The sequence below is a fragment of the Myxine glutinosa genome, chromosome 4 (genome assembly GCF_964187855.1).
Source record: "Myxine glutinosa chromosome 4, kmMyxGlut1.1, whole genome shotgun sequence".
Taxonomy (NCBI): domain Eukaryota; kingdom Metazoa; phylum Chordata; class Myxini; order Myxiniformes; family Myxinidae; genus Myxine; species Myxine glutinosa.
Window position 1 is genome coordinate 147,727,626 of NC_136264.1, and position 144,179 is coordinate 147,871,804.

At 46.5% G+C, this 144,179-nt stretch overlaps 2 protein-coding genes across 7 annotated transcripts in view; one reads left to right on the forward strand and one right to left on the reverse strand.

Annotated features, from left to right (window-relative positions):
• Positions 1 to 14,809: 14,809 nt before the first annotated feature.
• Positions 14,810 to 112,777, reverse strand: LOC137425352 (uncharacterized). 3 transcript variants are annotated; one of them, XM_068113689.2, is made up of 14 exons: positions 112,536 to 112,777; positions 111,349 to 111,492; positions 107,230 to 107,337; positions 98,430 to 98,624; positions 97,745 to 97,954; positions 96,509 to 96,739; positions 76,912 to 77,124; positions 70,877 to 70,983; positions 68,286 to 68,430; positions 67,396 to 68,195; positions 43,217 to 43,351; positions 42,259 to 42,355; positions 15,378 to 15,463; positions 14,810 to 15,221 (listed from the first exon to the last, which is right to left on the reverse strand). In XM_068113689.2, the coding sequence occupies exons 1-14, from the start codon at positions 112,597 to 112,599 to the stop codon at positions 15,078 to 15,080; spliced, it is 2,679 nt and encodes an 892-aa protein (XP_067969790.2). In that variant the 5' UTR covers positions 112,600 to 112,777; the 3' UTR covers positions 14,810 to 15,077. The 3 variants fall into 3 exon arrangements, with proteins under 3 accessions (XP_067969790.2, XP_067969791.2, XP_067969792.2); XM_068113690.2 differs by lacking the exon at positions 76,912 to 77,124 and having other exon boundaries at positions 112,536 to 112,758; XM_068113691.2 differs by lacking the exons at positions 111,349 to 111,492; positions 112,536 to 112,777 and adding an exon at positions 102,835 to 103,115 and having other exon boundaries at positions 107,230 to 107,343.
• Positions 112,778 to 141,302: 28,525 nt separating this feature from the next.
• LOC137425355 (cytoplasmic protein NCK2-like) overlaps positions 141,303 to 144,179 on the forward strand; it is a 9,611-nt gene continuing 6,734 nt past the window's right edge. The window contains exon 1 of one of the 4 annotated variants that reach the window (XM_068113701.2): positions 141,303 to 141,567. The gene's annotated coding sequence lies outside the window, so the exon portion shown is untranslated. The remainder of the gene's footprint in view (positions 141,568 to 144,179) is intronic. The other 3 variants (XM_078776589.1, XM_068113702.2, XM_068113703.2) reach the window with 3 other exon arrangements.

Consider the following 144,179-nt stretch of genomic DNA (forward strand, 5'->3'; position numbering starts at 1 on the left):
CATCATGTCCCTTTGTCCACAAATACCAATTCTCGACCTGCCTTATTGCTTCGGCACCATAACGGTCGTACATATGATGTGTACAAGTACCTTTTTGTGGAATCTCTGGTTGTCCTTGTGTATTCTTGCAGGCTCCATTTCCCATTCTGCCTTTTATCAAAGTAGCGTTGGATGTGTTGTAGTTTGTTCCTCTAAAGCTTCACTCGTACCTCCAGGAAGGATCTCTCCACCTGTTCAAACGGTGATTTCCAGAGAATCTCTCTCACCTGTGGCTTTTGCACAATCCAATCTCACAGATCAGTATTTGCAGATGAGCCAGAGGGTCAGTATGAAATGGGTGAATCCTCAGGTGTCCGCTCTGTTGAAGGGGAAATCACACAATGGTAACCACACATATATATCTATATATAAACTCACCACCTTGCTCAATTTTCCAAGGTTGTCTTCACATTGATAATATCTCACAAAGATATCAAAGCTTCTTTCTTGAGACCGCATTTTCATCAATCAAACAATCAATATATTCAATTCAATTTATTCAGTTCGATTTATTCAGTTAAATTTATTCAATTAAATTTATTCAGTTCAATTCAATTATTCAATTTCAATTAATTTATCAATATTCATCAATAAATCAAATTAATCATTTTGGATGACTCCTTGCATAAGCCCTTTCCCCAATGATGTCAGGACAGGTCCATCTATTGACTGAGATCGAAGCTCATCGGTCGTCACCTCTGGTTCATACCTCATGTCAATTGACGAATCACTGTTCTGTCCTAGGGTCATATCTGACCTATTTTTCCATTTTGCCTGGTCTTCACAAATTTTCTTTGCAACCACTAAAGGCAACTCATCCTTCATTCGTGAGACCGCCAAAATGGATGGCAGATATTAAAGTTCTTTGGGAAAAATATCTCATCATTTTTCTTTTAAAGTACCCAAATCTCTTGGCAATATAAATTTCGTAAAACTCCTGAAATAAGACTGTAAAATTCCTTCAATCATGCTAAATTTTGAAACTCCATCGCTTGTAACACCCAATTTATCCCATAGGGCTTGAAAGTTCTTTCCCAAGTTCATGCAATCATTCTGCATCTGAACCCTATGATATCATTCATAATAATCATCATGATTTTATAGTCATGGTCCTATCATAATCATCTATTTAAAACGAACATTTCCTTTATCACCACAGCTATGTGGTATAATCAACAATAGAATAAAACTGTACATAGCAACAGGCTACCTCATGGCCACTTAGTATACCTATTGACAATAAGTCATAACAATATCGAATAATCATTGAACAATTAAAAAATCGCTTCCACTGCTCCAGCCGCAGCATTCGTCATTTTGTCTGCTCATCCGCGTGACCAAAACGAAATAAAGGGAGCTCAACCATTACACAGCGCTTTTAATGGCACATGCCATAGGAACTCAACGCAATTTCGACTCGGCCAGAAAAACGAGCAAATTTTGCAGGATGTTAACTGGAATTAGCCGTGAAAATATATACAAAATACACAAAAATACACACCCACACAAATAAACAACATTTATTCCGTTCAACAGAACAAACATTTCCTATATCATGACATGCATGTCTTCAAAATTATATGACCAAGAGAAAAAGTAAAACTAATTAAAACTGCGGGCAGTGATGATCCGGGGACCATACCGCTCCATCCTGATTGGACGGGTGCATGCTAGAGTCGTTAACAACGACAGTCCAGATCCGATTGTTCAAAATTTCAACTCAATCGATCGAAAAATGAACGCAGGGATGCATTTTAAAGGTGCAGTGGCACTAACTGAGTTGCCACGAATATGGCCACGAAATTGCCAATATGGCCATCACAAAATATTTTCCTTAATCAATTGGCTCATAGCATAACCAATCTGCAAGTATTTCATCTGAAGATGTATCTCTGAGGAATTTTAATTAAATAAGTCATTTATAAATCAACGAGTTAATTTATTAAATGATTAATCAATAAATCAAAATTTTCCTTGACAGCCACATCACTTGGTCAGTGTCATGTCCAAATATCAGCTTCCTTACTCAAAAGGTGCCTGAGTTAATGTAATGTAATTACTGTAATAAGATTACTGCAATTACTGTAATGATTACTGTAATTACTGTAATTACCGGAACTGTAATTACTGTAATTACCTCAGGTAATTACTGTAATGTAATTACTGTAATGTAATAAGAAATGTAATTAATTAAATAAGTACTTCATTAATCGCTAATAATTAAATAACTCGTGAATTCTTATCCGATTTACTTAACATTTGAGTGTCCCCAAAACGTTGGAGCAAAACGTTGCAACAACGAAAGTGAAACGTTGTAGCGACGTTGTGGAAACGTCAGCAAAACCCAACATTTGAATGTTCCCAAAACGTTGGAGCAAAACGTTGCAACAACGAAAGTGAAACGTTGTGGCGACGTTGTGGAAACGTTAGCAAAAACCCAACATTTGAATGTTCCCAAAACGTTGGAGCAAAACGTTGCAACAACGAAAGTGAAACGTTGTAGCGACATTGTGGAAACGTTTTACAACAACATTATTTCAATGTTGCAGGAAAGTAATGTGAAAAACGTTGAAACAACGTTGTGGAAACGTCAGCAAAACCCAACATTTGAATGTTCCCAAAACGTTCCCGAAAATGTTCTCTCTCTGTCTGTCTCTCTCTCTCTGTCTCTCTCTCTGTCTATCTCTCTCTCTTTCTGTCTGTCTATCTCTCTCTCTGTCTGTCTATCTCTCTCTGTCTGTGGTTCTCTCTGTCTGTCTGTGGTTCTCTCTGTCTGTCTCTCTCTCTGTCTGTCTCTCTCTGTCTGTCTATCTCTCTGTCTGTCTATGTCTCTCTCTGTCTGTCTCTTTCTCACTTTCTGTCTCTCTCTGTCTCTCTCTATCTGTCTGAATATCATCTTTATCTCTGTCTGTCTCTATGTCTCTCTCTCTTTCTTTCTGTCTCTCTCTCTCTGTCTCTCTGTCTGTTTGTCTCTCTCTGTCTATCTCTCTCTGTCTGTCTCTCTCTCACTTTCTGTCTCTCTCTGTCTATCTCTCTCTGTCTGTCTCTCTCTCACTTTCTGTCTCTCTCTGTCTATCTCTCTCTGTCTGTCTGTCTGTCTCTCTCTATCTGTCTGAATATCATCTTTATCTCTGTCTGTCTCTATGTCTCTCTCTCTTTCTTTCTCTCTCTCTCTGTCTGTCTGTCTGTCTGTCTCTCTCTATCTGTCTGAATATCATCTTTATCTCTGTCTGTCTCTATGTCTCTCTCTCTTTCTTTCTGTCTCTCTCTCTGTCTCTCTGTCTGTTTGTCTCTCTCTGTCTATCTCTCTCTGTCTGTCTCTCTCTCACTTTCTGTCTCTCTCTGTCTATCTCTCTCTGTCTGTCTCTCTCTCACTTTCTGTCTCTCTCTGTCTATCTCTCTCTGTCTGTCTGTCTCTCACTTTCTGTCTCTCTCTGTCTATCTCTCTCTGTCTGTCTGTCTGTCTCTCTCTATCTGTCTGAATATCATCTTTATCTCTGTCTGTCTCTATGTCTCTCTCTCTTTCTTTCTGTCTCTCTCTCTCTGTCTATCTCTCTCTGTCTGTCTGTCTGTCTCTCTCTATCTGTCTGAATATCATCTTTATCTCTGTCTGTCTCCATGTCTCTCTCTCTTTCTTTCTGTCTCTCTCTGTCTGTCTCTATCTGTCTGAATATCATCTTTATCTCTGTCTGTCTCTATGTCTCTCTCTCTTTCTTTCTGTCTCTCTCTCTCTGTCTCTCTGTCTGTTTGTCTCTCTCTGTCTATCTCTCTCTGTCTGTCTCTCTCTCACTTTCTGTCTATCTCTCTCTGTCTGTCTGTCTCTCTCTATCTGTCTGAATATCATCTTTATCTCTGTCTGTCTCTATGTCTCTCTCTCTTTCTTTCTGTCTCTCTCTCTCTGTCTCTCTGTCTGTTTGTCTCTCTCTGTCTATCTCTCTCTGTCTGTCTCTCTCTCACTTTCTGTCTCTCTCTGTCTATCTCTCTCTGTCTGTCTGTCTCTCTCTATCTGTCTGAATATCATCTTTATCTCTGTCTGTCTCTATGTCTCTCTCTCTTTCTTTCTGTCTCTCTCTCTCTGTCTATCTCTCTCTGTCTGTCTGATTTGTTCAACACTGCAAGTTACATGCATTCTCAAATCCATGATCGTGCTGAAAATATCGTGTACGACATTGGGTGGTTTGCCATTGCCTTCCCCAAAGCGCTTAATTATTGTCTTTCATTTAACCGGCGGGACGCCATGGCGGGAAAACTGAAAAAAAATTATTTATTTATTAATTTAAAACGGGTGTACACGATTGTACACGTGTACGGACCTTACCGAACCGGCAAACAAATCACCTCATGGTGCACTTCATGAGCCGATTTGCCTGTAGACCAGAGTAAGGCTCTTAACACCCAGCGTATAACGTACGCATCCTCGCAAGCACACGAATAATAGAATCATTTAAAACGTTCCATCCGTGACTTTTACCTCGGACGGTCGTGACAAAAATACGTTTACACTCCTTGGATTATCGTTATATGTTACCTATATCGCGGCAAGCCCCACACACACATCCTCCACCATGTTCAGAATTAAACACAGGTTCGTATTTCGTAATGGACCATCCCCAAGACGCCATGCTTACCTTGGCGACGTCCACTCGAAATCCAGCGGTGCCTCCAGATTGTCGTGGAAGTGTAGTGAGACTCAAGACTCCAATGATGTCACAGGTTTACAAAAGATCACAACTTTATTAACTGGTTGTTCACTTCATTCCAATACCAAATAACTACCGTTTAACTCAATGGACCAGGTAACTCTATCCGCATAGTCCCTCTTTCGTGGCTGCAGCGCCGTACTCGTGGTACGCGTTCATTCCGTCGGGCAGGGCTTCTGAGGATGAGTGCTCCTTGACTCAAAGTCTCTTCTGTTTATATGGGCAAACTTCAGTTAATCCTCTGTGCGCTGAAATCGTAATCCCTTCTCCGCAGCAATGTTACTCAGTCATCCTGCTCGCCTTCCTGGCACCAACTCGCTCCTCCCTGCTGGGAATTTGCTTCATCCTCTTTGCATCCCGATGAAAGACAATAGTACGGGCTTGGGAATGTGTGTTAGCCCGGGGTCGTGCTAAAGCTACACAACAGGACTCCCAGCTTCGACAGGGCGAGATGCATTCCTGACATTCTTACGACCACCTGCTCGTACCTTGGTTCGTTACCAGTTCCAACCAATGAGTTACACTGAGTTACACTTCCACACTAGGCAACAACGCATCCAACGCTACTTTGATAAAAGGTGGAACAAACCCTAGTAGATTTTATTTACAGTACATATAGTACAGGTGTGTACAGGTGTATTCCAAAGCGCAGATCCTAGTAATTTACCTGGTACATTGAGTGAATACTGAGTGTTATTCACATACAGGCAGAATGGGGAATGGAGCCTGTAAGAATACACAAGGACAACCAGATATTCCACAAAAAGGTACTTGTGCATATTATATGTACGACCGTTATGGTGTAGAGGCTATTAGAGAGGTTGAGAATTGGTATTTGTGGACAAAGGGACATGCTAAGGAGTTTCCAAGAGATGGTACATTTGAGCGAAGTCGATTGGAGAGATTAGGACAAGAATTGAAAGCCAGGAAGCAACAGAATTTAACAGTAGACTGGCTTGCATTCCATTATTGGGATGTGGAATCCAGAAAATGGGAACAGCAAGAACGCATAACGGACCTAGAACTTAAAATAAAAAGAATACAGGATACATTGGAGGAGATAAATGCACAACTGCCCTCGAAAATAGGAATAAAAGTGACAGTTGTCCCATCTGATTCCCATTTGTCTCCCCAAAAAGAACAGTACAGATAATTTTTTCATGGTTCAGGAGATAACCAACGATCGCAGTGGCAGCCCAGGGATCCAGAGATGCAGCCCACCAATACAAGTGAGCAGGTGGGCAGATCAGGCAATGACAGAAACCGATGTTACAAGTGTGGAAATATGGGACACTGGAAACGATGGTGTCCATATTCAAATAGGAAGACTAGTTCATAGGACAAACCAAGATCAAGGGTACCAGTGTTTACCGGTACCTCAGATAACGATTAGGCCTTCATTGCTGTAGATCCCAAATGACGACTGGCCTCAACAGATTAAATCATTAGACCAACATAAATAACTGTTGATGCTTCTTGTGTCTGAAAAGTTTTCGGAGCAAGAATGATTTTTACTTTTTCCTTGTCAGCGAATTAATAATTAATTGATCAAATGCCCAAATTGGATATTTTTTTTGGAACATGAATTAAAAGATCCAGAATTAGAGTTCATTCTGGAAGCCTCATATTTGCCAATTATAAATGTGGTTTTAGGGAGCATTTTGGGCAAAACAATTTTTTTTTAAATTTACAAAAGTGTGGAACATTGCTTTGCAAATTTTTTGGAAACCAAGTGACAAGCATCACATGATCATCAGGTGGGAATTTTGGACTATTGTTTTGCATGATTGATAGGTCAGTGGTTGACTGACATGTAAATGGATGTATTGTCAAATTTGGATAAATTATTGTATGTGGGAACCGAAAGGGTAATTTCAATGTGACATTATAGGGGTTTTTCTAAGAATAAACTTTTTGTCTATTTGTGTATTAGCGTTTCTAAAATTAAAGGATAAATTTTACGAAATTGAAATAAAATTGACACCCATCTTGATCTGTTAATAATGGTTCCAACACAAACAAATATACATAATGCTTGGGTTTGTGTATGCTTGTGTGTCAATGTTTGTGTTTTTGTTTTTTTTGTGTGTCAATCTTACAAGATTGTTGAAACCGACAATGTGCTCATCTGGAAATAGATAGTTTCATGTGGATGGGATCGAATATCCAGAGAATTCATAAAATAAAATAGAAATATAATTTGATTATGAAAATTATCTCTTTTGTCAAGGGAGATGGAATATAAAGATTTGATGTGCTGGGTTATGAGCAGCCATTAATTAATAGTAAAATTGTGAGTCGTTTTGGGATTCCATTTTTGATAGAATTTATATGAGAATAAAAGCTATTCATGGATATGAGCTTCATAAAAAAATGAGGGAGTACAAAATTAGCCAAATTTGGAAGAGGTCTCACACTGACTTCCCAGAGTACTCTGCTCATGGATTTTTGACATATATAAACTTGACTTTTATCAGCATATAAATTGTGCTGTATGTATGGATGTGTCTTAGGCATAGATGATATGGGCATATAGTAAAGAAAATTTTGCTGAATTGAACTATTGTGAGTTTTAAAACGGAATGCAATGTGAATCTTAAAACCAAGGGGCAGACATGAACGCGCTGTTACGTTATTTAACCTCAGAACGCGATGTTACGTGTACCTGCAACATATTTGTTAATTTGGCACACCGATATTGGCATACTGGTGTCAGTAGTATTCACTAGTTGCATAGAAATGGATGAGCAACAGTTAAGGGGGTGGAAAACCACTTATTTGGATATTTTCTACAAAAGTAGGGGTTTCAATAAGTGGTAGCTGTACACATGGGATTCACCAAATGAAGTTATGGAGTTTAAACAAAGTTACTGGTAAACAGAAGGGGAATGGATAGTAAATAAATTCTTCGATGCTGGGTAAATTAAGTGAGATATTACAAAGACTTATAAGAGCTATTGTTCTTCCTTATAGTAGTGGAAAAATTAGATCCAACGTAATGAATCTATAAATGAATGTGATAGGGATAATATCCTCAATTTGTGTTAATTATTTGAATGTGGGTAAAGGAATTAATTTATCGTAGTGGATTGTTAACAGCAGCCTGAAATGTCCTGAGAGTGTGCATCCATGTAATCAGAAATCCCAGATTTGTTTTTAAAAAACAACATTTTGGTAGAGGTCTTATGTGGACGAGCACTTGCTTGGTAGATAAAAAGGTACTGCATGTTGGCAGTCACTTTTGCGGCCATTTAGGCCAAACAAATTGAGAGAAAATTGTAATTAAATACGTAATTTACAGATGGCTATTTGTAAAAGGGAATTTATTGAGATGGGAAACATTTTTCGAAGGTTTATTAAAGTGTTATAATATGACATTTGGCAAGGCAAACTATTGGATGGGGAAAAGTAGATCTGGTTATAGAATGAATTTGTGGACCCCTTGAAGTTAATTCTTTGAATCATTGTTTCACTAGCATTTTGAGTTCACATTGGAAATAGTTTGCTAGAGCTTTGGTTAAAACCTGATTGTGGTATTTTGGAACGAATTGATAAACCATGGGAGATTGATAAGAATAGAAACAAATATAGACCCAAAATAGAAAGATTTTATGATGATATGAATAATACCGAGATTAAATGATTGAATCAAGTAATGTTGCAAATGAGTACAGTAGAGTTAAGATGATGGCATCTATCTATAATTCCAGCAATCTCTGTGTGTCTGTGTGTCTGTGTGTCTGTGTGTCTGTGTGTCTGTGTGTCTGTGTGTTTGTCTGTGACCGCTGTTTCTCGACAACCACGGGTCCGATATACTTGAAACTTGCCAGGTATATTGCTGGGGACCCGAGGATGTGCCTTTTCAAGGTTTGTAATTAATCGGACAAGTACCTACCGAGCTATGTCCAAAAAACGCTTCAACCAATCAGAGAGCAGCGAGCTATCACGTGTGCCGAACCGTTAATGCAATGCAAGCGTTAATGCGTTAATGCAAGGCTTTTCTTTTTTTCCCTCTTCTCTTTCTACTTTTCCTTGCGATTAAATTGCAAACAGCCAAAATACGTTGGCGCTAATTGAATAATTGGCCATTAACACTAAAATAATCGTAACTGCGATATGCCAACTTCCGGACAGTGCAGCCTTCCATGTTGTTGTTGTTTGCAGCAGCTGTTTGCAGCAAGGCAAGGCTTTTCTTTTTTTCCCTCTTCTCTTTCTACTTTTCCTTGCGATTAAATTGCAAAAAGCCAAAATACGTTGGCGATAATTGAATAAATGGGCATTAATAGATAGATAGATAGATATGCGATATGCGAACTTCCGGACAGTGTGCGCGTTACGAGCTGACCGCCATTACGGTACGTAATTCGATTTCTTATGCGCATTATTTCTCCCAATTCAGTCAGAGCGAAGGGCGGAAGCGAAGAGCGTTGTTATTTTTTGTTTACGGGCGTACGGGCGGGGTAGAGCGTACGGGTAGCGTTTTTTTTTTTTTTGGGCAAGGAACGGGCACCCACGTACGGGCAATGCCCTAGTCTATCTATAATTCCAGTAATCTCTGTGTGTGTGTATGTGTGTATGTCTGTGTGTTTGTCTGTGACCGCTGTTTCTCGACAACCACGGGTCCGATATACTTGAAACTTGCCAGGTATATTGCTGGGGACCTGAGGATGTGCCTTTTCAAGGTTTCATATTAATCGGACAAGTAGTTACCGAGCTATGGCGATTTCTTTACCAAACTCAGCAAGCCGTTCGCTTTGGACCAAACCATTTCATGTAAATAGAGGGGGGGGATTGTCACCGTACTCGCAAGCCGTTCGCTTTGGACCAAACCATTTCATGTAAATAGAGGGGGGGGATTGTCACCGTACTCGCAAGCCGTTCGCTTTGGACCAAACCATTTCATGTAAATAGAGGGGGGGGATTGTCACCGTACTCGCAAGCCATTCGCTTTGGCTTTGCGAATGGACCAAACCATTTCATGTAAATAGAGGGGGGGGATATAATTTTAGATATATATATAGTACGGGCATGCCCTAGTAATGAAAATGTTATGAAATGCATCAGTTTTATCAGATCAGTGAACTCATATCACCATAAGTTACACTGTTAAAAAAAAGAAAAAGTTGGAGGACTATGATAACAAGTCAAGTGAATCCACTTGGATTCCGCCCAGGTTGGCACATGGAAATTATGATGTAGCATAATTATCATCTCGGGTCAAGATTTGAAATTATGCCATGGTTTTTGTAAAATTGCTACTAGTATTCACATTATGTACTTTCACCAAAACATACATCATCATAGAAACATACATAGAATTTGGGTCCTCTGGGTCATTTGGGTCCTCTGGGTCCTCTGGGTCATTTGGGTCCTCTGGGTCATTTGGGTCCTCTGGGTCATTTGGGTCCTCTGGGTCATTTGGGTCCTCTGGGTCATTTGGGTCCTCTGGGTCATTTGGGTCCTCTGGGTCATTTGGGTCCTCTGGGTCCTCTGGGTCATTTGGGTCCTCTGGGTCATTTGGGTCCTCTGGGTCATTTGGGTCCTCTGGGTCATTTGGGTCCTCTGGGTCATTTGGGTCCTCTGGGTCATTTTGGTCCTCTGGGTCATTTGGGTCCTCTGGGTCATTTGGGTCCTCTGGGTCATTTGGGTCCTCTGGGTCATTTGGGTCCTCTGGGTCATTTGGGTCCTCTGGGTCATTTGGGTCATTTGGGTCCTCTGGGTCATTTGGGTCCTCTGGGTCCTCTGGGTCCTCTGGGTCATTTGGGTCCTCTGGGTCATTTGGGTCCTCTGGGTCATTTGGGTCCTCTGGGTCATTTGGGTCATTTGGGTCCTCTGGGTCATTTGGGTCCTCTGGGTCATTTGGGTCCTCTGGGTCATTTGGGTCCTCTGGGTCATTTGGGTCCTCTGGGTCATTTGGGTCCTCTGGGTCATTTGGGTCCTCTGGGTCATTTGGGTCCTCTGGGTCATTTGGGTCCTCTGGGTCATTTGGGTCCTCTGGGTCATTTGGGTCATTTGGGTCCTCTGGGTCATTTGGGTCCTCTGGGTCATTTGGGTCCTCTGGGTCATTTGGGTCATTTGGGTCCTCTGGGTCATTTGGGTCCTCTGGGTCCTCTGGGTCATTTGGGTCCTCTGGGTCCTCTGGGTCATTTGGGTCATTTGGGTCCTCTGGGTCATTTGGGTCCTCTGGGTCATTTGGGTCCTCTGGGTCATTTGGGTCCTCTGGGTCATTTGGGTCCTCTGGGTCATTTGGGTCCTCTGGGTCATTTGGGTCCTCTGGGTCATTTGGGTCCTCTGGGTCATTTGGGTCCTCTGGGTCATTTGGGTCCTCTGGGTCATTTGGGTCATCTGGGTCATTTGGGTCCTCTGGGTCATTTGGGTCCTCTGGGTCATTTGGGTCATTTGGGTCCTCTGGGTCATTTGGGTCCTCTGGGTCATTTGGGTCCTCTGGGTCATTTGGGTCATTTGGGTCCTCTGGGTCATTTGGGTCCTCTGGGTCATTTGGGTCCTCTGGGTCATTTGGGTCCTCTGGGTCATTTGGGTCCTCTGGGTCATTTGGGTCCTCTGGGTCCTCTGGGTCATTTGGGTCCTCTGGGTCATTTGGGTCCTCTGGGTCATTTGGGTCCTCTGGGTCCTCTGGGTCCTCTGGGTCATTTGGGTCATTTGGGTCCTCTGGGTCATTTGGGTCCTCTGGGTCATTTGGGTCCTCTGGGTCATTTGGGTCCTCTGGGTCATTTGGGTCCTCTGGGTCATTTGGGTCCTCTGGGTCATTTGGGTCCTCTGGGTCATTTGGGTCATTTGGGTCCTCTGGGTCCTCTGGGTCATTTGGGTCCTCTGGGTCATTTGGGTCCTCTGGGTCATTTGGGTCCTCTGGGTCATTTGGGTCCTCTGGGTCATTTGGGTCCTCTGGGTCATTTGGGTCCTCTGGGTCATTTGGGTCCTCTGGGTCATTTGGGTCCTCTGGGTCATTTGGGTCCTCTGGGTCATTTGGGTCCTCTGGGTCATTTGGGTCCTCTGGGTCATTTGGGTCCTCTGGGTCATTTGGGTCCTCTGGGTCATTTGGGTCATTTGGGTCCTCTGGGTAATTTGGGTCCTCTGGGTCATTTGGGTCATTTGGGTCCTCTGGGTCATTTGGGTCCTCTGGGTCATTTGGGTCCTCTGGGTCATTTGGGTCCTCTGGGTCATTTGGGTCCTCTGGGTCCTCTGGGTCATTTGGGTCCTCTGGGTCATTTGGGTCATTTGGGTCCTCTGGGTCATTTGGGTCCTCTGGGTCATTTGGGTCCTCTGGGTCATTTGGGTCCTCTGGGTCATTTGGGTCCTATATTCCTATCCTATAACATATATATCTCCTATAACCTATCCTATAAATATAGATTTGATGACGTCATGTTTACACATCTGAGCGACAGAAATGAGCGACAGAAATGAGCGACAGAAATGGGTGACAGAAACTAGCTTCACTTTTGAGCGCCCGAAATTCCCAGGCAAACGCTATAACGCACCAGGTTTACAACCTGTGCGTTAATAATACATTATGCATAGTTTGCTTGTTTGCAAGATTTGTTGGGAATTAGATATTCCTGTTTGTGATTTTAATCATATACACTCATTATAAATGCATTTATTTCCTTGCAGTAGTGTTAAAATAACTGCATGAGTTTAATTTTCAAACGATATTGATTTGAAAGCGAATTTAAATGTTATTTTTAGTTTAGTAGTAAAATATATACCTGATTTGAATATTATTTGTGTGACGCATATAAATGAATATAACTTTTTGAATGTTTTAAGGAAAACAACAAATGGTTGAATGTGAAACTGTTATAAGAAATATATGATTAGTTAAAATATGGTGATTTTATGATAAGATGTACCCTATCTGATTCAGTGTGTGTGGAAAGCAGATTCAGATATGGCTGAGTAAAAGGATAAGATCAGATCACATCCCAAAAGGAGTGCTAACGGAATTGGGAAGAAGTTCGAGAAAGAACATTTGTGGCTAAAAATGAAGTTAATCTTGGCATACACCCTCCTTCTCAAAGAATGATGAAGACATACTCCTTTGTAAGATTGGAGATGGATGCTTACCTTCACCAAGGAAAATTTATGTGACCATTTGTCTGGATCACACTGCAACATATGGAAGAAAAGGCGATCACTTACTTTTGTTCGAATGCCTCGAACATTCATCACGTCAGCAATTGCAGGACGACGACATTTTACCTGCAACTTCTACGGGAGGCGGTGACGTGTGTCATTACTTCACCAACTTCCGGGGAGCCAGCATGGAGCTGCACGCGAACGGCTGTGCCTTTTCCTCCATAACAGCTTTGCACGATTCTGCTGGTTGCTCCTGGTATGGACCATGGACAACTTGAACGCCATCCCTGTTCCACATCTTGCTGGCCAATCAACATCACATCAACACTTGCTCCATACTCATGATGAGTGAGGAGGCAAGTCGACTATAAATGGATGAAGGAGTTGTTCAAATCTACTATGATTCACAGCAAGAGTGGCAAGGATGATACATGCAGAGCAGGGTCAGTTTATGACTCCGCCCAGCTATCACAACAGCGGAAAATCCTACGCGAAATAAGTGTAGGTGCTATGAAGACATCAGAAGAAAATGTTTCATATTTGAATTTCAAACACGAGTGATCAGCCTCTTCTCTTTTTCAAACAAAAAGTCAATATTTGTTTTGAAACAAAACGTATTGCCAAATGTTGCAGATGCTTTATTATTTTAAAATGGTGAATTGAAATCGTTGTGGTAAAGGTGAAGGGTTGTATGTTTTGTGCAATTGAATTGCATTATTAATATGGAAAGAGTCAATGAATAAAGAAAAGTTTTGTAATCAGATTCTTCCAGAATGACGGTGTATGCCTTAGGAAATTGGATTACCAAGTTTGTGGTTTGAATATTTAATAAGTTGATGTTTAGATTAATGGTTAATATAAACAAAAAGAAAAAATGAGGGATTGTGGAAGTACTGTATAGATAAATATATGTCATATTTGTTAGGGTGGTTGGATTGTACTGCAATGTAAAGGATCCTCAAGTCATGCAAGGAGGGGGTGCCAGGAGCTTGGAGCAAGCGGTCGGCCATCTGGGGAATAACCTTGTGACATTGGACAATGCAAGTGGAGGTAGAATGTTGACTTGGCTCAGAGTTAATTGTTCCAGATGTCCGAATGGCGCCGGGAAGGCTGGCGTTAAAGTGACCTTTGCATTCCACTGGAGCGAGATCAAAGGACAGGGTTCTATTTAACCAAGAACTGATCGAGAAACAAAAAAAACTGGACGGGGAATCCTCGGAGGAAGCAGGAACGAGAGAGAGCTGAACGTCGCGTCATGGTTGATTGTAATGTATAACTATATCTTCGTGAAACTGTTCGTTGCAAGAGATTAATAAATTTATATTTAACTTGAGTGAGTCTTATAGAGTTTTTGGCTGAGATGTGTCCAAGAGGTCACAACAAAGTTCTTTAACAGACCCCATAATCTAATCAATTAATATTTGCATCATTATACATAATTGTACCAAGTTTGACTTGGTTCCCTTCAGCCCTTCTTAAGTTATCTCGGTAATGAAAACCCATCACAGATGAACGGACGGACAAACAGCCGAAAAACATAATGCCTCTGGAGACTTCCCCTGCGGAGACATAAAATGGTACTTGGTGCTTCCTTGCTTGAGGCTCAGCATTTAAAAGGACTGAGCATGGACAAACAACCATATGTTGGCAACCATTGCACAGGCTTGATGGACCTAACAGCCTTCTCCTGCATCAAAGTTCCTCGTAATGTGCTACTAACAAGTTAAGTTGCTCGTCGTGCTGTCTGAGAGTAGTTGATCGCTATTGTTGACGCAAATATCTTAATACCCATCGTTAAATATGCTCATTCAAACCATGGTCTGAAAAATGTGTGAACATAGCAATAGAACAATGATTCATTCGTTAAACCCGTACAATTCTCCAATCAACAAATTAATTTATTAAAACCCTCCTAGGAAAGTTTAGCTTCTGAATTAATTAATTAATTAATTAAGGAACCAACTACTAACACCAAAAGTGCCAAAGGAATTTATTTCATTCCAAAATTGAGAGAGCAAGTCATATTGTTATATTGTTGGGGGTCATATGGGTTGGGGGTCATATGGGTTGGGGGTCATATTGTTGGGGGTTATATTGTTGGGGGTCATATTGTTGGGGTTGGGGGTCATATTGTTGGGGGTCATATTGTTGGGTGTTTGTGCCAACAGGACTCACAAACGTATCTGTTGGCAACACAAACTAACTGAACAGAAAGATAATAGTCTGACCAGTTGAGGATTCTTAAACGTGGCCAGTAAGTCTCTTAGCCTGTTCGTAACCACAAAACCTCCATTTCTTTTCCACCACCGCATCACCTGCCACCCACTCGTGGCTGAATAAGCACGGCAGAGAGCAGAGGAGGCTGTCCAACTCACCGGATGTGACCTTACAGGAAGCAAAAGAGATGAGGGCAGGGTGGACACAACGTTGTAAAGACCACACGATCAAGCGTTGAGAAAAGCAGAAGAGGAGGGCAAAGGTTGAGCAAATGGGAGGGTTTAAAGGGCACAGGTGGTGATGGTCGGTTGAGGGGAGGTTCACCTTTGCTTTCAGGTTGAGCAAATAAGCACGCAGACTCTCAGCACTTGCCCCGCTTGGGTGAATTTGCAGAAAGCCTACTGCGAGACCTGTTCCAAAAACATGTTTTTCAGGTGAAATGATGAGCAACGTAACCCGAAATCATTTACTTTCATCTTTTATCCATCAAAACAAAGACCAAAATCAAAGCTTCGTGGCTCATTACCTTTTCACATAAAACAAAAACATAAAACGTACTTACCTATCCATCTCCGCAGTCTTAGTCTAAATACACCTGTTGTGATTCTAATGAATTACACAAAAAACATTTTATTTTCATATCAAAAAAAAAAACTTTTTCCACTGCCGTCAGGTTTCAAGAGCTGCACAAATGAAGTAAATGTCAGAAAGTCTTTGTATTGGCAGAAATAACTTTCCTTCCCCTCTTATTCTTGCCAAATGGCTAATGGCTACTTTTATTTCCTCCTCAGGTGTATATTCTACAGGAAGTGTTAAAAGCAATGGTATCTTTCTACAAAGGGGATACAACTGCTTTTAATTGCTCTTGAAGTTTAGGTTCAATTACAACACTTCATCACGACGGTTCTTAGTAGTCCCCTACTGGTTTCAACGGACGGGACTAAAGGTCTGCTCTCCAACTGTCTGTCCGTCCATCCTACCTGTGGCATTCCAAACTATGTGATTAATATCACATCAGTGGGGGACATCTATATCCTCAAACACGTCCGTGAAGTTGGTTCATGCTCTGATCATTACATTTTGAACAAGAATGGCAGAACACACGAGACTGTAGACAACAAACACAGGGGCAATACCCCTGGTGCTCACCTGGTAGAATAAACAGTATACTGCGCTGACTAAAGGTATTTTCAACTAATTTCAATGGTTTATAGAAAATCATAAGACTTTAAACAAACAAACAAAATAATACCTATTTTGGGGGGCAATCCCCACCTCCCCCCTCCACCTCCAACCCCGTATACCTCCTCAGACCCCAATTTTACTAATGCCGTGAACAAACATTGATACATCGCAGGAGATGAAGGCTTTGGTGAAGTTTCATCGAAATTGTGTGTGTAGTTTCTGAGAAGAAAGCAAATACCTATTTTGGGGGTCAAACCTGGACCCACTTTGGCCACCCGTTGACCTCCTTAGACTTCGATTTTCTTAGTGCTGTAAACAAACTTCGGTACATCATGGGGGATGAAGGTTGTGGTCAAGTTTCATCGAAATAGTTTGTGTAGTTTCAGAGAAAAAAGCAAATTCCTATTTTGGGGGTCAAACCTGGATCCACTTTGACCTCCGGTAGACCCCCTTAGACCCACATTTTTTAATGCCGTGGACAAACTTTAGTCACAACACAACAAATATCATTTGGTCAGAATCCTTTCAGCTGTTTCGGAGAAAAAGTTGCAAGTGTTTACGGACGGACGGACGACGAGCCATCGCCTAAGCTCCCCGAACTTCGTTCCAGGTGAGCTAAAAAGCAAACGTGATTTTGGAAACTCATTCTCAGCTTTGTGCAGATGCAGTGCACTTACCTCAGACATCCAGTCTGGGTTGGTTTCCAGACCTGATGATAAACTGTCAAAATGGTGCTTCGCAGGTGGGGAGTTATGTTACAGACTGCAAGTCCCTCAGATGGATGTTAAGCTGGGTGTCCTGTCTGCTGGCATCAATTGGTGGACGTTAAACGTCCCAGGGTATTATTAAATTGTGATATGCGAAGAGGAGGTGAGCTATCTTCAGCACTCTGAACAAATTAGAAATTCCGCCCAAACTCTCTCGCCAACACACACTGTGTAAGTGTGCCAATACTCCTAATGTTACTCGAGAGAGTCCTTCCTTCATCCTGCCTGGATTAAAAATAGACTGATGTGAAGGTCAATTTAAAGGCTCCTTTAAAAAATCATGTTTATTATTTTATTTGTTTAACATTATCTTAGATTGCTAAAAGGATTACCAACAGTTTTGGGACCTCAACTGGAACTCAACAACCTCAACAACCGCAAATGCTTTTCCCTCCCCTCAACCGACCATCACCACCTGTGCCCTTTAAACCCTCCCATTTGCTCAACCTTTGCCCTCCTCTTCTGCTTTTCTCAACGCTTGATCAGGTGGTCTTTACAACGTTGTGTCCACCCTGGCTTCATCTCTTTTGCTTCCTGTAAGGTCACATCTGGTGAGTTGGACAGCCTCCTCTGGTCTCTGCCGTGCTTATTCAGCCACGAGTGGGTGGCAGGTGATGCGGTGGTGGAGAAGAAATTGAGGTTTTGTGGTTACGAACAGGCTAAGAGATTGTTCTTAGTCATGAGAGAGACCACAGGCCACGTTTAAGAATCCTCAACTGGTCAGACTATTATCTTTCTGTTCAGTTAGTTTGTGTTGCCAACAGATACGTTTGTGAGTCCTGTTGGCACAAACACCCAACAATATGACCCCCAACCCATATGACCCCCAACAATATAACAAAATGACTTGCTCTCTCAATTTTGGAATGAAATAAATTCCTTTGGCACTTTTGGTGTTAGTAGTTGGTTCCTTAATCAATTAATTTATTTATTCAGAAGCTAAACTTTCCTAGGAGGGTTTTAATAAATTAATTTGTTGATTCGAGAATTGTACGGGTTTAACTGCGGTCTGCTCTCGGGCTGAACGTGCTGGGGCGGCCTGGCCTGAACAAGTTGGCAGTTGTTTGGAATCTTCTCCACTTGCAGATGATCTTCCGGACAGTCGAATGATTGATTTCAAATTGTTTGGAGATCTTTTTTTAAATCCTTCCCAGACTCGTAGGCATCTATAACCTTCTTTCTAAAGGCATCAGAGAGCTCTTTTGATCTGGGCATGGTGACGCCGCACACTTCAACAACAAAGAGCAAACCAAACTAAATGTCTGAGGTTTAAATAAGACAGGTTCCTCCAAGATCCTCTCTGACGATGTTCTAATCATTTGCACCTGAGCTGGTGCACCTGATTCTAATTTTAGGTATTTGAAGTAGTGATAATTGTAGGGGTGTACTTACTTTTTCCACATGCGAAATTTGCATTTATGTTTATTTAAATTATACAATTGACTACAAAATGTAAATGTTTCATGATATTTGTTATATTATATCACCTTTATCTATCAATATTGTTGAAATGAAGATCAAATAGCTATATGTTGAAATATGTTGAAAAAGTCAAAACTTTACATGGGGTGTACTTACTTTTTCACGTGACTGTATATATTGTTGTGGATTTGAGAATTGTGTTTTTTTGTGTGTAAATATCATCCTCCGTGTTGTGTGTAAAGGTCAAAGGTCGTCCCTTAGTTAGTCTATATACAATCACATAGCAAATCATAGATTTCCCTTTTCAGTAGTTATCTCCTTATTATGTGTATTAGTTTAAGGCTCTGTCTTCCATTAATTGACACTGCATTACACCGAAGTGAAATAAGGTAGAATCCCCTGAAATATCCCCATGGCCTCCGAAAACCTGCCAGCAAGGCGGCGTTCGCCGCTGCTGCTTTGGGGTTGTGTTCTTCGCCGCAAGACTCCATTAGCCACGAGGTAATCTCGGAGAAGAAAGGCGTGTCTCCACCTCGTCATAGAGGGGAGGAGTGAGCCAGCCCCGAACAACCAACCAAGTACAAGGGGTTTGGCTTGAGAGGGCGGGGAGAGAACGCTCGAGGAGGTTCACGAAGGTTCGGAGGTGTGGTCAATATAACCCGCGGCGGGACGCCCCCACCTCAGATGGGATGGGAAGAGATGAGATGAGCTTTGAGTCCACCACGCAGCTTTGACTCCACCACGCAGCTTTGACTCCACCATGCAGCTTCGACCCGCTGCTAAGCGGGAACCAGATATCGGTGGCATCGGTGGCCGTCGAAGTCCAGCCCGACGTCCCGTGCGGGATTAAGCACCGGCCAGCGTCCAGCTGAACCTTCCTCTCCCTCCAGCCATCCACCTCCTGCCATTCCTGTCATCATCCCCCGTGTAAGTGTGCTTGTAGTCTGTCTTTTGTCTTGTCCCTGGGTTTAAGTAAGACTGCCATAGGTAAGCTAGTAGGCACTAGGCACTGTGTCCTACTGTGTGTAGGTAGGTAGGCACTGTGTCCTTCTGGTCCGTCCCTCTTTCTGTCATTATTTTCTTATCTTTCCATTCTCCTTGGTTTCTTTTTGACTTGTAAATGACTGTATATATTGGTACCAACCTCCTGACCCCCTCCATCCGGACCAAATTCAGATCCTGGGGGGACAGGGCCTTCTCCATCGCTGCTCCCACCCTCTGGAACTCACTACCTCACACCATCAGAGACTCCTCCTCACTCACCACATTCAAAACATCACTAAAGACCCACCTGTTCAACACTGCATTCAACATTCAACCCACAGCATTTAACCCCTGACTATCTCTTCTCCTTCTCCCTCCTTTTGCTTTAAATATTTCCCTATTGATTGTTGTCTTTTTGCAATTGTTGTTTTCATGTATTGTTATGCATTATGTTTGCCACTCTGTCAAAGCGCCTTTGGGCTTCTGGAAAAGCGCTATACAAAATAAATGAATTATTATTATTATTATTATAAATAGTTAGTAATAAATTATATTTGTTCTTCCTACCTTGCCTTTCTTTCCTTTACATCCGTTTCGTCTTTGTGATTTCCCAATTGAATACCTGTGGCACGATTTGGCCAACGTTAAGGATCGGGTCAGTCCTTGTTAATAGTTCGTGCCGCGGTTGCTAAACCGCTCGGCAATTAACATCTGTCCGCGGACGCGAACAGGGTTGCGCACCTGCCTTTCCGGAGGTAGCTGTGCAGCGTCAGGAGCGGAGACGGCCAGTGAAAATAGAAGGGGGATTACCCCCCCCTAAGGGGAGTGCCATACTCCGTCTCCATAACATTTGGTGCCAGGAGCGAGATTCGGACCTGAAGCGCTTAGCGCGCTCAAATTACGAGTGGCCCAAAATTTTATTTTATAACATCCTAAATTTTAAATCGTGCCATGGATGGTCAAGGCAATCGGGTGCCGGTGGGAGAGATAGAGGGGTTAGAATCAACCCAGGACCCCAGGGAAATGTATATGGGGGAGAGGGAGGAGGAGAGAAATGAGGATGTGGTTGTGGGGGTATCAGGTGCGCAAGATGGCGCCCTCGCGCACGAGGTTTCAGGCGCACAAAATGGCACCTCGCACGAGCGCGCGGTAGCCGCGCCCGCTGCGCCAATGGGGGTGGTCCAAATGCAGGCCCTCATGGAGCAATTTATGGCACAAATGCAGGCGTCCCTCAACCCGCAGGGGGACAAATCAAGGGCGGAAATCAGAGACGGGTTAAGCAATATGGGAAATCAAATCAGGAGGCTAGGAAGCAAAATGGAGCGAATCGGCAAAATTGGGGATAGAATGAGTGACTGCATGCAAAAATGTGGGGAGACCATGGATCGCATGGTGGGCGAGGGGGTTCCAAGGGTGCACGACGAGGTAAAGCGGGTCGAGGAGCACTGGTTGGGCGAAGTGGAGAAAAGCACAGGTAACTGGACCGGGGTAGAAATCGCGACCCGGGGTATGGGGCAGCCGGCGACCGCTGAGGTAGAAGAGGGAATTTTAATAAAGCCAGCGGTCGTCGTGGTGAATAAAGAAAAAGCAGTAGTGGGTATAATTGAAATTGAAAAGACGACGGAGGTAGCCCAGCAGTTGGAGGAAGGAATGGAAACTGTACAAAGTCCGTGCTCACATCACGATGCTGTGCTTAATAATCCTTTCAAGATTTGCAGGTGTAGGTGCAGGGAGGAGGAAGAACCCCGAAGGTGAGATGGGCTGTATGTTGTGCCGGGAGATTTTGTAAGAGGATGTTTGGCGTGAAGAGAATTGTCGCGCGATTGGGGTCAATATGGCACCCGGGCGTTGGTGAAGGGTCCCCTGTGAGTGGAAATGATGCGCTTGTGAAAAAAAAAGTGTGCGTCGGCGAGTGGGTGTGTTATAAAGTGTGGGAGTGAAACCGAGTGCGAGCGGGAATGCACGACAGAGTGTACGTGGGAGGGTGAGAGTGACTCGGGCAGTGAGTTGGTGGTGGAGCGGGTGCGAGAATGCACGTATGGGCTGAACGGCAAGAGTGTGCGAGAATGCACACCTGGAATGGTCGAACGTGTGCGAGGGAGCACACCTGAGTTGGTTGTGGCGCGTGTGCGGGAGGGCACATCGGAGCGCGTTAGTGGGTGGATGCAAGAGTGCACACCCATGGTGAGTGTTACGGAGGACGTCACGGAGGAGAGGTGTGGAACGAAGTGTGCGAACAACGAGTGTGCGCGGGAGATGTGGTGTGTAACAGGGAGTGCGGTGGTGGAATGGACGGAGTGTGTGGAATGTACGGGCGGCGTTGGAACGCCGGGCTTTGCGAGTGTGAAAAGGGTCGCGTATGCGTGTGAGCATGCGAGTAAGGCATCGACGTTGACCGGGGCAGCGTTTAGGGCAACGGATAGCCGATGCGAGCACTCGGGGCGCGGTGCGTTTTGTTTGCAGCGAGGACCGGCCGGGACCGTAAGCGCGTCGCTCTGCGGAGCGTCGCGCACGAATCGGGCCGGGTCCCGCACTGAATGGTCGGTGCCGCGTCAGAGCGACGATCGGCGCAATTCCGGGGGAGGGGGGCCAGGTCGAAGGGACCGGAACGGTGCCCCCTGGCGGGGGCGGGGTTCCGACCGGGCGAGGTTGAGCCATCGAGCCGGCGACCGCAAGGTGCCGCGCCGAGATGGTGCGTGGAATCTCGGCCCAACGAAGCCTCCTCCCCAGAATTGTGAATGCCGGACGGATTCAACCTACAGGCGACCAAACCACCCGCATTCATTGCTCGGCTGTGCAGAGCCGAGCTGTGTAATAATGTAACGACGCACCGAGGCTCAAGTTAAAGGACATTTGGTAGGGATAGGGATCTGTGATTGGAAAATTTTTGATTGGTTGAAATTTGATGAGCAAAATTTATAGGGGAAGATGCCCGATGTGGTGGGATGGCAATTCTGCCATCCCTCACATGCGGGGGCAAAGGAGCAATAGTTTTATGGGGTTTGGCAGTGAAAACTAGCCCGGGAGGGTTAGGATAAAATGGTAGGGATCTAGAGAAAGGACCACAGGTAACGGTAAGGTAAGTAGCAACATTGGACAGGTAGTGGGGACATAGAGAGGGTAGTTGGATTATAATGACGAGGGAGCGCAATAATATAAGGGGCGACGGGGAAGCGCGAGTTTTAGCAGGAAACCAGGTAGGTCAGATGATGCCGTGTGTGTGTGCAAAAGTGTACTCAGAAGTGTATTGTGAAAAGGTGATTGTGAGTTGTATTGAGCGTGGAAGTGTATGAAGCAGCGTATGAGGAATAATTGATTGTGCATTGTATTGAGTGATTGAGGAAGCCTGGGAGGAAGGAGGGTGCAGGAAGCACCAGCTGTGATGGCACGGGTGTGCAAATACAGGTGTATGGAGAATGGTTGTACGGAATAAATAGTGTGGAATATATGGAGTATGGAATGGATGGTAGGGAGTGAGTATGGTGGAAACTGTGGGGTGGAGTGCATGGTGCGAAGGTGTGTGTGGGGAGGATGGACCCCATCACGAGTACCCGGGAGGGTAGTTTAAGAGTTAGGTAGAGGGAGTAGGTAAATTGTGGTTGGATATTGGCATCTGTGGTGCGTGTGGAAGAATGGTGTTTGGATGGGTGCATTAGTGACGTGGAAATGGCTGGGCGTGTGGCCTGTTAGTATGTGTAGTTGAATGGGCACTCCACCACTGTGAGGATGTCGGCCAGGTGAGGCCGCAGGTGGGCTCTGGGAGCCGGTAGAGTTGTTGTGGATGGGGCCCGAGGATCCGGAGGACGGACCCGGGTAGTCCAGTGCCAGAGAGGGCACCGAGTGGGGTAAGCGGAAAGGAGGGCCTTCCCCAGTTAGATAGGTTAGGTTAAGGAGCAGGTAAGCTCGGAGGCAACTACAGTGGTGGAGGTGTGCAGGTGGGTAGATCTGCTGGGAGAGCCACACGACCCAGTCCTGAAATTGTGCAAAGGCACAGGGAGTTGAATCGGGGGAGTGAGACCCCAAATTGATGAAGCACCACAGTTTGGTCAATGGGATTTGGTTCTTAAAACCGCATAGAGTAAGTTGGCCAATGGTTTGGCAGGGAAAGACCCCGGGTAGTGTAAAGTGTATTAAAGTCATTTAGAGGATAGTTAGGATTGAAGTCTCCTCGCACCATCTGCATCCACTCACCTGAGGTGACAAAGCTCCACACCATGCCATGGTTGTTTTTGTTATTTTTCTGTGCAAATGTTTGGATTGTGAGACGCGTCATGACGTGGGTGTGACATTGTGTTGTGTTCCATCTCTCCTTCCTTATGAGGATTGATGATGAATTGGTGATGGCAAATTTTGGTTAGAGGGATTGTGGTGACGAATTTGGTATTAGGGGAAATGTGGGGAAGACGTGACGGTAGCGACGAATTTGTAAATGTGTAAATCGTTGTAAATATGGGGTAAGGGCAAGGGTAGAGTAGGTAACAGGGGGGGTGACGTACGGTAGGAACGAGCTTTTTTCCGCTCAGTCTCCAGACGCACCTCGCCTTGCATTGCCTTTATTGATGTGTACCCTTGTGACCTTACCCCTCGCTCACCTGTCCTTTCTGTCTTCCTTCCCCGACCCATGGATCGTGCTCTCTGGGCACCGAGGGGAGCGTGCGGGAATCCGCCATTGTGTGCCAGAACCCCCGCAACCAGCTGCTTGCATCGATGTACCACTAATGGACCACATGTCTGTGGCTGAGCACCACTCATGGACCCCACGGGTTGGGGCATGGCCCCTCTGCTGGAACCGGCCATGATGGCCCGAGATCTTGCTGGCGGACCTTGGTAACATGGCACCTATGCCATACAGGTGAACCACTCCTAGTCGGCCCTGTGGGCCATAAATAAAAACAATGGACAAGTTCTGTGCTTGTTTTATGATTGCAAATAGGCCGCCAGCAAAGAAGAAAGACAACATCTGGAAGAACGACAATAGCCAGCAGAGGGAGCCGAAGAGCAAGACACCAACAGGGGTTTGGTTATTTTTTTATTATGAACTGTGGTGACTGTGCACTGATTGGTGCTTTATGGTGTTTTGGTGCGTTTTTGGTGCTTTATGGTGGGTCGATGCAGGGCAGGCTGTCTCCCCCCCAAAATAACAATCACAGGTCCTGGGTTAGTTTTGTAAATACAATTAGCGTCAATTGTAAATAATGCTCCCCACCGTAAATGTGTAGTTTGAAGACAATTCCGCAATTCGGTTAGCTGTGGGCGTAAATCTGTTAGATAGGGTGCAATGCAGCAGAGGGACATACTTATTTGTGTTTTAAAACTGTCACACTCAGGGTCAGGTTAAATGTAGAGGGAACTACACCTACGTGTCACACTAAGTAAAAGTTTAATAGGCCCGGGACGTGCCTAAGAGGATGAGGGTGCAGTGTTGTGGATTTGAGAATTGTGTTTTTTTGTGTGTAAATATCACCCTCCGTGTTGTGTGTAAAGGTCATAGGTCGTCCCTTAGTTAGTCCATATACAATCACGTAGCAAATCATAGATTTCCCTTTTCAGTAGTTATCTCCTTATTATGTGTATTAGTTTAAGGCTCTGTCTTCCATTAATTGACACTGCATTACACCGAAGTGAAATAAGGTAGAATCCCCTGAAATATCCCCATGGCCTCCGAAAACCTGCCAGCAAGGCGGCGTTCGCCGCTGCTGCTTTGGGGTTGTGTTCTTCGCCGCAAGACTCCATTAGCCACGAGGTAATCTCGGAGAAGAAAGGCGTGTCTCCACCTCGTCATAGAGGGGAGGAGTGAGCCAGCCCCGAACAACCAACCAAGTACAAGGGGTTTGGCTTGTGAGGGCGGGGAGAGAACGCTCGAGGAGGTTCGCGAAGGTTCGGGGGTGTGGTCAATATAACCCGCGGCGGGACGCCCCCACCTCAGATGGGATGGGAAGAGATGAGATGAGCTTTGAGTCCACCACGCAGCTTTGACTCCACCACGCAGCTTCGACCCGCTGCTAAGCGGGAACCAGATATCGGTGGCATCGGTGGCATCGGTGGTCGTCGAGGTCCAGCCCGACGTCCCGTGCGGGATTAAGCTCCGGCCAGCGTCCAGCTGAACCTTCCTCTCCCTCCAGCCATCCACCTCCTGCCATTCCTATCATCATCCCCCGTGTAAGTGTGCTTGTAGTCTGTCTTTTGTCTTGTCCCTGGGTTTAAGTAAGACTGCCATAGGTAAGCTAGTGTTGCAGTGTCCTTCTGGTCCGTCCCTCTTTCTGTCGTTATTTTCTTATTTTTCCATTCTCCTTGGTTTCTTTTTGACTTGTAAAGAGTTAGTAATAAATTATATTTGTTCTTCCTACCTTGCCTTTCTTTCCTTTACATCCGTTTCGTCTTTGTGATTTCCCAATTGAATACCTGTGGCACGATTTGGCCAACGTTAAGGATCGGGTCAGTCCTTGTTAATAGTTCGTGCCGCGGTTGCTAAACCGCTCGGCAATTAACATCTGTCCGCGGACGCGAACGGGGTTGCGCACCTGCCTTTCCGGAGGTAGCTGTGCAGCGTCAGGAGCGGAGACGGCCAGTGAAAATAGAAGGGGGATTAACCCCCCACTAAGGGGAGTGCCGTACTCCGTTTCCGTAACAATATTTATATATTTATTATTATTATTATTTATTTATTTATTTATTAAGGTGCACAAAAACAGTTTACAAATGGCACCTGAGATGTATAAATGGGGGGGACAATCAATTGTTAGTTATTATTTAATTAATATTCAGATTCAGAATCTGATTAATATTCAGAATAATTTCTCCATCATCAATATGTGACGTCATTGACAGCAAACAGAGAAGTCAGCTGCCACGAGTGTGACTAAGGTGTGTGTAGGAAAACAGGGTGTGTAGGAAAATGGTATTTTCTGCACTAGCAGACTCCGGGAGGGGCAGGAAGGGTCATTCCTCTTTGGGTTATATAGATTACAGTCGATCAATGGGCTGGTCTCAAGAACATTGGGTGTGTGTTCATTTACCAAGTATCTTGTGAAGAGATCGCCAAGTGGTTTAAGAATTTGAGCAAGCACTCCATTAATAACCGTTAAGGAACAGCTGGCTTGGCAAGCGCCAGCTAGCTGCTTGGTAAATGAGCATAACCAAAGCTTCTCCCTTTCAGTTTCATATGAAACAGCAGGAGCGAGTTTCAAAAGTTTGCTATGAAAAATGTCACGGTAGCGGCAGAAAGGGCCATGTTATTAACCCAACATATGTGGGTTATATAGAGTACAGTAGATCTTCACTCAGTTCTGTAAGTAAACTTTACTTCACAGATGTCGGGATTCCTCCAAATTTCTTCATTTAGTATTATAGAGCATTAGCGACTGTTTAAAAAGCTAATCATACGTGTTTGTGGTTTATAATATTTTTACTTCCTGTAGAAGCTGCTGCTCACACGGAAACGCCATTTTAACTATAAGCTATTTATACACATTATCACAGCAGGAAAAACGCCTTGCGGAAGTGGGACATTATTAGTATTTATATTATTTTGTCATAACATTAATAATATGGGATTATCATTAATTTTGTTATTCAAAGCATCTTTGGAAAAACGCCAAAAACAATAAATCTTCTATTTGGAAAAATGCCATGATAAAGCTAATTTAACATAGATATACACCTCAACACACAACCCATTGACGGAAATGGTGGGGAAACCCGCTCGGGGGAGAAAACCCCCTTGGGGAGGGGGGAAAATGAATGTGCTACAACTTTCATTATGTGACCCTTGGTCACCCTGTCAAAGTTTGGTTGAGATGGGATAAGTAAGGACGGAATGTATTGGCATCAAAAATTCATCAGACAGACGGGCAGACACAAATGGCATATTTTAGTATGATTATGGGTGAACCAACAGTGAGGAAAAAGGGTTCCTTCAAGTATTTTGTCTGGTTTACAAGGCATTAACCCGGCGACTTTCACTGCAAATGTTGAAGATCTGGTAAAAATTGCCCAACACATGCAGAGGAAGAAACTGGATGAAACCAAATGTCATCCGAATAATAATTCAAGTTGATAAATACACCCCAAACAACATTCATACAATTATCAGAAGTGTAGACAATTGTAAATATATGTGATGTACCAAATCAATTGTACCATACAGTACATGCTGCGACGTAGAGTATACAAGTAAACCAGGTAGTGTGGCTTCAGTTTCATTTGCGTGTAAAACATCAGCGTGTAAAACCGTGTACATTTACTGATCATCGCTGCAAGAGTCTAACTGCTCGGTCGCTCTTACGAGAGGATTGTAGCGAGATGGCAAATAAAACCACAGAGGTCGTAGCACACACGTACGTGGCTTGTGACACTGTAGCGGTTGCCGCTGAACATACACAATCGCCTTACACCTGCCGAGGACGCAACCACGGAGCGATCGCTGTGCCGGGCTCGCCCAGACCACCCGGAGACGCTCAGTCTCGCCTTTCCCGGGCATGCCCGGACTCGCCTTTCCCGGGCTCGCCCGGCCCGTCCGGCGACACCCAGCCTCGCCGTTCCCGGGCATGTCCAGGCACGCCCGGCCCATCCGGTGACACCCAGTCTCGCCGTTCCCGGGCATGTCCAGACTCGCCCAGGTCTCCCGGACACGCCCAGTCGCGCCTTTTAAGGGCAAACGACGGCCTTTTAAGGGCATGAGATATTCGAGTGCTTGTATATAATGCTGCCCGATAAATGGGCTTTTCAGAGTACCCGAGTTGATTTCATCCAATAAAGAAACTCGGACGAATTCCAGCTTTTTGTCGCGTCCATTCTTTCGATTCGGGTTGGAGCACAGCTCCTTCATTGGTGACCTACCGACATGGACAGTGGACACGGCAGTTGCCCTCAAACTGCCTACCTTCTGGGAGGCTCACGCGGCGGTTTGGTTCGCCCAGGCGGACTCCCAGTTCGCCCTGCGAGGCATCACCGACGACAACACCCGCTTCCATCATGTGGTAGCAGCACTCGGCTCAGCCACCGCGGCCCGCGCCCTCAGCCTCCTCCAGCACCCGCCAGCCGCTGACAAGTATGGCGCGATCAAGAAGCTCCTCCTCGACGGTTTCGCCCTCTCATCGGCGGAACGCGCACGGCGCCTGCTCGACCTGCCCGAGCTCGGCGACACGCGCCCGTCCGAGCGAATGGATTACATGCTCTCGTTGCTCGGGGAGCACGCCCCGGATTTTCTTCTTCAAGAGCTGTTCCTCCGTCAGCTGCCTAGCCAGGTACGCCTCGCCCTGGCAAGCACGCAGATCACGGATCCCTGCGCCCTCGCCAGGGAAGCCGACAAGATCTCCTCGGCAGGCCAACGCATCGGGGCAGCGACCTGGAGCCCGCCGCCGTCCGAAGCAACACCCATGGCGCCCGAGCACCCGGCACGGGCGGCGGCCGAACTGCCGGCGCAATTGGCGGCCGCTACGCCGCGCCGACCGCCTCCAACACGACGACCGGGGCCTACACCTGACCAGGCGTGGTGTTACTACCATGCCAGGTTCGGACAAAAGGCCCGGACATGCCGACCCCCGTGCACTTTCGGCAAGTCGGGAAACGGCCGGGCCGGCATTCGTTACCAGCCATGAGCGCCGGCCACACGGGCAACTTACTTTTTATCAGGGACAAAGCGTCCGGACGGCGCTTCCTGTGTGACACCGGCGCCCAACTGAGCGTCATACCCGCCTCCGATCAGGACAGGCAGTCCGCGGTTTGCGGCCCCTCCTTGGTGGCGGCCAAAGGATCGGCCATCCGCACCTTCGGCCCGCGCAACGTCACCCTCTGCTTCGGCAGCCAGCGCTTTCATTGGACTTTTGTGACCGCAAGCGTGCCCATGGTTCTGCTGGGCGCCGACTTCCTCTGCGCACACGGGTTGCTGGTTGACGTCAAACGGCGTCGCCTCGTCAACGCCGAGACCTTGAGCTCCCTGGCATGCACGTTGAGCAGCTCCACGCCGACCGAGCTAGCATGCGCCCTCCCGGCGGCGAACGAGTTTGCTCGCCTGCTCGCGGAGTTCCCGGCCCTCACGCGGCCGACGTTTTCGGCCGTCGCGGTACGACATGGTATCGAGCACCACATAGCAACTACGGGCCCGCCGGTCTACGCCAGAGCCCGCCGCCTCGACCCAGCCAAGCTCGCCGTGGCCAAAGCCGAGTTCGACGCTTTGGAACACCTCGGCATCGTGCGGCGCTCCGATACCGCATGGGCTTCGCCACTACACATCGTACCGAAGCCGGGGGGCGGCTGGCGCCCATGTGGCGACTACCACCGCCTTAACGATTATACCACCCCCGACAGGTATCCGATCCCGCACATTGAAGACTTCTCCGCCCGTTTGGCAGGACGGGTCATTTTTTCGAAGATCGATTTGATACGGGGATACCACCAGGTACCTGTCAGGCCGGCCGACGTCCCAAAAACGGCCGTCATCATGCCGTTCGGCTTATTCGAATTCCTTCGATGCCATTTGGCCTCAAGAACGCGGCTCAGGCGTTCCAGCGCTTGATGGACGGCGTGCTGCGCGACCTGCCGTTCCTCTTCGTCTACCTGGACGACATCCTCGTCGCCAGCGCGTCCCGGGCCGAGCACCTCCTCCACCTCCGAACACTGTTCGGGCGCCTCAGCGAGCACGGCCTAATCGTCAACCCGGCCAAATGCCACTTCGGCATGACGGCCGTTTATTTTTTGGGCCACCACATCACCAAGAACGGGGCCGTGCCGCTGCCTACCAAGGTCAAGGCCATCACCGCGTTTCCGCGTCCCCGCTCCATCAAGGCCCTGCAGGAGTTCCTCGGAATGGTGAATTTCTATCACCGCTTCGTGCCCTGCGCTGCTCAGCTCATGCGGCCCCTCTACGAAGCCCTCCGGGGCAAGCCGGCCAAACACGACGTCGTCTGGTCCACAGCCATGGACGCGGCATTTACAAGCTCAAAGCGGGCCCTCGCCGACGCAACACTGCTCGCTCACCCGGTGCTCAACGCTCCCATCGCCCTCACCACGGATGCCTCCGACTACGCGGTGGGCGCCGTACATGAGCAATGGGTGAACGGGGTTTGGCAGCCACTCGCTTTTTCAGCCGGCAACTCCGGCCGAACGAGCTCAAATATAGCACGTTTGACCGCGAGCTCCTCGGTCTACACCTGGCCGTTTGCCATTTCCGCCACCTCGTGGAGGGCCGACCCTTCACAGCTTTCGTCGACCACAAGCCGTTGGTTTACGCAATGGCCAAAGTCACGGAGCCGTGGTCGGCCCGCCAGCAGCGCCACCTCTCCGCTGTGTCGGAGTTTACCACGGACATCCGGCACGTCGCCGGCAAAGACAACGCCGTGGCCGACTGTCTCTCTCGGGCCAGCGCGAATGCGGTCCACCTCGGCGTGGACTTCGCGCTTATGGCGGCTGACCAGACCACCGACACCACGGTGCAAGCCCTCCGGGCAGCGGACACGGGCCTCCGCCTGGCCGACGTCCCCTTCGCGGACACTGTCCTGCTCTGCGACGTCTCCCAAGGCCAGCCTCGCCCCACCGTGCCCGTTACCTGGCAACGCCGCATCTTCGCCTCCCTCCACGGCCTTTCCCACCCGGGCCGGAAAGCTTCCCAGAAGCTGGTGTCGGCGCGATTCGTCTGGCACGGCCTTCGACGGGATGTCCGCGATTGGACCAGCACCTGCACGGCCTGCCAACAGGCCAAGGTCCACCGACACACCCAGGCCCCTCTGGCACCTTTCACCGTGCCCGAAGGGCGTTTCGACCACGTCAACGTGGACCTGGTGGGCCCCCTCCCCCCATCACGGGGTTTCACACACCTGCTCACCATGGTGGACAGGACCACCAGGTGGCCGGAGGCCGTTCCCCTCATCTCCACCACCACCGCCGACGTGGCGCAGGCTTTCATCGCCACCTGGGTCGCCCGTTTCGGTGCACCGGTGGACATCTCTTCGGACCGCGGGCCGCAGTTCACCTCCGAGCTGTGGGGCGCGGTCGCCCGCAACCTGGGGGTCAGGCTCCACCGTACCACGGCCTACCACCCCCAAGCCAATGGGTTGTGCGAGCGGTTCCACCGTTCCATGAAGGCCGCGCTCATGGCCGGCCTTCAGGACGGCGGCTGGACCGACCGGCTACCGTGGGTCATTTTGGGCCTCCGCACGGCCCCCAAGGAGGACCTCCGGGCGTCCACCGCCGAGCTGGTCTACGGAGACGCTACGCGTCCCGGGCGAATTCGTGCCCGACGCCACCAGTCCCTGGTCCGCAGCTCGCCAGCGCTCGGACCTCCAGGAGACTGCCCGACGGTTTGTCCCCGTGCCAACGTCCCACCACGGTGACCGCCAGGCCTACGTCCCCCCAGCACTTCGCACAGCGGAGTACGTTTTTGTGCGTCATGACGCACACCGGGCGCCACTCAGGCCACCGTACGACGGACCCTTCCGGGTCCTGCGACGGGACGACAAGTCCTTCGTCATCGACGTCGGCGGCAGGTCGGACCGGATTTCGGTGGACCGCCTCAAGCCGGCGCACGTGGACATCGACCAACCACCTCGGTTGGCCCTTCCTCCGCGGCGAGGCCACCCCCCGTCCACGGTGCCTCCCGCTCGACCACCCACCCCCACACCGGACCCCCCCCCCACGACCCTCCAAGGGTCGCTTCGGCCGGGTCATCAGGACCCCCCTTAAATTGACCCTGCCGGTGCAAGTCGATTCTGGGGGGGCGTGTGTAGTGGTTGCCGCTGAACATACACAATCGCCTTACACCTGCCGAGGAGCAACCACGGAGCGATCGCTGTGCCGGGCTCGCCCAGACCGCCCGGAGACGCTCAGTCTCGCCTTTCCCGGACTCGCCTTTCCCGGGCTCGCCCGGCCCGTCCGGCGACACCTAGTCTCGCCGTTCCCGGGCATGCCCAGGCACGCCCGGCCCGTCCGGCGACACCCAGTCGCGCCGTTCCCGGGCATGTCCAGACTCGCCCAGGTCTCCCGGACACGCCCAGTCGCGCCTTTTAAGGGCAAATGCTCCGGCATGAGATATTCGAGTGCTTGTTTATAATGCTGCCCGATAAACGGGCTTTTCAGAGTACCCGAGTTGATTTGATCCAATAAAGAAACGCGGACGAATTCCAGCTTTTTGTCACGTCCATTCTTTCGATTCGAGTTGGAGCACAGCTCCTTCAACACTTTACTATTACCTCGACTGAATTTTCATGTTCTGAAGAATTGTCATGTGGTGCTTCTTCACGAGAAACTCCTTCCAGGGATGCAAGTTGAGATAGTTGCATGTCAAATCCACAATTCTCTGGATTTTTGAAGCCTATGTGAGTCACTTTTGTGACCACATGAATCCCAAAATGGTTGAAGTCCTTCCAGAATTGTGTTTACAAGCGTGGCTCGGCATGCTCCGCGCCTCATCACACGTCGTTTCATTCTCAGGGAGTGAGGGATGGCGGAAATGGTGGGCGGGGGTTAGTCGTGATGACAGTGTATTGGTGGTCGTGGGGGGCGGGGGATGGGGTGCATGGTGGTGGGGTGGATGGGGAATGGGGGGGATGGTGGGGGAGGGCGGCCAAATATATTGTGTATAAATAAAAAGGAACTGAACACAAATTTATATTTATTTTAAATTATCAGTTAGAGCTGGAAGAGAAGGTCAATACAAATTTGTCAAAAACAAATGGGGAAGTCGAACTTGCAACCTCACAGAGCAGATGTGCCCCCAATACACCACCTCCCTTAGACTTCCGGCCGAGTTTTTACGACGCATATTTTCTTTTGCCCATATCACGATCTCGATCTCAATTAATCAAGTCAAAGTAACCAAAAAAAAGTAGCGCTGATGAATACAGGTAAGTCATGAATGTGTTTCTTAGGTTAGCTTTAAATATACGGGGTCCGTCAGGGAGGTGTGACGATTTTCAGAAAACTCGTACACAGTTATTTTTAGTCGCATTTCAATTTTTATTTTTTTTGAAGACTACATATATAATGCCATTTAATACACTGTAACAAAGACATTTTAAAAATGTAATTCATGTTTGAATTGGGTGTAACAATGCAAGTGGGGGGTCTAGCGCATGCGTGATGGCTGTTGGTTACTCGTTGTTAGGCGCCATTTCAGTAGCCATGGAGCTGTGGACGATTGAACATCGCGTCTTTGTTGTTGAGACGTTTATTCAAACGGGTAGTTCGGTGGTGCTTACACAGCGCAGATTTCGTACTCACTTCAATGTTGGTCGACGTGGCACCGTTCCGTCTCGAAACACAATATTGAAGTGGGTAAAAAACTTCAGGACAACTGGATCTGTGAGGCCGGGAGCAGCTAGGGGAGGTGATCGAACCGTTAGGACCCCGGAAAACATCGAAAGGGTTCGACAAGCTGTGGAGGCCAGCCCTCCTCGGTCAGCGGTACGGCACGCTCGCGCTCTACGGATGTCAGACAGATCAGTTCGTCGAATTTTGCACTTGGACCTTCATTATCACGCGTACAAAATCATGGTGGTTCAAAAACTGCAGCAGAATGATTTCGTACGGCGGTTTACGTTCGCAGAAAGAATGCTGGAACTGCTGAGGGATGCTGCTGTGCTGAGAAATGCTGGAACTTTTCCGTGCGTCTGCAAGAATGCTTGGACAAGAACGGCCGCCATTTGGATGATGTCATTTTTCAAACATGAATTACATTTTTAAAATGTCTTTGTTACAGTGTATTAGATGGCATTATATATGTAGTCTTTTAAAAAAAAAAAAATTGAAATTCGACTAAAAATAACTGTGTACGAGTTTTCTGAAAATCGTCACACCTCCCTGACGGACCCTGTATAACTAACACATAGAATTGCTAAAGAAAATTTGAAGAAGAAGAAGACATTTTGGTCACAAATATGCATACATAACATACGTTTGCTCCATTACAATAAAAAAAAAGATATCATTGAAATTTGAATACGTCTATTAATTACATACTATTGAAACCAGACTACGTTGATTAATTACCTCCAATTAAAACCAGAGTACGTCTATTAATTACATGCTATTGAAACAGGAGTACCGGTACATCTATTATTATTAATTATATACTGAAGTGCGCCATTGAAACCTGACAAGTACGTTGATTAATTCCGTCCAATTAAAACTAGAGCACGTCTATTAATTACAAGCTATTGAAACAGGAGTACCGGTACATCTATTAATTATATACCATTGAAACCTGACTAAGTACGTTGATTAATTACGTCCAATTAAAACTAGAGTACATCTATTAATTACATGCTATTGAAACACGAGTACCGGTACATCTATTAATTATATACCATTGAAACCTGACTAAGTACCTTGATTAATTACGTCCAATTAAAACTAGAGTACATCTATTAATTACATGCTATTGAAACACGAGTACATCTATTAATTACATACCATTGAACCCTGACTGAGTATGTCTATTAAATACATACTATTGGAATATGAGTACAGTATATCCATTAATTACATGCTATGGAAACCTGAGTACCTACATCTATTAATTACACCGAGTAAGTCTATTAATTACATGCTATTGAAACATGATTACATGGGTCTTCTGCGTCTTTTCGGTCTTCGTGGTATTTTGGGATCTTCTTGGTCTTTGGGGTCTTTTTGGTATTTGTGGTATTTTGGGTCTTCGGGGTCTTTAAGAGTCTCCAGGGTCTTTTGGGTCTTTGGGGCCATTTTGGGTCTTTTGGATTCTCTGAGTCTTTAAGGGTATTTTGGGTCTTTGGGTTTTTTGGATATTTGGGGTTTTTTGGTTCCTCTGGGTCTTTAAGGGTCTTTATGGTATTTTGGTTTTTCAGAGTCTTTAAGGGTCTTTTGGGTCTTTGGGGTGTTTTGGGGCTTCAGGGTCTTCAGTGTCTTTAAGGGTCTTTGGGGCCATTTGGGTCTTTTGGATCCTCTGGTGCCTTAAGGGTATTTTGGGTATTCGGGGTCCTTAAGAGTCTTCGGGGTATTTGCAGTCTTTGCAGTCTTTAAGGGTATTTTGGGTATTTAGGGGTATTGGTGGTCTTAAGGGTCTTGGGGGGGGAGGGAACTCAAAGGGTCGTCAAAGTTCTGAGGGGTCTTAGCATTCTAAGGGGTCAAAAGGTATATTCCAACTGCATGTAATTAAGTGTTCATGGACTGTGTTTTTTGGTGTTATTTTTTTTTGAAGAAGAAGAAAAAGACGTTTAGGTCACAACTATACAAACATACAAACAAACAAACAAAACAAACATAACTATATACGTTTGCTCTACAATAATAAGATATTTAATAGGTTGCTAATCAGACTAAAATACGCAATTTGGTGTCTGTCTATCTGGCCGTGATACATTCAGTTGTTACTTATCCAATGTCAACCAAACTTGACAGGAAGACCAAGGGTCACATGATAGAGGTTATAGCGACTTCATTTCCCCTCTCCCCAAGGGGGTTTTCTGCCTTGGGCAAAATTCACGTTAAAGTGTATATATATGTGTTAAGGTAGCTTATCATGGCGTTTTTCCAAGGCCGCTTCTAATAAGAAAAGTAATAACAACATTTATAATAACTGTACAAGATTAATGTTATTACAAGACAATATTAATACTAACAATATTCCCCCCCCCCCCCCCTCCCTCAAAGGGTTTTCCCTCCTTGGACAAATTCAGTGTTAACATTTATAAATAGCTTATCGTGGGGAACCCGAACAATAATATAAACCACAAACACACAGGATTACCTTTTCTACCAGTTACTACTGCTGTTTAACACTAAACTGAAAGGGAGGAAACTCAGGGTATGTTTAGTCACCAAGCAGCTAGCTAGCGCTTGCCAAGCCAGCTGTTCCTTATCAACGGTTTTGAATGGAGTGCTTTCTTGAATGCTTCAGCCATTTGCCGAGCACTCCACAAGGAACTTGGTAACTGAACACACCCCGATGTTCTTGAGGCCCGAGCCTAGATCTACTGTAATCTATAAACCACAGAGAATAATAACATGACCGTTCCTGCCGCTCTCATACAGAGTGGGAGGAGTAGTGTTTTAAAAGTGGCTTCATCAATGTTCTGCTCTTCATCAGATCATGTCTTTCATCTATCTATAATGCCAGTAATCTCTGTGTGTCTGTCTGTGACCGCTGTTTCTCGACAACCACGGGTCCGATATACTTGAAACTTGCCAGGTATATTGCTGGGGACCCGAGGATGTGCCTTTTCAAGGTTTCATATTAATCGGACAAGTAGTTACCGAGCTATGTCCAAAAAACGATTCAACCAATCAGAGAGCAGCGAGTTATCACGTGTGCCGAACGTGGCGAACAGACTCTGCCTCGGACGGCACATTTGAGAGCGTATTCATTTATTTCACGTTGGCAAACTATGTTGCCGCTATGTTGGCGTTAAACTATGTTTTAAAACTAATTAAAACTAATTTGCGATTCTTTCGCTTTCCTGCGCGTTTGTGCACGCTATGGCGATTTCTTTACCAAACTCCGCAAGCCGTTCGCTTTGGACCAAACCATTTCATGTAAATAGAGGGGGGGGATTGTCACCGTACTCGCAAGCCGTTCGCTTTGGACCAAACCATTTCATGTAAATAGAGGGGGGGGGGGGGGGGGGATTGTCACCGTACTCGCAAGCCGTTCGCTTTGGACCAAACCATTTCATGTAAATAGAGGGGGGGGATTGTCACCGTACTCGCAAGCCGTTCGCTTTGGCTTTGCGAATGGACCAAACCATTTCATGTAAATAGAGGGGGGGGATATAATTTTAGATATATATATAGTACGGTCACGCGGGCCGCACCAAGGAACGGGCACCCACGTACGGGCACGTCCTAGTCTATCTATAATGCCAGTAATCTCTGTGTGTCTGTCTGTGACCGCTGTTTCTCGACAACCACGGGTCCGATATACTTGAAACTTGCCAGGTATATTGCTGGGGACCCGAGGATGTGCCTTTTCAAGGTTTCATATTAATCGGACAAGTAGTTAGCGAGCTATGTCCAAAAAACGATTCAACCAATCAGAGAGCAGCGAGCTATCACGTGTGCCGAACGTGGCGAACAGACTCTGCCTCGGACGGCACATTTGAGAGCGTATTCATTTATTTCACGTTGGCAAACTATGTTGGCGTTAAACTATGTTTTAAAACTAATTAAAACTAATTTGCGATTCTTTCGCTTTCCTGCGCGTTTGTGCACGCTATGGCGATTTCTTTACCAAACTCCGCAAGCCGTTCGCTTTGGACCAAACCATTTCATGTAAATAGAGGGGGGGGGGGGATTGTCACCGTACTCGCAAGCCGTTCGCTTTGGACCAAACCATTTCATGTAAATAGAGGGGGGGGATTGTCACCGTACTCGCAAGCCGTTCGCTTTGGACCAAACCATTTCATGTAAATAGAGGGGGGGGATTGTCACCATACTCGCAAGCCGTTCGCTTTGGCTTTGCGAATGGACCAAACCATTTCATGTAAATAGAGGGGGGGGATATAATTTTAGATATATATATAGTACGGGCATGCCCTAGTTGATAATAATCAGCTTATGACCAGCTTTAGATATAAACAGCACAAGGTCAGAAGATTGAGCTGTAAGGAAATCAATTAAGCTCTGGATAGAAGGAAGAAAGTTGAGAGAACATCATAAAAAGACATGAATTGAAAATGCCAAGAAAGATATGGAATGTTTGGATTTACAGGAAACTGACAAGATGGATAAGATCTATATGGAGGAATGCAATCATTCCATCAACCCCATGATAAAATGAGGGAATGGGTGTAAAACGTTTGTTGTTACCCTCGCCAGAGGAGATGGTATTGCATTTGAGTCTGTCTGTTTGTTTGTTTGTCCGCACAGAATAAATATGATTTTCTCTGAAACCATTGGTCCGATTGACAGGAAATTTCCACCATCCTGGTTATATATATATATATTTATGATAATTATGACGTCATGTCACGTGGTAAGGGCGCCATCTTGGAAAAACTGAAAAACTTTGCACCTCTATATCTCCGAAAGCACTGCATAGAAAAAATGGAGACGTGGCTCATTGTAAAGAGCTCATTGTAAAGAAAAGGAATAACATATGTTAAAGATGATGTCATGGGTGCCTCCATTATGATGTCATGATTTGACAAGTACAAAACTTCATCTGATCAAGATGAAATTTATTGAGCGTCATCTAGGAATAAATTGGTGGAGAAAAAAAAATTTGATGACATCATCAGTCACGTGGTTCGGCCGCCATATTTGTTTGAACACAAAAGCCTTAAAACCCACTAAAACACCTCCTGGCGAGGGTCTGCAATCGCTGATTGCTCTTTCTTGTTGTTATTGTATATACATTGTGAAAGAGGAAATTTCTCATCTCCGCCTAACAACAGTTGAAGACCTCAAAACAGCTGTCCGGGGCTGCTTTTATGACCTCCAACCCTCAACATGGAAGATGTAGAGAAGAACATGGAGAAAAATTCAAATTTGTGCGGAGAATGGACGTGAGCATACAGATAAATTCTAACTAAATTATAACTGCGTGCATAGGGACTTTGTGGCCACTCTGTACAGCGACGATGACGACCAGGTGCTGTTCAGGCATTTATACATATTCAAATGGAAAATACTTCTCCTGTTTGTGCTGGAACTTGTGCCATCTATATCATTCCTGCAGTGAGTCTAGTAGGTAGGAATGGTTTATGCTGAACCTGAGGAGGAAGTACCTAAACATCTCCTTTTGTCCTTTGGTAGAATTATTGCAGGTTAGTTTCATAATCTTTATCATGCTCCACAATATCACCAGCTTACTCCCTCCACATCCCACCCCTTTTCCAAATGTATCCACCGTACACTAACTGGTGTCCCACTGACTATGACGTCCACTCCACTCCCACCCCTTGTTTGTGTTGTCCGACCCCTCAACACATGTTGCCATACACTCAGGGAGGGCGGGGTGCGAGGTGGGCGGTGGGAGCTAGAGTAAGAGAGAGAGAGAGAGGATGGCGAGCGAGGAAGGGAGAGCAAGAAAGGTGGAGGAGCAAGGAAAGGGGAGGAGTGAGGGAGAGCAGGGGAGAGGGAGGAAGGGAAGGAAGGGAAGACCAATAAAGGGGGGAGCAAAGGGGAGGAAGGAGAGTGAGGAAGGTGGAGAGAGAAGGGGTGGGGGGAATAGCAAAGGGGGAAACGTGAAGGGGGAGAGCGATGCCTCACCACATGGCACTATACACTCTGGGAGGGAGTGGGTGCGAGGAGGAGGGGTGGGAGCGAGAAAAAAGAGAGAGAAGAGGGGGTGAATAAGGAGGGGAGGGGAGTGAGTAAGGGAAGGGGAGGGAGAATGACACCTAAACAATTGAGTGGAAATTATCCAAAGAGTAAATTAATTAAAGTATTGCTCTGATATTTTTTTCAATTCTCTCCCGAACTCATATTTCACTTGTCCCGTTGCTTTACTCATACTAATCCTCCCGTTATGTTAATCGGTCTTTTAATTACCTCCGCCACCAAAGGTGGATGGAGGTTATGTTTTCACCCCTGTCTGTTTGTTTGTTTGTTTGTTTGTGAACAAGATATCTCAAAAAGTTGTGGACGGATTCGGACGAAATTTGGCAGAGAGTAATTGACAGCATATTTGATAAAGATCAAATTATTAGATTTTGGTGAAGATCCGGATTCGGATCCGGCTACTAGAATTTTTGAAGTGATTCTTCACCATTGAGTGATTGGGCTAAAACCAACATATAGCAGGATATCTCAAAAAGTTATGGATGGATTTGGACGAAACTTGGTGGAGAGGTTGTGTGTGTGACAAGGAAGAATCGGTTCAATTTTGGTGAAGATCCGGATCCAGTTAGTATAATTTTTAAAGTGATTCTTCACCATGGTGAGATAGGCCAAAAAACGATACATATCTCAAAAAGTTGTGGACGGATGATTTTGATTAAATGTGATTCTGTATTGTGATTTTCTGGTTCAATCTTTAATTACCTCTGCCATCTGAGATAGGTGCAGGTTATGTTTTCAGCCCTGTCGGTTTGTTTGTCTATAATAATAATAATAATAATAATAATAATAATAATAAAGGAGTCTTATATAGCCCCATCAAGCAGAGTAAACGACCCTCATGGCGCTTTACATTATCATGTGAACGCACACACACCGCACACACATACACAAACATACACACACACACACAGACACACCTTCACTCTTGCCCTATTCCTCTCCCTCCCCATTCAAAACCCACAGATGTGTACTCCACCTCCTCTTCCCCTCCCTCCCCCGCACATGTACACAGACATACTCTCGATCTCCGTCCCACCTCAAACCAAAGGGAAAACAGGACTTAGACTTTGAAAGACTTGTGAAACAGGTAGGTTTTGAGGGAGGTTTTAAAGGCAGGAAGAGAGTCAACATGTCGAACAGAGGAAGGCAAGTCATTCCAGACAGGATATCTCATTATCTCATCTATGTGCTATGATATCTATGTATCTATGTGATATGATATCTATGTGCAGGATATCTCAAAAGTTGTAGATGGATTCAAATTAAATTTGGTGGGCAGGTTGGGTGTGTGACAAGGACGAATCGATTTGATTTTGGTGAAGATGCGAATCCGGATCCAGATACGAGAATATTTTAATTTTAAACGTGATTCACCATTGAGGGATGGGGCCAAAATCGATGCATAGCACAATATTTCAAAACGTTGTGGAAGGATTATGAGAAAACGTTGTGGATGAGTTGGTTACGTGAAAAGAACAAGCAGATTAGATTTTGTTTCAGGTCCGAATCCAGATCCGGCCTATTAGTGGGATACAAAACGTAAACTGTTCAGCCTGGTGGAGGTTTGCGCGCTACCGAGTGCCGATCTAGTTATAACAGCAATTTTACAGAGAAGTGTTACATGAAATACCACTAAACTCCACATTTACCACTTACCAGTTGTTATTGATGAGTCTTTCTTCAACGTCGACCCGATTATTGTGAATGCCAGGTTAGCTCTGATATTTCATGCATGATGTAATCCCCAACTTCCACCTCGGGTTCATACATGTACGGTCTGACAGCACCTCCTACATCATGATTTGAGTATCGTTGTAATCTGAGGATTCTTATTCAGAAAAAATATTCATCAAATTCACTTTATGATGAGTGTGAAGCGAGTTTTGTGGCCATCGTACTTGTGATGACGTCACACAGATGACGCAACAACCATGGAGGTTTCCTGGAATTTTTAGGGGCGGTACCAGCCAGGTAGGTTTTTTTTTTAACCTTGACATCTCAAAAAATTATTCGAATTAAAAAGCATGTTCAGTTCTTTGTTTGTTCCTTCCAAATCAACATCGTTGACATCAAAAAAATTTTTTTAAATCTCTGATTCTGTGGACCTCAAATCAACCTAAGTATCCCAATTTAATCTTCATGTGAGGGAGTTAACCAACATACTAAAAAAATAACATAATGTTCCAATATATTTTCAACAGATATTAGCAGGGTCATGACATCTGCAACCTAAACTTAGATGGAAGAGGTGGCTTTATATCTCCACCTTAAAAGTGGGAGAATAATGTATATAATATATAGTATTCAATCACATTGTTTGTTACAATATTCATTATTCAATGGATGGTTCTCCTTAAAAGTGATACTACAAAGCAGCTCAATATCAGCATAACCAGTAAATAGAAAAGCAAACAAAATTAGTTTGAGGGAAAAGGTTTTAGTGACAATGTCAACGAGAAAACACATGTCAAAAATTGCACTTATAGGTATAAAGGTGCGGGTGCAGGGGGTTATAAAGGTAAAGGGTGGGAGGTTGGGGGAAGAGAAAGGGATGGAGGTGGAAGAAATGCAGGGATCCAAAAGAGGAAGCTTACCAATGAGCAAAGCTTGTTTATCCGAGCAGAAGCCTTGAGAACCAGTATGCACCGATGCTTCTCTGTTTGAGTTGAACGTGGTTGTTGAGCCATCCGCCTGCCAAAGTTAGTTTCATAAAGAGGTGTCAGAAGCCAAGAGGACACATTATTTGTACACCAGGGATACGATACTCAATAAATATAATAAAGCAAGAATCTTGCAATTTAAGTCTCAAACTGATGTTTTCCATCTTGAGACAACGGAATCAAACTTTCAGTGTAATTGGCATCCCACGACAATAGGCTGAGATTCAAGGTATGCATCCTCAGGGTATGCAGCTTCAAGGAGCTTCTTGCTCAGCACAGGCAGGTTGATAGATGTGACGGTATCGCATCACGACGTCACTACATCGGTGGTCATATTTATTGCCTGGCTTGGGTCACCCACTGCACAGACGAGCTACGCAGCTGCTTCTTGATAAAACTATTTAGGAGTCTTGCTCTCCTGCGGTCACCTCTGCCTAACTGCCACTCCAGGTCATACATGTTCACCAAGAAACCCTTTCCTCGAATCCTACCGAAGTATAAGCTTAACAGTGTCCCCCATCCCCCCCCCCCCCCCCCTCCACCCTCCTTTCTCGAATGCGGAACTGTCTTCCTGGGTCTGTTTTATAGAGTTCTTTCCTCCAGGCTTCCAAACTGACTACCCACCACCACCCCAGGGTCTCGCCCATTTCTATTTCTGAATCATAATACACCTGTTGAGATCCTGTTCTCTCTTCGCCTTATATCCCCCCACCGCTTGTGTTGGAGATTTTATTCATACACCCCTTTTCTACTTACCTCCTACCCACATTGTGTGTCTGTTGACTGTTTCCACCTATCCTGTTCTTTCATGAATCTCGCCAACTCTATTCTTAAAAGACAACACACAACAATATACTTGCATGTTGTGCTTGTGATTTTTCTATTTACCCACCTGTACATCAGAGTTAGTTTGTGGTGCAGCCAACTGTATGACCCTGAGAGCTGCTTGTGCCTGTCTACGTTCCGCACACATATGTGCCAGCTCAGCTTCACGCTCACACAGCTCTTCCTTCACTCGGCACAATTGCTGAAGAATGAAAATGAAAGTCAATCTGACACCCACAATGCTACGGATGTTAAAAATCTGTATAAATCACATCTCCACATCGATTTTTAATACGAGGACAGACCTTACAAGACACAACACATCAAATTAACTTGAAAAAAACCCGCAAATTAGTGATTTAACAAAAACAAAAATACTTTATGTTATAACTCTAAGGTCGAAGTGATTCATTCAAAACAAACATTGTTTTAAGTGATAATAATGGCATCTACACGTTAAAAAATGATAGCACAACAAAACGGAATGAACTGAATTTTAAAAAGAATGCGGGACAGAACAAACTAGAAACTGTTATGTGATGTCGAGAAAATCCATTTGCCGGGAAGTCGAGGACAGCATTGCAATAAATATTACTTGCATAAAGTTGATACTTGTTATATACACTACTATTGGAAAACATGCTGTATACTTATCAAGAGTGTAATTCTGGTTTTAAAAGATTGTTTTTAGAAAGAATGAAACAAAATGAGGCATTCCTTTTGGGTTAACTGAAGCATTGATCATTTTTACCTGAGAATCGAACTAGCCCCAACAAGGCAGGTACCTCGTGAGGCTTGCCGATTCCGATGACCCAGAAACCACAGGTTATAATCACATATCCTAAACCAATTTATTTTTAGCACTCATTTATTTGTTCAAATGTTTGTTCTTGATCATATCTTAGCAGTGGTCTCATAAAGCTAAACAATTTTGGTGGGAGTTGCTTTTTAGTCGTATCCACAAATCTCCATGTAAATTTCCCATTTCATTCCTTTTGTTCCAAATAAAAGCCATCTCAGCTCCCAAAAACTTGAGAAACAGTCTTGCAGCACTCAAGAAAATACACTTAATTTACATTGATCCTATAATATATAGCAATGCTTTTTATTTTTTTGTGTGCAGAATCGAGGCTCGTGTAAGAGCTAACACAATGAACATGAAAACATGCACAGACATAAAACATGCAATGAAGGGAGCGGGAGACAAGAGGGGGAGGGCGGGAAGCACACAAGCACAACAACAAAAGAGAACAGGGACGTCAGTAGATCTGTGGAAGGGGGAGGGCTGGGGAGGGAGGGAGGGGTACAAATGCAAAACAGATAAAGCAAATGAACACTTCAAGGCATTTCAGGAAAGGAATTGAAAGAGGCGGATTTGGGGTGTTTTAACGGGGTTAGAAAATATCAAGGTTTTGCATAGGGAAAGAAAGATGGTGGTGAACAGCTGTTTTAAAGACCTGGAGGGAGGAGTGGGATTGAAGAGAGTGTGCAAGTTTGTTCCAGAGGCAGGAGAAAAGAGGAATGAAGGAGTGAAGGTGAGCAGAGAGTCTTGATTTTGGCAGTTTCACCAGAAGGGGGTTGCTGGCAGATCTTGTGGGACCTGTAGGAATATTTGGGGGACAGAGCACAGACAGGGCAGGGGGAGCAAGGCCGGAGAGGAGTCGGTAGAAGACAGAAAGACCACCTACCTGCCTGTGTTGAGAAAGAGAAAGGCCCTCAGAATCAGCTTCATCGCGGGAGATTCCAATGATACTGAATGCTTTGGTTTCAACCGCGTGAAGCCGAGCTAGGTGTGAGGCAGGAGCACCAGTCCAGAGGGGAGAGCAATATTCCATTGAGCTGCGGATGAAAGCCTTGTATGTGGTGAGGAGCTCAGAAGTGCCCAGAAAGGACTTCACACGACGGAGGATGCCCAGGCGGTGACTATCTTTTGAGGCCAGCTTGGAAATGTGGTTTTCCCAGGAAAGATCATGGCAGATAGTGAGACCCAAAAGCTTGAGTGACAGAACTTCTTCAAGAGGATTGTTCAGAAAGTAGATGGGAGGGTTGTCCAGACGGTCTTTTTGGAAAGACAAAGTGAGAGTGTGAGATTTGTCAGGATTGAAAGACATGTTCCACTTGTTTGACCAGTTTGTGACATTGTCCAGGTCTGCAGAGAGTGAAGAGGCTGCTGCCTGTCGATCTGAGGGTTGAGATATGGAGCGGCAGAGAGTGGAGTCATCACCAAAGAGATAGAGAGGATTTTCCAGAGAGTCAGAGAGATAATGAATGAATGAATGAATGAATGAATGATCGTTTTAAGGCCATGTTTCCCCGCTAGAGCAGGGGTTAGCCTTGCGGGGCCCATGACCTCATGGTTCCCTTTTTGAGGCAATGTTTTTATGGCCGGATGCCCTTCCTGATGCCAACCTTTCGTCGCCTCTTACGATGCGCAGGGATATGGTGTACCTATTCGAAATCGGGGTACACACCGGGATCATTCATCCCAGCAAGCTGGTACTCAATTTGCTGACCTCGGAAGGATGACAGGCAGAGTCAACCCCCCCCTGGCATTAATTCAGCGATCGACCGAGATTCAAACTCAGGATCCGAGGATCCCAGGGCAGCACCCTAACCGCAAAGCCAACTCCAGGCTTGGAGAGATAATTAAGGAAGACCAGAAAGAAAGAAAAACTCACATGAAAGCCCACTTGGAGTTTGCAAAAAAGCACCGAAAAGACTCTCAGACAGTGAGAAACAAGATTATGTGGGCTTGCATGTGTCTTTCACTGAAGAGAGGCTTCCGTCTGGCCACTCTGCCATAAAACCCAGATCGGTGGAGTGTTGCAGCGATGGTTATCCTTCTGGAAGGTTCTCCCATCTCCACACAGGATCTCTGGAGCTCAGCCAGAGTGACCTTTGGGTTGTTGGTCACCTCTTACCAAGAACCTTCTCCCCCGATTGCTCAGTTTGGCCGGGCGGCCAGCTCTAGGAAGAGTCCTGGTTGTTCCAAACTTCTTCCATTTAAGAATTATGGAGGCCACTGTGCTCTTGGGAACCTTCAGTGCAGCAGAATTTTTTTTGTAGGCTTCCCCAGATCTGTGCCTCGACACAATCCTGTCTCTGAGCTCTGCAGGCAGTTCCTTCGACCTCATGGCTTGGTTTTTGCTCTGATATGCATTGTCAGCTGCGACACCTTATATAGACAGGTGTGTGCCTGTCCAAATCACGTCCAATCAATTGAATTTACCACCGGTGGACTCCAATCAAGGTGTAGAAACATCTCAAAGATGATCAAGAGAAATGGGAGGCACCTGAGCTAAATTTCAAGTATCATAGCAAAGGGTCTGAATACTTGTGTAAATGTGATATGTCAGTTTTTTCTTTTTAATAAATTTGCAAAACTTTCTAAAATCCTGTTTTTTCTTTGTCATTATGGGGTAGTGAGTGTAGATTGATGAGGGGAAAAATGAATGTAAACGATTTCAGCATAAGGCTGCAACATAACAAAATGTGAAAAAAGTGAAGGGGTCTGAATACTTTCTGAATTCACTGTATATACATGTATATATTGTTGAGGTTTTGAGAATTGTACATGTAACATCATGAAAGGTTAAAGGTTTGCCCCCCATAGTTAGTCCAAAAGCAACACGTAGGCCCATTAGAATTAGTTATGTCATAGTATGTGTAAGAGTAGGCCATTTAACTAGTAACATCTGCGTTGTGTAAAGAAATAATAAGCTTAGGTCCTTTCATTTTGCGGCCACCCTCCAATTTCTATCTTTGGGCGAACTCGATCCCGCGCTCCATTTGGCATCCCTCAAGTTTGTTACGCTTTGGGCTACCTGCAGCAGTTTGTTACGCTTTGGCTGCCAGCAGCATTAGCTGCCTTTTGCTCGCTCAAACTAGTCGGGTAACCATGAGGTAGGCCTGAAAAGGGGGAGGAGCGCGAGGGTCAAGGTGTGGCCGCATCAAGCAGCACGTCAGAAGGCGATGATGCTAAGGGCAACAGCCAACCAGAGCTCGGTGGGCATGGCTTGATAGGGCGTGGCAAGAAACGTCTGGTGAGTTCCAGAGGGTTCCAAGGGCGTGGTAATAAAACCCTTCGAGCGAGGCCCCCACCTCAGTTATGAGAAGGGAGAGGCGCTCATGAGTTCGCAGAGGAGATGAGATGAGAAAGGGATGCGCGGTGTTGAAGGACTTGATGAGGACGGGAGCCAAGCGCTGGTATCAAGAGGACTGGCTGGAAAAGGACACGGAGTTGAGAAGGGAGAAGCGCATTGCTCGCGTTTATTGAACCAGTACGAACTATTCGCTTATTACGTACGTGGCTGAGCCGCGAGTGTAACCGCCAAAGCCAGCCTACCGTCTGCCCTATAATTACCCCCTACGCGCCAAACGACATGCGGAGGGCTCCTGGCCGCTGCCGTCTGTTTCATCTGCTTCGCGGTGCGAGTTGGGGACCGGAGAACGAGCTGCCTGGACGCCATCCCTGGACCATCGACCTGTTCGTCTGCAACCCCGTGTGAGTGTGTCTGAGAGTGAACGGGCCCATTTGTCTTGGGATAAGTTGAGACTGCTTAAGGACTGCACTGTGTATTCTTCTTCTTTTATTGTACAAAGTGTAAATAAATTCTTATTCCTTTCTTCCCTCTCCCTTCGACCGTTTCCGTGATTTCTCCATTGGGTAAGCGTGGCACGATTAAGAACCGCGCGGATCGGGATCTAGTCCTTGATAACGGCTCAGGTCACGGGTCGCTACCGCTCGGCGTTTCCACTAACACCCGTGATTCGGGCGGGGCTTATTTCCTCGTTTCCGGTCAGCGTTAGTACTTAGGTAATAGCGAATTCATAGTCCTAAAACCCGATTTAACGCTGCGCGGGAAGGACGTCATAGGTCCCGGGTCCCGTCGGCTAGTAAAAGACAAGGGGACTAACCCCCCCCCTTGGTAAGGGGAAAGGCCGGCGCTGAGATCCGCAACAATATATACAGTCATGTGAAAAGGTAAGTACACCCCATGTAAAGTTTTGACTTTTTCAACATATTTCAACATACAGCTATTTGATCTTCATTTCAACAATATTGATAGATAAAGGTGATACAATATAACAAAATATCATGAAACATTTACATTTTGTAGTCCATTGTATAATTAAAATAAACATAAATGCAAATTTCGCATGTGGAAAAAGTAAGTACACCCCTATATTTATCACTACTTCAAATACCGAAAATTAGAATCAGGTGCACCAGCTCAGGAGCAAATGATTAGAACATCGTTAGAGAGGATCTTGGAGGAACCTGTCTTATTTAAACCTGACATTTAGTTTGGTTTGCTCTTTGTTGTTGAAGTGTGCGGCGTCACCATGCCAAGATCAAAAAGCTCTCTGAGGCCTTCAGAAAGACGGTTATAGATGCCTACGAGTCTGGGAAGGGATTTAAAAAGATCTCCAAACAATTTGAAATCAATCATTCGACTGTCCGGAAGATCATCTACAAGTGGAGAAGATTCCAAACAACTGCCAACTTGTTCAGGCCAGGCCGCCCCAGCAAGTTCAGCCCGAGAGCAGACCGCAAGATGCTGAAAGAAATCTCTAAGAACCCCAGAATGTCATCACGGGACCTACAGGTAGCTCTTGCCACTGTTGATGTCAAAGTGCACGAGTCTACCATTAGAAAGAGGCTGCACAAATTTGATCTACATGGGAGATGTGCCAGGAGGAAACCTTTGCTGTCCAGAAAGAACATCAGGGCAAGACTAAAGTTTGCCAATGAACACCTAGGCAAAGACCAGCACTTCTGGAACAATGTGCTCTGGACAAATGAGTCAAAGGTAGAGTTATTTCACCACAGTACCAGAAGACATGTTTGGCTAAAACCAAAGACAGCATTTGACCACAAGAACCTGATACCAACTGTAAAGCATGGTGGTGGAAATATTATGGTTTGGGGCAGCTATGCTGCATCAGGGCCTGGGCAGCTCACCATCATATAATCCACTATGAATTCTTCATTGTACCAGAGGGTGCTTGAGGATAATGTGAAGCCATCTGTCGGTAAGTTGAAGCTCAACTGAAGGTGGACCTTGCAACATGACAATGACCCTAAACATACCAGTAAATCCACCAAGGAATGGCTGAAAAGAACGAAATGGAGGGTTCTGGAATGGCCAAGTCAAAGCCCGGATCTAAATCCCATCGAGATGTTGTGGGGGGATTTGAAACGAGCTGTGCATGCAAGAAACCCCTCAAACATCGCACAGCTGAAAGAATTCTGCATGGAGGAGTGGGCAAAAATTTCTCCCAGTCGATGTCAGAGACTGGTAGACAGTCATAAGAAATGCCTACTTGAGATTGTTTCTGCCAAAGGGGGCAATACCACCTATCAGAGCCAAGGGTGTACTTACTTTTTCCACATGCGAAATTTGTATTTATGTTTATTTAAATTATACAATGGACTACAAAATGTAAATGTTTCATGATATTTGTTATATTATATCACCTTTATCTGTCAATATTGTTGAAATGAAGATCAAATAGCTGTATGTTGAAATATGTTGAAAAAGTCAAAACTTTACATGGGTTGTACTTACTTTTTCACGTGACTGTATCTACACATCTGGGCAGTGTCTGTGTTGTCACTTAACGACTCCCTCAAACTTTTGTTTCCGTGGTTGTGAAGTGTTTTTAATAACGTTGTGGTGGTTTTCAATCACGTGGTGGTGAGGTATTTTGAATTATGTGGTGGTGAGGTGTTTTTAAATGACGTGGTGGTGAGGTGTTTTTAAATGAAGTGGTGGTGAGGTGTTTTTAAATCACATGGTGGTGGGGTGTTTTGAATTACGTGGTGGTGAGGTGTTTTGAATTATGTGGTGGTGAGGTATTTATAATTACGTGGTGGTGAGGTGTTTTTAATTATGTGGTGGTGAGGTGTTTTTAATTAAGTGGTGGTGAGGTGTTTTGAATTAGTTGGTGAAGAGGTGTTTTGAATTACGTGGTGGTGAGGTGTTTTGAATTACTTGGTGGTGAGGTGTTTTAAATGACGTGGTGGTGAGGTGTTTTTAATTTAGTGGCTGTGAGGTGTTTTTATTACATGTTTTATTGCTGTGAGGTGTTTTTAATTTGATGGTGGCGAGGTGTTTTTATTACGTGTTTTATGGCTGTGAGGTGCTTTCAATTTCGTGGTGGTAAGGTGTTTTTAATTTCGTGGTGGTGAGGTGTTTTTATAACGTGTTTTATGGCTGTAAGATGTTTTAAATTACTTGGTGGTGAGGTGTTTTGAATTACGTGGTGGTGAGGTGTAATCGTCCCAAACTTCCAGTCTGCACCTACCCCTTCCCTAGGTATGTGCTGAGGGGTTCTTTCTTGAAAAAAATAACATTCAACTTAAATTGGCTATCAAAATGTAATATCACAAACACAACAAATACATTTGTGCAAAATAATTGTTTGTATTATGATTGCTGTAAATCATGACAACACAGCAACTCAGGCACAGTCATTATCCTCAGCTAAAATAAGCCCGTTCCTCAGTGTGCTCGCCTCACCAAGCTCGTATATATTTATACATATTGGCACCCTTACACTTTTTTCAAATAACCCACAATTTCGTCTAAAAATAAGTTGAAATTGACAAAAGTATTTGGTCTCCACAATTCTTTATTTCACTGTTAATATTACAGAACCTTTGTTTTTGATTCAGAACTTAATATATCCTTTTAAATCAGAAAATAAAAAGAAATGGCATTGACAAAATTATTGACACACATGACTTAATATTTGGTAGCACAGCCTTTGGAAAAAATAACTGCAGTCAAGGGCTTCCTATAGCCATAAATGAGCTTACTACACCTCTCTCAACTGGCAGTTTGGCCCACTCTTCTTGTGCAAAATGCTCCAGTTCTCCCAGATTTGAAGGGTGCCTTCTGCCAACTGCTGTTTTCAGATCTCCCCACAGGTGTTCAATGGGATTTAGATCTGGACTCATTGCTGGCCACTTCAGAACAGTCCAGCGTTTTGTCTCGAACCAATCCTGGGTGCTTTTTGAAGTGTGGTTGGGGTCATTGTCCTGCTGCAAGACCCATGACCTTTGACGAAGACCCAGCATTCTGACACTGGGTTGAACATTGCGCTCCAAAATGCCTTGGTAATCTCCTGATTTCATGATGGCATGTACACATTTAAGGCACGCAGTGCCAGAGGCAGCATAGCAACCCCAAAACATCACTGAACCTCCTTCATGTTTGACTGTAGGGAAGGTGTTCTTTTCTTGAAAGGCTTCATTTTGTTTTCTGTAAACATAGAGATGATGTGCTTTTAGAAAAAGCTCTAATTTGGTCTCATCTGTCCACAGTTCATTCACCCAGAAGGTTTGGGCTTGTTTTGGTGTGTTTTGGAAAACACCAGTCGGGCTTTCTTAGCAGTGGGGTCCTCCTGGGTCTCCTACCATATAACCCCCTTTCATCAAGTTGGCGACGGATGGTGTGAGTTGAAACTGTTGAGCCTTGTGTCTGAATGTCAGCTTGAATCTGTTTGGCAGTTGATTGACGTGCTTTCTCCACCATTCAAACAATCCTTCGCTGCAATCCCACGCTGCCTCCCACGTCCAGGGAGGTTGGCTGCAGTGCCATGGACCTTAAACTTCCTGATAACATTGTGTACGGTGGACACAGGAACATCAAGGTCTCTGGAGATGGACTTGTCGCCTTGACATTGTCCATGCTTGGCTACAATCTTGTGTCTGACCTCCTCAGACAATTCTCCGATTTTCTTTCTTTTCTCCATGCTCATTGCGGTACACACAGTGACACAAAACAGCAGAATCACTCCTTTTCTCGATTCAAACTGGTTGAATGAATGATTTCTACATTGCAGGCACCTGCAACTCACCACAGGTGAGTTCAATTCCAAAGTAAAGGAGACTCGCCTGCTTGAAATATAATTATTTTTTAACAACTTCTAAAAGATGCCAATAATATTGTCCGGGCCATTTTAGGATTTCTGCGTGGAATAAGCTCATATTTAGTAATTTTTCAGCTTTTTTTGTTTTGTTCCACTGCAAACCAAAGCAATACATATACAGTCACGTGAAAAAGTAAGTACACCCCATGTAAAGTTTTGACTTTTTCAACATATTTCAACATACAGCTATTTGATCTTCATTTCAACAATATTGATAGATAAAGGTGATATAATATAACATATACCATGAAACATTTACATTTTGTAGTCCATTGTATAACGTAAATAAACATAAATGCAAATTTCGCATGTGGAAAAAGTAAGTACACCCCTACATTTATCACTACTTCAAATACCTAAAATTAGAATCAGGTGCACCAGCTCAGGTGCAAATGATTAGAACATTGTTAGAGAGGATCTTGGAGGAACCTGTCTTATTTAAACCTCAGACATTTAGTTTGGTTTGCTCTTTGTTGTTGAAGTGTGCGGCATCACCATGCCTAGATCAAAAGAGCTCTCTGAGGCCTTCAGAAAGAAGGTTATAGATGCCTACGAGTCTGGGAAGGGATTTAAAAAGATCTCCAAACAATTTGAAATCAATCATTCGACTGTCCGGAAGATCATCTACAAGTGGAGAGGATTCCAAACAACTGCCAACTTGTTCAGGCCAGGCCGCCTCAGCAAATTCAGCCCAAGAGCAGACCGTAAGATGCTGAAATAAGTCTCTAAGAACCCCAGAATGTCATCACAGGACCTACAGGTAGCTCTTGCCACTGTTGATATCAAAGTGCACGAGTCTACCATTAGAAAGAGGCTGCACAAATTTGATCTACATGGGAGGTGTGCCAGGAGGAAACCTTTTCTGTCCAGAAAGAACATTAGGGCAAGAATAAAGTTTGCCAATGAACACCAAGGCAAAGAGCAGCACTTCTGGAACAATGTGCTCTGGACAGATGAGTCAAAGGTGGAGCTATTTGGCCACAGTACCAGAAGACATGTTTGGCGAAAACCAAAGACAGCATTTGACATTTGAGGATAATGTGAGGCCATCTGTCGGAGAAGTTGAAGCTCAACCGAAGGTGGACCTTGTAACATGACAATGACCCTAAACATACCATGAAATCCACCAAGGAATGGCTGAAAAGAAAGAAATGGAGGGTTCTGGAATGGCCAAGTTAAAGCCCGGATCTAAATCCCATCGAGATGTTGTGGGGGGATTTGAAACCAGCTGTGCATGCAAGAAAACCCTCAAACATCGCACAGCTGAAATAATTCTGCATGGAGGAGTGGGCAAAAATTTCTCCCAGTCGATGTCAGAGACTGGTAGACAGTTATAAGAAACGCCTACTTGAGGTTGTTTCTGCCAAAGGGGGCAATACCACCTATTAGAGCCAAGGGTGTGTTGTGAAAATCAAGATTCAACAGCAACCCCAAAGTAGGTTTAATCGTAATTCGTTCTCAACATCATCTAGAGAGAAACCAATAAACATGGTATTAATAATACATACAGGTGAATACAGGTGCGGACAGGCTGTATGACTATAAAAGCTGTGATACATATTGCAGACACGTTACCTTTCTAAGGGAAGCCCAGAGAGCTCTAGAGGTACATCGCTAGGGTTACATCGTGGTGACGGATCTACATCGCCTGTCCGCGCTGATATATATATAGGAACCGAGAAAGGGTCGCGTAGCGGCCATGAGGCGAATAACATCAGTGTCGTAATTTGGATGACGATTTCATTACATTCTCCCCGCGCTTAGATCCAAACTCGGCGGTGAAGAACAGCAGACACATACAGAGGAATACATAGGAATGCAATGAACGAAATACATTGGAAAGATGTCACTGCCGGTCGAACGTCCAAGGGGCCATCAATCCCGATGGCAGGGTTACTGCATTTCAGCCAGTTAGCCCGGTTAGCAATCAATCTCCAGCTATGGTACTTTATGGTACTTTGTATGGTACTTTAATGTTAATGGCGTAGCCCATTGGGCAATGCCGTCAAGAACAGTGCTGGTCCATCTGTATGTATGTATGTATGTAAGTATGTCCCCTCAAACGTATACCAATCAGAACTGAGGATCTGGTCACATGACATGGCGACGTGTTACATCTGGAGGAAGTCCCAGTCAAGAAGATATCGGACCGAGCAAGCAGTGGTCATCCCAGGGAGAAGACGTTGAGCCCGTGGGTAGTAGTAGTCTTCCTGTGGGGTAGTCTGAGTAGATAAGTGTACCTCGTTGAACAGTGAGAAACGGCTCAGTAGCTAGATGGAGAAGGTGTACCTTTGAGATTCGCAACTCATTACATAAGGTGTGCCATGACGAAGAGCGACTGGCCATACGACGCAAAGCAACGCATTACAGGCAGATGTCGGTGTGGCAGATGTGTAAGTCAGTAAACCATAACAGTAAGTAAGAAGACCATTACAGTAGGTCTGCACCCGCCCTGGCTCCCAAGGGTACATACGCAGTACAAGCGCATGTAGCGGCACGCGAATCTTCCGTTGGCAGCGATCGCACGAGTCACGAGCGGCCTCTGAAGGCTGCCTGGACGACCGGCATGGCCGGTTACGACGACGCACAAACGGTCGAAACGCGCCTCTCCAGCGAAGCGCGCATGACCGCCGGGATGCATATGGCAAGCTTGTCCATCTGCACCGCGCGCGGAGGATCGGAGAAGATCGGCAGACCGAGAGAGTCCCGGCTGGACAAACCATGTTGTCCCAGCGTCGTCCCGGATCCATCCAGTTGACGCCATCGTTGCATGGCACGGATCCAGCCGGACCGCGGATGGATCGACCATCCACGGACGCAATGGCACAGAGAAGGCCCGGATGGATTGGCCATCCCGGATGTCCGACCGATCCATCCAGGTAACGCCAACGTGGCATGGCACGGATCCAGCCGGACCGCGGTTGGATCGTCCATCCACGGACGCAATACCGCAGTGCAGCTCATTGAGGCTGCATGGGGAGGGAGAGGTGTACTCTATTTGATTGATTAATTGTATATTTAAGATCAATAAAGATTATCACAAAATACTTTCATAATCAATTGGCGCATCGCATAACTAACCCACAAGGGGCGAGGAGGGAGTCGGGCGAGCAACAAGAACCTCCCGGGTCCCCACAAGAGTCGAGGTGGCCCGATCACAGGGATGGGCCATGTCGAGAAAACAAAAGGTCGCAGGGGCCATGGGTCACGGTGTACCCAGTGAGACCAGCGCGACCTCACGGAAGCGCGGCAGATTAGCAACATGGTCATATCCCTGGGACATACTATCCAAACCGCAAGAATAACGAGGTAGACAAAACAGCTGTTAAAGAGGTGGCTGCAGTGCGCTGCATACCGAAGACAGACGACCTTCACAGTCTGGGTCAGGCTGAGTCACAATCAGACTGGGCCATAGGGAAACGGAATCAGACGAGGCGTCTCGCAGTCTCGAACTGTACGAGGCAAGAGCTCTGTCCGATAACAACGAGCCCAGAGTCAAGGACGAGCACGCAGTACGGTGTCCTCGTTACATGCGCAGGCGACGAGGGAGTCGGGCGCGACGCTCAATGTCACGAGGTCACCGTGTACTCCCACCGCGGTGACCCTGAGGGAGCGCCGCGGTACGTTGTACACGTCGTTACGTAAAGGACAGTTAGTACATAGAAAGGTAACGAATCCCCGATGAGACCGCGGGAAGCACGCCATTACGCAAATGACGCCGCGAAGCTAACGCGTCTAAGATGCTGTAAAGCGTACGCGTGATACAGTCGATGACGTCATCAAGTAGGTCGGGCGTCATGACGAAATGCGGGCGAAATGACGCCGCGAAGCGAACGCGTCTAAGATGCTGTAAAGCGTACGCGTGATACAGTCGATGACGTCATCAAGTAGGTCGGGCGGGTTTGACGGCGAGCTCCAGCCGAACGGCATCCCCAGACGGAGCAAAGCAGCACACCGAAATCCAACGTCTCGCGCGCAGCAGCACCCGAGCGAGCCCGAGATCGGCACACAGCACACGAACCCGGCCGACGGCGAAAGCATCATCTAGGGCGCACCGCGTACGAGGGAAACCGAAAGCCGCGTCTCGGCCCGGTGATCCAGAGCGGGCGAGCCCGCCGAGCCGAGGGGCGAGCACGCCGAGTCGAGATGGCGAGCACGCCCGGCAGCGACAGACCGCACGACCCGAAGCAGCGCCCCGCCTGCCTGGCTGTCGGGTCTAAGGAGCGATCACATACGACGCCCTGAAGTAGCATCGCATATGAGGTGCATCGAGCATGAAGGATGAAGAGGAGGCCTTTCAGTCCGTCAAGCCTGCTCTACACCAACACTACATAAACGCAATATAACGCAATCCAACAGCTTATCGAAGTAAATAATTGGGTGAAACGCGGGGTGTATATAAAAAAAAAAGAATGAAAGCATTCGGTCCACATACATTCCATGCACAGCATTTTTACAATGGTCGCAGGTGGTTAACGCATACGCCGTTTGATCAAGTAAAACAAAGGACGAAGAAGAACGATCACTTATAGAATACACATGGTAGTCAGGTATACGATCAACCATTAGAAGCATATGCCCGTGTGTCGTGAAAGGCTATGAAGGTCCCGCTCGACGTCCATAGAAACTCGTCCGTGCTGCGACGAGTCCTCGCCAGGGCCCAAGCGAGCCTCCATTGAGGCGATCCCCTACTCAGTGGGGCCGGCGAGAGGAATCCAGCGAAGATGCGGCGCGCGCAACGGGCGCGTCGTGCATAGTAGGGATTCCATCCAGCGACGGTGCGGCGCGTGATGCGTGTGTAAGAGGGGATCCGACGAGCAGCGAGGAATCGCCGGCAACGCAGAGAGGGCCGCGATCAGAATCGCCGGCCTCACAGAGTGCCCGCGAGAGGAACCGCATGCAAAGGGGTCCATCCAGTGAAGAGGCGGCGCGCGCAACTGGCGCGTCGTGCATTTGTAGTGATTCCTTCCAGCGACGGTGCGGTGCCACGCGAAGGGTGCCACGTGTAGGAGGTGATCGGAATCAGGATGGGATCGCGGGCCTCCCAGAATAGTAGCACGCGATGGGAGCAGTGCACGTCGATTCGCGTGGAGGAGGTGGTTCCACCGAGTATCGAGTGGTCGGGGTGAGCCGGTCGTGAGAGGCACGGCGTGCTTCCGACGAGCAGCGCGCGTTCGCGCGGAGGAGATGGGCCACAGAGTAGCGAGTGGTCGGAGTGGAGCCGGTCGTGAGAGGCACGGCGTGATTCCGACGAGCAGCGCGCGTTCGCGCGGAGGAGATGGGCCACAGAGTAGCGAGTGGTCGGAGTGGAGCCGGTCGTGAGAGGCACGGCGTGATTCCGACGAGCAGCGCGCGTTCGCGCGGAGGAGATGGGCCACAGAGTAGCGAGTGGTCGGAGTGGAGCCGGTCGTGAGAGAGAGATGTGACTCGGAGTAGATGGGCCACTGAGTAGCGAGTGGTCGGAGTGTGCCGTCCGTGTGGAGGCATAGCCGACATGGGAGACGTCATCACTCGCGTAGGAATCTCAACTCGGGCCGAGGCACGCATATCTAGGATGAATCCCTCGGACGGAGCCGTTAGTGCTTCCGAGCTGCGATCGGACGGGTAGGCCGGCGGCTCCAAGCGGGTCCGTCGTTCCGACGGGGTTTCAACCGCAGGACGTTGCCCAGTAGCATCGTGCTCCAGGCATCGAGCCGGAGTCCGTCACGCCTGCTCTGGCGTTCGGGTCTCATGAGAGCAGGTCGCTTTTTGTCGACGCGGTCCCGCGAAAAGGCTTGCGACGTCCCGTCTTTCGAGGCAGGCCGGCAGCGAGAGTAGTCGGAGCTCCGTTGCTGGAGCTAGCTCGACGGGTCCTCCGCTGGGCATTCTTCTCCGAGGCGAGCAGTGCAGGAGCGATGCGATGTCAGGAGAAGAATTACGATTAAGTGTTGTGAAAATCAAGATTCAACAGCAACCCCAAAGTAGGTTTAATCGTAATTCGTTCTCAACATCATCTAGAGAGAAACCAATAAACATGGTATTAATAATACATACAGGTGAATACAGGTGCGGACAGGCTGTATGACTATAAAAGCTGTGATACATATTGCAGACACGTTACCTTTCTAAGGGAAGCCCAGAGAGCTCTAGAGGTACATCGCTAGGGTTACATCGTGGTGACGGATCTACATCGCCTGTCCGCGCTGATATATATATAGGAACCGAGAAAGGGTCGCGTAGCGGCCATGAGGCGAATAACATCAGTGTCGTAATTTGGATGACGATTTCATTACAGGGTGTACTTACTTTTTCCACATGTGAAATTTGCATTTATGTTTATTTAAATTATACAATGGACTACAAAATGTAGATGTTTCATGATATTTGTTATATTATATCACCTTTATCTATCAATATTGTTGAAATGAAGATCAAATAGCTGTATGTTGAAATATGTTGAAAAAGTCAAAACTTTACATGGGGTGTACTTACTTTTTCACGTGACTGTCTGTATATGTGGATACCAAAATATTTTTTAATTTCAACAATTTTCTGGAATAAATGGTGCATTATTTGAAAAAAGTTCAAGGGTGCCAATATTTTTGGCCACGACTGTATAATCGAGGGATTAGTATATACAGTGCCTATAGAAAATCTACACCCCCCTTTCAAAATTTTCACCTTTTGTTGCCTTATAGCCTGGAATTAAAATGCATTAAATCAGACTTTTCCCACCTTTATTTACACATTGTAACTGTTACATATTTATGTGAATGTATGTGAAGTACCATTCAGGTCTTTGCTTATCCATGTGTAATAGAGTAAGGGTTGTTGTGGTTGGAGGGTCAGGAGCCCTTCTGAAAAAGTGTCCGGAAACGGAAGTGACCGGAAACGGAAGAGAAAAAGACACGAGGAAGAAAAAGCGACGATTATTCTTCTTCCTCGCCCCGCTCCGACGAAAGGTGGGATCGACCTTGCGCTGCGTGGAAAAGCGGCGTTCCGAAGCCCGTCTGGCGAGAGGAATTACCGGGACGTGTACCTGCCCGGTGGAGACGTCAAGTTGACGTGGGGCCGTGCATCGACCCCGCGTCTGGCACCGTTCGCGGCACCGTCTAAACAGACGCGTGCGGGTCGCACCTTGGGGCCTAACGCGCCTTGCAAGCGGCGTGGGGCTTTTGGCTTGCTCTACCATACCCGCTTCGCGTGGCCACGAGGGGCTGCAGCCACGGTGCCTGGTACGATACCTGCCCGGTGGAAAAACGTCCACCCGGGGTTCGTTCAACCGCCCGAGTGCGGCGACGCCGACCAGTATCTTGGTCAGGAGGGGCCCAGAGACATTGTGAGGAGCAGAGACCAAAAGGGGGTCGTGAGTACCGAAGTGAACACACATATATAAGATGGCCATCTTAATCATATAGGGGATTGATTGTGGATTGGGAATTGTTGATGGTGGTTTGCTATTGATTGCTCGGGGAAAATCTCCGTGGTTGTATCATTGAAATTGTATGGTGTCATTACCAGTGAAATATATCCTTGAACATCAGTTTTCTCTTGGGTGGAATTCATATGGATTGCGTGGCGAAAGCGCATATATAATACAACTTTCTGGCGAAGTTCCTCTCACGGTCCGGGGGTCACCGAGACCAGGTATTCACCGAGGGGACCACGTAACAGAATTGGGGGCTCGTCCGGGATCTAAAAGTGTATTTGTATAAAATAATAAAATAATATTTTTATTAATTAAAATTTATTAATTAAGTATTAATTGGAAAATTTTTGGGGAAATTGGGGTAAAGTCTTGGGTGAAGGTTAACAGGTGTTAACGATAGTCACCATGGCGTTTGTGGCACAGAACTTTGCGGTAACACCGAGTGCGGCACAGTTCCGAGCGTTACTAAAGTCGGACCTCTTGAAATTGGCCAAACATTTTAACTTGGAGGTCCGAACTAATTTGAGGAAGGCAGAGTTGCAGGCCACGGTGATACAATCTATGGTGGGATTAGGAACATGGGACGAGTTAGCCTGGGAGTGGCTACCCGAAGAACCAGAAGACGTTGAGCTCCGGAAACTGGAGTTGCAATTACGGAGCCAGGAACGGATTAAAGAAGAAGAAAGGAAAGCAGAAAAGGAAAGAGCAGAAGAAGAAAGGAAAGCAGAAGAGAGGAGAGAAGAGAAACAAGCAGAGGAAAGGAGAGTGGAACGAGAACTCCAGGAAAGGTTAGCAGAAGAAGAAAGGAAAGCAGAAAAGGAAAGAGCAGAAGAAGAAAGGAAAGCAGAAAAGGAAAGAGCAGAAGAAGAAAGGAAAGCAGAAAAGGAAAGAGCAGAAGAAGAAAGGAAAGCAGAAGAGAGGAGAGAAGAGAAACAAGCAGAGGAAAGCAGAGTGGAAAGAGAACTCCAGGAAAGGTTAGAAGGGAGAAAAGCAGAGGAGAGGAGAGCTGCAAGGGACCTCGAAGCAGAGGAGAGAAAAGCGGAAAGGGAATTAAAGGAACGTGACATGGAGCTTCAGCAAGAAATCAAATTCAAGGAGCTGGAGTTAATGAGAGAACGGGGAGAGGCACCACCCTTGCTGACGGGGTCGACACCTAACCAGAAAACCTGGGATGTGGGCAGACATGTGAGGCTGGTTCCACCGTTCAGTGAAAAGGAAGTCGCGAAATTTTTTCCACACTTTGAGAAAGTGGCTCGACAATTAAACTGGCCGGAGGAGGCCTGGACCATACTAGTGCAAAGTGTGCTGGTGGGGAAAGCTCAAGAGATTTATTCGGCGCTACCAATGGACCAATGTGCAGATTATGAGGTACTGAAGAAGCACATCCTCAAGGCCTATGAGTTGGTTCCGGAAGCTTACAGGCAAAAATTCAGGAATGCCAGGAAGAGGGAGAGTGAGACCCATGTGGAGTTTGCCAGAGTGAAAGAAAACATGTTTGATCGGTGGTGTGTCAAAAGGAGTCGGGAAAGACTTCGAAACATTGCGTGACTTGATCCTGGTGGAGGAATTTCAGCAGTGTGTCCACGAGGACATCAAAGTGTACCTGCAGGAAAAGAAAGTACCAAAGTTGTGGGACGCAGCCACCATGGCAGATGATTATGCTTTAACCCACCGAATAGGGGTCCACGAACCTAACTCCTCGCCTAGATCTCCGCAGGGGAGGTGGGGAACAGCAGGTGCGGAGAACGACAATACCTGGCGGCGGCCTCGAGAGGAGTATGGGGACAACGCAGATACCCCACCTGTTCGAAATCAGAGGGATGCGGGTCCAAGACAAACTTATATTTCGGGGGGCCCGAGGCAGACCACGAGTTTTTCCTCCGGGCCTACTTGCGCTTTTTGCAAAAAACCTGGACACTTGATGTCCAGTTGTTACCGCATGAAAAGGGAAGACCCAGAGCGGAGTCCGACTATTACGACTCCAAATGCAATGGCCATTGTGAGAAATCGCCATCAAAAGGGTTACCAACCATTTATTTCAGAGGGGTTTGTGTCACTGGATGGAGCCTCGACTAACCGGAGACCGGTTAGGATATTGAGGGACACAGGAGCACATCAATCTTTAATGCTTGAAGGCATTTTGCCATGGTCCGAGGAGACGGCAACGGGGGATAGTGTTCGTTTACAGGGGATCGGGGGCGGTGTTAGTGCTCCACTTCATGTCATCCATCTGGAGTCCGATTTGGTGTCAGGACCGGTCACCGTCGGTTTACAAGCCACGCTTCCTGTAGAGGGTGTATCTGTGGTTATCGGGAATGATTTGGCCGGGGGTCAAGTTTATGGTAACCTGAGGGTTGGTAAAGAGCCCAGCAGGGAAAATAACACCACACCAGCTCGGGAGGGCGACAAAAGTACCAAGTTATTTGTAGGGGGACTGAACTTCAAAACAGAGGAAGAAGTTCTGACCTCTGTCTTCAACAGATATGGGCCGCTGGTGGAAGTGCGGTTGGTAAGAGACAGGGAAACGCAACAGTCAAGAGGGTTCGGCTTTGTCACGTTTGCAAGCACAAAAGACGCCAGAGAGGCAGAGAAGAATTGGAATGGCAAGGATTTGGAGGGTCGGACCATAACAGTAGGGAAGGCATTTCATAGGCGTCGAGAGGTCTACAGGAGAGGACAACTGGGCGGTAGTGTTGGTGGTGGCCGCAATCAATATTATTATGGAGGCTCCCTGAGTTACGGCAGCTCCCGAAGGAAGGATTGTCAAAGTAGTGGCCGAGAAGGAGACCGCTATTCAGAGGACTACAGGGACAAGCGGTCCCACCATAATTATTAGGGAAGTTCTGAGAAGTTGAAGCACTGAAGGCGGCGGAGCCGCCGAGCCAAGATTCCTACACGGATTAACCGTGAACGCCGTTCCTAAAGGCGTCCAGGTAGTGAACTTTCATGCACGGACTAACCGTGAACTCCACGTTCCTCAAGGCGCCCATGTAGAGAACTTTCCTGCACGGACTAACCGTGAACTCCACGTTCCTAAAGGCATCCATGTAGTGAATACTCGGCTTGGCCTCCCGGAAAAAGTGCTATCGAGTTGCTTAACTTTGGATCTTTGATCAACCCCTTAACCTTCATTCACAAGAAACTGACAGTCAAAGTCAGAGGGTCATGAGATGGAGTTTGGCTTGGCAGGAGTCCAAGGGGACATTGAACATGTAAAGGGCAGGGACAATGTCGTGGCTGGTGCTTTGTCCAGAAGGAATTACCTTTGAAAATCTCTGGGGGTTGTGTGAAATTTTGTTGCTTTATTGTTAAGTGATAACTGTGCCCGGGGGGAACTGATAAGGTGGGGGGGGTTGAGTTATCTGGTTTGTTTATCCAAATTGGCCGGCAAAGAAAGTTTTCGCTGGGTTCAAACTTTCTTTCTTGAAGGGGGGGAGTGTTACATATTTATGTGAATGTATGTGAAGTACCATTCAGGTCTTTGCTTATCCATGTGTAATAGAGTAAGGGTTGTTGTGGTTGGAGGGTCAGGAGCCCTTCTGAAAAAGTGTCCGGAAACGGAAGTGACCGGAAACGGAAGAGAAAAAGACACGAGGAAGAAAAAGCGACGATTCTTCTTCTTCCTCGCCCCGCTCCGACGAAAGGTGGGATCGACCTTGCGCTGCGTGGAAAAGCGGCGTTCCGAAGCCCGTCTGGCGAGAGGAATTACCGGGACGTGTACCTGCCCGGTGGAGACGTCAAGTTGACGTGGGGCCGTGCATCGACCCCGCGTCTGGCACCGTTCGCGGCACCGTCTAAACAGACGCGTGCGGGTCGCACCTTGGGGCCTAACGCGCCTTGCAAGCGGCGTGGGGCTTTTGGCTTGCTCTACCGTACCCGCTTCGCGTGGCCACGAGGGGCTGCAGCCACGGTGCCTGGTACGATACCTGCCCGGTGGAAAAACGTCCACCCGGGGTTCGTTCAACCGCCCGAGTGCGGCGACGCCGACCAGTATCTTGGTCAGGAGGGGCCCAGAGACATTGTGAGGAGCAGAGACCAAAAGGGGGTCGTGAGTACCGAAGTGAACACACATATATAAGATGGCCATCTTAATCATATAGGGGATTGATTGTGGATTGGGAATTGTTGATGGTGGTTTGCTATTGATTGCTCGGGGAAAATCTCCGTGGTTGTATCATTGAAATTGTATGGTGTCATTACCAGTGAAATATATCCTTGAACATCAGTTTTCTCTTGGGTGGAATTCATATGGATTGCGTGGCGAAAGCGCATATATAATACAACTTTCTGGCGAAGTTCCTCTCACGGTCCGGGGGTCACCGAGACCAGGTATTCACCGAGGGGACCACGTAACAGTAACCCACAACCACCAAGTGAAAAACAAATTCTACAAATTTCAGAAAATTAATTATAAACTAGAACGACACTCTTTGACGTCACAACGTCGACCGATATGTCGCCACCCACATTATTACATCATTATAATACATGTACCAAGTTTGATTTAAATCCATTCAGCTGTTCTCAACTTATCACATTTTTCCTGGCATGACCTTTGACCTCTTGACCCCATAAATTTAATCAGTTCATGTTTACATCATTATACATACCTGTATCAAGTTTTAATCTAAATCCCTTCAGCTGTTTCAAATTTATCACATTTTTACCTGTCATGACCTCTGACCTTTGGCATTTGAGCTCGTGACCCCAAAATCGAATCAGTTCATCTTTACCTCATTATACATGTACCTGCACAAAGTTTGACTAAGATCCCTTCAGTTGTTCTCAAGTTATTGTAGTAACGAAAATCTATCACAGAAAGACGGACGGAGAGCAGGACAAACAACCTGAAAATATAATGCCTCCGGGGACTTCGTCAACGGAGGCATAAAAAAAACTAGAATATCTTGGTTGGATAAGTGTAAGATAAATGTTCAGAGTGCCTGAGATTCTTAGCAAAGCACACTGTGGGATCTTCTACATCTACACTCTTCTCTCGAACTTTGTGAGTGAGAGGGGAAATAACTAATATAGTCACAACGATAGAAATGCGACTGTGTCACCAATATACCTCCACATAGTCCCACAACGGGTAGATGCCCTCGTTCACTGTCCTAAAAATAAACAAGTTTGATTGAAATTCCTTCAGCTGTTTCAAGCATCACATTTTAACCAGCCATGACAGGTTTCACATCGATTGGTGAGGTGGTTTCAGAGAAAGGATTTTTTTTAATTATCGGCTTTCAAGCTAATATGGCTGCCACACCACATGACATATGACCTTTAAAAATGTACACTATGCGTATGTATGGGTAGGGGATCATGTTTGTGAAATTTCGTGTTGATCGGATAAGGTTCATCTTTCTATCCAAGATGGCTGCCAAACCACATGACCGAGGACATCATCATTTTCAAACTATAGGCAACAGTGGTGTTCAATGATATTTGTTATATTTCGCATCAATAGGGTAAGCCGTTTCAGAGATATAGTTATTTCATATTTTCCTTCAATCCAATATGGCTGCCACACCATGTGACAAATGATGCTTTCGTGATCATCTTTTAATCACCATGCCTAGTCAATGACACACAAAGTTTCAAGTCAATTGATTTGGTGGTTTGGGAGAAGATGTTTTTTTAAAGGTTTTAGGTTAAATTCAATATGGCTGCCAAACCATGTGACCTATGTCATAAATTTAATATTTCAATACAAATGGGTCATAGATCATGTGCATGCAATTTCAGATTTTTAGGATAAGAAATTCGGTTGAAATATTTTTGGCTGATATACCACTTCGCCAATGATGTCATCAGTATGCTTTTGCTCCCTATTGGGAGTATTTGACAATGTGCCAAGTTTCAAATTTTTCCATTCAGCAGTTTCCGAGAAATAATTTTTTATTTATTTGCGTTTAATCCAATATGGCTGCCATACCACGTGACCTATCCCGTCACAATGATCATAAAAACATTCTGAATGGGTGTCTCTCCTACACTGAAAGTTTACGTGACCTAGGACATCATCATTTTCAAACTATAGGCAACAGTGGTGTTCAATGATATTTGTTATATTTCGCATCAATAGGGTAAGCCGTTTCAGAGATATAATTATTTAATATTTTCCTTCAATCCAATATGGCTGCCACACCATATGACAAATGATGCTTTCGTGATCATCTTTTAATCGCCATGCCTAGTCAATGACACACAAAGTTTCAAGTCAATTGATTTGGTGGTTTGGGAGAAAATGTTTTTTTTAAAGGTTTTAGGTTAAATTCAATATGGCTGCCAAACCATGTGACCTATGTCATAAATTTAATATTTCAATACAAATGGGTCATAGATCATGTGCATGCAATTTCAGATTTTTAGGATAAGAAATTCGGTTGAAATATTTTTGGCTGATATACCACTTCGCCAATGATGTCATCAGTATGCTTTTGCTCCCTATTGGGAGTATTTGACAATGTGCCAAGTTTCAAATTTTTCCATTCAGCAGTTTCCGAGAAATAATTTTTTATTTATTTGCGTTTAATCCAATATGGCTGCCATACCACGTGACCTATCCCGTCACAATGATCATAAAAACATTCTGAATGGGTGTCTCTCCTACACTGAAAGTTTACGTGACCTAGGACATCATCATTTTCAAACTATAGGCAACAGTGGTGTTCAATGATATTTGTTATATTTCGCATCAATAGGGTAAGCCGTTTCAGAGATATAATTATTTAATATTTTCCTTCAATCCAATATGGCTGCCACACCATATGACAAATGATGCTTTCGTGATCATCTTTTAATCGCCATGCCTAGTCAATGACACACAAGTTTCGAGTCAATTGATTTGGTGGTTTGGGAGAAGATGTTTTTTTAAGGTTTTAGGTTAAATTCAATATGGCTGCCAAACCATGTGACCTATGTCATAAATTTAATTTTCAATACAAATGGGTCATAGATCATGTGCATGCAATTTCAGATTTTTAGGATAAGGAATTCGGTTAAAACATTTTTGGCTGGTATACCACTTCACCAATGATGTCATCAATATGCTTTTGCTCCCTATTGGGAGTATTTGACAATGTGCCAAGTTTCAAATTTTTCCATTCAGCAGTTTCCGAGAAATAATATATATATATTTTTTGCGTTTAAACCAATATGGCTGCCATACCACATGACCAATGCCGTCACAATTATCATAAAAACATTCTGAATGGGTGTCACTCCTACGCTGAAAGTTTTGTCTCAATTGGACATGTGGTTGCTGAGAAAAACGAGGTTTAGCCCGTATGGACGGACGGATGGACAACCCAAAAACATAATGCTGCTGGCCATCTTCGGGGGTGGAGGCATAAAAAGGAAGGGCTGTTACCCCACAAGCCCCAATGATGGACCCATACTGGTGAGGAACGTCACTAAATCTGAAAAACTTATTGGTGAAAATCTTTTCACAAAGAACAAATTTTCACAAAGAACGAATTTTCACAAAGAACCAATTTCTTCGTTCTTTGTGAAAATCTTTGCGATTTTATCTTTTGAGCGGTTTCCCAAGACATTTTAATGCATATTATTTGACCTTTGAGAGTGGATTAGTAAGTCTGTGGCAGACAATAAAAGATGAATGACTGACGCTAATGAAACGACATCATCCATTAAATTTTAACCATCATATTTATTTAATTTTTATACTTCTATGTTATGTTAGGGACCTATCGATAAATCCTTATTATAGATTAATCTTAACAATCATTAACATGTACAACTATTACATGCAACGTCAAGAAAGCAGAAATCCACTTGTTCTTGTCCTTTGTGAAAATATTTGCAATTTCCCCTTTTGAATGGTTTCCCAAGACACTGGTATAAAAATAATTAATAAACTGGGATAAAAGTCAAACCTGTTTCATCCACTGAAGAGCTTGTTGCAACAATTGTTGTTGCTGTTGGTCTTGCTGCTGTTTGTGGTGCTCAGGCTGAATATTTTTGAATGAATTTTTAGTTGTAGTTGTGGTTCCACTGCCCACCTCGTCATCTTTTATTGCAACTTCCATGGTACCTCCAGTATCTACCTCCTCACCCTCACCCTCACCGGCCATGATCACAGAGCCACGTGCAGGGTCAACACTTGTTATCGACATTGTAGTCACTGCAGAGACTTCAATGTCGTTGGTAACAGTAGCCTCGGTAGCAGCAGCATTTATTGTAGTGCATTCTGTTTCTCCAGCAACAGCATTGGTTGCTACACTGTCCACATCGTTTGATAGTTCTTTACTGGTTGCCATGGTCGTAATGTCAGCAGCAGTTGCTGCTGTTCTGCCATTGCTGGATGGAGATGCTGCCATAGTTGTTATGACATCTGCAGTTGGTATTTTGTCTGTAGAAGATGCCATGGTCACCATATTGGCTGTGGTTGCTGTTGGCACATCAGTTAATGGCATGTTCGTTGCTTCTATGGTCGTCAGGTTAGTAGTTTCAGTGTTGACTACATTTGATCCTTGGGTGGCCAAGTTGGCTGTAGCTGACATCGCATCAGCCAGACGTTGTGTGGGTGTCTCATTGTCTGTGGAGATCGCTACAGTCATTGCATTCGCTGCATTTGCCATGGCAAGTTCCTGCCTCAGCAGTTCCAGTTCATTCCGAGAGACTTCTAATTGTCCACGTAGGCTGCGATTCTGCTCTTGTAGAAACAGCGTTACATCTGCCAAGTAGTAGCTTGGGTAAGATCAACAAACATTTCCTCAAGAAAAAACAAAATCTAACACACATCATGCTCCCCAAGCCTTCGTACCAAACTCAGCCATCACTGGGAATGAACGTTTCATTCTCTTGGGGGATGATGGAGGCGATGCCAGTCCTTGCTCTTCGTCTGACATATCCATTTCCTCTTCTTCACGAGTTCCCATCAGCTCCTCACTGTGTGCATTTCTCAGCTTCTGCATGGTGAAGCAAAAACATGTCAACAGAAAGAAAGAAGAAAATTTTTGAGATCAAGGTTGACTTGAATGATTGGAAAGTCAAAGTATGATCAGTTGAGCTCTAGGAACATCGTTTTCATGAGAAATCAAGGTCAAATATAAACACAGTATCACTTAATTAAAAATAAAGCAAAACGACTGAAAAAAAAACGATCAGAGAAACTATAACAACATTAATTGTACCACATTTGGTTCAAGGGCAGGGGATTCACCGTTGTTCTCGAGGATGACATTCAGCAAAGAGAATGATACCATAATGTTTCACCAACAACTTTGTTTTTAAAATCTTAAAGATGAATGGGCCTTTGAACCCAAACAAACCCGACCACAAGAAGTGTTCAAAGCCGAAAAGGTCACAAGGAGCATAATAAATAGACTGCTTTCACAAGGTAACTGAAGCTTATTTCATAAAGAAAAACCTTTATGTTATAAAAAAATGTTTAAAATGAGATGGATGGCACTAGCAAAAAATCACTTCCGCTTCACTGCGAAGCGCAGCGTTGGTTGCTTTGCTTTGAATATTTGCTTAAAATGAGTGAAAACAACATCTGTCCAACCTCAAGATTGAACTTACAAACATGTTTCCTTCCTCAAAAACCTGGTGATGCCTTGTTAAGTCTGTCTCTGGAGTTTATGCTCCCCATCCATCACTAGTTATGGCATCCAAAGCCACCTCCACACATGACTTGCTGACTTCCTCCACTCTCGTAGCAAATACGTGGCTCTCAATGGGACCTTCTTTCCCATCTCCTTTCCCTGTCAAGGCTGAAGTGCCCAAAGGTAGTGTTGTTGGACCCAGTCCTAATCATAATCTTTAACGATCTCTCTCAAACTCTGGAAAATCCTCTATCTCTTTACTGATGATTCCACTCTGTGTGGTAACATCCTAAATCCTCCAGATAGACAGGCAGCAGCTTCTTCCTTCTCTGCAAACCTTGATAGAAACACTTGGAAATGTCTTTCAATCCTGACAAATCTCACACTGTCATTCTGCATCACCAAAAAGACCTTCTGGTGAGGTCCATCTACTTCCCTAATAATCCTCTTGAAGAATTTGTCACTCAAACCTTTGGGCCTCACTGTCAGCTATGCTCTTTCTTGGACAAACCACATATCTAAGTTGGCTTCCAAAGCCAGTCGCCAACTAGGTGGGTATCACCGTCATGCAAAGTCTTTCCTTGACACACCTCAACGTTTATCCACCAACAAGGTCTTTATCCACAGCCTTATGGAATACTGTTCTCTCCTTTGGCCTGCCTCAACCTCTGCCCTTCATTGTACCATCTGCCCTTTGTGCTTAGCATTCTCCCCCAGGTTTCTGCAGGGCACATGTTGTCTCTGCCAGTAATCCCCTTATGGTGAAACTCTCAAAATCCAGACTCACTGCACACCTCTACTCATTCATTCCTCTTTTTTCACCCCACCTGTGCAACCTACTTCCTCAATCTCTTCAATCTCATTCTTCCCTCCAGGGCTTCACCACATCTCAGGTCATCTCCCATCCATAACCACAATATTATTTGTATCCCCATTAATCCTTGTCTAGCCCACCTCTCTCCAGATTCAGTTTTTCTTTCCACTTCTATCATTGAAAGTTTGTGGCTGTATCCATCTTCATCATCCCATGTCCTCCCCTTGCTCTCCTTCTTCCACACGTCCCTTATTTTTCTATGTCTCCCTCTATTTTGTCCCTCAACCCTGCTGTCGGTGTGTTTCCCTGAACCCACCCTCTTTCTACTGTTCTTTTCATTCCGTTACATCTTTATCTGTTCTTGTTCTTTTTCTTTCAGAAGCCTCAACATTGTTGAGGTGAAAATAAATCGAACAAGGGCCTGTGAAAAAATATATGTTGTTGCCATTTTGATTGCTGTCTTTTTTTCTTATCCATAAAAGTCATCAATGAAAATAGCAACAATATATATTTTGTAATCACTGCAATTATACTTATGTAATCTCAAAAACAAAGATACTTCTTTTGGACCTCCGACATCCAAATATGATGGGGGCTTCGTAAAGAAATGAAAAGATGCATCATTGGGTCCAACTCATTGTGAGATCAATCATTTTTTTCTGAAGCGGGAGTTTTCTAGCACCACTATAGGTGGCAAAAGCAAAAGTATCAATAAAAAAGGTTTCACAGTTAACAATTAATGAGACATACCTGTGTTTTTCCTGTCACCTGGGATTCCTTGCCAAATCCTTACCTCCAGAAAACTAGATGATGCTCAAAGATGTGGATTATGCATTTCCCCAACCATAGAACCCTCAGCCCCCCACTGCATTCATTCCCATGAAAAAGCAGTCCGTGCACCATACAGAGCCTGGTGTGGATGAAGGAGAAGAAGCAGGCAATGGCTTCTTGGTAAAGCAGATGAGTGTGCTGGGCAAAGGGCTTCACACTCACCTCAGCATTCTTGTACCACGTGTCGATGTTTCGTCGCTGAGGCTTGGTAAAATGGTCCCAGGTTCGCTGTTTCTTGGCTGTCCTGAACATCGCCATGATCTGCTCAACTAAACATCCCAAGAGGGTGAAGGTGGTGTTGGGGAGCAAATAAGAAGAGTGAAAGAGGAAAACAGGGGAGACCGAGGAAAAGGCCAGGAGTGGTAGTTGTAGATGAAGATTAAGGATAGGGAGTGATGACGTATTAGGATGGAAAGAAAAAGAGGAATAAAGGCAGCAAAGAAAGAAGAGGAAAAAAAGTTGAAAAGTTGGAGCAAGGAGGAAGGGGGTGTTGAGAAGAGAGGAGGGAGGGAGCATTGTGTTCACCATCAAACGTATAAAGGAGAAGCTGACAAACTTGAGTGCTGGCTGCCGTAGAGCTGGAGATTGAAGCCTAGTGTTGGTCTATCTGGTTCCACAGCATCAGGCTACTTACGGTAAGATGCATAGGGCCTGTAAAGAAGGCTCAAAGGAATACAGTTCACTGGGGATCGAGGGAACATGGGCTTACTGCTTCTTACATACCTTAGCTGAAACTTTCAGGCCTTGTTTATACCTACTACAACCTCCTCAACATTGCAACGTGCATTGAGAAAAGGGTGAGGTGGGGAGGGGGAGTGTGAAGAGAATCCCCGGTCATACAAACATGTAAAAGGAAAGTGGATATTTTGAATTTGTCCCTCAGATTTTCCAGCAGGAAAACCTTGTATAGATACACTACATAGCCAAAAGTATGTGGACACCCGAACAGCACACCCGTGCTCATGTGCGATGTGCTCATCGAACATCTCATTCCAAAATCATGGGCATTAATATGGAGTTGGTCCCCCCTTTGCTGCTATAACAGCCTCCACTCTTCTAGGAAGGCTTTCCACTAGATGTTGGAACATTGCTGCGGGGATTTGCTTCCATTCCGCCACAAGAGCATTAGTGAGGCCGGGCACTGATTTTGGGTGATTAGGCCTGGCTCGCCGTCATCATTCCAATTCATCCCAAAGGTATTCGATGGGGTTGAGGTCAGGGCTCTGTGCAGGCCAGTCAAGTTCTTCCACACCGATCTCGATAAACCATTTCTGTATGGACTTCGCTTTGTGTACGGGGGCATTGTCATGCTGAAATAGGAAAGGGCCTTCCCCAAACTGTTGCCACAAAGTTGGAAGCACACAATCGTCTAGAATGTCATTGTATGCTGTAACGTTAAGATTTCCCTTCACTGGAACTAAGGGGCCTAGCCCGAACCATGAAAAACAGCCACAGACCATTATTCCTCCTCTACCAAACTTTACAGTTGGCACTATGCATTCGGGCAGGTAGCGTTCTCCTGGCAACCGCCAAACCCAGATTCGTCCATCGGACTGCCAGATGGTGAAGCACAATTCATCACTCCAGAGAACGCGTTTCCACTGCTCCAGAGTCCAATGGCGGCGAGCTATACACCGCTCCAGCCGACGCTTGGCATCGCGTATGGTGATCTTAGGCTTCTGTGCGGCTGCTCGGCCATGGAAACCCATTTCATGAAGCTCCCGGCGAACAGTTGTTGTGCTGACGTTGATTCCAGAGGAAGTTTGGAACTCGGTAGTGAGTGTTGCAACCGAGGACAGACGATTTTTACGTGCTACGCACTTCAGCACTCGGCGGTCCCGTTCTGTGAGCTTGTGTGGCCTACCACTTTGCGGGTGAGCTGTTGTTGCTCCGAGACGTTTCCACTTCACAATAACAGCACTTACAGTTGACCAAGGCAGCTCCAGCAGGGCAGACATTTGACGAACTGACTTGTTGGAAAGGTGGCATCCGATGACGGTGCCACATTGAAAGTCACTCTGAGTTCTTCAGTATGGCCCATTCTACTGCCAATGTTTGTCCAAGGAGATTGCAGGGCTGTGTGCTTGATTATATATACCTGTCAGCAATGGGTGTGGGATGGGAGCCTGGTGTTGGCTTAGCGGTTAGGGTGCCGGCTTGGCATCCTAGAATCCTTGGTTCGAATCCCGGTCGATCGCTGAATTAACACCAGGGGGGTTGACTCAGCCTGTCATCCTTCCAAGGTCGGCAAATTGAGTACCAGCTTGTTGGGATGAATGATCCCGGTGTGTACCCCGGTTTAGAATAGGTACACCGTATCCCTGCGCATCGTAAGAGGCGACTAAGGGTTGGCGTCAGGAAGGGCATCCGGCCATAAAAACATTGCCTCAAACAGGGAACCATGATTGTCATGGGGCCCGCAAGGCTAACCCCTGCTCTGGCGGGGAATATGGCCTTAAAACGATCATTCATATTCATTCAATGGGTGTGGCTGAAACAGCCGAATCCACTAATTAGAAGGGGTGTTCGCATACTTTTGGCTATGTAGTGTATGTGGTGGGTTGATTGTAAGTTAGTTTGTATGCTTCAGGTTTGTCCCTCAAGCCCATGTTTTCCCGTTTTTTTCCTCCCTTCTTTTTAGGATAAACCCCATTGTATTCACCCCCCTCCGGTCTTTCCATAGGCACCGTGCTACACGAGCTTGTCCCACCCCAGCCCCTTATCTGGGGTACCAGGTTTTCAACATGGACAATCACACTGCAATGAAGGGTTTTGGACTTCCTGACCCTATGTGCAGTATAAAAGGGATTGCAAGCACTCATATAGTTGAGAGTCAGAAGAATTAACGAGATAGCAGGCAGCACACACATGCCCAAAACGGTCATGGCAAGAGAGTCAGCCTTGGAGTGAGTTGCAAGAGAGAGACAGAGATAATATGCCGGTCATACCTTCATGCTCGACAGGGCTGGTGGGAGAGCTGCATGCACCATGTGACCTGCTTCATAATCATGCTAGACCTTGCTATGTCATTATCCCCAAACCTCGTCTCCCTAGTTACTTATTGACCCTTCACTTATAGTCGTTTCATTTTACTCCCATCTTCCCTCCCTCACCCTCGATATGTAAATAAGGTAAATGGGTTAAGGTTTTAAATTTATTGTGGAGCTCATTCATATTGGGAAATGTATCCTCAGGAATGAAGGAGGGTGGAGGGTGAGGGATATAAACTGTTGTATTTATTTATTTATTATTTGTGCTTATATAAATAAAATAACCACCTTTGGAGGCCATTTTTCCCCGCAAAGCGGGGGTTGGCCTTTTTCGGGAACCGTGGTTGTTGTTGTTTTTTGGTCCCCTTTTTGAAGCAATGTTTTACGGCCGGATGCCCTTCCTGACGCCAACCCTTTTTGCCGCCTTTAACGACAAACAGGGAATTACCAGTGAACTGGTACTCAATTTGCCGACCTCGGAAGGATGACAGGCTGAGTCAACCCCCCTGGCGTTAATTCAGCGATCGACTGGGATTCGAACCCAGGATCCTAGGACCCTAAGCCGGCACCCTAGCCGCTAGCCCAACACCAGGGTGTGCTTGATTTATTATTATTATTCAACATTCATCATTGTATTCATCAGGCTAACCCCCGCTCTAGCGGGGAAAAATGGCCTTAAAACGATCATTCTTCTTCTTCTTCTTCTTCATTCATTCATCATTGTATCCATTGGTAAAAGTTGCTACATAAATATTATTTTATGAAAGTAAATGTGTATAAATTAGCATTTGGAGATGCTCCCCACCCCTCCCTCCCGCTATTGGGAGAGTGATAATAAAGGAACCAAAAACACAGGAAAATTAATGTAGTAATAAAACACAGGAAAAACCCTGCACCGTAATAGTCCTCAACCAACTGTTCAGGCATTCAGGGTGTGGCCCCATGTGGTCAGGTGTAAGAACACCACACATGCGATAGCAACGAAGCCGTCAAGTCGAAAATAGCACTGTCCATAATTAATATTTACGAAAACTTTTGTAAATGCATGCCACTGTTACACAGTGCATCTTTTAGATGGTGGGCTTTCATGTACATCTCTCATTTTCCTTTTACACTGTGCATCCTGTTCAACTTTCACGAAAGGTTTCAATAAGTGAACCTTGCCATCGTACGCCGACCTAAGTGCCACCTGATTTATCATACAGTTGCTTTCCATAGGGTTTGGTAAAGCTTTCATCAGATAATTGGGACACAAAACAATAAAAGTAAAAATCCATCGAATGAGACTGAGATCCTCATCCATTGGGGGTAAGTGTTCAAGCTCGCATCCTAAAGCTTTAGTCGTGGACTCGCATCCTAAAGCTTTAGTCGTGGACTCGCATCCTAAAGCTTTAGTCGTGGACTCGCATCCTAAAGCTTTAGTCGTGGACTCGCATCCTAAAGCTTTAGTCGTGGACTCGCATCCTAAAGCTTTAGTCGTGGACTCGCATCCTAAAGCTTTAGTCGTGGACTCGCATCCTAAAGCTTTAGTCGTGGACTCGCATCCTAAAGCTTTAGTCGTGGACTCGCATCCTAAAGCTTTAGTCGTGGACTCGCATCCTAAAGCTTTAGTCGTGGACTCGCATCCTAAAGCTTTAGTCGTGGACTCGCATCCTAAAGCTTTAGTCGTGGACTCGCATCCTAAAGCTTTAGTCGTGGACTCGCATCCTAAAGCTTTAGTCGTGGACTCGCATCCTAAAGCTTTAGTCGTGGACTCGCATCCTAAAGCTTTAGTCGTGGACTCGCATCCTAAAGCTTTAGTCGTGGACTCGCATCCGAAAGCTTTAGTCGTGGACTCGCATCCGAAAGCTTTAGACGTGGACTCGCATCCTAAAGCTTTAGTCGTGGACTCGCATCCTAAAGCTTTAGTCGTGGACTCGCATCCTAAAGCTTTAGTCGTGGACTCGCATCCTAAAGCTTTAGTCGTGGACTCGCATCCTAAAGCTTTAGTCGTGGACTCGCATCCTAAAGCTTTAGTCGTGGACTCGCATCCTAAAGCTTTAGTCGTGGACTCGCATCCTAAAGCTTTAGTCGTGGACTCGCATCCTAAGGCTTTCGTCGTGGACTCGCATCCTAAGGCTTTAGTCGTGGACTCGCATCCTAAAGCTTTAGTCGTGGACTCGCATCCTAAAGCTTTAGTCGTGGACTCGCATCCTAAAGCTTTAGTCGTGGACTTGCATCCTAAAGCTTTAGTCGTGGACTCGCATCCTAAAGCTTTAGTCGTGGACTCGCATCCTAAAGCTTTAGTCGTGGACTCGCATCCTAAAGCTTTCGTCGTGGACTCGCATCCTAAAGCTTTAGTTGTGGACTCGCATCGTCGTGGATTTGCGCACCAATTGTGCACAATCTTTTTTTCATATGCAGCACAAGGCTGCGAGTAGTATCATTGGCTGGGGACACGGCTGTGCTTCTGATGCCCCCTGTAGGTTAGGGCAGGAATTTTGGCGGTGCCAGCAATAGTTCGCCTACTCTTCGCGAAAGACACCTTGGGATCTTTAATGTCCCCCAAAGAATGCTGCCATATGGGACTCCCATTTAACGTCCACCAGAGGGATTGCACACACATTGATGAATCACACTGCTTGCGAGATACCAGGATGGAAGTTTGTAGCTGGGCTGAGATCTTAACCCAGGCTAGACGGCTCAGAGGAGAGTGTGTACCTCTCGAGTCTAGACCATCCTGCCAGCCCCCATACCCGATAAAACCACCAAAGCCTAAATGCTGTCAATAAAAAAGATTAATGAATGGAAATGGAGCTTAAAATGTGTTAAATATCATCTTTTCACAAGTGGACAGCATATTTGTCAAATATATAGGACTGTATACCAGTCAATCATTCAATTGTGATGCTAACCAACCAACTAACCAGCCGTAGTACTACCATATCCTGGTGTTGGCTTAGCGGTTAGGACGCAGGTTTGTGTTTTGATGATACTGTAATGTCACATCTCGTGTTTTGATGCTATTGTAAAAATGGCTTGAAAAACCTTTCACGTTTTTGTGCTGAACATTGGCAGATATTTTCATTGGGAATGCATACCCATAAAAGATGAGATTGGCACATGCAAGTGCAATACAAACTCCACAAACATCACAAGTTAGAGGAAATGAGGATGGTTTCACCAGTCATATTAAACTACATTCATGGGTTCCACATCATCACTCACACTGAAATAGGATGTCACTCAATGAATTTTTGAGCCGTTCCCTTGCTAGTTCCATCTCTCGCTCCTGTGTAGCCTTCTCAGCAAGCAGGCGCCGGACGTGGCTATTTGTCGATTGTATCATTGAATAGAAGGCTGTGGATGTCTTGCGTGTGACCTCTCCACGCTCCATCCATGCCAGCAAGACACCGATAGCCAGAGGAAATTTGCCATCATCTGGAAAACGAGCGCTCAATTATTATCGAAAGAACCAAGGGTTTGGAATTTGGGGTACTCAGAAAAAACAGAATTGAGAGAGTGGAGTGAAGTTCACATAAAGAATTATGCGACGCAGATCGAACAAACTTAAATTCGAAACAGATATTCCATCACTGTTACTAAACTAGAACGGCGCTCGGTAGAGCGCATACCTCCGCCAGGCTGAACAGTCTGGGTTTTGTATCCCACTGATAGGCCGGATCTGGTTTCGGACCTGAACCAAAATCGAATCGGCTTGTTCTTATCACCTAACCAACTCATCCACCTAGTTTAGTCATAACTCGTCCATAACTTTTTAAAACATGTTATTTATCACTTTTCATACCGGTGTGTACCCCGGTTTAGAATAGGTACACCGTATCCCTGCGTGTCGTAAGAGGCGACTAAAAGGGTTGGCGTCAGGAACGGCATCCGGCCATAAAAAAAACATTGCCTGAAAAAGAGAACCATGACAATTACAACGACATATGGGCAGGGTACAGCCGGAAGTACCCCGTGGAGGACACCACTCCCACTCGTCAAAAATCAAGGTGGGGAACCCGATCGAAGCAAGGGTGGATATCACTCCATTTATGATGACGAAACGTCTGATGCCCGAAGTGGAGATTGGTTTCTGAGGTTTGGGACATGGAATGTAGGGACAATGACAGGGAGATCAGAAGTGGTGGAAGTATTGGTCAGAAGAAGAGTGGACATATGTTGTGTGCAGGAGACGAGATGGAAGGGAAGTGGTGTGAGAATGGTGAAGGGTAGGCAGGGACAAAAATACAAGTTTGTGTGGCAAGGGTGCCCGGAAGGCGTGAATGGTGTTGGTGTCCTGTTTTCTGAGGAGTTTGTAGACAGTGTGGTGAGTGTGACGAGAGTGAGTGAAAGGTTGATGATGGTGAAAATGATGATTGGAAAGCTCTTGGTGAACTTCATCTCGGGATATGCTCCGCAGGTTGGTCGGAGCGATGAAGAGAAGGACAAGTTCTGGTGTGGAATAGAGAAGCTGATGGAAAACGTGAAAGATGAGGAAGTTGTTGTGGTAGGAGGAGATCTAAATGGACATGTGGGAAGGAGTATGGACGGTTTTGAGGGAGTTCATGGGGGTTACGGATATGGTGTGAGAAATGGAGAAGGTGAAAGGATTTTGGAGTTTACTGATGGAGCTGATTTGTTGATTTGTAATACTCAGTTCCAGAAAGAGGATAATAAGCTTGTTACATACACGTCAGGTGGGTCGACGACAACCATTGACTACCTGCTGGTGCGTAGGCGAGATAGGGGGCACCTCCGGGACACAAATGTAATCCCAGGGGAAGAGGCTGTTTCACAGCACCACTTGGTTGTCTGCGACATAAGGGTGAAAGGTGCAAGGAGAGCTCGGCGGGTGAAGTACCAACCGAGAATGAAGGTGTGGAGGTTGAAAGAGGTGACATTGAGGGAGGCATTAAAAGAGAGGCTGAGTATGGTAGAGGATGATGTGGTTGAGCTTGAAAGTGGTTGGATGTCAATGAAAGATAATCTGTTGGGAGCCGGTTGTGAGGTACAGTGCATTCAGAAAGTATTCAGACCCCTTCACTTTTTTCACATTTTGTTATGTTGCAGCCTCATTCTGAAATCGTTTAAATTCATTTTTTCCCTCAACAATCTACACTCAATACCCATAATGACAAAGAAAAAACAGGATTTCAGAAAGTTTTGCAAATTTATTAAAAAGAAAAAAACTGAAATATCACATTGACATAAGTATTCATACCCTTTGCTATGACACTTGAAATTTAGCTCAGGTGCCTCCTATTTCTCTTGATCATCTTTAAGATGTTTCTACACCTTGACTGGAGTCCACCTGTGGTAAATTCAATTGATTGGACATGATTTGGAAAGGCACACACCTGTCTACATAAGGTCTCACAGCTGACAATGCAAATCAGAGCAAAAACCAAGCCATGAGGTCGAAGGAACTGCCTGCAGAGCTCAGAGACAGGATTGTGTCGAGGCACAGATCTGGGGAAGCCTACAAAAAAATTTCTGCTGCATTGAAGGTTCCCAAGAGCACAGTGGCCTCCATAATTCTTAAATGGAAGAAGTTTGGAACAACCAGGACTCTTCCTAGAGCTGGCCGCCCGGCCAAACTGAGCAATCGGGGGAGAAGGGCCTTGGTAAGAGAGGTGACCAAGAACCCGATGGTCACTCTGGCTGAGCTCCAGATATCCTGTGTGGAGATGGGAGAAACTTCCAGAAGTACAACCATCACTGCAACACTCCACCGATCTGGGCTTTATGGCAGAGTGGCCAGACAGAAGCCTCTCCTCAGAGAAAGACACATGAAAGCCCGCTTGGAGTTTGCAAAAAAAGCAGCTAAAGGACTCTCAGTCTGTGAGAGACAAGATTCTGTGGTCTGATGAAACCAAGATTGAACTGTTTGGCTTCCGTCTGGCCACTCTGCCATAAAGCCCAGATCAGTGGAGTGTTGCAGTGATGGTTGTCCTTCTGGAAGTTTCTCCCATCTCCACACAGGATCTCTGGAGCTCAGCCAGAGTGACCATCGGGTTCTTGGTCACCTCTCTTACCAAGGCCCTTCTCCCCCGATTGCTCAGTTTGGCCGGGCGGCCAGCTCTCGGAAGAGTCCTGGTTGTTCCAAACTTCTTCCATTTAAAAATTATGGAGGCCACTGTGCTCTTGGGAACCTTCAATGCAGCAGAATTTTTTTTGTAGGCTTCCCCAGATCTGTGCCTCGACACAATCCTGTCTCTGAGCTCTGCAGGCAGTTCCTTCGACCTCATGGCTTCGTTTTTGCTCTGATATGCATTGTCAGCTGTGAGACCTTATATAGACAGGTGTGTGCCTTTCCAAATCATGTCCAATCAATTGAATTTACCACAGGTGGACTCCAATCAAGGTGTGGAAACATCTCAAAGATGATCAAGAGAAATGGGAGGCACCTGAGCTAAATTTCAAGTGTCATAGCAAAGGGTCTGAATACTTATGTCAATGTGATACTTCAGTTTTTTCTTTTTAATAAATTTGCAAACCTTTCTAAAATCATGTTCTCTCTTTGATATTTTGGGGTATTGAGTGTAGATTGATGAGGGAAAAAATGAATTTAAACGATTTCAGCATAAGGCTGCAACATAACAAAATGTGAAAAAAGTGAAGGGGTCTGAATACTTTCTGAATGCACTGTATGTGGATGGACAAAAGGACCACCGAGGCACTCGGAAACATGGTGGTGGGATGATGAAGTTGGAAAGAGGATTGACGAGAAGAGGAAGAAGTTCAAGGAGTGGCAGAAGGCGAAGGGTACGGGAGCAGAAACAGCAGAGCAAGAAAGTTATAAGGCAGCCAGGAAGGCTGCAAAGAAAGAGGTAGCAAAGGCGCAGGTGGCATGTAGGAAAATGTTCGGAGAACGCTTGGATTCGGAAGAGGGTCAGAAAGCAGTATTCAGGATTGCAAAGCAGATAGCGAAAGAGAGGTGTGATGTGATGGGGGTGAGTTGCTTGAAGGATGAAGTGGGACAAATCGTTGTCGACCCAGATGGAATTAAAGGAAGATGGAAAAGATATATGGAAATGCTGTTGAATACAGAGAATGAATGGGATGGCAACATAGAGAGTAACCCAGTTTTAGGACCGGCAGAGAAGATAACTGAGAAGGAAGTTGAGGAAGTGATAAAAGCAATGAAGGGTAGAAAAGCGGGAGGGCCGACGGGAGTTGTGGGAGATATGTTGAAGGCAGCAGGAAGTTGGGGTGTGAAGAAAATGATAGAGATCTGTAATCTGGTGGTGAAAGAAGGCCGCATTCCAGTGGATTGGGAACGGAGTACCCTCGTCCCTCTATACAAGGGGAAAGGTGACCCTCTGGAGTGTGGCTCGTACCGAGCGATAAAGTTATTGGAGCATGGAATGAAGGTATTGGAAAGGGTGTTGGAGAGGAGGATAAGGAAGAAAGTGAAGATCGACGAAATGCAGTTTGGATTCATGCCAGGAAGAGGAACGACAGACGCGCTTTTCATTGTGAGGCAGTTGCAGGAGAAGTACATGGAGAAGAGGAAGAAGTTGTTTCTTGGGTTTGTTGATCTGGAGAAAGCATTCGATAGGGTACCACGCAAAGTATCGACATGGGCATTGAGGAAGTTAGGAGTGGAGGAATGGTTGATCAGAGTAGTGATGGCAATGTACAAAAGAGCGCGCACAGCTGTAAGGACGAAGGACGGGAACAGTGGTGAGTTTGAGGTGAAGGTGGGAGTGCATCAGGGGTTGGTACTAAGTCCACTACTATTTGTAGCTGTGATGGAGGTGCTGGCTCAGAACGTAAAGGAGGGTTTACCGTGGGAGTTGTTGTATGCAGATGATCTGGTGTTGATTGCGGAAAGTATGGATGGACTGAAGGAAAAGATGAACACGTGGAAGGAATGTATGGAGACAAAAGGTCTGAAGGTGAATATCGGAAAGACGAAGGTGATGGCAAGTGGTAAAGCATGTGGTGAGGTGGAAAGAACTGGGAAGTGGCCCTGTGCTGTGTGTAGGAAGGGTGTCGGAGTGAACTCCATTCAATGTACACAATGTGCGCTGAGTGGGTTCATCAAAAATGTAGTTGTCTGAGGGTCATTAACCAGTGTGGCAGCTACATTCAAATGTAAGGTGTGCACAGAGGGAACTGCAGATGGAAGAAATGTTGAGTTGGATCTTGGAGACGGTGTGAAGCTGGAAGGTGTGAAAACATTTTGCTACCTCGGAGACATGCTGAATGGAGAAGGTGGATCAGACTCGGCAACGGTTGCTCGAGTGAGATGTGCATGGAAGAAGTTTCGGGAACTGAGTGGCGTGCTGATGATGAGGGGAGTGTCGTTGAAGCTGAAGGGAAAGGTGTATGCTGCATGTGTGAGAAGTGTTATGATTTATGGGAGCGAGACATGGGTAATGAACGTAGAGCAGCAACGAAGGTTGGAAAGGGTGGAAATGCGAATGGTTCAACGGATGTGCAGAGTATCGTTGAGAGAGAGGAAGACAAATGATGAATTGCGAAAGATGATGGGAATAGAGCCTGTGATTGATGCTGAGAAGAGGAACAGGTTGAGATGGTTTGGTCATGTGTTGAGGAAGGATGAAAGTGACTGGTTGAGAAGAGTGATGGAAATGAATGTAGAAGGAAGCAGAGGACGGGGAAGACCGAGAAAGACTTGGCTAAAGATGGTGGAAGAAGAAATGCGGGCAAGGGGGTTAACAAGGAGAGATGCAGAAAATATGGCAAAATGGAGAAGATTGTCATGGGGACCGCAAGGCTAACCCCCGCTCTAGCAGGGAAAATGGCCTTTTAAAATGCATGTTGTTGTACAGCGAAAGAGAGGTGTGATGTGATGGGGGTGAGTTGCTTGAAGTGGGACAAATCGTTGTGGACCCAGATGGAATAAAAGGAAGATGGAAGAGATATATGGAAATACTGTTGAACAAACCCTCTCCTTCGACAAATACACTAAACAGATCACAAAGACAGCCTTCTTTCACCTGAAAGACATCGCCCGTCTCCGTCCAACCCTCTCCTCCACGGCTGCAGAAACCCTCATCCACGCCTTCATCACCTCCCGTCTGGACACCTGCAACAGCCTCCTCTATGGTTCACCCTCAATAATCACCAATAAACTCCAATACATTCAGAACTCCGCTGCCCGTCTACTCACCCATTCCCGGACCCGTGACCACATCACCCCCGTCCTTTATAAGCTTCACTGGCTCCCTATCCCCCAGAGAATCCAGTACAAAATCCTCCTCTTGACCTACAGATGTGAAATATCCGCTTCCGGTCCGGTCTGGAGAGGACGCTGGCGTTACTTGTTTGCCGCTTCTCCGACTGGGCCATTGTACATAGTTTGCTTTTCTGGTGGTCGTGGCGGATTTTTGACCGTTGGGTCCGCCCTCTGCTCGGTCCCGGCTCTGCTCCTGGCTTCGCCTGCCCGGCTCCTCCACTGTTTCCTCAGGCCAGCTCCCGTTGTTTGCGGCGGTGGCTGTTTGCCGCTGTGGTCTTGATTAGCGGCTGCGGTCGTTTGCCGCTGCGTTTGCCGCTTTGCCTCCTCGACCTTGGCCTCGTACTCGTCCCTTCGCTCCTGCCTGGCATGGCTCTGAGGTACTCCGCCGCAAGGCTTCTTCTGCTCAATACTCACTCCACCCCATCATGCATCTCTGCAATCAAATACCACGGCATCCTGCGACGACCAGATACATTCATAGAGGCTCCGGTCGTAAGTTTGTTTACTTACAAACAGGTCACTCCATTCCCGTACTCTGGTCGGCTCAGCGCACTCCCACTCATCGTCCCAGCGCACCTGGTCACAGCAATGCACACGATCGCACCTCCTGTCTGCAAACCCTGGCTAAATCACCTGAGTTCATCCCCACCGTACAAAACAACATCAAGCTCACCCTGTTCAATACCCGGTCCCTCAACAACAAAAGCCTCATCCTGAACGACTACATTCTGGATAATAAACTGGACTTTCTCTGTCTCACTGAAACCTGGTAACAACCTCTGGACTACTTCTCACTCAACCTCACTACACCCAATGGATATTCTTCCATCAATAAACCACGCTCGGAGGGCTGAGGTGGTGGAATTGCCATAATTCACCGACAAGACATCAAGACCAGCCTCATCTCCATATAATCTGCTCCATCATTTGAACACCTGGCTTTTAAACTATCTGGTCACACACAGTCAGTCATGGCTGTCGTCTACCGCCCTCCCAAACCACACCCATCATTCCTGTCTGACTTCTCCTACTTTCTGACCAGCTCTGTTCCCTCTCCCCCTCAATCCTCCTCCTTGGTGATTTCAATATCCACATGGACTCCACTGACTCCACAATAACCACTGACCTCACTGATTTACTCACCTGCTTTAACCTCACTCAACATGTCAACTTTCCTACCCATAACCGTGGTCACATTCTGGACCATGTCTGCTCTACTGGATTAATTTTGCACCATCTCTCTGGCTCCGACCTCACCCTCTCTGATCACCTAGCCATCACTATGACCATCAACATCCCCACCCCAGCACCAAGGCATTATCGCACTATCAACTTCCATAAGCTAAACGCTCTTTCACCTACCTCATTCTCATCCACCCTCTCTGGAAAAATGTCCACTTCTCCCTTCGTTGACCTCCACACCCCTTCTGACCTCACTGACTACTACAACCACACTCTCTCCTCCTGCCTTGACCAGCTTGCGCCTATAAAAACCAAAACAGCTTCTTTCACCCATTCTGCTCCCTGGTTTGCCCCTGAACTCCGCCCGATGAAAACTCGTGCTCGCCAACTTGAAAGACTCCGCAATAAAACAGGTCTCACAATTCACTCCCAAGCCTACAAGGACCACCTACAACACTACAAAGATGCCCTCTCCCACGCCCGCTCAGCCTACTACTCTCAAATTATCCACTCTGGCTCCGGAAACCCAAAAGCACTCTTCTCTACAATAAACAAACTCCTCAGCCCCCTGACCACCACCACCCAGTCATTCACAGCAGACAACTGCATCTCCTTCCTTTCATTCTTCCAATGCAAAATTGACAACATCTACAACAGCTTAACCACCACCGCACCCGCTCCCCATCAAACCACCTGCCCCCCCTTATCCTGCCAACCCATGTCTCAATTCTCCCCAGTCTCCCCTACTGACCTCTCTGAACTCCTCATAGGAATGAAAACTGCCACCTGCACTCTTGACCCCATCCCCTCCAGCTTTGTCAAGGCCTCCCTTCCTGCTCTCTCTCCACTTATCACTGCAACAATAAACTCCTCCCTGTCTCCAGGAATCGTCCCACCATCCCTCAAAATTGCTGCTGTTACCCCCATTCTGAAAAAACCTGGACTCAACCCTGACACCCTAAATAACTTCAGACCCATCTCCAACCTACCCTTTCTGTCAAAAGTTTTGGAACGCGCTGTAGCCACTCAACTCAAACATCACCTCTCTGCCAATAACCTGTATGAAACATTCCAATCCGGATTCCGCTCCAACCACAGTACTGAAACTGCTCTCCTCAAAATCACCAACGACCTTCTCCTCTCCTCTGACACTGGCAACCTCAACATTCTCATCCTCCTCGACCTCAGCGCCGCCTTTGACACCATCAATCACACCATCCTCCTCACCCGACTTGAAACCACCTTTAACATTACCGGCACTGCCCTCTCTTGGATCAAATCATACCTCTCTGACAGACGCCAGTTCATCTCCATCAATAACTGCAAATCCCCCACTGCTCCCCTCCCCCAAGGTGTCCCCCAAGGTTCAGTTCTTGCCCCCCTCCTCTTCATCCTGTACCTGTCCCCCCTTGGTCACTTAATCCGCCGTCACGGTCTCCAATTCCACTGCTTCGCCGATGACATCCAGCTTTTCATCTCCACCAAGTCCATCTCCACCGCCACCCACTCTATCCTGACAAACTGCATCACTGAAATAAAATCCTGGCTTCAAATCAACTTCCTCAAACTTAACTATGATAAATCTGAAATAATCATCATTGGCCCAAAAACGCTCACCAAATCCACCCATACTTTTGCCCTCAACATCGATGGTTTCCCAGTATCCACCTCCCCTCTCATCCGGAATCTTGGCATCATCTTTGACCAAACCCTCTCCTTCGACAAATACACTAAACACATCACAAAGACAGCCTTCTTTCACCTAAAAAACATCGCCCGTCTCCGTCCATCCCTCTCCTCCACGGCTGCAGAAACCCTCATCCACGCCTTCATCACCTCCCGTCTGGACTACTGCAACAGACTCCTCTATGGTTCATCCTCAATAATCACCAATAAACTCCAATACATTCAGAACTCCGCTGCCCGTCTACTCACCCATTCCCGGACCCGTGACCACATCACCCCCGTCCTTTATAAGCTTCACTGGCTCCCCATCCCCCAGAGAATCCAGTACAAAATCCTCCTCTTGACCGACAAAGCCCTCCATAACCTGGCCCCATCCTACCTGACTGACCTCCTCTCCAGACACACTCCCACCTGCAACCTCCGCTCTGCTGGTACCAACCTCCTGACCCCCCCCCCATGCGGACCAAATTCAAATCCTGGGGGGACAGGGCCTTCTCCATCGCTGCTCCCACCCTCTGGAACTCGCTACCTCACACCATCAGACACTCCTCCTCACTCACCACATTCAAAACATCACTCAAGACCCACCTGTTCAACACTGCATTCAACATTTAACCCACAGCATTTAACCCCTGACTATCTCTTCTCCTTCCTTTTGCTTTGATTATTTACATATTGATTTTTGTCTTTTTGCACTTGTTTTTTGTACTCTGTCAAAGCGCCTTTGGGCTTCTTGAAAAGCGCTATATAAAATAAATGTATTATTATTACTATTATTAACATGGAGAGTAACCCAGTTTTAGGACCGGCACAGAAGATAACCGAGAAGGAAATTGAGGAAGCGATAAAAGCAATGAAGAGTAGAAAAGCGGGAGGGCCGACGGGAGTTGTGGGAGATATGTTGAAGGCAGAGGGAAATTGGGGTGTGAAGAGAATGACAGAGATCTGCAATCTGGTGGTGAAAGAAGGCTGCATTCCAGTGGATTGAGAATTGAGTAACCTCGTCCCTCTATACAAGGGGAATGGTGACCCTCTGGACTGTGGCTCGTATCGAGCGATAAAGTTATTGGAGCATGGAATGAAGGTATTGGAAAGGGTGTTGGAGAGGAGGATAAGGAAGAAGTGAAGATTGACGAAATGCAGTTTGGATTTATGCCAGGAAGAGGAACGACAGACGTGCTTTTTATTGTGAGGCAGTTGCAGGAGAAGTACATGGAGAAGAGGAAGAAGTTGTTTCTTGGGTTTGTTGATCTGGAGAAAGCATTCGATTGGGTTCCACGTGAAGTAGTGACATGGGCATTGAGGAAGTTAGGAGTGGAGGAATGGTTGATCAGAGTAGTGATGGCAATGCACAAAAGAGCGCGCACAGCTGTAAGGACGAAGGACGGGAACAGTGGTGAGTTTGAGGTGAAGGTGGGAGTGCATCAGGGGTCGGTACTAAGTCCACTACTATTTGTAGCTGTGATGGAGGTGCTGGCTCGGAATGTAAAGGAGGGTTTACCGTGGGAGTTGTTGTATGCAGATGATCTGGTGTTGATTGCAGAAAGTATGGATGGACTGAAGGAGAAGATGAACAAGTGGAAGGAATGTATGGAGACAAAAGGTCTGAAGGTGAATATCAGAAAAACGAAGGTGGTGGCAAGTGGTAAAGTATGTGGTGAGGTGGAAAGAACTGGGAAGTGGCCGTGTGCTGTGTGCAGGAAGGGTGTCGGAGTGAATTCCATTCAATGTACAATGTGCGCTGAGTGGGTTCATCAAAAATGTAGTGGTTTGAGAGGGTCATTAACCAGTGTGGCAGCTACATTCAAGTGTAAGGTGTGCACGGAGGGAGCTGCAGATGGAGGAAATGTTGAGTTGGATCTTGGAGATGGCGTGAAGCTGGAAGGTGTGAAAACATTTTGTTACCTAGGAGACATGCTGAATGGAGGTGGATCAGACTCAACAACGGTTGCTAGAGTGAGATGTGTATGGAAGAAGTTTCGGGAACTGAGTGGCGTGCTGACGAGGAGGGGAGTGTCGTTGAAGCTGAAGGGAAAGGTGTATGCTGCATGTGTGAGAAGTGTTATGATTTATGGGAGCGAGACATCGGTAATGAACGTAGAGCAGCAACGAAGGCTGGAAAGTGTGGAAATGCGAATGGTTCGGTGGATGTGCGGAGTATCGTTGAGAGAGAGGAAGACAAATGATGAATTGCGAAAGATGATGGGAATAGAGCCTGTGATGGATGCTGTGAAGAGAAACAGGTTGAGATGGTTTGGTCACGTGTTGAGGAAGGATGAAAGTGACTGCTTGAGAAGAGTGCTGGAAATGAATGTAGAAGGAAGTCGAGGACGGGTAAGACCGAGAAAGACTTGGCTAAACATGGTTGAAGAAGAAATGCGGGCAAGGGGGTTAACAAGGGGAGATGCAGAAAATAGGGCAAAATGGAGAAGATTGTCATGGGGACCACAAGGCCATTCAATGGGATGCAGGTAGAGAAGATAACGTGGGGATGTGTGAGAAATGCGGGCAAGGGGGTTAACAAGGGGAGATGCAGAAAATAGGGCAAAATGGAGAAGATTGTCATGGGGACCACATGGATAACCCCCGCTCTTGCAGGGGAAATGGCCTTAAAATGCCTGTTGTTGTTGTATTTATCGCTTTTCACCCGATCTCTCAATGGTGAAGAATCAGGAAAAAATCAAATAATTCTCGTATCTGAATCCATATTCCAATCTTCACCAAAATATAATCGATTCCTCCTTGTCACATATCCAACCTGTCCACCAAGTTTCCTCCAAATCCGTCCATAACTTTTTGAGTTATCCTGTTGTATGTCGGCTTTAGCCCTATCACTTAATGGTGAAGAATCACTTCAAAAATTCTCTGATCCGGATCCGGATTCGAATCTTCACTAAAATTGAGTGAATTCTTCCTTGTCACATATGCAACCTCTCCACCAAGTTTCGTCCGAATCTGTCCACGACATTTTGAGATATCTCGTTCACAGACAGACAGACAGACAGACAGGGATGAAAACATAACCTCCATCCACCTTTGTTGGTGGAGACAACTAGGAACATGATGCTGCTTTTCTCTCAACAAAGCTCAGAGACCCTAAATCTCAAACAAGAGATCAGGACAAGCTTCCAATGCAATCTGGAATCCCAACCTTGCTCTTCAAACTCTCTGCCTATGGCACCCATGGCCAACTCCACTCTTGAGTTACTGACTTGATCTATTCTCAAAGCCAACGTGTCACTCTCCACAGAATACCTTAATCTTCTCTCTCTGTCAAAGCTGGAGTGCCCCAAGACAGTGTTCTGGGCCCAATCCTATTCCTAATCTTCATAAACAATCTCTCTCACTCTCTGGAAAATCCTCTATTTACTAATGACTCCACCCTCTGCCGAGACATCCTTCATCCTTCAGTCAGGCAGGCCGCAGCTTCTTCCTTCTCTTCACAAGATGGTCAAACACTTGGAATGTCTTTCAATCCTGACAAATCTCACACTCACTATCTCTCTCCAAAAGGACCTTCGAGAGAACCCTCCCATCTACCTTCTTAACAATCCTCTTGAGGAAGTTTAGTCATTCAGACTCCTGGGTCTCACTATCAACCATGATCTTTTTTGGGCAAACCATATTTCAAAGTTGGCCTCCAAAGTCAGTTGCCGACTGGGCATCCTCCATCATACAAAGTCATCCTTGGAACACCTGAACTCCTATCCAGCTACAAGGCCTTCATCCACAGCTTGATGGAGAGAAGTACTCCTTCTGGGCTGATTCCCCTGCCTCACACCTATTTTGCTCGACACTGTGGAAACCAAGGCCTTCAAGATTATTGGAATGTCCTGCGACAAAACTGAGTCGATGAGTCGATGGGCCTATCACTTTCCCACTGCAGACAGGTCTGTGGTTTCTCTGTCTTCTTCCGCCTCCTTTCTGGTCTTTCCAAGCTTTGTCCCCTCCAGGTTTCTGCAGGGCACACGCAGTCCACCATCAACTCTTCTCTGGTGAAACTCCCAAAATCCAGAATCACTGCTCACCTCCACTAATTCGTTCCTCCTTTTTCCCCACCTATGGCGCCAACTTCCATGTTATTTTACATAAGATTATTTCCCCTCCAAGTCAAGACTGGCTGCTCGTCACCAATTCAGATCATCCTCCATCCAAAACCATTATCTTTTGTAACTCCTTTAACCACCACCTCCACACCCTCAAGGCCACCTCCTTACAAATTTCCATTTTTCTCTTCCTGAGAGTTAGCGTCTCTATCCATCTTCTCCACCCATGCATCCTGCCTTACCCCTTATTCCTCCCCACACCCATTTATTTGTCCAAGTCTTCCTCTATTTTGTTCCTCAACTCTGCTGTGAGTGTTTCCCCTCTCTCTCGACTGTTGTTTTTGCTCTGTTGCATCCTATCTCTTGCAGGATTGCTGCTCGCTAACCTCTCTGCACATGCAGGGTTTTGACATTGAATAACCAAACGTTTATTGATAAAATTGAACAACAGGCATGAACAAACACTTGGCAAAATTTGAGCACTTCAATTAACGATTTTTGCCACCCAATACCCGTGATGGCAGAATGAGAAGAGACTTGGCCACACTGGAGTTTAACTATTTTATCAAGTTAATACAGACAATGAAATACAAGAACAATCCTATTTGAATTACTCGAACAAATTACATGAGGCATAAATCTGACTGAAGCCTCGACAGAAGACAACAAAAGAAAGCACTTGATAACATTACTTAATTTCTGATAACATGGACCATCTTCTATCTACCCATCCCAACTCTCTCTTCCTCATATGTGGTGATTTCAACTGTCATCATGCCAGTTGGCTGGGTGTGGGTACCTCTCTCACCAGCCATGGCTCCTCAGCAAAGGACTTCTGCGACTCACTGGGACTGACACAATCTGTCAATTTCCTGACCCAGATCTCAGTCAACGGAGCATCTTCTCTTCTAGATTTGGTTATGACAAACTTCCCTGCAAATGTCTGCTGCTCTTCTTCCGCTCCAATCGGTTCTTCTGATCATTTACTTGTTAAAGTGGACATCTCTCTGGCCATTCTCAGAGAGCCTCCTCAGCGTCGACGAGTCTGGCATTTCACTCAGGCTGAGTGGCACGGTCTTCAAGCAGCCATCAATAATCTGGACATCTCCACTGCCTCTGACATCAACTCATCCTGGGAATTATTCCAAAGCAAATTGCTCTCTGTCATGCACAGATTTATCCCATCTCGTCTTCAGTTGTCATACCCTTCCTCCCGTCCATGGTACACGGAATCTTGTGGTGAGGCAGTTGCCCTGAAACAACTTGCCTTCGCCTCCTGGAAGGCAAATCCAACAGAAGGCAATCTCATTTCCTTTCACAAAGCCAGGAACAAGTGTGTGTCCACCCTCAGGAGAGCCAGGAAAAAATATCTCTCTACTCTCAAGACTGAACTCTCAAACCTGTCTCCCTCTTCCAAATCCTGGTGGCGTCTGGTCAAATCTGTTTCTGGTGTTTGTTCCCCCTCCATCCCCTCCCTTACCTCAAACGGCTACACAGCTGACTCCGCACGTGAAAAAGCTGAATGCCTCGACTCTGTGCTTGCCTCAAAATCTTGTCAAAAACCCGTCTCTCTCTCTGTACCTACCGTACCCAGTCGTACCCAGCTGCTCCTGGACTCTGTGTCCTTCTCTCCTGACAAGTTGGAGACGTTTGTGTCAATCCTCGACTCTGATTCTGATTCTGCAACTGGACCAGACGGCATCAGCCCACGGGTCCTAAAATCCTGCTCTGCCGCTCTTTCACACCCTCTCTCTGTTCACATCACCCTCTCTTTTGCTCAAAGTCATCTGCCATCAGCTTGGAAATCAGCCAACATTACCGCTGTACACAAAAAGGTGCAAAAACAGATCCTTGCAACTACAGACCAATCAGCCTGCTCCCAATCATCAGCAAAGTCATGGAATCCATCATTGCTTCGGATATCAAATCCTTCCTCTTCTCCAATGGCTTGATCTCTGATCAACAATTTGGATTCAGACCAGGTCACTCTACTCTGGACATGCTGCTTTTGCTGACATGCTGCTGACTCTCTGGAAAATCCTCTCCATCTCCTTCCTGATGACTTGACTCTCTGCCGCTCCATACCTCATCCCTCAGATCAGCAGTCTGCAGCCTCCTCACTCTCTGCAGACCTGGACAAAATCACAGACTGGTCAAACAAGTGGAGTATGTCTTTAAATCCTTCAAATCTCACACTCTCACTATGTCTCTCCAAAAAGACTGACTGGACAACCCTCCCATCTACTTTCTGAACAATCCTCTCCAAGAAGTTCGGTCACTCAATCTTTTGGGTGTCACTATCTGCCATGATCTTTCCTGGGAAAACCACATTTCCAAGCTGGCCTCCAAAGGCAGTGACCGACTGGGCATCCTCCGTCATGCAAAGTCCTTCATTGGCACACCTGAGCTCCTCAGTACATACAAGGCTTTCATCCGCAGCTCAATGAAATACTGTTTTCCCCTCTGGGCTGCGGCTCCTGTCTCACACCTAGCTCGTCTTCACGCTGTTGAAACCAAAGCTTTCAGAATTATTGGAATCTCCCGCGATGAAGCTAACTCCGAGGGCCTTTCACTCACTCACCACAGGCAGGTTTGGTGGTCTTTCTGTCTTCTACCGACTCCTCATTGGCCTAGCTCCCCCAGCTCTGTCTGTGCTCTGTCCCCCAAGCATTCCTACAGGTCGCACAAGATCTGCCTGCAACCCTCTTATGGTTAAACTGCCAAAATCAAGACTCTCTGCTCACCTTCACTCCTTCATTCCTCTTTTCTCCCGCCTCTGGAACAAACTCCCTCACTCTCTTCAATCCCACTCCACCCTCCAGGTCTTTAAAACAGCTGTTCACCACCATCTCTTATTTTCCCCCATCCAAAACCTTTGATCTATTCCACCCCCGTTAATTCACCCCAGATCCACTTTTTTGAAATACCAACTTTTTTCCTGGAAGTCCTAGCAGTGTCCATGTGTTTTCTCCCTCTCGCCCCCCCCCCCCCCCCAAGCCCTGTCCCTCCCACAAATCTGCCGATGTCCCTGTTCTCGACTGTGTTTTTATGTGATTAATGTTAGCTCTTGCACGAGCCTCAATCTTGTACACAAAAAAAGGCACTCATCGATTAGGAAAAAAACAACTCCCAAGTGGAGCCACAGGTCTGTACAACACGAAGGGGATTTCTCAGGAAAGGAGGGAAGGCAAAATAACTAATTAAAATTCTAAGATAAGGATGAGGAGATAAAACACGTCCCTGGTGGATTGAAGATGGCCGCCGGCAGACCACAGTCTGCTCTCCGGGCAAGAAGGGTGAGAGTTCACTTGTGGCCAGCACCTTGGCTGCTGTGGGCCGTTGAGCTTGTGCTGTCGAGAGATTCCAAGCTAACTGCCACTCCCAAGTGCGCTCCAACTCCACCACAACTCTCTGGCTCATGGCACTAATGCTACTCAGTGACCGGACTGTCTGAGCTCTTCCCCAACTTAACCGGAGAACATCCTCAGCATTCCACCCCTTAAGGCTGGATGCTCTGGTTAAATTCCGAGAAGGCCAAGTCATTTTGTGTCCCAGCAATAAATGTCAAATAAAGGTTTGGCCGCAAACATGGGTTTGATTTTGCCAGTCCCGAAGGGATGGCAGGGATTTGCTGACAAAGGTAATTGAAGTGGCTACGTTGCTCCAGGCATGGTGTGAGAATCTAGCAATGTGATTAAAACAAGCATTTGTGGTGTGGGGCTGTGGCAGATATGAGCTTCCTGGAGTAGGGAAGGTGGAATCTCCAAAGCAAAGTGACCCAACTTTGCAAAGTGTTGGAAGGGATGGGTCATGGGATTCCGTTGTAAGGGCCTTTGCATGTACTCCATAGATGGGCACACACCATGTTCTCGACGGCAGTCCCATGCAAGGCCTTCTGCATCATTAATATCTAAAGACAGGATGCTGATTCCAAAGAACTGTCACTCTTCCACTGGCAGTAAGTTGGTAGGCTCTCCATTTTCTACAAGCTTACACCTGTCCTTGTTCTGCCTGCCCTCTCCAAGCCACCTCAGGTCATATGCATTCCTTTAGAAACCCTCCTCTGCTCATCCTTCAAAAGTCCAGACTGGTTGCCCACCTGCACTCATGAGTCTCCTTGTTCTTCCTTGCACCTCAATACACATTGGTTCCTTCATATTCACATAGTTTCTAAAGCTGCTACCCTGGAAAAGAGCATGGCCAAAAGCAGCTTCATCTCCAAAAAAACAAAAAACACACACACACACACGACGAGATACCCGTTCTACAGGTCTTTCTCTCTTTCTCTTTCTTTCTTTCTTTCTTTTTCTCTTTCTCTCTCTCTCTCTCTGTGTGTGTGTGTGTGTGTGGGGGGGGGGGGGTTACATAGGCTATGTGGCCTCAACCTCACGTGGGGACATGTGTCGATGCCACTGGCTGTTAGGCCAATGTCGATTACACCGTTGGCATCGGCAATTCCACACGCATTGGTCGGTACACCGGCGAAATTATTCAAGGATAAATGATGTGAAAAAAAATAATTCTGTTAGTCTATATAGATTTATTTCGTCTATATAGATTTAGGTGGCAGCAAGAAGAGGGTGAGGGAAGATGGGGAAGGGGGGATGGGTGTCGTGGGTTGTTGGAGAGGCAGGTCATAGTGCAAAACCATCTTGGGGGAGTGAACTCTTGATTCCAAGTTTGAGCAACATGTGTCAAAGGATGTGACTGGTAAATCAGAAGAAACACACCAGTAGGGGGGTTATGAGTGTGGGGGTTGGGGCAGGAGCTATTCTGAGGGAGTGGACACTCTTCATACCAAGTGTGAGTAAGCCCCATGGGCCAACGGGTGTACCCAGTATATGGAAGCAAACACATGGTGAGGGAGGGAGGTAGGAAGGTGGGGATTGGGGTGATGTGGGGTGGGGGGGGGGGAGGAGGGGTTTGGGGGGGGAGAGGTTTATAGTGCAAAACCACCCTGGCGGAGTGAAACAATCTTGATGGCAAGTTTAAGCCCCATGGGTCAAATGGTGGGGAGGGCAAATCAGAACAAACACGCACACACGGCTCAAATATGCAGATAGATATATGTATATGGTATATACACGACTGGTCAAAAGTTTTAGAACACCTCAATTTTTCCAGTTTTTATTGAAATTTAAGCAATTCAAGTCCAGTGAATAACCTGAAATGGTACAAAAGTAAGCAGTAAACTACTCGAGGTTAAAAAAAAAGTTTCGGTTTGCAAAAACGGGAAAACAATGTAAATTGCACCGTTTTTTTTGTTAAAAAAAACAAAAAAAACAAAAGGCCTTCTTCAGGGAACAAGTAATGGGTTAACAACTTAGAGCTGTTCTGCAGCAATGCAAGTAAATTAAGCCTTGAAAGTTGATGCATACAATTCCTCCAGGCGTCCCAACCTCTGCTGATTACTTGATTACAAACCCCCTGTCTGTATAAAAGCAGCATTGGAACAGACTGTTTTTACACCCTCTGAAGCATTATTTGGACAACTGGAGGAAACTCTGACAGGAAGAGGTCTGGCAGACCCAAAGCCACAACAGAATCAGAAGACAAGTTTCTGAGAGTCGACAGCTTGCGTGATAGGCGGCTCACATGACAACAGCTTCAAGCACAGCTTAACACTGGTTGAAGTAAGCAAGTCTCAGTTTCAATTGTGAAGAGAAGACTTCGAGCTGCAGGTTTGACAAGTCGAGTGGCAGTAAGAAAGCCATTGCGAAGATGGCAAAATAAGAAAAAGAGGCTTCCATGGGCCATGAAGCACCACCAGTGGACTACTGAAGACTAGAAGAAGGTCTTATGGACCGATGAATCAAAATTTGAAATCTTTGGTTCATCACGCAGGGTTTTTGTACGCCATCGAGTAGGCGAAAGGATGGTTACTCAGTGTGTGACACCAACTGTCAAACATGGACGAGGAAATGTGATGGTCTCGGGCTCTTTTGCTGGATCCAGAGTCGGCGACTTGCACCCTGAACCAAAAGGGCTACCACAGCATTTTGCAGCGCCATGCAATACCCTCTGGTATACGCCTAGTTGGTCAGGGGTTCATCCTACAGCAAGATAATGACCCTAAACACACCTCCAGGCTATGTCAAAACTACCTTCGAGGAAAAGAACAAGACGGTAGGCTTCAAATCATGGAATGGCCAGCACAGTCTCCAGACTTAAACCCCATCGAGCTGGTTTGGGATGAACTGGACAGAAGGGTGAAAGCAAAGCAACCTACAAGTGCAACACATTTGTGGGAACTTCTGCAACAATGTTGGGAGGAACTTCCCGAACAATATTTGATTTCCATTGTAGAAAGAATGCCACGAGTGTGTTAGGCGGTTTTGTCTGCAAAAGGTGGCTACTTTGCCGAGTCAAATATTTAAATTAAATTTTGTTAAATAAAATGATTCTATGATTTCTTTTTCATCTCCAATTGTTTATTTGTTCTATGCTTAATTTCACAGTACATTGAGACATTAAACTCCGTAAATTTCAATAAAAACTGAAAGAATTGAGGTGTTCTAAAACTTTTGACCGGTAGTGTACACAGTATATTTGTTTTCCTTTCCTACAAAATTGAATAATACACCATAAAACAAACCATAAATGCTTGTGTGCAAACAAATTGGTTGATAAATAAGGAGGCGATAATGTTTCTAATGGAGCTGAAACAATTGGGTGCATGGTGTTCAGGCAAGCTTCTCACCTTTTAGTTTGTCAATGAGTTCGCTGGCCTCGTGCTCAGTATAATGTGAGGGGCGAGGGGGAGATGGCGAGCGACAGCGCTCTTCCAGGAGGCGGCGATGCCGTTCATGCCGAGCAAGCGCACGCTGCCTGCATTCCCACTCATATTGATCATCACGTGCACTCGCGTAGTCCACGTGAAGCCGTCCCGAGTCTTTGCGATCTGAGCTCGAGCCAATTCTCATTCTATATCCTGAAAAAGACATTTAAAAGGAATTAAAAGAGGTCAACAAGAAAAAGGCTAATGGAAGACGAGATGGTTGGAGGATGATGTAAGAATACAGATAATAAGGCAGTGAGAAACCACCTGATAATGAGATAGACAAACAAACAAAGTTAGTATGAGCACTTAAGATCATGGACAAGTCTCAGTAAAATAATGTGGATCACAGTAAGCTGGTCCTTGGTTCGTTGTGGTCGTCAATTAGAATTTTAACAATTGGAGCATTGGCAGTTCTAGTTGTTTATGGCAGGATCAAATTGGCAGGATCAAAGGCTTGTAATGGGCTTCCACACTCGCACATCGACATACAGACAAGACACAACACAGCCTGTGGGTTTGGGGAAAGGGTCGTCACTTCCCGGGATACTCTGGGTACCAGCGACGTCACAACATTAGCGCCGCTTTTATCACCGCACCCAGCAGGGTATTTCCTCAGGAGGAATGTCCTCCTCCCCATGGATGCCAACCTATGGGGATTGTCCGTGCTCTTATCCGTTTAAATGCTGAACGTCAAGCGAGGAAGCAGTACGTAACATTTTAAAAGTCTTTGGTACGACTCGGCCAGGGGTTTGAACCGCCCACCTCCCAGACATGATGTTCCAGGTGTTTGACTAGCTTATGACACCTGGAAGGTGACCTGCAAAGCATGTAAGCCTCATATTTTCCCTGCCGTTGATTAACAAGTAGACAAGCAAAACCAAATCAGTGGTCAGATCCAAATCAGATGAAAGTGACATCTGATGCTTTTGGAAACAATTGGAATGCAGTCAGACATTCTCAAGAGGTTAATGAAAAAAACAAAAAGAAAGAAAAAGATGAAACTTCTACAGAATAATCATGCCAAGCAAACACAATTACGCTGCTTGGGGGAGGTGTAAATGAGTATGAAGCAAGTAGATGCAGATCCATCTACTTGCTTCATACTCTGATCCTGCTGCAATCAATTACTTGCCATATTGAGGACATGACCCCTACCTGAAAGAGAGATGGCCTCATCGACCATGTGCTCTTCAGCGAAGCGAATGTGTGCAAAGTTCTTGCCCTTGCCCTTACGCAGTGCTGTGAGCTCTCCACATCGTTCAAACACGTCCCGGATGAGCTCCTCTCCTGCAGCTTCCGGCAGGCCACCCACAAACACAGTGCGACATCCAGGTGGTCGCTCACGCAGCGAAGGTGCTGACATGTCTATGGCGTTAGGGTACAAATGAGTTAAGATGTGAACAATGTGCTGACATTGGTTATTTAGTTTAACAGGCACTGCCTGTAGAGGAAAACAAAAGGAAAACAAATAGGATACTTTATCTTGGAATTCATGATGTTATGATAAATATACCATGGAGAGCTCGGCCCTTTAAACATGTGGAGACATCCATATTACTTGTATTCCTGAAAAAGCTTATCCCAGATCTTTACAGCAAATGCCTTTAACTTATGCAGAAAATAGATTATCCCTTGTTACCCCTCATAAAAGATGAGAAATTAGGCTTTCAGGAAAGGCATTTTCTTTTCAGGAAAAATGAAAATTTTATTAAATTAATGAATAAAAAGAACAAAATCATCACCAAACGTCTTTCTAAATTAAAATCTCGAATTAACCTTCAGAACCTACAGAGAGTTGAGCGTAAAGTGAGATATGTAGAGATGTAGTGGGCAAACGAACTGGGGTTTGGTGGGAAGAGGGTGCAGTGTGTGCAGTGTATGATCTCCTGGGTCTGAGCTTCAGCGTAACCGCCAGTTCCAGGAAATAGGGAAAGGCTTGCGGCAAATGAAGCTGCATCAAAAGGCTGCAGACTGGCAGGAGCAGCTCCCAGGAGGCCCATATTAGGCTCGAAACCTGATGGAACTGGGCCAAAGCCTGACAGGTAAAAAGGGAGGAAATGCTCAGGCACAACTCTTTGGCAAAAACAGGGGTGTTTTTCAAATTAAAAGGCAGAGCTTGCTTCAATGTTTCTTGCAAATCAAGGAACATTTAAGAACACATGAACACTAAACATTGCTTCCATTAGCCTCAATATCTAAAATAATAAATGTCAGAGTGTGTGTGTGTACCAGTCAGTCAGTGTGTGTGTAGTCAGCATGTGTGTGCGTAGTCAGGGTGTGTGTGTGTGTGTGTGTGTGTGTGTGTGTGTGTGTGTGTGTGTGTGTCAGGGTGTGTGTGTATGTCAGGGTGTATGTGTGTGTGTGTGTGTCAGGGTATGTGTGTCAGGGACGGGTGTGTGGGTCAGGGTGTGTGTGTCAGGGTGTGTGTGTCAGCGTGTGTGTGTGTCAGCGTGTGTGTGTGTCAGCGTGTGTGTGTGTGTCAGCGTGTGTGTGTCAGCGTGTGTGTGTGTCAGCGTGTGTGTGTCAGCGTGTGTGTGTCAGCGTGTGTGTGTCAGCATGTGTGTGTCAGCGTGTGTGTGTCAGCGTGTGTGTGTCAGCATGTGTGCATCAGCGTGTGTGTGTCAGGGTGTGTGTGTCAGGGTGTGTGTGTCAGGGTGTGTGTGTCAGGGTGTGTGTGTCAGGGTGTGTGTGTCAGGGTGTTTTATCCTTGCTCAACCCGATGCCACCTCACTGGGGTGTTATGCCGCCATTTTGTTGCGGCCTATTCAAAAATGCTTTGTCGATTTTCCACGATAACCTCTCATGGACTAATTAAGTATATAATCAAAATCTGTCTTCAGATTTGAGGATCGGATCTGGTGGACTAAATAACTGTCGAAATCTAGAGTGAAATCTGAAAATTTAAAGAAATTACCGATTCTTATAATGAAGTGTACATCTTGTAACAAAGCTTTAAGCAAGGCTGTGTGGTCCATCCTCCATATTTACACAACAAAATGTGAAATTGCCAAAGCATTAAACTTAACTTTTTCTACTGTTCCGACAATTATATTGAGAGAAGAAAAGATTAAGGAATGTGCGCCAAGTGTAAATTCATTGAGTGCAACAAAAATAATATTACGTTTGTGGGGGTAGGGATACTTTCGTCCAAATAAATTTGTATAGGTAGGTGCTCCGAATGTCGTGTAGAAACCCTGATGTAATAAGTACTTGTGTAGACCATGTGTTCGGATTAAGCTTGTATATTAGTCCCCATCGCGAGGGGGTGGGGCATGTTAACTAGCTTAGGGAATAAGGGTAAATTATCCCCTGTACGTCGTTCCCTCTGTGATTATCCCGTTGTCTCTTATGGCACCGCATTAGACACTAGTTAGAATCGCGCATTTAATGGCACTAATTAATAATAAAACTAACCAGAAACCCAGATGACGCACTTGGGCTGATTACCCCGACTGGAAAGGACGCATAGGACGAAAGATCCGTGAAGACACGCCCCGAGGAGCCGTGAATGGCCAGGGCTCTTGATTGACAGGGAAGGATGAGTAAGAAGCATCTGCTGATTGTCGAAGCACGACCGATGACGTCAGAGAGTGGGTGTAAAATAGTTGGAGCGGCGGACATCTCCCTGCTCGTTTTTGGATGCCATAGCGATCGGTCATGAGTGCTCCTCTACACCCCCCCCCCCCACCCCTCCCTTCTCGGTTATGGGTCTGGCAATAACGGTTGTGTGCCGGCATCTTCTCCTCGTTACCCTGTTCGTCTGGCGTCTGGGCATTGAAGGCGAACATTCCCTCTTGCGCCTCTCGTTGCGCCTCTGGGTTTTTTTTGCTTCTTTTCATCTTTTTTCTTTAAATCATGGGGGTGGTCCAATAAAATGGGTGTGGTGAAAAAATGAGGTGTGGTGGAATAAAATGGGTGTGGTCCTTTGAATGGATGGGTGTGGTGAAATAACGATTGTGGTATATCAAGGTCCGTACATTTGACTTGATGGCGGCGTTCACATCAACATCGGCATTGGACTAAATTTTCCTCAAAGTTAGTGGCGATATTGCACATTTGCAGGTTCTTCGCCAGGGTGTCCTTTACAAAGTTGCTTTGGATGGATGGCCTGGGGGGCACGTCCCTTCTGAGTTGGGGAAAAGTCCATCCTGACTGCTTTGGCAATACAATCTTCGCCCAACCTGACCAAGTGTCTGGTCCAGCAGAGTTGTGCATTCACAAGCATGGCCTCAACGTTTGTCATCTCAGCATGGTGAAGACTCTCTTCATTTTTGATTTTATATTGTCACTTTATATTCGTAATGATACACAGATGTCGCATTTGCCTTTTGGCGACCATATTGATAGTCTCCGGTAGAGGCACCACTTTTCACATCCATAAAGCTTTGCAGATATGACAACTGCATTAATAGATACTACATTTAGTTTTGAAAGAGATTACTCCCTTCTGCCATAAATGTGTTCTTAGGTGACCAAAAAGATGTGCAAGCAATACCAATCCGCCTAACTAAATTGATGTAAATCTGGTCATTGCTGACGGTGGTGCTACCTAGGTCAGTGAACTGCTTTATTGCCATAAGCTGAGTGTTCCCAATGTTTGAGTTGGTCTGATACAGACTGGTGAAGTACTTCTGTTTTATCAAATTGAATGCAAGTCCGAACGTTGAAGAAGATTCAGCCAACTTAGAAGTAACTAATGGAAAATTATTCTTCAGAATGCTCTTCGAAAGGCAGTCATCAGAAAATAACAATTCTTGTAAGGAAACCTCATGGAATTTACTCTTTGCTTTCACCATGGCCAGATTCCAAATCCCTGCCATAACCGTAGTCGAATGACAGGCATGGCCACGCAGTTCGTGAAAGACTTTGGCCAAATTTTCCCTGGCCAACCCCACAACAACGTGAAAATAATTGTCGCCATTAAAGAATAAGAAATGATGCATTATTGTCCGAAACGGCACCAATTCTCAGGAAGAACATCTTCAACAACATTTTTAATGAGTTAAAGGAGCATGGTTTGAGCCAAAACGATGTTGGCAATGGAGAGCAGAAATACCTCTGCAATAGTTTCTAGGACACCTGTTTTTTTTCTAAATTGTAGCTATGTGTGCACCTTTAATGTGTTGTGGTAATAGTTCCCTTGCCAAGACGTTTGTATAGTATTAGTCCGTTAAATTTGTTAACCAACGCAGACCCCCCCCCCCCCCCCCAATCTTGAGATGGTAGCCGAGATTCCATCAATAGCCCCATCTATTCGATTTGATCAGATGGATAACTTTCGCAAGTTTATGTGGAGTTGGGAAATTGTGTAGTTATATTTTATGATGATCCTATTGTCTGGAATCAAATACTTCTTGTGAGATATCGTTTGGTCTGTTCACGCGTTTGTGAAAATCTTCTTTCCAGGACCGAAGTAGTTGATGTTTGTCAGTAATCAAGGTAGAACCATCATCGCTTTTCAGTGGGACTAATCCATGATGTTTGGGCCCATATACTGATTTCAAGGCATTTGAAACAAATTAAGTATCCTGATGAACAGCAGAGCCTTGGAGTTCACTTGATTTCTGGTTCTATCGTCCACCTTCCATTTTGCTGTGGTGCCCGTAATTGACCGCAATTGTTTCACTCAATGTTTCTTGGTGAGAGTTTGATTTCCAAAGAGCAAGTCACGCTGTGTTACTCTTTTAGTATGAAGAAGCCTCCCAATGTCACTATTATTTTCATCAAACCAGTCTTGATGATGCCTTTTCTGAGTTCCATGACTGATGGGTGGCTGAGTGCCAAGGCTGACGTATCATACTATTATGTTTGTGGGGGTAGGTGATGACACACCATAGTGGAGATAGGACTATGTAGGGAAGCATGAACCGTGTGCGAGTAGGAAGCCAATCTCGATGTATGTATGTAGAAAAACTGTGAGCTTAAGGTTGTTTATATGTTCTTCACACATGTTAATTGTTAATTAGGCATGCTAATTAGCTCTAGGGATTAAGATTAATCTCCCCAGTATATGATTGCCTCCTGTGATTTCCCCTATATTCTTACAATTATAACAAGCCGGCCATAAAAACCCACATCGTTAACCAACAACAACAACTACCGGCATAAATGCCGACAGAAACCCAAACATTCCCGATCGGGCTAAACCCCGCCCCACCATCGCTGACAGTACCACAACATTACGATCTACAAGTAAACCCTGCCTCCAAGGAATCGTAACAGACAATTAACCCTGCCCCACCAACCGACTAAGGAAAAAGGCCCCGTCCAGTGGAGGCAGAGAATCGGTGGGTGGTCAAGAGGGCTGTGAGGCCCCGTCCCCGAAGTGCATGATTGGTCGGGGTGACGTCATCGAGAGACTTCGAGAACGGAGGAGGAGGAATCTCTCTCTCTTGTGCTGGCTTCATGGTGCGTGGTCGCTTGTGTCGTGTGCGAGCGTGAGGAGAACTTTGCAGAGCTCGTGTAGACTTTTGCCATCGTGAGGAGGAGGTGTTAGTGGCAGTTTGTGGGTCCGCGTTGTGCTTCCCTATATGGCAGAGGAATCCGAGGAAGGACACAACACACACAACAACAGGCATTTTAAGGCCATTTTCCCTGCGAGAGTGGGGGTTAGCCAATCTGAGGGAGGACTGCCCTCAAAAAGGGCCTCACGTTCGTGGCGCCGAGGAGCCCTCTTGTGGGCTTCCCACCTGTGGGCCCCGTCAAGCCATGCCAAGCAAGTCGAGTGCCGGCCGGCATAAAACGAAACAGTTTATTTTCTTTTTATCTTTGCCCCTTGTCTGTTTTGTGTGTCTGATGGAGACGTCTCACCGTAGGAAATATTCAATTTGCTTCACCGTTCGTTTTTATTCTTTGCTTTATTTCATCTTACTATAATTCACCAAATGTCCGTCCGTCTGTCTGTTCGAAGGTATCGTAAAAACTGCTGAACCAATCTCAACGATATTTTGGGTGGATAATCCTGGGATCTCCAGGAGTAAAATAGGCGATTTTGTTTTCCCAATTCCAGCTTTAGTCTCCAGCATTCTCAGGTTTGGACTCACGCATAACATTCGCGTTCGCATAACGTTCATTGTTCTCATTGTGACGATGTTGTTTTCCCGGGTGCCGCACAAACGGCTGCACCGATCGCTGCACAGCTGCACCGATCGAACTCGGTGACCATGGACAAAGACCTTTTATAAGGACACAGGTTGAATCCCTGCTTGAGAGAATTCTAACCCATTTCAACTGAAGGAAACACGTATCGGGAGTACATACGACATAGCGATTGTGAACACGATTAGTTTAATCTCCACATGAGAGAATTCCACATAGCTATTTGGGCGGTGAATATGCTAACAGATCGCTGTCTCCATCGATCTTGCCAATGCTGTAACAGCTATCGGCTCAAAATCCTTTTAACTGTTGATTTGGAAGTTTTTACAATGAAGGAAACACGTATCGGGAGTACATACGACATCGGGAGGACTAACAGCACGCGTCATCAGTATAAAGCTTAAATCTGTCATGGCGGATCTGAAGAGCGGAATGCTTGGAGAAGTGGTGGGCCACTTCGGCATGAAGGAGGATCAGAAACGTGGACTCCCACACTGCCACATCCTGCTGATACTTGCTCCCGCATGACGTTATTTTCCCGGGTGCTACACAAACGGCTGCACCAATCGAGATTCAACGGATGTTTATATAAATCGTTTAAAAGAAAAAAAGCCTTCAATTTCTGATATTTAGCCTTTTCATTTGGGCCTCCCAATTGAAGCACCGCCCATATGGCGAGTACCGTTGCTAGTTAAATTAATTTGTGTTGCATTTTCAATTGTGTGTCATGTTTCTTTGTTCTGTGGGTTTCGGAAATAAACCCGTGTGGGTTCCTTCACCCGCGCACGACGGACCACCCACCAGTTTCAGCTTTATCGCCTCGGAGTAAAAAACCGTTACGGCCTTCTGTCACCCTGCGTTGTTAACCGCTTAGGCTGACTTGACAATACATTGTTTTGTAGAAGTGTTGCCATTGTCACTCCATATCATCATCATCCTCTCCCATGTTGTCCTGAGCAAAGGCAGTATGCAGTTGCATGAAAAGTTCAAGTTGGACAAACTGAGTTGAGATTGGAGATAAAGCTTATTTTATTGGAAGGTCTACCAGCTCAAATGCAAGTTTAGATCTCAATAACTTGTGGTCTGTCCGACATTTAGCATCACTCATGGCTCTGGTGATGTGAAAGTCCCAGAGCTCACGGTGCCATGATATGACAGAGTCAGTAAGGTGCCAACATCAAGACATAGGATGCATCTGGGATGTTTATATTTATTAGGCTAGTCTAAATAATGATTTGGTTATAACTAATTGATGTTCACAAACTTATTGCAAAGAGCAGGTGCCCATTTCTGCTAACTCTACCCAGACCATGAAGTCCTATAATGGATTTTCAACGAGCACATTCATTACCAACACCAGCATAGAAGGCACAAGGGATCACAAGTTTGTCATTCAGGTTTGGCTGTGTGATATAAGTTGACAGGATGGCCTAGAGATACGCACACTCACCTCCAGGTTGTCTAACTTGGGTTTGAATCCCGACCAAACTATAAACTGTTATACCTGGTTTTCACAAGCAGGGTGATTCATCAATGTGTGTGCAGTCCCTCGGATGGACGCGAAACGGAGTGTCCCGTCTGCCAGCATTCTTTGGTGGACTTTAAAGATCCCATGGTGTCCTTCACGAAGAGTGGGTGACATATCGCCAGCACCATGAAATGAACAAATTCAAAATTTCTGCCATAACCAGCAGAGGGCATTGCATCTGTGGCACAGCCTATTATGCTACCCCACAGCCTTATGCTGCATACAACCGAAGAAGTCTGTGATGACAGGTCAGAGTAAAATTATTCCTTCACCTCATTGGGGATGGTCATTGTTGGAACGTATGCCCCAATAAGCGCAAGGTGATAATTTCCAGAAAGTTCCATTTTGAGCTTCATAAGACTGTCAGAAATACCTACTTGCAGGCTGAAATTGCTTGCCAAGTGATTCCTGCTTCTCTTTTATCTCCTTCCGATTTTCCTCTCCAGTAAAACGTGCAGCCTCTAATATCTTTTAAAGTTCTCATTTGTCAGCCAGTGTAGTTTCACTTCCTGCTGCTACCACATCATAGCGGGCAACCTTGTGAACAACATGGGCAGTACTATGTCGAGTATGAACATTCCAGGCTGCTAGGTTAAATTTGTGTTTTTCTTTTGTTTTGTTTCTTCCTTGATTATTTTTTCTCTTGATTGAATAATGAACAAATGCATGCATTTGAAAACAAGAATGACCACACTATGGACACAACCTGCGACACAAAATATATATATTTTCACCTCCTCTGTCCACTCCCTCATCCTTGCTGTTGAAGGTATTATATAATTTATCTCCGAGGGTCTTCACGGTTTGGTTAAATATCAATGACGAGTCTGACGGACAGCTGGATCTGGTTTCGGGCAACTAGTGCATCCACTCCGAACAGGAGCAGCCGGAAGAGTTATGTTATTACCCTCTCTGGGGTATATAGATTACAGTAGATCTAGGCTCAGGCCTCAAGAACGTCAGGGTTTGTTCAGTTACCAAGTTTCCACCCTTCCGCTCTTCCGCTCTTTCTACCTTTTGTAATAAACCTTTTGTTCATAAAAACCTGGACGTGGTCGTTCGAGGTACGGGACTTCGCCATTAAGTGCGACTGAATTGGTTTAAAAAAAATCCGGTAACAGGCCGATTGGGAAACGCACATTCAACGCTATTCAAAAATTATGCAACGCTAATGTTTTAGGGAGGCGCGTATGGACTTGATTAAACCTTACTAATAATGTGACACTCGACCCAAACAAAGCCAATGGAAATCAGACGCAATAAAGCAGCACAGTGTATAATCAGCAGAGGCCTATACACCTATATCTGTTACGCCCACTAGGAAACAAGACGGCGGCCAAATCATTTCTTCTCAGCACTATGGTGGGTGGAGTCATGCGACAGATGTGGGTGTGGTCCGGCAGCTGTCCGACCAATGGGTGAACATTTCAAAAATTTAACAACAGCAACAACAATGCGAAGCTCTTATAGACCTGTGACAACAACAACAGGCATTTTAAGGCCATTTTCCCTGCAAGAGCGGGGGTTAGCCTGTTGTAGACCTGTGACATGTCGACAAAGCCATAAAGCATATTTCAAATGAAAAAGCCGTAGTGATCAGATCGTGTGAATTTCTTTTTAATTTGCACACTATGCAAGTTTTGCTAATGTGATATAATGATGGCCCCAAGTGAATGCAGCACCCATAGCTTGTGGTTGTTGCTATAGAGAAACGTAGTGACTCTTTGCCTATTATAAAATGGGGGGGGGGGGGGGGGGGTCCTCCATATTTTATCAGAGGAATTTCAAGATCGCCTTCTCGTGCCAAAACCTTTTACATTTCGTTGACTTTTAAATTTTAGTTACACCAAGTATTTTTTTTACCGATTCATTCTAAAGGGTAATAACTCGACTGCAATTCAAATTGTTTATTTGCAAACTTAACGTCCCAATAATCTTTTTCAATTTATATTATTGGTCAAAGTGCAAACAAAACAAAACTATAATCAGCTGCAAAGTTATGGAGATGCCACACCTGGTACTCCTATGGATGTCATGCCAGGTAGACCAATGGCCTCTGCCCAGGGGTTTGACCCAGGAAGAACTCCCAACAGAGATCCTACAGATGTGATATCAACACCACCTGGAAACACAAAAAAACATCTGTACAAGTATGCAAAACAATGTTTACTTCCCATGCACGTTGCCAATGTTCTATATTGTGCTGCAAAATAAAAACGATCCAGAATAACATCATATTGACAAACAAACAGGTTAAACTAGACCACTAGTCATTGGTAAATCCAAATTGGACTAGAATTCAATTATGCATTTATCCCCCTGGTTGCATCATGACAGACGTGGCTCTGCCATTTGATACAGTCCCGCTGTACATTAGACCTGTAATTGTTGGATTCTGTCCAGGTTACCAGCGATAACTCGCCTACTCTTCAAATTCCTGATCTGCTGCGCTTGCTTCTCATTTGTTTGCTCTCTCCAACTTGTCTTCCCTTGGTCATCTCACTTCTGCATAGAAGTCGGCAAGCATCACTCCTAATCCGAAGGATCAAAAACTGATCTCAAATATAGGACAGCAATCTTAATGCAAAATTTTACAAGCAAAGTCATGGAATCCATCATTTCTGTCGATGTTGTCTTGCCTCTTTTCAAACAGAATTGCTGGCCTGTAGATCTCTGGCTACAAGTTTGGATTCCATCCCTGTCGCTTGACTCAGGACATGCCCGAAATACCGCTTACCTCTCAGCAATGGTCAGAGGCCCAAATCTAAGATAATAGGTCAGGACCATTTCCCTGGATATATGTCAGGCAGTCAAAACACTCTGAAGTCCTGCCCTACACACTAAGCTCACTGCCATGTGACAAATTGTGACATACAAGGTTGCACCCCTCCCTCCCCCCTCCAACCCCACCTCCTCTCAATCCATCCCATGGATGCTGGTCCAATGGACTAAGGCAGAGCTTGTTCCTCATCTGCATAAACAACCTATCCAATGCTCTGGAAAACCCTCTCTTCCTTGTTGCAGCCACCACGACAGTGTGTCATAAATATCCCATTCCACTGATAGGCCGTCAGTAGCTGTATCACTGCTGATCAGGAAGCTATTAGGTGCTGGTCTGATAAATGCAACGTCTTTCATTGCTGCTAAAGCTGATAGAATCACCCTGTCGATTTAGCATCCTCCATTGTCACACTTCCTCTTCTTTCGTGTATCATCAGATGGCCAGTTCAGTGTCGTGCAGCCATGCCCTCGTCTCTGGTCCTACGTCGAAGAGGCCGGCTTCTGAAGGTGGTCTGTATAGGGGGCAGGTGGTAATTATGTGTTCGGCAGTCTGCTCAGGCTCGCCGCACTCGCACGCGGCGCTGTCTGCCAGGCCCCCCATCTTCAGCGATGATTTGAAGCGGCCGACCCCCGTACGTAGACGGTTCAGCAAGGTCCATTGCAGGCGTGGTAGGTCTTCTCCTACGACGCCACCTCCTGGGTCCCAGATGTAGCGGTGGATGCGGGTGGGCCCGGCCGTTTCCCACACCTGCTTCCAAGATGCCGCCAGCCATGCGCTTCTAGACAGGTCCTCAGGGATAGAACTGAGCATCTCTTGTGCCGCCTTGTTGTAGGGATGGCGGGACTTGAGTCTGCTTGGAGGCGCCACTATCGTTGTGGTGTTGTGCAGGATGTGCCAGTCGTGTTTCTGGGCATTCCTTGCCAGGGCGAGGGTAGCAGCCTCCCGTCGGAGGCCGGTCGGGGCGATTCCCGCTAGGACTGGCAGGTGGAATGCCGGGGTGGGCTTCAAACAACCAGCTACAATGCGGAGGGCGTTGTTAATGGCAACATCAACCTTTCTCACGTGTGGGCTTCTGCTCCAGGCTGGGGCGCAGTATTCGGCTGCAGAGAAAACCAGGGCTTGCGTGGATATTAGTAGGGTCTTGGCGGAGGCTCTCCAGGTCGTACCAGCGAGACGTCGGATAACCGAGACCCTTGATGTCACCTTGGCCTTAACGTTTTCTAAGTGTTGCTTGAAGGACAGTATCTGATATAGGCGTACACCGAGGTACTTTGGGGCTTGCTGGAACTCCAAGCGTTTGTTGTCAACGAACACGTCCAGTTCCCTTTTTGCTTCTCTGTTGTTAAGATGGTATGCCGCTGACACTGTCTTACCAATGCTGAGCTGAAAACGCCACCTCCGGAGGTAGGCTACCAAGGTGCCCATGTCTTGGTTGATACCGTTTTCCATCGCCTTCCATGTTGGTCGTTGCAGCATGATGGCCAGGTCGTCCGCGTAACTGTACTTTCTGGATGTTGTATCCGGCAGGTCGTAGATGTAGATGTTAAACAGCATCGGCGAGAGAACAGAACCCTGCGGGACACCATTCCTCAATCTTCTGAGCCTGCTGCGCTGGCCGTCGCTGGTCTGTAAGATGAAACTGCGGTTTGACAGCATCTCCATGATGAAGTTCACCATATGCCAGTCCGGGATTGTCCTCAGCAACTTCAACTCGATGATTGTGTGGCGACATTAGTTTCACAATTCTTGTTACTTGTAGGGAAGGCCGCGGAGAGGCTGTCATCTTCTTCCCCCATTGTCACACGTCATTCCTTGAATAAAATCAGAAATACACAGTCCACAAAGCATTTATCCATACTCCATATCAACATAGAGTACTGCTCTTCCCTATGGACCGGTGCCCATGGAGATTCAGTGTAATCTAAAGCTCTCACCCTTATTGAAATCTCCCACAATCTCCCATGCCCTGCCTGCAGATAATCAATCTGACAGTTTATAGTCGGCTCAGGAAATCGAACCCAGACTTGACAGACTTAAACAGCTCAGAGTTAAACAGTAGGCACCACAATATTGTCGCGTGTCTCCCCTGTAGTGAACATCGCAGGGTGACGGATGGCCGACCGAGCTTTAACTCCGAGGCGTATACTCAACTATGGCGGTAGTGACACGCGCGGGGGTAGTGGAGAGCAGCGAGGTCCTTACCTGTATGGGTGGCCGTGACAGGGGTTATCCGATTCCCACAACAAATAAACGTACAGGACACAGGAATGAAAATGTAACAAATAATGGTTTAATAAAATTAATGCAATACAATAAAAACCAATGACACTAAATTCCTACCCAAGGGACCCTCCAGACGGACTCAAATACAGACACAGGGAGAAATAAATGAAAGTAAAAATGTAGTGTGTAATGTTAGCTGGTACTCAGCTCTGGTCTCCTCAAGCGGTCCTCGAACCCTGTCGGTCGTCGAACGGGTCCCCGAGTCTCTGCGTGGGAAACCACGCCTTGGTGCGAAGTCGTGGTCCCCGCACACGCCAAGTGAACAGGCCCGAGCTCCTTCCTCGTCCTTCCTGCTCGGCTGCACCAAGCCCCGATATTCCTCTCAGGTGCACACGGCACCAAATGCAACCGCCACGAGGCAACACCAAGAGAGGGAGAGAGAGAGAGAGAGTTGCGTCCGCCCTAGCGCAAAACCCGGAACAGAGGGATAGAAAATGCAACTGCTCGCAGTGAAGGCCAGCAAGGAGAGAGCACAAACTTGCGACTGCCTGTGACCAGCCTGGGACAGAAAGAGCTCATAAATGTGCGTCTGCTCGCTATGAAACCCAGAACCGAGAGAGGGAAAATGGCGGTGCTCTGCCTTTTTGTCCCTGGCGCTAGAACGTTCTATGATTACGTCGCACACGCTCCAATCAACGAGCGCCATCGCATCGCTCCAACCAATCATTCCTTTCAGGGCGGGGCCTCATGGCCCTTCTTGACGTCCCTTGAGATGACTCGGCTGGGTGGCGTCAGTGGCAGTGTTCGGATCCGGTCGGCGATTATGTCATTTCATTTTGGCGCTGATCACATGGCTGGTGGCGTGGTGGTGTGTGTCATAAGGAATGAAGGGAAAACCACAGAGGCAATTTACACACTAGGAAAGTTACCTTTATACCTTAACTAAGTAGCATAGCTCCACCCCTCGCGTGGAGACAAATATACACATAAACGGACATCTGGGCCTACTTAGTTACAGGAAGGTTTCTTCTTCTTCATAAGATTCAGAGCACACTACCCTATACAATTCTACCTCGACCAAGGCATTTCATTACCTACCCCGACAAACGTAACAATACAATGACAAACCTGGAAGTGTCTGTGTGGGGAGCTGTGGACGTCGCCTGCCAAGTTCTTGGCCTGGCTCCCCATTGGACAGGCTTTCGATCACCATGGGGCCTTTGGTTATGTTAAACTGCAATGGTTCATCGTTCTGAGATGGGTCAATGGAGTCTAGAAAAATAATTAGAAGAGTGATGGGGTGGGGGAGGAATGAAGAATAAAATGATGAAGGAATCAACAAAACCCGTACATCGCCAGGCATTAAACACACATTAGTACATACCTGTCATCAATTACATCAGAGAAAGAATGAGATATTACAAATCTCAAAACAGAAAGATTATGTACACATTTTTCCCCACCAGTGGAACCACCTTCCACACACTCTTCTTTCCTCCAGGTCTTCAAGGCAGCTGGTCACCACCATCTCAGGTCATCCTCCATACAAAACCATGATCTCTTTTCACCCATTAAACCACCCACCCCTCCCAAAACCTTGCTTATGTACCCATATTGTTCATCCCTTGCTTTCACCCCGACCACACATCGTTACCTACATCCCCTCGTTGTCCGTCTCATCAACTTTCTCCCTCCTCCCTGCCATTGGCGTTTTCCCTTTCTCCTGTTCCCTTTGCTATGTTGTGTCCAGATCTCTTCCACGAGCTTACTTCCACGAGATGATTTTCGTGCATCTCAATATGACATTTAATTCATCGTCCTACTTCCTTCTACATTCATTTCCATCACTCTTCTCAACCAGTCACTTTCATCCTTCCTCAACACATGACCAAACCATCTCAAACTGTTTCTTGCCTGTTGTTGTTGTTGTTGTATTGTATTTCATTCGAATAAAATAACAAAATCTATATTTTGGTTATATTGTGTATTGCTGGCCCACACCAACTTGAGAATGACCAACTGGTGAGGACAAAAGTTTAAGTTTGGGTACCATTCAGGGTTTCCATGACAACCATGTTGTTTGCATGAATTATCGAATTGGATAAGGAAGGAAAAAGAGGGGGGGGGGGGATGCGGGTGGCCATAATATCTTCAATGGGAAGTCGGAGTGCAGCAGTTCCATTGTTTTCTACAAATAACAGTACTTATTTCAGAGAGTTTATCAGTCATGTGTATGGGTGAAGGAATGTTTAAATTATTATGTAAGGCCCTTTAAAACATATATATGGCATTGCACAACACACACACACACTTACGTAAAGGTCGAGAGGCCTGACCATCTGATCCAAGTTGCCCGAATAAGAAAGCAGGCGATGCCATTCGTCACTATATTCTGCACTTTCAAAGTGAAAGGTTGTCTCTGGTTACATATTGTTTTATTTTCAATCACATTTAGCGTTTGGTTTATTTCCCTCCAAAAACACAAAACCGCCTGCAACCTCCCTTACTGGTCTCCCTGAGTAATCATGTTGCTCTCTCTCTCAAGTCTCAACCAATCAAGAAGTCGTTCATCGAGAGAAAAAATAAAAATACAAAAACACGTTGTGCAACAACAAACAAATCAGTGTCAACACAAAGTATATAAATATCAATTTGATAACAGCGCCACATGACAAGAGTAAACTCATCTTGAAACATAATACATTTTTTGGAGAGTGTTACCATACACCGCTCGTATGATCGTGCGCATGACAGCTTTTGCTAACATTTTTTTATATACTGTTTTACACCTCAAAATAAACTTATGCATGTTTGATTACTGAATGCCGTCAACATACACTTCACACAACTCATGATGGGTCTGATGCGGATGTTGCTGTCGCTAAGTACACCGTCTTACCCGCTATAAACTGCATACTTTTAACGTTTGATCGGCCAAATGCTAGGTTTGGCTCATTTAATCTCCAGTTGTTTAATGATACAAACGATTGGGGCGCTTCTGTTAACATCGCCGTGGGAATTTACCGATAAAAATCTGCAGTTTATAGGCGCCCGCGGAACTACGTAACTTCCGGTTAGTGCACCCTTCGCGACAACAGTCACGTCATTGGAATTGGATACGTTGAAAACAAACCACAAAAGTCAAAAGGGCACGTGTTACAGCCGGTAGTCTCGCCCTCACCTATTTACTCTAAGAGTGAAGACGTTTAACCAGCAGGGGTGTGTTCAGTTACCAAGTTTCTTGTAGACTGTGGAGCGTTCGCCAAATGGCTTAATCACTCAACCAAGCACTCCATGCGAAACCGTTGATAAGGAACGGCTGGCTTAGCAAGCGCTAGCTAGCTGCTTGGTAACTAAACACACCCGTGAATACATACACAAGGGCAAGGGCCTGCATCACCTATCTTGGGGAAAATGCCAGGGGCATAGAAAAGGCCCCTTTATATGGGTATGCGCCATGTGGCAAAGTATAGAAACGAAGAGGCATTCCATAGTTTGTAGAAAATGCAAAACAATACAAAATAAGGGGAATTCAAAACATCTCGTGTGCATGCTGGACTACCCTTGCGTTCTGAGGAGGAACCAAGTAATGCTCTAGAAAAGTTCATACAAAGGGGCACCAATTTGATTCATACAGCTGCCTGAAGAAGTAAATTTATTTTATTTGCCAGATGTAGGGGCCCCAGATGTAAACATGATGTTGAGGAGCTGTGCTCCTACGCGAGTCGAAAGGATTGACGCGACAAAAGACGGGAATTCGTCCGAGCTCCTTTATTGGTAAAACGAAAACTCGGGTACTCTGAAAAGCCCGTTTATCGGGTAGCAATATATATAAGCACAATCAAACACGTCATGCCGGAAGCCACGCCTCCCAAGCCGGGCGCGGCATGCCAATCGGTCCGTTTGCCCGGGAAAGGCGAGTCTGAGCATGCCCGGGCGGTCTGGGCGAGCCCGGAACAGTGATCACTCCCTGGTTGCGTCATCGGCAGGTGTAAGGCGATTGTGTATGCTCAGCGGCAACCGCTACACGCGCCCCCCCAGAATCGACTTGCACCGGCAGGGTCAATTTAAGGGGGGTCCTGATGACCCGGCCGAAGCGACCCCCGGAGGGTCGTGGGGGGGGGGGGGGTCCGGTGTGGTGGTGGGTGGTCAAGCGGGGGGAACCGTGGACGGGGGGCGGCCTCGCCGCGGAGGAAGGGCCAACCGTGGTGGTTGGTCGACGTCCAAGTGCGCCGGTTTGAGGCGGTCCACTGAAATCCGGTCCGACCTGCCGCCGACGTCGACGACGAAGGACTTGTTGTCCCGTCGCAGGACCCGGAAGGGCCCATCGTACGGCGGCCGGAGTGGCCCCCGGTGTGCATCATGACGCACAAAAACGTACTCCGCTGTGCGAAGCGCTGGGGGGACGTAGGACTGGGGGCCACTGTGGCGGGACGTTGGCACGGGGGCAAACCGTCGGGCGGCCTCCTGGAGGTCCGAGCGCTGGCGAGCCGTGGACCAGGGACTGGTAGCGTTGGGCACGAACTCGCCCGGGACGCGTAGCAGCTGGCCGTAGACGAGCTCGGCGGTGGATGCCTGGAGGTCCTCGTTGGGGGCCGTGCGGAGGCCCAAAAGGACCCATGGCAGCCGGTCGGCCCAACCGCAGTCCTGAAGGCCGGCCATGAGCGCGGCCTTCATGGAGCGGTGAAAACGCTCGCACAACCCGTTGGCTTGGGGGTGGTAGGCCGTGGTATGGTGGAGCTTGACCCCCAGGTTGCGGGCGACCGCGCCCCAAAGCTCGGAGGTGAACTGCGGACCGCGGTCCGAAGAGATGTCTGCCGGTGCGCCGAAACGGGCGACCCAGGTGGCGATGAAAGCCTGCGCCACGTCGGCGGTTGTGGTGGAAGCGAGGGGAACGGCCTCCGGCCACCTGGTGGTCCTGTCCACCATGGTGAGCAGGTGCGTGAAACCTCGTGATGCGGGAAGGGGGCCCACCAGGTCCACGTTGACGTGGTCGAAACGCCGTTCGGGCACGGTGAAAGGTGCCAGCGGGGCCTGGGTGTGGCGGTGGACCTTGGCCCACTGGCAGGCCGTGCAGGCGTTGGCCCAGTTGCGGATGTCCCGTCGAAGTCCGTGCCAGACGAAACGCACCGACACCAGCTTCTGGGAAGCTTTCCGGCTCGGGTGAGAAAGGCCGTGGAGGGAGGCGAAAATACGGCGCTGCCAGGTAACGGGCACGACGGGGCGAGGCTGGCCTTGGGAGACGTCGCAGAGCAGGACAGTGTCCGCAAAGGGGACGTCGGCCAGACGGAGGCCCGTGTCCGCCGCCCGGAGGGCTTGCACCGTGGTGTCGGCGGTCTGGTCGGCCACCATAAGCGCGAAGTCCACGCCCAGGTGGACCGCGTTCGCGCTGGCCCGAGAAAGACAGTCGGCCACGGCGTTGTCTTTTCCGGCGACGTGCCGGATGTCCGTGGTAAACTCCGACACGGCAGAGAGGTGGCGCTGCTGGCGGGCCGACCACGGCTCTGTGACTTTGGCCATCGCGTAAACCAACGGATTGTGGTCGACGAAAGCCGTGAACGGGCGGCCCTCCAGGAGGTGGCGGAAGTGGCGAACCGCCAGGTATAGACCGAGGAGCTCGCGGTCAAATGTGCTATATTTTAGCTCGTTCGGCCGGAGTTGCCGGCTAAAAAAAGCGAGTGGCTGCCAAACCCCGTTCACCCATTGTTCATGTACGGCGCCCACCGCGTAGTCAGAGGCGTCCGTAGTGAGGGCGATGGGAGCGTCGAGCACCGGGTGAGCAAGCAGCGTTGCGTCGGCGATGGCCAGCTTTGCGCCTGTGAATGCCACGTCCATGTCTGCGGACCAGACGACGTCATGCTTGGCCGGCTTGCCCCGGAGGGCTTCGTAAAGGGGCCGCATGAGCTGAGCAGCGCGGGGGCACGAAACGGTGATAAAAATTCGTCATGCCGAGGAACTCCTGCAGGGCCTTGATGGAGCGGGGATGCGGGAACTTGGTGATGGCCTCGACCTTGGTTGGCAGCGGCACGGCCCCGTTCTTGGTGATGTGGTGGCCCAGAAAGTCAACGGCCGTCGTGCCGAAATGGCATTTGGCCGGGTTGACGATTAAGCCGTGCTCGCTGAGGCATCCGAACAGTGTTCGGAGGTGGAGGAGGTGTTCGGCCTAGGACGTGCTGGCGACGAGGAGGTCGTCCAGGTAGACGAAGAGGAATGGCAGGTCGCGCAGCACGCGACCGTCCATCAAGCGCTGGAACGCCTGGGCCGTGTTCTTGAGGCCAAACGGCATCCTCAGGAATTCGAACAGGCCGAAAGGTGTGATGACGGCCGTTTTTGGGACATCGGCCGGCCTGACAGGTACCTGGTGGTATCACCGTATCAAGTCAATTTTCGAGAAAATGACCCGCCCCGCCAAACGGGCGGAAAAGTCCTGGATATGCAGGACAGGATACCTGTCGGGGGTGGTAACGTCGTTGAGGCGGCGGTAGTCACCACATGGCGCCAGCCGCCCCCTGGCTTCGGCACGATGTGCAGCGGTGAGGCCCACGCGCTATTGGATCGCCGCACGATGCCGAGGTGCTCCAACGCGTCGAACTCGGCCTTTGCCACGGCGAGCTTGGCCGGGTCGAGGCGGCAGGCTCTGGCATAGACCGGCGGGCCCGTAGTTGGTATGTGGTGCTCGATACCATGTCTCACTGCGACGGCCGAAAACGTCGGCCGTGTGAGGGCCGGGAACTCTGCGAGCAGGCGAGCGAACTCGTTCGCCGCCGGGAGGGCGCATGATAGTTCGGTTGGCGCGGAGCTGCTCATTGTGCATGCCAGGGAGCTGAAAGTCTCGGCGTTGACGAGGCGACGCCGTTTTACGTCGACTAGCAGCCCGTGCGCGCAGAGGAAATCGGCGCCTAGCAACGCCATGGGCACGCTTGCTGTCACAAAGGTCCAATTAAAGCGCTGGCTGCCGAAGCAGAGGGTGACGTTGCGCGGGCCGAAGGTGCGGATGGCCGATCCGTTGGCAGCGACCAAGGAGGGGCCGCAAACGGCGGTCTGCCTGTCCTGCTCGGAGGCGGGTATGACGCTCACTTGGGCGCCGGTGTCACAAAGAAAACGCCGCCCGGACGCTTTGTCCTTGATGAAAAGCAAGTTGCCCGAGTGGCCGGCGCTCATGGCTGGTAATGAACGCCAGCCCAGCCGTTTCCCGACTCGCCGAAAGTGCACGGGGGTCGGCATGTCCGAGCCTTTTGTCCGAACCTAGCGTGGTAATAACACCATGCCTGGTCAGGTGGAGGCCCCGGCCGTTGTGTTGGAATCAGTCGGCGCGGCGTGGCGGCCGCCAGTCACACTGGCATTTCGGCCTCCAACCGCACCGGGCGCTTGGGCGCCATGGGCGTCGCCTCGGACGGCGGCGGGCTCCAGGTAGCTGCCCCGATGTGCTGGCCTGCCGAGGAGATCTTGTCGGCTTCCCTGGCGAGGGCGCGGGGATCTGTGATCTGCGTGCCTGCCAGGGCGAAGCGTACCTGGCTAGGTAGCTGGTGGAGGAACAGCTCCCGGAAAAGAAAATCCGAGGAGTGCTCACCTAGCAGCGAGAGCATGTAGTCCATCTGCTCGGACGGGCGCGTGTCGCCGAGCTCGGGCAGGTCGAGCAGGCGTCGTGCGCATTCTGCCGGTGAGAGGGCGAATGCGTCGAGGAGGAGCGTCTTGATCGCACCATATTTGTCAGCGGCTGGCGGGTGCTGGAGGAGGCTCAGGGCGCGGGCCGCGGTGGCGGAGCTGAGCGCCGCTACCACATGGTGGAAGCGGGTGTCGTCTGCGGTAATGCCTCGCAGGGCAAACTGGGAGTCTGCCTGGGTGAACCAAACCGCCGCCTGAGCCTCCCAGAAGGTAGGCAGTTTAAGGGTAACTGCCGTGTCCATGTCGGGGGTCACCAGTGAGGAGCTGTGCTCATACGCGAGTCGAAAGGATTGACGCGACAAAAGACAGGAATTCGTCCGAGCTTTATTTGTAAAACGAAAACTCGGGTACTCTGAAAAGCCCGTTTATCGGGTAGCAATATATATAAGCACAATCAAACACGTCATGCCGGAAGCCACGCCTCCCAAGCCGGGCGCGGCATGCCGATTGGAGCGTTTGCCCGGGAAAGGCGAGTCTGGGCATGCCCGGGCGGCCTGGGCGAGCCCGGGAAAGGCGAGTCTGGGCATGCCCGGGCGGCCTGGGCGAGCCCGGTACAGTGATCGCTCCCTGGTTGCGTCATCGGCAGGTGTAAGGCGATTGTGTATGCTCAGCGGCAACCGCTACAATGTAAACAAAGGATCTCAAGTGACATTGCCATCGTATAAATCTCAGGAATTATTGGTGATTACCACAACGGGATGCAAATATGGCGCTAAATGTGAATTCATAAAAGTCCTGTAAATGACTTAAATGTTTTTTACAGTACGGTATACACTATCTACTACTTCTCGCACAGACAGTCACGCGGACAATGTGCACGGAAGGTCAGCTTTGGCACAACCACATTTGAAGGGTGACAGAGAAATGTGGGTGATGATTCACTCATGGATTTATTCCATTCAAGAAAGTCTGCGTCATCTAAATTCTCAGTCCAGTGATTCCATAGTTTGTCTTTAGTGAACTTGTCAATTCCATATCTTAACTCATCTTTTGTTCTTGCTTCTTGCAGTTAAAAAAAACAGCAGCTGACTTATTTTCAAAGAAGCTTGTGATGGTTGCCATTGGTTGTCCAGGTTTGGCACTTGAAGAATCATATAAGTTATCGTCGTCAAACTAGGAGGAAGTTATTGGTGCTGGCAATGCTGAGTGTACTTTCCAGAAAGAGGATCTGTAAACTCCCCTGAAAGAATTTCATCACGGCAAATGCGAGCAGCTTTAGCAAATATAAATGCTTCGTCTTCATAATGTAGTTCCTGAATATTTTTCTTTCGACAAACAATTCTTTGATCCATTCTGCAAATATAAATGTCGTAGATTTGCTTGGAGATGCTTTATTTATTGTAGTCCCAAATTGCTGAAATGATTCAATATGTGGTCTTTCAAGTGAGTTTTATTGATCAAAATATCAGCCAGCTGAAAACTGTACGAACCATCCTTTCATCCTTTATAGCCGGTAAAGCCGGTGTTGTGAATGAACGCGTACGTATTATGTTGAAAAGTCAGATTTTGCTGGATCCTTTGAGAATTTCGAAGCTTTGACGCACCAATCGCTCAATGGAGGCCGCCATCTTGCGGATGCAGAAGTATGCATCAAAATTGCGAAAATGTTCAATAGGAGTTTGTTTCACCCGTCTTTGTTTGATTCACAATCTTATGCACCTGTAATTTGTAATTAAAATACTTTAAGACCAACCTCGTTCCCCGGGCCCACACGGGCCCTGGTTATCTTCAACGAAAATCGTCACCAAACACTGGAACCAATGAGATTCGAGCATTTGAAAAAATATTTCAAAAAAGCTTTTTACCACATTTCGGAGGCTGAAAACGGCGTCAAATATTCTAAAATTGACGAAGAATTATTTTTTAGAAATCTCGCGGCCGTAGGGGATAGTTTTTCACAGCCAGAAATATCCGAAGTTGAGACGGAATTCACCGAATTAATCAAGAAAGAAATTTTATAAATTTTAATCTCATCCAGAATGCAAATGGTGTCATTTTGAACTAGGTACGGTACCGACTACACCTACCTACTACCAACTACCTAACCTACTGATGACATAGTGATGGGTAAAATAGTGGCAAGAGGCTTTGGCTTCGCCGGCTCATTGCGGCTTTGCAGTCGGGTACTAGTAGTAGTAGCCGGCGAAGCCGGTGTTGTCAATGAACGCGTACGTATTATGTTGAAAAAACAGATTATGCTGGATTCCTTGGCTTGAGAAGCTTTGACGCACAAAATCGCTCAATGGAGGCCGCCATCTTGCGGATGCGGAAGTATGCATAACAAATTTGAAAAAGTTCCATAGGAGTTTGTTTCACCCGTCTTTGTTTGATTCACAATCTTATGCACCTCTAATTTGTAATTAAAATACTTTAAGACCAACCTCGGCCCGCACGGGCCTGGTTATCTTCAACGAAAATCGTTACCAAACACGATTTTCACCAATGAGACTTCACCAATCGACACCAATGAGACTCGAGCATTTGAAAAAGTACTTCAAAAAAGCTTATTACGCGTTTCGGAGGCTGAAAACGGCGTCAAATATTCTAAAATTTACAAAGAATTATTTTTTAGAAATCTCGCGGCCGTAGGGGATAGTTTTTCACGGCCGGAAATATCCGAAGTTGAGACGGAATTCACCGAATTAATCAAGAAGTAAATTTTATCAATTTTAATCTCATCCAGAATGCAAATGGTGTCATTTTAGGTCTGAATTTGCGAAATTTTGTGAGCTGACCAATCAGCGATCAGCTTAGGTCAGCCAATCAGCGCCATCGACACGGTTTGATTAACGACAGTCACACATTGCCGTTGAAACGGCGCTATTGTCTGATCTGTCGGCACTGATCTTACTGCAAGCTAACTTCTTCTGGTGGAGGAAGCCGCAGTGCCCGGAGGGAACCAGTCCTGACAGCGACTGAAGTTAGAAGACTACACACATACTGTGAAAACGTATATTAAGCCCAGTTAAAATTTCTTAAAATAGGCCCTAAGCTAGCACATCGTATAGTTACTTCCTTAAGCTACTTGTGACATTTATTGTATGTAGGTATTGGGGAGGACTGTCTGCTCTTCTCTTTTACCAAGTCTTACCAGGTACAGTACCTACTACACCTACCTACTACCAACTACCTAACCCACTGATGCCATCGTGATGGGTAAAATAGTGGCAAGAGGCTTTGGCTTCGCCGGCTCATTGCGGCTTTGCAGTCGGGTACTAGTAGCCGGCGAAGCCGGTGTTGTGAATGAACGCGTACGTATTATGTTGAAAAACCAGATTTTGATGGATCCTTTGAGAATTTCAAGCTTTGACGCACCAAATCACTCAATGGAGGCCGCCGTCTTGCGGATGTGGAAGTATGCATAAAAAAATTGAGAAAAAGTTCAATAGGAGTTTGTTTCACCCGTCTTTTTTTGATTCACAATCTTATGCACCTCTAATTTGTAATTAAAATACTCGAAGACCAACCTCATTCCCCGGGCCCACAGGGCCCTGGTTATCTTCAACGAAAATCGTCACCAAACACCGGAACCAATGAGATTCGAGCATTTGAAAAAAAAATTCAAAAACCAAATCGCTCCATGGAGGCCGCCATTTTGCGGATGCGGAAGTATGCATAAAAATTTGAGAAAAAGTTCAATAGGAGTTTGTTTCACCCATCTTTTTTTGATTCACAATCTGAAGCACCTCTAATTTGTAATTAAAATACTTTAAGACCAACCTCGTTCAACTGGGCCCTGGTTATCTTCAACGAAAATCGTCACCAAACACCAGAACCAATGAGATCGAGCATTTGAAAAAATATTTCAAAAAAGCTTTTTACCGCGTTTCGGAGGCTGAAAACGGCGTCAAATATTCTAAAATTGACGAAGAATTATTTTTTAGAAATCTCGCGGCCGTAGGAGTTAGTTTTTCACGGCCGGAAATATCCGAAGTTGAGACGGAATTCTCCGAATTAATCAAGAAGGAAATTTTATAAAGTTTAATCTCATCCAGAATGCAAATGGTGTCATTTTGAACTAGGTACGGTACCTACTACACCTACCTACTACCAACTACCTAACCTACTGATGCCATAGTGATGGGTAAAATAGTGGCAAGAGGCTTTGGCTTCGCCGGCTCATTGCGGCTTTGCAGTAGAGTACTAGTATTGTTTTCATTGTGCGATATCAACTCTACATACACTCTTGCTTTTGCCATGTCACACTCTCTATTATCAGCTTACTGTGTTGTGCGAACATGAGTCCTATACCTGTTACTGTAGCTAATGAGACCATCAAAATGGTACTTTGCTTCCATGACAACTAAATCACTTGCTGAAATTTTTCCAAGCATGGTCCTATCCTCCATTGATGAAGTCATGTCTCTCAAGCACTCCTCTGCACACCAAATTGAATAATTAATCAATTTATCAGTAACGTTGGTCTTCACAGGTGACGGTGTTGGCATTCTCGTCGTTCTCCTCTGATCTTCGTTGGTACTTGTATGATCCGGTGCTTTCCTTCTTTGGACATCTATTTTGCTCTTCTGAGTTTTTAATGGCTGAATGTCATGTGGCACGTCTGGTGCCACCTTGCGTTATTTTCAAGAAGCAGCTGTGCTGAAGATTCAATGTCAAATTGAAGTTGGAAAAAGCAAAGCATCCAGTTTTTTTTAAAATTGGCAAGCGTTGTCGAGGAAATTCTTGTATACAGAAAGAGATTCTTGGCTTCTGCCTTTTCTAGGAATCGTAACTGGTTTCCTCATTATCTTTTGACATAAAGCAATTGTATTCCAATCCATGACCTGAAAAAAATAAGTAGTGAAGTCATTAGCCTTTATATTTGTGAAACAAACTTCACAAACAGCCATTTCGAAAATATTTTTTACGTTTGTAGGGGGTAAACAAAGATTACCTTAGAGCCGGGTAGAGTGTATAGATTACCATGCTCCGTATGTCACGTGAACAAGAAGGAACCCAGTGTAATAAGTAGGAAATTCGTGTCGACCGGACGTTGTGTAAGTGTATCTTCGTCCCCATGAGAGGGGTGGGGTTTGTTAATTAGCTAGGGATTATGGGTAATTAATCCCCTGCATGTAATGGCCTCTGTTATTTTTTCCTCTGTTCCTTCAACACACGCAGAACACACACAAGAAAGAAATCACCCATTAACCACCCTAAATAAAAACCAACCGCAAACAGGACATTGAGCACTACCGCGGATAACATCGACCTGGTGAGCAGACAGGCACAAAAGGTCCGTGAAGCTATGCCCCGAAGAGCAGTGATTGGTCCGGGATTTGATTGGCAAAACGACTGCTAAGATGGGACTCGCTGATAGGAGCGGACACAGAGGCGTCGTGAGATAACGTCAGAGCCTTGACTATAAAGGAACGCTCCACAGACATTTTCTCCTCTTGTGCAAGGGAGATTCATCACGAACAGTCATATAACGACATTTTGTCTGTTTCTTCTTCTCTCGCTTTCCTCGTGGCTTTTTCTCTTGTGTTGGGGTGCTCCGGAACAAGGGACATTCTTAAAGAACGAATAGTGTAGCAGCATAGCAAACCTGTTGTGCATTTTGTGATACAAGCACCAAATTTGGCACAAATGTACATTAATATGTTGCGAACATTTTCAGATATTGGGCCACTTGAAATTCCGTAATTTTTTTTTTCAAATTTTTGCAAATTTCGTAATTTCAAATTTTTCGGGTGACACCGTCACAATTTCGGTCTTCGAGGCCGGCCGATATAGTGGGGCGGCTTAGCCCAAATATTCAAAAGAATTGTGCATTTTGTGATACAAGCACCAAATTTGGCACAAATGTACATTAATATGTTGCGAACATTGTGTGGTCAGCAATGAAGACGAGAGTCTGAATTACATGTATGCAAAAGACCTTGGTAAGCATGAATTAAATCTAGGGCATGATATAATTTCCATGATGTTTACCTCTACACTCAATGGTGGAAGAAGGTAATGTTTTGATCCCAGCTTGTCTGTATGTCTGTTTGTCTGTTAGTCCACAAAATTCCAGACAAAGCTTGTAGTAGTGGTAGTTGTAGTGGTAGTGGTGATAACAGAAATTGTTATATAGAACTGAACTTATATTATTATTATATGCAGAAAATAACTTCATTTCTATATGCCCTGCAGTGGACAGGTTAATTGGTTTATGCACTGAAGGGGTCACCCTGGTGTGCACTGCTGTGTTCTGCCTCACTGAGTTGTTCAGGTATGATGTACTCAGCACAAGCTTCCGGTCGGCCCGGAGGTGGGGGTGCGGGGCCTGTCACGGAACGTCAAAACAAACGGCCTGCCGGGGCCGCCCAAAAGTCGGGCGTGAGGGGCGCGTCCACTAATGGAACGCCTCTCGCTTCCCAGATCGAGGGCCACGTGGTCAGGAGAACCTCGTCCCTTCCGGTCACACTTTGCCTATCGGCCGGCCTCGAAGACCGAAATTGTGACGGTGTCACCCGAAAAATTTGAAATTACGAAATTTGAAAAAATTTGAAAAAAAAAATTACGGAATTTCAAGTGGCCCAATATCTGAAAATGTTCGCAACATATTAATGTACATTTGTGCCAAATTTGGTGCTTGTATCACAAAATGCACAATTCTTTTGAATATTTGGGCTAAGCCGCCCCACTAGAAGGTGCGCTCTTGAGCGAGGGACATTCATTGGGAGCAGCCACGATTTTGTATCTCTCAGTTTCTGGATGATAAACGGTCGTGTTCCGACATCTTCATCATGATGAGGAGGAAATGCGGACCGAGAACTGCGGTTTCCCGTGCACGGACGACGAAGACGAGCGTGGCTGAGCAAATGAGGGTGCGTGGGGCCTAGTTCGCGCCCATGGCAGTGCAGCCTGCGGTTTTGCCGCCAAGGACGCGAGGGGGTTTTGACAATTCCTGACAAGGTTCAAGAGCCGATTTCAGTGAAGTGCCACAAATCACACGTATTTCTTTTCCAGTTATTTTATCCCTTGTGTTGTAATCGAGTCTGTGTGGGGGCACTGCGTTTAGGAATTATAGTTTTTATTTGGCCGTGTTTTATTTTGTTACTCGCATTTTCTTCAATAAAGCCGGTATTTTTGTACAGTTTAATTCCGTGCTGTTTGAGTTAATTTATGCAGGTGCGAAGGTGGAAGCCATCCAGGTAAGTTCGTCATCCTCCTTTCCCTCGCGTATGGAAAAGACCATCATTTTTGAATTTAACGCCACGGAGATGAAGCTCGTTTGGTCATCCGTGTCGCCCTGCGGTGTTCACTACAGGGTAGTCACATGACAATATTATTTAATAGGAGTTTGTATACAGTGCCTTCAGAAAGTATTCACACCCCTTGACCTTTTTCACATTTTGTTGTTACAACCTGAATTTAAAATGGATTAAACTTAAAATTTTTGTCACTGATCTACACAAAATATCCCATAATGACAAAGTGAAAATGTGTTTTCAGAAATTTATACAAATTAATAACAAGACTAAATAAATTAATTTAACAAATCCCTTTGAGAATCTATGGAAAGACTGAAGATTGCTGTTCACCGACGCGCCCCATCCAACTTAACAGAGTTTGAGCAAATCTGCAAGGAAGAATGGGTGAAACTCCCCAAATCCAGATGTGCAAAGCTGATACAGACATACCCAAGAAGACTGGAAGCTGTAATTGCTGCCAAAGGGGATTCTATGAAGCATTGACTCACGGGGGCTGAATACTTATGTAAATAAAACTCAGGGTGTAAATAATACTTATGTAAAACTTATGCAAAAACTAAGTGTAAAACTTATGTAAATAATATTTCTGTAAATAAAACTTATGTAAACTCAGGGGGGCTGAATACGGACTTCCTCTCTGGTCGTAGTCAACGTGTGGCCCTGAATGGGTTTCTCTCATCTCCCCTTCCTGTTCAGGCTGCAGTTCCCCATGGCAGTGTTCTGGGCCCTGTGCTTTTTCTGGTCTTCATCAATGATTTCTCTGACTCTGGAAAATTCTCTCTATCCCTTTGCTGATGACTCCACTCTCTGCCGCTCCATACCTCATCCCTCTGATTGGCAGTCTGCAGCCTCCTCACTCTCTGCAGACCTGGACAAAATCACAGACTGGTCAAACAAGTGGAACATGTCTTTCAATCCTGACAAATTTCACACTCCCACTATGTCTCTCCGAAAAGACCGACTGTACAACCCTCCCATCTACTTTCTCAACAAATCCTCTCAAAGAAGTTCTGTTACTCAAGCTTTTGGGTCTTACAATCTGTCATGATCTTTCCTGGGAAAACCACATTTCCAAGCTGGCCTCCAAAACCAGTCACTGACTGGGCATCCTCCATCGTGTGAAGTCCTTCCTTGGCACACCTGAGCTCCTCACCACATACAAGGCTTTCATCCGCAGCTCAATGGAATACTGCTCTCCCCTCTGGGCTGGTGCTCCTGCCTCACACCTAGCTCGGCTTCACGCTGTTGAAACCAAAGCTTTCAGAATCATTGGAATCTCCCACGATGAAGCTAACTCCGAGGGCCTTTCACTCACTCACCGCAGGCAGGTTGGTGGTCTTTCTTTCTTCTATCGACTCCTCTCCAGCCTTGCTACCCCAGCTCTCTCTCTGTGCTCTGACCCCCAAATATTCCTCCAGGTCGCACACGATCTGCCAGCAACCCTCTTAATAATAATAATACATTTATTTTGTATAGCGCTTTTCAAGAAACCCAAAAACGCTTTGACATAGTACGTAAAACAAAGACAAAAAAGACAAAAATACATAATTAAATAACCAAACAGAAAGGAAGGAGAAGGAGAAGAGACGGTCAGGGGTTGAATGCGGTGTTGAACAGGCGGGTCTTGAGTGATGATTTGAATGTGGTAAGTGAGGAGGAGTCTCTGATGGTTTGAGGTAGTGAGTTCCAGAGTGTGGGAGCGGCGATGGAGAAGGCCCTGTCCCCCCAGGATCTGAGTTTGGTCCGGATGAGGGGGGGGGGGGGGGGAGGGCACAGGAGGTTGGCAGCAGCAGAGCGGAGGGTGCGGGTGGGAGTGTCTGGGGAGGAGGTCAGTCAGGTAGGATGGGGCTAGGTTATGGAGGGCTTTGTAGGTCAGGAGGAGGATTTTGTACTGGATTCTCTGGGAGATGGGGAGCCAGTGGAGCTTGTGAAGGACAGGGGTGATGTGGTCCCGGGCCCGGGAGTGGGTGAGTAGACGGGCAGCGGAGTTCTGAATGTATTGAAGTTTATTGATGATATTTGAGGGTGAACCATAGAGGAGGCTGTTGCAGTAGTCCAGACGGGAAGTGATGAAGGCGTGGATGAGGGTTTCTGCAGCTGTGGAGGAGAGGGATGGACGGAGACGGGCAATGTTTTTCAGATGAAAAAAGGCTGTCTTGGTGATCTGTTTAGTGTGTTTGTCGAAGGAGAGGGTTTGGTCAAAGATGATGACAAGATTCCGGATGTCAGGGGAGGTGGATACTGGGATACGGTCGATGTTGAGGTTGAAGTTGTGGGTGGATTTGGTGAGCGTTTTTGGTCCAATAATGATTATTTCGGATTTATCACAGTTAAGTTTGAGGAAGTTGATTTGAAGCCAGGATTTTATTTCAGTGATGCAGTTTGTCAGGATAGAGTGGGTAACGGTGGAAATTGACTTGGCGGAAATGAAAAGCTGGATGTCATCGGCAAAGCAGTGGAATTGGAGACCATGACGACGGATTAAGTGACCAAGGGGGAACAGGTACAGGATGAAGAGGAGGGGACTGAGAACTGAACCTTGGGGGACACCTTGGGGGAGGGGAGCGGTGGGGGATTTGCAGTTATTGATGGAGATGAACTGGTGCCTGTCGGAGAGGTATGATTTGATCCAAGAAAGGGCAGTGCCAGTGATGTTAAAGGTGGTTTCAAGTCGGGTAAGGAGGATGATGTGATTGATGGTGTCAAAGGCGGCGCTGAGGTCGAGAAGGATGAGAATGTTGAGGTTACCGGCGTCGGAGGAGAGGATAAGGTCGTTGGTGATTTTGAGGAGTGCAGTTTCCGTACTGTGGTTGAGGCGGAATCCAGATTGGAATGTTTCATACAGGTTATTGGCAGAGAGGTGATGTTTGAGTTGAGTGGCTACAGCGCGTTCCAAAACTTTTGACAGAAAGGGTAGGTTGGAGATGGGTCTGAAGTTATTTGGGGTGTCAGGGTTGAGTCCAGGTTTTTTCAGAATGGGGGTAACAGCAGCAATTTTGAGGGATGGTGGGACGATGCCAGTAGACAGGGAGGAGTTTATCGTTGCAGTGATAAGTGGAGAGAGAGCAGGAAGGCAAGCCTTAACAAAGCTGGAGGGGATGGGGTCCAGAGTTCAGGTGGCAGTTTTCATTCCTATGAGGAGTTCAGAGAGGTCAGTAGGGGAGACTGGGGAAAACTGAGATAGGGGTTGGCAGGATAAGGGGGGGCAGATGGTTTGAGGGGGAGCAGGTGAGGTGGTGGTTAAGCTGCTGTAGATGTTGTCTATCTTGCTTTGGAAGAACTAGGGCATTGCCCGTACGTGGGTGCCCGTTCCGTGGCCAAAAAAAAAAAAAAAACGCTACCCGTACGCTCTACCCCGCCCGTACGCCCGTAAACCAAAAAAACAACGCTCTTCGCTTCCGCCCTTCGCTCTGACTGAATTGGGAGAAATAATGCGCATAAGAAATCGAATTACGTACCGTAATGGCGGTCAGCTCGTAACGCGCTCAGCTCCGCTCGTCTCACATCGGCCATGCCTACGCAACAGAGCGTTCTGTGATTGGCTGCCGGAAGATAAGTCGTCACTGTCCGGAAGTTCGCAAATCGCAGTTAGGATGAATCGTTTTAATTTAATCGCAGTTTGAATTCGTTTTAAAACATAGTTTAACGGCAACATAGTTTTCCAACGTGAAATAAATGAATACGCTGTCAAATGTGCCGTCCGAGGCAGAGTCTGATCGCCACGTTCGGCACACGTGATAGCTCGCTGCTCTCTGATTGGTTGAAGCGTTTTTTGGACATAGCTCGGTAAGTAATTGTCCGATTAATATGAAACCTTGAAAAGGCACATCCTCGGGTCCCCAGCAATATACCTGGCAAGTTTCAAGTATATCGGACCCGTGGTTGTCGAGAAACAGCGGTCACAGACACACAGACACACAGACACACAGACACACAGACACACAGACACACAGACACACAGACACACAGAGATTGCTGGAATTATAGATAGATGAAAGGAAAGAAATGCAATTGTCGACTGTGAATGACTAGGTGGTGGTATCCAGGGGGCTGAGGAGTTTGTTTATTGTGGAGAAGAGTGCTTTTGGGTTTCCGGAGCCAGAGTGGATTATTTGAGAGTAGTAGGTGGAGCGGGCACGGGAGAGGGCATCTTTGTTGTGCTGCAGGTGGTCTTTGTAGGCTTGGGAGTGGATTGTGAGACCTGTTTTATTAAGAGTCTTTCAAGTTGGTGGGCACGGGTAACTCTTCGGTTAAACTGCCAAAATCTAGGCTCTCTGCTCACCTTCACTCTTTCATTCCTCTTTTCTCCCGCCTCTGGAACAAACTCCCCCACTCCCTTCAATCCCACTCTCCCCTCCAGGTCTTTAAAACAGCTGTTCACCACCATCTCTTAACTTCCCCCATCCAAAACCTTGATATTTTCTACCCCCGCTAATTCACCCCAGATCCACTTTTTTGAAATTCCAACTTCTTTCCTGGAAGTCCTTGCAGTGTCCATATGTTTTATACCTCTCCCACCTTCCCCCAAGCCCTCTCCCTCCCGCAGATCTCGATGTCCCTGCTCTCAAATGTTGTGTTTGTGTCCTTTCCCCCTCTCTCCCCATCTTGTCTACCGCTCCCCTTATTATATGTTTTATGTGTCGGTTAGATTTTTTGTGTGATTAATGTTAGCTCTTTCACGAGCCTCGATCTTGTATAAAAAAAAAAAAGGAAGTCCTAGCAGAGTCCATGTGTTTTTTTTACCTCTCGATTGAAGATGGCACAGGAATGTGGAATTTATTGGTTCATCGTTTGCCAATCGCCGTTTTTTTTACCCACGTTATTCACGAACCTGCTGTCCATGCCTGAAGTCAAAAAATTTAATACTTACATTATTTGCAAACTGGTAATTTTGTATCCCCACCCATGTAAACTAAAGTCTCAAACAAGCCTGGCTATGCCGTTGTTAGACTATCGGTCTTGTTTTACTCTGCCTGGCAGTCAAACAAAAATGAAAATCATTCCAAACAGGAACTTTGCTGTTTGTAAGGACATTATAAAGGATAAACGATAGGCACGAATAACTAATGATAATGTGTTCGATAGGATGATGTAATAGGCACTGGCTAAAACGGCGGTAAAACCCTGAATAAATTTATTTATACGTCTTTAAACCTCTTTTAACATTTGTTTAAATTAAATTGTATACTTGAAGAATATATAAAACAAATCACCTTCATTGTACTTCCAAGAACCATGGAATATATCGATATATAGCATTAAAGGGTGTGGCATGTGTTTCGAGTTGAGGAAGATTCCTCCATAATGGCTACGTACCATCATCTCCATCAACTCATCTTAATCGTCGCCATCATCAACATCACCTAATTACATAAGGTTTATCATCATTATTATAACCACCTTTAGAGGCCATTTTTCCCCGCAAAGCGGGGGTTGGCCTTTTTCGGGAACCGTGGTTGTTGTTGTTTTATTATTAATTTTAATCATCATTAAAATTTTATCATTCGGGAAATCGGGAAATCGGGAAATATCGGGAAATCATCATCATTAAAATCATTCGGGAATCATTTAAATTTTATCATCATTATTATTAAAGGTAAATGTCATGATCTCAATAATCCAAGAAAATAAACTTTATTTTATGTTCTTCATACAGGAAAACAATCTCAGTGTTGGATTAATGGTTTAGGTCTTAGGGTCTTGAGTTTGAGCCCCTATCATGCTGTTAAATAACGCCAGGGGGGTGGACTCAGCCTGTCATCTTTCTGAGGTTGGCAAAATGTGTACCAGCTTACTGGAACAGGAAGCACTGCATCAGTGGCACAGCCACGCTCCCAGCGATGATGCAACCAGCAGCTACAGGCTGCATATGAAACAATCCTTACTATCTTAAGCCTCAGTCACACTGGATCGTACGTTTTCTGGATCGTGTGATTGGTGGCAATTTGGCCGAGGTACGACCAATCGGCAATGTTTGCTACGATCTCCATTTGCGATCGCATACTGCGATTGCTCTTAAGACTGGAGGTAGGTCATCGTATGATTGGTGGTACGCGTGGTCGTGAGATCACCAACGATTGGAGAAGATCGATCGCAAGATCAATCATAGGTAATCGTGCGACCAGTGGTGGCAATCAGTGACCGATCGTACACTCAATCGTGGCGACCTGCGACTACTCGCACGACCAATCACAGCCAATCGCAGCCAGTCCTGAGATGAGTCGCTCGATCAGATCTAAAGGCTCGTGATTGTGCGTCAGCATCAGTTGTCACCTACCTCTCAAGGAGTACACTTCGTTGAACTTTTCAACTGAAACTATAATTCGCTATTTATTATTATTATTTTTTTGTATACTGAATCGAGGCTCGTGAAAGAGCTAACATTTACTTCACAAACAAATCAACCAGACAAACAAAATATATAAAAAGAGGGAGCGGAAGACAAGATGGGGAGAGAAGGGGAAGCACACAAACACAACATTTGAGAGCAGGGAGATGTGTGGGAGAGAGATGGCTTGGGGGGAGGAGGCGTGGGAAGGGGGGTGGGGGGGTTGGAGAAGTATAAAACACAAGGACACCAAGGACTTCCAGGACAGAAGTTGGTATTTCAAAAAAGTGGAATTGGGGTGAAATTAGCGGGGGTAGAAAAGATCAAGGTTTTGGATGGGGGAAGATAAGAGATGGTGGTGAACAGCTGTTTTAAAGACCTGGAGGGTGGAGTGGGATTGAAGAGAGTGAGGGAGTTTGTTCCAGAGGCGGGAGAAAAGAGGAATGAAGGAGTGAAGGTGAGCAGAGAGTCTTGATTTTGGCAGTTTAACCATAAGAGGGTTGCAGGCAGATCTTGTGCGACCTGTAGGAATATTTGCGGGACAGAGCCCAGAGAGAGCTGGGGGGGCAAGGCCAGAGAGTAGTCGGTAGAAGACGGAAAGACCACCAACCTGCCTGCGGTGAGTGAGTGAGAGGCCCTTGGAGTTAGCTTCATCGCGGGAGATTCCAATGATTCTGAATGCTTTGGTTTCAACAGCGTGAAGATGAGCTAGGTGTGAGGCAGGAGCACCAGCCCAGCGGGGAGAGCAGTATTCCATTGAGCTGCGGATGAAAGCCTTGTATGTGGTGAGGAGCTCAGGTGTGCCAAGGAAGGACTTCACACGACGGAGGATGCCCAGTCGGCGACTGGCTTTGGAGGCCAGATTTGAAATGTGGTTTTCCCAGGAAAGATCATGGCAGATAGTGAGACCCAAAAGCTTGAATGACAGAACTTCTTGGAGAGGATTATTCAGAAAGTGGATGGGAGGGTTGTTCAGTCGGTCTTTTCGGAGAGACATCGTAAGAGTGTGAGATTTGTCAGGATTGAAAGACATGTTCCACTTGTTTGCCCAGTCTGTGATTTTGTCCAGGTCTGCAGAGAGTGAGGAGGCTGCAGACTGCCGATCTGAGGGATGAAGAATGGAGCGACAGAGAGTAGAGTCATCAGCAAAGAGATAGAGAGGATTTTCAAGAGAGTCAGAGAGATCATTGATGAAGACCAGAAAAAGCACAGGGCCCAGAACACTGCCTTGGGGAACTCCAGCCTGAACAGGGAGAGGAGATGAGAGAAACCCATTCAGGGCCACACGTTGACTACGACTAGAGAGGAAGTCCGCCAGCCATGCGTGGAGATTTCCATGGATACCAAAAGAGGAGAGTTTGGTGAGCAGAGCGGGGTGCCAGACCGTATCGAAGGCACGTGATATGTCAAGGTAGTCAGCTCTAATTTCCTGTTTGGCATTGGGGACCTCCATCCATTGTTGAGAAAGCGGAGGCAGCATGTCCAGAATAGAGTGACCAGTTCTGAAACCAAATTGATGATCAGAGATCAAGCCATTGGAGAAGAGGAAAGATTTCATATCTGAAGCAATGATGGATTCCATGACCTTGCTGATAATTGGGAGAAGGCTGATTGGTCTGTAGTTGCTGGGATCTGTTTTTGCACCTTTTTTGTGCAAAGCGGTGATGTTGGCAGATTTCCAAGCAGATGGCAGATGACCTTGAGCAAAAGAGAGGGTGAAGAGAACAGAGAGAGGGAGTGAAAGAGCGGAAGAACAGGATTTTAGGACCCGTGGGCTGATGCCGTCAGGTTCAGTTGCAGAATCAGAGTCGAGGGTTGACAGAAACTTTTCCACCTTGTCAGGAGGAAAGGACACAGAGTCCAGGAGCAGCTGGGTACGACTGGATACGGTGGGTACAGAGAGGGATTGGTTTGGGACACAAGATTTAGAGGCAAACACAGAGTTGAGGCATTCAGCTTTTCCTCTGAGCGATGGGTAAAATAGCCAATTCAGCATATGCCTCCCAAGAAGGGAGCTGTGGCCTGGCAGCTTCGTTCTGCACATTACTTTATTGTGTTAAAGATTTTACTTTGACAAAGAACTTTGTTTGTGTATACATGTATTGATTTAATTTGTATTTAAAATAAGAATTTTTTCCATTGTAATATAAATCAGTCATTTATTACTCAGACCATACACACACAATAAAGACAACTAATTCTTACTTTTTTCCTGACATACCATGAAATAGCATGTTTATTGTACAAGTTCATTGCAAAATAGATATGCAAAAATAGATCATACACATAGCATATAATATATGATACACATATCTCAAAAAAAATATCAAAATTCCAACATTCACACAACAGTTCCTCGATCATGTTATCCTGCCATGGGACACTGTCGACGTTGTTGTAGTAGTGCTTGAGGTAAACGCGCACAGCCTTGGTGAGCTAAAGACTACGAGCTGCGAGCTAAAGACTGGTGGTACCACCAATCGTAAGGTCGTGCAACCAGTCAGGACAGGTCGTGACTGGTTGCACTACCGATCGTGAGGTCGTACGACAGGTGGCACCACCAATCGTCAGGTGGCAGGACCAGTAGCATGACCAATCGTGCGACTACGTGACCTGCGATCATGCACGACTGGTGGTGCGTCCATGCGCGACTGGTGGTACGACCATGTAAGACCTGTCTGCGACCTCTTACGATTTGGAATCGCAGGTCAGAAGTTTTGAACATGACCATCGACCTTGCTGCGACTGATTTTGCTCTGGCGATCACCCACGACCTCTGCGACCAGTCGCGCGCTTTCTACAATTTGCCCGCGATTCCAACGTTTTTTGGTCGCAGCTAGGTCGTAACCTAGTCGCAGGCCCGGTGTGACTGGGGCCTTACTATAATTCACCAAATGTTTGTCCGTCTGTCTGTCCGTTCCCAGGTACCACAAAAACGGCTGAACCGATCGCAACGATATTTTGGGTGGGTAATCCTGGGACCCCCTGGATTAAAATAGGCTATATTGTTTTTCCTATTTCAGCTTTGGTCTCCAGCATGTTCAGGTTTCGGACTCCCGCATAACATTATTGTCCCGGGTACCGCAAAAACGGCTGCACCGATCACAACGATTTCCTGGAACCCCTGCAGTAAAATCCTACGATAATTCACCAAAAGAACATGACATGAAAATTAAAAACAGCTGAACAGTATTTCATGAACATTTCATTGCGGAATTGAGGAAAATCCTGATGAGTTAAGAACCTGCCGTGAATGCGGAAGTGGACAGATTACGGCAATGAGCTGGTTTGATAATATCCCAAGACAACCGTCATTTAAAACAGTATTTTGTTAAAGTATCAATTGATGATTGGAATTGAGTGAATACAATTACGATTTTGAATTCGTAATTGTATTCATCCAACCGCATGGAACTTCACATCAGGATTTAAATATTTGTTTATGTCACGAATGTTGTTAAAAGTTTATTTTCTATATTAATGCTATTTAATTTGTGATTGGAGTTATGCTGTTTGGAATGAAAAAAAGAGATATCGAGTTCAAGTGAATGACGAAATGCCATCACGGTTCTACTTTCTGAACGTGAAATTCGCGGATCGCCATATGCAGATTCGCCATTTACTGGGTATAGAACAAACGTACCCGTTTGTTTGCCAATGGGTACGTTTTACATGGAAGTCCTTCACGAACTTGCTGTTCATGTCTGACATGCAACTGAAGGTGCTACAGGAATGTGGAATTTATTGGTTTTATGCTTTAGCATTCGCCGTTTCTGCATTGTCTGTTTGCTTCTGGCCTCCCACCCGTGCATAGCACGGGTGCCTCACTCGTAAGTATAATTCAAGGATCAGTGTGTTTGTTTGTTTGTCGAGCTACTCCTCCTACAGTTCTGGGCCAATTGTATCCAGATTTGCTACATAGGATCAGCATGACCCAAATTACTGTATTCTTATCTTATTAGTGTTCTTATCTTTGCCGGTGGTCTTGGAGGGAGGGGTGGGGGGTAGGAGACATGCATATTGTTTTGTTTGTTTGTTAGACACATGCATATTTACTCGATGTAAATGCATATTGTTTAGCGCTACCTCCAGGTGGGAGAGGGTATTACAAGTCCTCACTCTTTACAATACAGTATTCCTGTCCCTATGTTTTCCGGTGCAGTGTGAGGTGAGTGGAATTATAAGCAGTAGGCATGTTTTTGCTTCATGCACGTAACCCGGGTTATTGTGGTTTTTATTTCGGGGACCGAGTGAGTCAGCTGTCAGTTGGCTATACACCGCCCAAGTAAAGTATGTGTCAGAAGAACCGTGTTGCATGCTTGGAATAACATCACCCATAGGGCGGGTACTCTGCTATTAATAATAACTCAAACAAAGAACTTTATTTTATGTTCTTAACTCTCCTATTCACGAAAATAAATAGCACAAAAACAATGAACACATGAACAAACATGTTAATTATAAGTACTGTACAGTTTGGACAATTTTAAAGTTGAAGTCCCGAGCCCTATTTTCCCCTTTACACATAAAGTTTGGGGGATTTGCGGTTCATGGAGATGTTAAAGAAATTAACCCCCGCGAACAGCAACGCCCTCCTGTATATACATTACTTGAACACTGTGCGGAGTATTGTGTTCTATGAACTCTCTAGTTAACTTAAGGTTGTGTGCGCCATCACCACCTGCCATCTTTTCTGCGCTGACGGGATTCGATTTAAAATCACTGGAGGGAAATAAATAGGATAGAATAACCCCTTTGATTGGCTGTTCATACGTGTTATGGGTTAAACATGTGGGGGACTATATTGGCTTGGCTCAGATGAAGTGTTCTACAAATTGATCCTTGAGCTGACTATTTGTGGGATATTAATTCCTGGCCTGAGCAGTTCCTGTCCAAGATCATTTGCGGTTTTGGTTGGAGGCCGAACGTACATCACTCGAGAATATATACAGGTTGAGGGAGTGACATTCGAGCTGGGGACATGGTGTAGACTAAAGACTATAGAGGGAGTGACGTTTCAACTGGGGACATGGTGTAGACTATAGAGTATAGAGGGAGCGACATTCCAGCTGGGGACATGGTGTAGACTACAGACTATAGAGGGAGTGACGTTTCAACTGGGGACATGGTGTAGACTACAGACAATAGAGGGAGTGACATTCCAGCTGGGGACATGGTGTAGACTACAGACAAAAGAGGGAGTGACATTCCAGCTGGGGACATGGTGTAGACGACAGACTATAGAGGGAGCGACATTCCAGCTGGGGACATGGTGTAGACTGCAGACTATAGAGGGAGTGACGTTTCAGCTGGGGACATGGTGTAGACTACAGACTATAGAGGGAGTGATATTCCAGCTGGGGACATGGTGTAGACTACAGACTATAGAGGGAGTGATATTCCAGCTGGGGACATGGTGTAGACGACAGACTATAGAGGGAGTGATATTCCAGCTGGGGACATGGTGTAGACTACAGACTATAGAGGGAGTGATATTCCAGCTGGGGACATGGTGTAGACTACAGACTATAGAGGGAGTGACATTCCAGCTGGGGACATGGTGTAGACTACAGACTATAGAGTATAGAGGGAGCGACATTCCAGCTGGGGACATGGTGTAGACTACAGACTATAGAGGGAGTGACGTTTCAGCTGGGGACATGGTGTAGACTACAGACTATAGAGGGAGTGACATTCCAGCTGGGGACATGGTGTAGACTACAGACTATAGAGTATAGAGGGAGCGACATTCCAGCTGTGGACATGGTGTAGACTACAGACTATAGAGGGAGTGTCGTTTCAGCTGGGGACATGGTGTACACGACAGACTATAGAGGGAGTGATATTCCAGCTGGGGACATGGTGTAGACGACAGACTATAGAGGGAGTGATATTCCAGCTGGGGACATGGTGTAGACTAAAGACTATAGAGGGAGTGATATTCCAGCTGGGGACATGGTGTAGACTACAGACTATAGAGGGAGTGATATTCCAGCTGGGGACATGGTGTAGACTACAGACTATAGAGGGAGTGATATTCCAGCTGGGGACATGGTGTAGACGACAGACTATAGAGGGAGTGATATTCCAGCTGGGGACATGGTGTAGACTACAGACTATAGAGGGAGTGACGTTTCAGCTGGGGACATGGTGTAGACGACAGACTATAGAGGGAGTGATATTCCAGCTGGGGACATGGTGTAGACTACAGACTATAGAGGGAGTGACATTCCAGCTGGGGACATGGTGTAGACTACAGACTATAGAGGGAGTGACATTCCAGCTGGGGACATGGTGTAGACTACAGACTATAGAGGGAGTGACGTTTCAGCTGGGGACATGGTGTAGACTACAGACTATAGAGGGAGTGACATTCCAGCTGGGGACATGGTGTAGACTACAGACTATAGAGGGAGTGACGTTTCAGCTGGGGACATGGTGTAGACTACAGACTATAGAGGGAGTGACATTCCAGCTGGGGACATGGTGTAGACTACAGACTATAGAGGGAGTGACATTCCAGCTGGGGACATGGTGTAGACTACAGACTATAGAGGGAGTGACATTCCAGCTGGGGACATGGTGTAGACTACAGACTATAGAGGGAGTGACATTCCAGCTGGGGACATGGTGTAGACTACAGACTATAGAGGGAGTGACATTCCAGCTGGGGACATGGTGTAGACTACAGACTAAAGAGGGAGTGACGTTTCAGCTGGGGACATGGTGTAGACTACAGACTATAGAGGGAGTGACATTCCAGCTGGCGACATGGTGTAGACTACAGACTATAGAGGGAGTGACATTCCAGCTGGGGACATGGTGTGGACTACAGACTATAGAGGGAGTGACATTCCAGCTGGGGACATGGTGTAGACTCCAGACTATAGAGGGAGTGACGTTTCAGCTGGGGACATGGCGTAGACTCCAGACTATAGAGGGAGTGACATTCCAGCTGGGGACATGGTGTAGACTACAGACTATAGAGGGAGTGACATTCCAGCTGGGGACATGGTGTAGACTACAGACTATAGAGGGAGTGACATTCCAGCTGGGGACATGGTGTAGACTACAGACTATAGAGGGAGTGACATTCCAGCTGGGGACATGGTGTAGACTACAGACTATAGAGGGAGTGACATTCCAGCTGGGGACATGGTGTAGACTACAGACTATAGAGGGAGTGACATTCCAGCTGGGGACATGGTGTAGACTACAGACTATAGAGGGAGTGACATTCCAGCTGGGGACATGGTGTAGACTACAGACTATAGAGGGAGTGACATTCCAGCTGGGGACATGGTGTAGACTACAGACTATAGAGGGAGTGACGTTCCAGCTGGGGACATGGTGTAGACTACAGACTATAGAGGGAGTGACGTTCCAGCTGGGGACATGGTGTAGACTACAGACTATAGAGGGAGTGACGTTTCAGCTGGGGACATGGTGTAGACTACAGACTATAGAGGGAGTGACGTTTCAGCTGGGGACATGGTGTGGACTACAGACTATAGAGGGAGTGACATTCCAGCTGGGGACATGGTGTGGACTACAGACTATAGAGGGAGTGACATTCCAGCTGGGGACATGGTGTAGACTACAGACTATAGAGGGAGTGACGTTTCAGCTGGGGACATGGTGTGGACTACAGACTATAGAGGGAGTGACGTTTCAGCTGGGGACATGGTGTGGACTACAGACTATAGAGGGAGTGACGTTTCATCTGGGGACATGGTGTGGACTACAGACTATAGAGGGAGTGACATTCCAGCTGGGGACATGGTGTAGACTACAGACTATAGAGGGAGTGACGTTTCAGCTGGGGACATGGTGTGGACTACAGACTACAGAGGGAGTGACGTTTCAGCTGGGGACATGGTGTAGACGACAGACGATAGAGGGAGTGACGTTTCATCTGGGGACATGGTGTGGACTACAGACTATAGAGGGAGTGACGTTTCATCTGGGGACATGGTGTGGACTACAGACTATAGAGGGAGTGACGTTTCAGCTGGGGACATGGTGTGGACTACAGACTGTGGAGGGAGTGACATTCCAGCTGGGGACATGGTGTAGATGACAGACTATAGAGGGAGTGACGTTTCAGCTGGGGACATGGCGTAGACTACAGACTATAGAGGGAGTGACATTCCAGCTGGGGACATGGTGTAGACTACAGACTATAGAGGGAGTGACGTTTCAGCTGGGGACATGGTGTAGACGACAGACTATAGAGGGAGTGACGTTTCAGCTGGGGACATGGCGTAGACTACAGACTATAGAGGGAGTGACATTCCAGCTGGGGACATGGTGTAGACTACAGACTATAGAGGGAGTGACGTTTCAGCTGGGGACGTGGCGTAGACTACAGACTATAGAGGGAGTGACGTTTCAGCTGGGGACATGGTGTAGACGACAGACTATAGAGGGAGTGACGTTTCAGCTGGGGACATGGTGTAGACTACAGACTATAGAGGGAGTGACGTTTCAGCTGGGGACATGGTGTAGACGACAGACTATAGAGGGAGTGACGTTTCAGCTGGGGACATGGTGTAGACTACAGACTATAGAGGGAGTGACATTCCAGCTGGGGACATGGTGTAGACGACAGACTATAGAGGGAGTGACGTTTCAGCTGGGGACATGGTGTAGACTACAGACTATAGAGGGAGTGACATTCCAGGAGTGTGGTATTCGAGATCCACAGGTAGAGGGAGTGATGTTTGGGGTGGTAATGGTGGTGGTGGTGTTATGGTGGTGATGGTAGTAGTAGTGGTGGTGGTGGTGTTATGGTGGTGATGGTAGTAGTGGTGGTGGTGGTGGTGTTATGGTAGTGATGGTAGTAGTGGTGGTGGTGGTGGTGTTATGGTGGTGATGGTAGTAGTAGTGGTGGTGGTGGTGTTATGGTGGTGATGGTAGTAGTAGTGGTGGTGTTGGTGTTATGGTGGTGATGGTAGTAGTGGTGGTGGTGGTGGTATTCGATGAATTTAGCTGCATTTGGAGGAGTTAAGTGATGTTTTGGGTGGTGATAGTAATGGTAGTGGTGGTGGTGGTGTTATGGTGGTAATGGTGGTGGTGGTAGTGGTGGTGATGGTATTCGATGAAAATAGCTTCATTTGGAGGCATTAAGTGATGTTTGGAGTGGTGATGGTGGTGGTAATGGTAGTGGTGGTGGTGGTATTCGATGAATATAGCTACATTTAGAGGAATTAAGTGATGTTTGTGGTGGTAATGGTGGTGATGATGTTTGGGGTGGTAATGGTGGTGATGATGTTTGGGGTGGTAATGGTGGTGGTGGTGCTAGTGGTGGTGGTGATGGTATTCGATGAATATAGCTACATTTGGAGAAATTAAGTGATGTTTGGGGTGGTAATGGTGGTGGTGGTGGTAGTGGTGGTGGTGGTGGTGTTATGGTGGTGATGGTAGTAGTGGTGGTGGTGGTGGTATTCGATGAATATAGCTACATTTAGAGGAATTAAGTGGTGTTCTCGGGGTTGTGGGCGTGTGGAATTGACATTGCTATTTATTTGGAGCTGCAAGACCATCGAAATGTATTGTTGTTATAAACCAAGATACATGTATGTATATAAAATGTATATAAACAAAGAAAATCATTGGTTGTCTCATTGATTATATCGTTGACTTGTTATCCGTGGTTAACCCGGTCATTTCACTCACATATTGTGGTAGTTTTCTCAAAGGTCATTCTGTTCGATATATATATATGGCGGTACTAATTGTCCAAATGGTAATTATTATAAGGCATGGGCATGTTATATCCTAGTTACCTCGTAAACATGTAGTAACGCCTTGGTTACCATACTGTATATTGGTTATGACGACATTTTTTCCGGTGGTTAACCCAGAGGTTAATGCGCGGGTTCTTCAGTCTTGAGGTAATTTGTCGACACTTCCCGGTAATTCCAGGTCCGCCCGCCGAGTGGCGCAGGCCTCGTCCCGGTCGCAGCCCCCGCTTCCTGCTGCCCGTGCGTCCGTCCATCTCCGTCTCTCTCTCTCTCTCTCCGCCTGCTCGGTGAGTCCCGATGCCTGTCCGTCCCTTTGTCCTCTAGCGGCTTCCCGCGACCCTCCGCCTGACGGACACCCGGATCCTCGTCCCTCGTTCGACGTCCGCTCCTCTCGGCCTCCGTTATTGTATGTACAATGTACACACTCACTACATGTATTTGTGGCGGAGCGACATGAATTCCATTTAAATATTTTAATAATGCTTCCTATCATTTGTCCGCTATGTCACGTTCTTCCTTGTCCACATCGTGGCGTTTTGTCCAGGACACTAAAGGTTTTCCTCTTCTTCAACTATAACTGTTTCTCAACGTGAATAGTCCGATTGTCCCAACTTAGACAGTCGAACGCAGTGTCTGAGTAATTATAACCTGTGTTTGTCTGAGTCGCTTGTCTGTCCTTAGCTCTGTATATAATAATTATTTGTACGTGTCGATATTCCCTCCCTGGTGGTTTGTGGTTGGTTCGTAATACGTTGTGTTTGTTAGAACCGGTACACGTGTGTTCTTACCTTGTGTACGTAATATATATATATATATATATATATATATATATATATATATATATATATATATATACACACACACACATACCTGTACCTGTACAGTATATAGTGGGCAACCTGTAAACGCAACAACTGAGAACCACATTGTGTTTGACTATTTTGTGCAACAACAGGTATAAACTGAACTTCGTAGCGAACGAATCATTCACCTGAGTCATTCATTCATTGTCCCAAAGCTAATCAGGTTTGTCAAGGTGTTTGTATAATTTGTGCATAGCTGTTAAATGATTGTCTAATACGTCTGTCGGTTTATTCCTGGCACACGACCACGTGACCGGGCGCCGTGGCTCACCTGAACGGTGCTGGGGTGCACCACGTGCTCCACCGAGACATTGCTCGTTCGTCCAGGTCGCGTAAAGTTCCCATGGAATATTTACTTCCACTGATTTTTTTTGGTGATGAAACGGGTGTAGTGAGTGCTTCAACATGGCCACCTGCTCCTGTGGATCTTTTTGAAGGGATTCTTTGTGGGATTAAGTATTCACACCCATTGTGCTGTAGGAATGTCCGAGTACGTGTGCAGTTCCAATTACAGTCACCAAGTGATTGGAAATGCAACTTTACTCGAGAGAGAGCTGAAGTTTGAGGATGCGGAATCCATTTACTACTGTACGGTACTCGAACCAACCCATCGCCCAGGAAAGACACTGAACCGTGGAAATGTGAAACTGGAAAAAACGGTGGGAGAGACGTTTCCAGATGTCTTAGATGTTTTGCTGTGAATAATAATTGTCTCTTGTCAAAGGCTCAGAGTTTATTTTTATCTTCTGGCTTTTTCCCAAACATCTCAGAAGTGTCATGGAGATGAAACGTCACAGCACAAAATGGAAATGACGCTCACGAGTAACGAACTTCATCTCTGCTCGGTGGAATGCTCGACTTGGGGTGAAGCCCAGACGAGTTGTAAATACAATTCCCCAACGCTGAGGCTAATGTTCACAATGATGCGCTTTGCACAAGGAGCCGCTTGAGATGATGCTTGTTGCAGGAAGAACCCCCTGAGATGATGCTTGTTGCAGGAAGAGCCCCCTGAGATGATGCTTGTTGCAGGAAGAGCCCCCTGAGATGCTTGTTGCAGGAAGAGCCCCCTGAGATGATGCTTGTTGCAGGAAGAGCCCCCTGAGATGATGCCTGTTGCAGGAAGAGCCCCCTGAGATGATGCCTGTTGCAGGAAGAGCCCCCTGAGATGATGCCTGTTGCAGGAAGAGCCCTCTGAGATGATGCTTGTTGCAGGAAGAGCCCCTCAGATGATGCTTGTTGCAGGAAGAGCCCTCTGAGATGATGCTTGTTGCAGGAAGAGCCCTCTGAGATGATGCTTGTTGCAGGAAGAGCCCTCTGAGATGATGCTTGTTGCAGGAAGAGCCCTCTGAGATGATGCTTGTTGCAGGAAGAGCCCTCTGAGATGATGCTTGTTGCAGGAAGAGCCCTCTGAGATGATGCTTGTTGCAGGAAGAGCCCCTCAGATGATGCTTGTTGCAGGAAGAGCCCCTCAGATGATGCTTGTTGCAGGAAGAGCCCCTCAGATGATGCTTGTTGCAAGAAGAGCCCCTCAGATGATGCTTGTTGCAGGAAGAGCCCCATGAGATGATTTCAGATGTTTGCTGCAGGAACAGCCCCTTGAGATTATGCTTGCTGCAGGAAGAGGCCTCTGAGATGTTTGTTGCAGGAGGAGCGCCCTGCGGTGATGCACATTGTACGAGCAGCCACCACAGTGATACGCGTCTCATGCGGGGAGTTGGGGGGGGGGGAGAGGGGGGCAGTGAAGTGTGTTGCACAAGTGGGTATCAGGGGGTGGGGAGTATGGCGGGCCTTATGCCTTGCACGACGGGCCCCGGCGGTGATGCGCCTTGCACGAAGGGCGGGCCCCTGCGGTGACGCGCCTTGCACGAAGGGCGGGCCCCTGCGGTGACGCGCCTTGCACGACTGGCCCTGGTAGTGACACGCCTTGCACGGCGGGCCCCGCTGGTGACGCGCCTTGCACGACTGGCCCCGGCGGTGACGCGCCTTGCACAACTGGCCCTGGTAGTGACACGCCTTGCACGGCAGGCCCCGCTGGTGACGCGCCTTGCACGACTGGCCCCGGCGGTGACGCGCCTTGCACAACTGGCCCTGGCGGTAACGTGCCCTGCACAACGGGCCCTGGCGGTGACGTGCCTTGCACGACTGGCCCCGGCGG

Coding starts and splice junctions, on each gene's coding strand:
- LOC137425352 (XM_068113689.2), bottom strand. CDS start 112,599: ATGGCATCGCCTGCTTTCTTATTCGGGCAACTTGGATCAGATGGTCAG. Junction 107,338..111,348: donor CCCCACACAGACACTTCCAG/GTTTGTCATTGT, acceptor TTGTGTTTCCAG/GTGGTGTTGATATCACATCT. Junction 15,464..42,258: donor TAAACAAGCTTTGCTCATTG/GTAAGCTTCCTC, acceptor TTTTTGGAACAG/GTCTCGCAGTAGGCTTTCTG.